Raw genomic sequence first — 110,017 nt, 5'->3', positions numbered from 1 at the left:
CACTGAGAGCCTCAGCATCCTCATGTGTAAAGTATAGACTTAAAGCTTGAAAGTAAGTTGTGAGGACCAAATGCATTTTAGGTGCGTATGTGAAAGCCTTGTGGTCAGGCCCTTAGCACATACTCAATAACGTTCCTGAGGGGTTACAGGGAGACCCAGGCACACTTCCGATCTTGAAAGCCCTGTGTATAATGCTAAGTTGTATAGTTGGCCTCGTTGGTCTGGATAAATAAATGTTAAAGCCCACCGAGTTTGCTGTTGTCAGCTATTTAGCCGGCTCACTTCACCCAGAATATGTACTGTGATGTGTCCTCTATGCCAGGTTCTTGGGAGCTACAAAGACAGAGAAAATACTGTCTGTTCTGTGAAGCATGGAAGCGGGGGTGGGAGGTGGGGGCTGGGGGTGGTGCGACCTAGGACAAAGATTGAAATTATGAAAATACATGGCATAATAAGGTTACCTTCCAAAAGCATTTTCTACCACATGTGACATCTCTCCTTTTTGAACTCTTGCTGCATACTTTCAATGCAATATTTCACGTTATGGTGGGATTTGCATTTTCCAGATGTGGTGGAAGGAAAATGAACCAAAGGGATGGATGCAGCATTGCTGGCATAATCTCTGAAACAGGCAAAGAGTGAGTGGATGTGAATCAGCATCATAATCTGGCAATGACCTGTGCAGTGGTCATGTGACCCCCCCAAAAATGCTGCAGAGAAAATTCCATGTTTGAAAATAGTAGCATCACTTTGCCTTTGTGGAAGTACATTCCTATCCATGTTCTCATTTGACTTTTCCAACAACACTGTGAGATGCACGGTGAGGATTTTCTTCAGAGTTCCAAGAGGCACAGAGAGGTGATATGAGTTATTCAAGGCCATCCAGCTGGTCACTAAGCCTTCTTCTCTCCTTCTGTCCTGGCCTTCTCTGAAGAGGCACTCTCAGTGCTGTCTTTCATTTGTACATTTCAAAACAGGGCCATGTTTTCCCCAGGAAGAGGGCTGAATCAGAAAATAAACTTAATTCTTAAAGGCCCTTGGAACTATAAGCTAGAATAGTGGCATCCGGTAGCTGCTGACCGAGAGCCCAGTGTTGTGTCCACTAGCAGCTCTGTAGTGATGGACTACAGCTTCTGTCACTACACTATAGTGATGGACTACAGACTCTGGGGAACCTCCTCACCAGAATGGCGAATCTGCAAGACAAGGAGTGAAATGAAAGGGAGGTGTGGCCACATCAATTTAAATCACATTCCCATGTTTTCCTGTATTTTTTTTATTCCAAATGTCCTATGTAACAGATCAGATGCCTTTGACTTTTTTTATGTTGTACATTTGTCACAAATTATAGCTTTCTGTTAAATAAGAATAGGACTGCTTACAGATCAAGCTAGTCGCTTCCCCAGAGAAAGCTGGTGGTAGGCATAAGCTGAAAATAACAAAGCAATTTTATCAGATTGTAAGAAAGGGTAGCAAATGTTTAATATAGCAAAGATGCTTTGTTGTTGTTGTTCAGTCACTAAGTCATGTCCAACTCTTTGCGACCCCATGAACTGCAGCACACCAGGCTTCTCTGTCCTTCACTATCTCCCTGAGTTTGCTTAAACTCAGGTCCATTGAGTCAGTGATGCTATCCAACCATCTCATCCTCTGTTGTCCCCTTCTCTTCTTGCCCTCAATCTTTCCCAGCATCAGAGTGTTTTCCAGTGAGTCGGCTCTCCATATCAGGTGGCCAAAATATTGGAGCTTCAGCTTCAGCATCAGTCTTTCCTATGAATATTCAGGGTTAATTTCCTTTAGGATTGACTGGTTTGATCTCCTTGCTGTCCAAGGGACTCTCAAGAGTCTTCCCCGACACCACAGTTCAAAAGTGTCAATTCTTCAGTGCTCAGCCTTCTTTATGGTCCAACTCTCACATCTGTACATGACTACTGGAAAAACCATAGCTTTGACTATACAGACCTTTGTTGGCAAAGTGATGTCTCTGCTTTTTAATACACTGTTTAGGTTTGTCGTAGCTATTCTTCCAAGGAGCAAGCGTCTTTTAATTTCATGGCTGCAGTCACCATCTGCATTGATTTTGGAGCCCCCAAAAATGAAATCTGACACTGTTTCCACATTTCCCCCATCTATTTGCCATGAAGTAATAGGACCGGATGCCATGATCTTAGTTTTTTGAATGTTGAGTTTTAAGCCAGGTTTTTCACTCCCCTCTTTCACCTTTATCAAGAGGATCTTTAGTTCCTCTTCACTTTCTGGCATTAAAGTGGTATTATCTGCATATCTGAGGTGGTTGATATTTCTTCCAGCAATCTTGATTCCAGCTTGTGATTCATCCAGCTCTGCATTTCACATGATGTACTCTGCATATAAGTTAAATAAATAGGGTGACAGTATACGGCCTTGACATACTCCTTTCTCAATTTTGAACCAGTCCATTGTTCCATGTCCAGTTCTAACTGTTGTTTCTTGTCCTGCATACAGGTTTCTCAGGAGGCAGGTAATGTAGTCTGGTATTCCCATCTCATTAAGAATATTCCATAGTTTGCTGTGATCCACACAGTCAAAGGCTTTAGCACAGTCAGTGAAGCAAAAGTAGATGTTTTTTTTGGAATTCCCCTGCTTTTTCTATGATCCAGTGTTTGTTGGCAATTTGATCTCCTTTTCCTCTGCCTTTTCTAAATCCAGCTTGAACATCTGGAAGTTCTTGGTTCATGTACTGCTGAAGCCTAGCTTAAAGGATTTTGAGCATAATCTTGCTGGCATGTGAAATAAGTGCAATTGTATGGTAATTTGAACATTCTTTGGCCTTGCCTTTCTTTGGGATTGGAATGAAAACTGACCTTTTCCAGTCCTATGGCCTTTCTTAGTCCTGCTGTTTACCAAATTAGCTGGCATTAATAAGTGCAGCACTTTAACAGAATCATCTAAGATTTGAAATAGCTCAGCTAGAATTCCATCGCCTCTACTAGTTTTGTTCAAGTGGGCCTTAGTAATGCTTCCTAAGGCCCACTTGACTTCACACTCCAGGATATCTGTCTCTAAGTGGTGAGCGACCACATCATTATTGTTATCTGGGTCATTAAGAGCTTTTTGTACAGTTTGGTGTACTCTCTTTCTCACTGGCTTCCTTGTGTTTTCCCACAAGGAAAATGTATGCATGTAATGAGATGAATGAAGCACTGTTTCAGTTGAAGACTGTGAAAGGAAGCTGGCAAACAAATGATTTCGTAGGTTAAAGTCATAGTTGGCAGTCAAAGCAGAGATACAAGAGCTATCCAACAGCCCCAGCCCCATTTATATGAAAATTCAAAATTGAAACACAACTCCTAGAGCTGGAAGGGACCTTACAGATCATCTTGTCTCGTCTCTTCTTCATGCAGTGAGGAGGCTGATACATCGACAGTAAATTCTCAATGGACCATATAGCATACATCACTGAGAACACACAGAAGATACTGTTGCTTGCCTACTCATCATCCATTCCCCTCTCTTCCTTCTTTACAGAAGCCTGTTCAGATGTTTGTCTATTGGGGAACGTGATGCTATTACCATCCAATACTAACCTATCATGGGTACGGGGAATAGAATCCTATTGACTGGCCTTTCAGAGATTAGGGGTGGGCATGTGACCCAGTTCTGGCCAGTGAGACCTAAGGAGGGGTTTGCTGAAGGGCTTCTGGGAAAGGTTTTCTTGCTCTTAAATAGAGACATAAAGAGAAATATGCCACCATCTGCATGAGATGTTGTTGCATCTGGCTATGCTCCCTGAAACTGGAATAGCCATCTTAGAGCTATCAGAGGTTCCAAGCTTAGGACAAAGCCAACGCACTGATGATGGCAGACTAAAGAGAATGAACTTGGGTCTGTGATGTTGTTGTTGAGTCAGTAAACCAATCAGCCCTGGTGCTGCCCAGCTTCTGGATTTCTTGTAATATGAGATAATAAATATCCTTATTGTTGAGACCATTTGAGATAGAGTTTTCTGTTACTTGAAGCTGAAAGAATCCTAAGTGTTGCAGATGAAATGTGAAAACAAGTTCTTTGGATAGAATGAAGTTGATAAAAACAAACAACCACCACAACCCAAGGCAAAGAATAGGGATATTATCACCTTATGGATAGAAGCATGCATTTTAACTATGGTTAAACTATGGTTTCTAATCCAGACAGATCTGGATTGAACCCATTTATTTACTGCTTGCTTGATTGTGGTCACATTTCTTTAACCTTTCTAAGCCTCGTTTTCTTCACTCCTAGACTGGGAATATTAATACTTACTACATGGGGCTGTTGTGAGGATGAAATTAGATAATTTGTGTCAAGTAGGCTACAAAGGATGTGGTGCTCAGTAACCACTAAAGGAGTGATGACTATCTTGATGAAGTATGAATTATCTTATTTATAGTGTAATAAATAACACAGTAACAACAAGCATCTAAAAGTGAATCACTGTATAATAGTGATCATGTTAAATGAGACCACAAGTGTGCAATCAGCAGAATTCAGAATGTAGGAAACTTTACAGGACAACCCAGTTCTTCGATAAATAAATTGCAAGAAAAATAAAAGATGGAGAGCTTATGCTGCTGCTAAGTCACTTCAGTTGTGTCCTACTCTGTGTGACCCCATAGACAGCAGCCCACCAGGCTCCCCCGTCCCTGGGATTCTCCAGGCAAGAACACTGGAGTGGGTTGCCATTTCCTTCTCCAATGCATGCAAGTGAAAAGTGAAAGTGAAGTCTTTCAGTCGTGTCCGACTCTTCGTGACCCCATGGACTGCAGCCTACCAGGCCTCTCCGCCCATGGGATTTTCCAGGCAAGAGTACTGGAGTGGGGTGCCACTGCCTTCTCCAGAGAGAGCTTATAGATACACAGAAATAAAAGAGACAAATAACCAAATGCAATGTGTTGATATTGATTTGAATAAAGCAGTTGTTTGGTTATCTTATGGTATTAATTTAAAATTGTTTGCATGTGATAATAGTATTGTTATTTTTTAAAGAGTCCTTATCTTTTGGAAAGATATTACTGAATATTACTGAAAAAATGCTGAATATTTACAGAAGAAATAATATCTGAGATTTTTCTTTTCAAATAATCCAGCATGAGAGTATTTATGAAATAAGATAGGCTGTGAGTTGATAATGGTTGAAACTGAGTAGTGGAGCTTTATTAAACCATTCTTTTTACATATTCTGGGTACCTTTTGACCCCTTTCCTCATGATGAGAACTTTTTAAGGTCTATTCTCTTAGCAACTTTCGAATATGCAATACTGTATTATTAACTAGAGTCACTATGTTGTACATTATATCCCCATCACTGGTTTATTTTGTAACTAGAAGTTATAAAATATATATATATATATTTTCTATATATATTTATATATATTATTATATATATAATATATATATTTATATTTATATATATATGATTTCTATATATATTTATATATATTCTATATATAAAATATATAGAAGTTTGTATCTTTGTCCCCCTGCACCCGTTTCACTCACTCCCCACTCCTTGTCTCTGGCCACCACTAGTCTGTTATCTGTGTCTAGAAGCTTGGTTTTTGTTTTTGTTTTAGAATACACATGTAAGTGAGATTATACAGAATTTGTCTTTCTCTTCCGACTTATTTCACTTAGCATAATGCTCTCATGTTGTCGCAAATGGCAAGCTTTCATTCTTTTTTGTGGCTAAAATATCTCTGTATTTTTAAAAGACAGCTTCCCTGAGGTAGATTTCGCATATCATAAATTTACCCTTTTAAAGTGTACACTTCAATGGTTTTTAGTATATTCACAAAGTTATATAATTGTTACCCAATCTGACTTTAGAATATTTTCAAAATCCCAAAAAGAAGCCCCATATTATATATCAGCAGTCACTCCCTCTTCCCCTAACACTCCCAGACCCTGACAAATACTAATCTATTTTTTTGTCTTCTCTGGATTTGCTTATTCTGGGTATTTCATATAAATGGAATCATATAACATGTGGTCTTTTGTGACTGCCTTCTTTCACTTAGCATAATGTTTTCAAGGCTTATGAATGTTGTAACATGTATCATTACTTAACATTTTTATGATCAGTTCAGTAATACTCTACTGTACTGGTATATCACATTTTCTTTATTTTTCAGTTGATGGACATTTAGTTTAATTCCACATTTTGGCTATTAAGAATAATGCTTCTATGCACATTTGTGCACAGGTTTTCAAAAAATTTTATTTATTTATTTTAAAAGAAACAAAGATAAATATTTTTAATGATAAAAGTTACAATTCACAAAGAAGATAGACATCATAAACTATTAGACACCTTAACAACAAAGAAAAAGATAATAAAGCAAAAATCAGAAGAAATAAAAGGGAAAAGAAAAAATATATAATCATAGTGAGACATACTAACATTTCTCTGAGAATATTTTTATCAAGTGCAGAAAAAATAAGAATAGGAGTATCTTGAATGGTGTCATTAATAATTTAAATATATTTCTATTTAATTTATATTAATCATATCCTATTTATAGCTCATACTTCGTTATTAGCTATCCATAGGACATTTAGAAAAACTGGCAAAAAATTAGACATTACTAAATTTCAAAAAGTAGAATTTTTTTTATGTGTGTGATTCAGTTATACACATGTTATTTTTTAAATTATTTTCCATTATGGGTTACTACAAGACACTGACTATACTTCCCTGTGTGCACAGGTTTTTGTATAGACATATGTTTTTATTTCTCTTGAGTATATACCTAGGAATGGAATTGGTAGGTCATGTGGTAACTTTGGGCTTCCCTGGTGGCTCAGATGGTAAAGTGTCTGCCTGCAATGCAGGAGACCCAGGTTCAATCCCTGGGTTGGGAAGATCCCCTGGAGAAGGAAATGGCAACCACTCCAGTACTCTTGCCTGGGAAATTCCATGGACAGAGGAGCCTTGTAGGCTACAGTCCATGGGGTTCAAAGAGTTGGAACGACTGAGCGACTTCACTTCACATCACGGTAACTTTATGTTTAGCATTACTATGTTTAGCGTTTTGAGAAACTGCCAAACTGTTTTCCAAAGTAGCTGCACCATTTTATATTCTTACCGGTAATGTGTGAGCATTCCAATTTTTCCATATCTTTGTCAACACTTGTTGATGTGTCTTTTTAAAAATAATCATTATAGCCATCCCATTTAGTGTGAAGTGATATCACATTGTGGTTTTGATGTGCATTTCTTCAGTGCATAATCATATTGAACAATTTTTTCATGTGCTTACAGATCATTTTTATATTTTCTTCAAAGAAATGTCTATTCAAATCTTTTGTCTACTTTTTAAAAACAATTTATGTTTTAATTTATTTTTGGTCGTGCTGGGTCTTGGTTGCTGTGCGCGAGCTTTCTCTAGTTGCAGTGAGGGGCTACTTTCTAGTTTGGTACATGGGCTTCTCATTGTGGTGGCTTCTCGTTGAGGAGCACAGGCTCTAGGGCACACGGGGCTCAGTAGCTGCAGCTCGTGGGTTCAGTAGTGGTTGTGCATGGACTTAGTTGCTCCACAGCATGCGGAATCTTTCCTTACCAGGGATCAAACCCATGTCCCCTGCATTGGCAGGCAGATTCGTAACTATTGGACCACCAGGGAAGTCCACTTTTAACTGGGTTATTTTGTCTTTTTATTACTGATCTATAAACCTTTTCCATATGTTCTGATTATAAATTCCTTTTCAGACATATTATTTGCACGTATTTTTTCTCATTCTGTGAATTGTTCTTTTTTCTATTAATAATTTTTTGATGGTATCCTTTGGTAAACACTCTTTATCAGTTTGAAGAAGTTCCTGTCCATTCCTACTTGGTTCAATGCTTTTATCATGAAAGGGTGTTGGATTGCATCAAAGACTTTTTCCAGTTTATTAAGAGGATCATGTAGATTTTTTTCATTTATTCTATTAATATGGTATATTACATTTATTTTCAGACCTTAATGAATTATTTATTCCTGAGATAAATCCTACTTCATCATGGTATATAGTCCTCTTTATAATCATTGCGTTTAGTTTGCTAATATTTTGTTGAAAACTTTTTTCATATTCATAGGAGATATTGGTCAGTGATTTTCTTATCTTCTGATGTGTTGACTAGTTTTGATATCAGAGTAATTCTAGCCTTATAGAATGAGTTAGAAGTGTTGCTTCCTCTTCTATTTTTGGGAAGCATTTATGAAGGATTGATAATAATTCTTTAGATGTTTGGTAGAATTTACCAATGAAACCATCTGGGCCTTGGCTTTTCTTTACTAGAAATTTGAAAATTACTAATTCAATCTCTTTGGTTGAATTCAGATTATGTATTTCTTTTTGAATCAGTTTTGTTAGTTTGTATCTTTCTAGGAATGTATCCATTTCATCTAAGTTTTGTAGTTTCTTGGCAAACAGTTGTTCATAATATTTCTTTATTATCCTTTTTATTTTTGTTGTATCAATATTGATGTTCCCCCTGTTCATTCCTAATTTTAGTATATGCATTTCTCTGTTTTTTCTTATGGTCAGTCTGGCTAAAGGTTTGTCAATTTTGTTGATCTTTTCAAAGAACCATGTTTTGGTTTTGTTGATTTACTCTATTTTTTTCTAGTCTCTATTTCATTTATTTTGGGTATAATCCTTATTAACTTTAATTATGGCCAAGATGAATTCTACGAAGAATTTGAGGAAGAAATAATACCTATTTTCCATAATTTCTTCCCAGAAAATAGAAGCAGAAGGAACACTTCCTAACTCATTCTATGAGGCCAATATTATCCTAATACCAACACCAGATAAAGATATTACAAGAAAGAAAAATTACAGGTTAATATCTCTTATGAAAATAGATGCAAAAGTCTTCAACAAAGTATTAACATAGCCCAGCAATATATAAAGAAGTTTACATTACTAGCAAGTGGGGTTTATTCCCAGTATACAAGGCTGTTCAACATTCAACAAATCAGTGAATATACAATTAATATAATCCATCGCATCAACAGGCTAAAGAAGAAAATAATCCTATGAGTGTATCAATAGATATAGAAAAGGCATCGACAAAATCCAACATTCATTCATGATGAAAAGCTCTCAAAAAGGTTCTCCCTTTTCTAGAGGGGACCATCCTCAACATGATAAAGAAGATGTATAAAAAACTACAGCTGACATACCTAATGGTAAAAACTAGATGCTTTCCCTCTAAGATCAGAAACAAAATGAGGATGTCTCCTCTCACTGTTCTGATCCAACATCACACTGAATATAGCAAGACTAGGAGAGGGAAGGTATATATAGATTGGGAAGGAAGAAATAAAAGTCTTTGTTCATAGATGACATGATTGTCTATGTAGAAAATCCCAAAGAATTATTTTGAAAACCTTCTGGAACTGAACTATGTATATTACCATATGTGAAATAGATCACCAGTCCAAGTTTGATGCATGAAACAGGGCACTCAAAGCTGGTGCTCTGGGACAACCCAGAGGGATGGGATGGGGAGGGAGATGGGAGAGGGGTTTGGGATGGGGGACACATGTACACCTGTGGCTGATTCATGTCAATGTATGGCAAAACCACCACAATATTGTAAAGTAATTGGCCTCCAATTGAAATAAATAAATTAATTAAAAAATTAAAAGTTGAGAGATACACATACATATATATGTATATATCATATATATCATACATATATCATATATATAACATGCATATCATATATATATCACATAGAATTTACAAGCCATTCCAAAAAATTATTTAATCTCATATTTCTAACTGAATACACATGCAAAGGAAATGGTTATCATTAACTACATTGTTGAGTTGTAACATTAGTATTTTTATTCTCAGATTGTTGTATATGTAATACTCAATAAAACAAACCAGAAACCCTGTTATCTCAAAAAATAAAAAACCTTCTGGAACTAATATGTGATTATAACAAGGATGCAGATTATAAAGTCAATATACAAAGGCAATTGCTTTCCTGTAATTATAATTTGAAATTAAAAACACAATATCATTTATGTTAGTACCAAAAAATGAAGAAAGAAAAAGATATTTAGGTAGATGTATAATATCTATATGATTAACAAAACTCTGATGAAAGGAATCAAAGATTTAAGTAGTGAGCTGTTTCAAGTTTATATAGAGAAAAACTTCATGCTGTTAGGATGCCAATTCTTTCCAACATGATCTGTAGATTCAGTGCAATCTCAATTAAAATCTGAGCAAGTTATTTTGTAGATGGTGGTGGTTTAGTTGCTAGGTCGCTAAGTCCAACTCTTGCGACCCCATGGGCTGTAGCCCACCAGGCTCCTCTGTATATTGGATTTACCAGGTAAGAATACTGGAGTGGGTTGCCATTTCCTTCTCCAGGGGAATCTTCCCAACCCAGGAATTGAACTGGAATCTCCTGCAGTGCAGTCAGATTCTTTACCGACTGAGCCAACAGGGAAGCTTATTTTGTAGATATCAACCAAGTAATTCTAAAGTTTATATGGAAAGGTGAAAGACCTAGACTGGTCAATGCAATACTGAAGAGGAAGAACAAAGTCAAGGGCTTAACGCTACTAAACTTCAGGATTTACTATAAAGCTACAGTAATCATAACGGTGTGATACTGATGAAAAAATAGGCAAATAGATCAATGGAACAGAATAGAGAGCCCAGAAATAGACTCACACAAATATAGTTAACTTATCTTTGACAAAAAACAAGGCCAACTCAGTGGATACATAATAGCTTTTTTGACTAATGGTGCTTAGTAACTCAGAGAAGGCAATGGCACCCCACTCCAGTACTCTTGCCTGGAAAATCCCATGGACAGAGGAGCTGCAGTCCATGGGGTCACTGAGGGTCGGACACGACTGAGTGACTTCACTTTCACTTTTCACTTTCATGCATTGGAGAAGGAAATGGCAACCCACTCCAGTGTTCTTGCCTGGAGAATCCCAGGGACGGGGGAGCCTGGTGGGCTGTCGTGTATGGGGTCGCACAGAGTCGGACACGACTGAAGTGACTTAGCAGCAGCAGCTTAGTAACTGGACATCCACATTGCAAAAGAATACATTTGAATGCAGAGTTCTCACCATTCACAAATATTAACTCAAGATGGAACATAGATCTAAGTTCCAAACACAAATAGAAAACAACTTTGGAGAAAATCCAGGTGACTCTGGATTTGATGATGACTTTTTAGATGCAACACCAGAAGCAAATTCATGAAAGAGAAAATTGATGAGTTGGGCTTTATTATAGTTGAAATTTTCTACTCTGAGAAAGACACTGTTAAAAGAATGAAAAGGCAAGTCAAAGACTGGGAAATATATTTGTTGGCAAAGTTGTGGAGAAATTGGAACCTTTGTACATTGCAGCAAGTTGGAATGTGAAACTATACAACTGCTATGGAAAATAGCTTGGTGGTTTCTTAAAAAGATAAACATATGACCCAGCAATTTCAGTCCTAGGTATCTATCCTAAGAAATAGAAAATAAGGACTTGAATAGATATTTATAAAATGCAAATGTTTATTGTAGCATTATTCACAATTGCTAAAAGGTAGAAACAACCCAAGTGTCCATCAGCAGATGAATGGACAAACAAATGTGATATATCTATATTATGAAGTATTATTCAACCATAAAGAGGACTGAAGTTCTGACCCATGTTACAACATGGATGAACCTTGAGAACATTATGCTAAGTGAAACAAGTCATATACAAAAGGACAAATATTATAAGTTTCTATTTATATGAAATGTCTAGAATAAATAAATTCATAAGAGATAGAGGTTACCAGGGGCTGGAGAAAGCAGGAATAGTAAGTTACTGCTTAGTGATTATAGTTTTTGTTTGGGGTGATGGAAAAGTTTTGGAAATAGACAGTGTTGTGATGGTTGCTCAACATTGTAAATTGTAATTGGTGCCACTGTACTTACAAATGGTTCAAGTGGTTAATTTTGCTATATATGTATATGTATTTTTTACCACAAATAAAAAACTAATAATGTACTATGAATGTAAAATACTTTATATGGGTGAGTTGTATGATATGTGAATTATTTCACAATAAGGCAGTTAAAATATGCAATTATGTAAATATAGCACAATTTGGAGAAGGCAATGGCACCCCACTGCAGTGTCCTTGCCTGGAGAATCCCAGGGATGGGGGAGCCTGGTGGGCTGCCATCTATGGGGTCGCACAGAGTCGGACATGACTGAAGCGACTTAGCAGCAGCAGCAGCAGCACAATTTACTTATCTGTTCTGCTGCTGAATAATTGATTGTTTCCAGTTTTTGTTACTCTGAATGATGCTACTGTGGACTTTTTCACAACATATCTCCTGGTGTACAGGTATGAGATTTTCAACAGGGGATATACAGTGTCTAGTATTGGAATTTCTCATTTGTAGGGAATGCACATGTACAATTTTATAGTTTTGCTTATCTTAGCGAGTGTTTTTCAAAGTGGCTGTATCAAATTATACTCTTCCCAGCAATGAATAGAATTCCTATCTTCTCTGGTCACTGGTCTTGCAAACTTAGATTTTGCCAATCTGGTGAGTGCAAAAGGGTTACTCTTTCATCTTAATGTAAATTTTTCTGATTTTAAAGGAGATTGAGCATCTTTTCATATGTTTATTCACAATTAGGATTTTTTCCTTCTGTAAAATTCTAGTTATGCCCTTGGAATATGTCTTTTTTCATTGTTATATAGGACGTAGCTCTTTAAATATTCTGGATACTAATCTTTGGTTGATTGCATATGTTAAAAATAAAACATTCCTTACTATCAACATTTATGCAGTTTCTGAATTCAGATAGCCAGATTTCAAATAATGAAGAACACCTAGTTTTCAGATCTATTTGGTTCTTGCTTTTCATGTAAAAACTAACTAGAATTTGGATACTGAGGGATAATTCAACATTTTATTAAAATACTTTTGGTTCCTAGGACACATGTCTCTTAATTTCTAATTTGTATTTTTGTTTTCCTTAAAGTATCATCTTGTTAGCAGAAGTTCTCAAATTTAATGTTGTCATGCTTATTAATCATTTATGAATAAAACTTTTTTTAGTCTATCTAAAGGAATCTTGTCTTGAGAACATAAGGATATTTTTCTCTATATTCTTCTAAAAGTTTTGAAGTTTTATCTTTCACATTTCAGTCTGTAATTCAGCTGAAATTGAATTTTGTGTATGGTAGGAAGTAGAGTCTACAATGTAGACAGCTAATTTTCCTGATGTCCTGTGTTTTACAGACTATTTCCCAGTGATCTGCTACCTTTGTCATAGATGAAGTTCTCCTACATTTGTGATTCTGTTTCTGGTTACATTACTCTTATCCACTGGTTTCCCAGCATCAAAATCATCCTGTTTTAACTATTATAGCTTTATAGTAACTCTTGATATCTGGTAGAGCAGTTTCCTTTTCCTTATTCTTCAGAAATATCTTGGTTTTCTGTGAGTCTTTGCTTTTCCATATCAACTTTAGAATTAGCTTGTCATATTTCTTGCAAACTCATTGTTATTGCATAGAATATACAGATCAAGTTTTAGAATATTGAAATTTTATACGATAGAGTCTTCCTGTCTGTGAACATAGCATAGTTTTTCTGTTTATTTAAACTGTCTTTAATGTATTTTTGGGCTTCCCAGGTGGCTCAGTGATAAAGAATCTGCCTGCCAATGGGGGTTTGATCTCTGGATAGGGACAATCCCCTGGAGAAAGAAATGGCAACTCACTCCAGGATTCTTGCCCGGGAAATCTCATGCACAGAGGAGTGGGGAGGGCTACCGTGCATGGGTTGTAACGAGTTGGACATGAGTTAGTGACTAAACCCCAGTGTATTTTCATAAATTAAAAACTTTCTCTATAAAGGTCTTGCTCATCCTTTATTAGACTCTTTGATTCTGTCACTTAATCTATTAATGTCAATATTAATTGAAACTCTTTATCTATAATCTATAAATGTCAATATTAATTGAAATTCTTGAGTTTCTGGGATAAAGTCATCTTGTTTATGATGGATTACTTTTTGTATGCACTGCTAGATTTGGCTTAATGATATTTTAAGATTCTTATATCTTTCTTTATGAGTGTGATACTTCCTCAGCTGGTTTTGGTTATGGCTATACCATGATAAATATGGTTATATTATGAACCAATTTGAAGATAGTTCCTGCTACTTCTGTTCTGAAAGAGTTTACGTAAGATTGGATTGATGTGCTCTTTGAAAGGTTGATAGAATCTTCCAATAAGATCTTCTGATGCTAATATTTTTTTTTGCTAACAAGATTTTAAACTCTAGTACTGATTCAGTTTCTTTAATGGTTATAGAACCATTCAGACTTTCTATTTCTTCATGTATTAGTTTTAGACAAGTTGTTTTTGGTTCTAGCTTTCAAATTCCTCTTGTTTTGATACATGAGGCTGTCTCTTTTTTATTGCTGGCTCAATTATGAATTTCATTAAAAATTAAATTGTTATTTAATTGAATTTAATTAAATTCATTAAAAAATTAAATACTTGTGTTAGGAGGACTTCAAATTAGTTTAGACTTCCAGTTTGCCAGAATCAGAACCAGATATAAATATCTTCAATTTTACTAGACATGGTCCCGTAGCTCTTCAAAGTGGTTGCACCGGTTTACACTGCCACTAACACTATTTGAGAATTTCTGTTGTTCAATAGGACTCTTATCAATACTTTAATTGTCCAGTTCTTCTATTTTTGCTAATCTCATGCCTATGAAATTATAGTTTTAAATGGAATTTCTCTGCTTATTGGTGAGTCTGTCATCTTTTCATTGGGCTCTTGAGTTTTATTTTCTGTAAATTGTCTATTCATATCTTTTAATCATTTTTAGTGGATATTTTTCTTATAATAACTTGTAGGAATTTTAACATATTCTGGATAGTAATTCTTTGTCAGTTATATGCATTCAAATATATTTCCCCAATTTTATACCTTGTCTACTCAAAATTTTAAGGTGCATTTTCAGGACAGAGGTTTTTATGTGTATAATTTGTCAGTTTTTTTCTTTGTAGTTTGTATTTTTGGTATCTTGTTTAAGAAATTCTTTGCTATCCCAAGGTATAAAGATATTATAAACGTTTTAAAGTTTGCTTTTCCCAATTATATGTTTACTCAATGTACAACTGATTTTGGCATATGATATAAGGAAGAGATCTAATTTTTTTCCACAAGAATAATTAACTGTGGCAGCAGCATTTTTGAACATAGGTTCATTTCTTTGATATGTGTGGGTCTGCTTCTGGGATTTTTTTTGATGTCCCTTTGTTACATTGGTCTTGCCCAGCATCACTACTGTAATGGTTTAGTTCTCATCCCTTTGTAATAACTCTTGATGATTGTGAAGTTAAGTCTCCCTTCCTCATTCTTCTTCAGCTAAGTCTTGGCTCTTCTTAACCCTTTATCTCCTATATGAATTTTAAGATAAGCCTGCCATGCCCTTTGAAGAATCCTATAGGAATTTTGGTTGGAATTTCAAAGTATTTATGTATTAGTTTGGAAAAGAAATGAAATTTTTCATTATTTTGTATCTTCCCATCCATAAGCATGGAATATCTGTTTTTGTTTACATCTTATTTTATGTCCTTTAATAAAATGTAATAATTTTTTCCATATAAAGCTTGCTTCTCTTTTATTAAGTTTATTCCTAATTTTTCTTTTGGTATCTAAAAAGATATCTTTCCACAATTATATTTTCTGATTGTTTGATTCAATTGGTAATTGCATAATGATCTGTGTCTTATAGTTTGAACAGTTCCAATTTTAGACATTATCTGTATTACCTGTAAATATTTTAGTATTGTTTATGATTAGTTAATAACAGTTAATTTTTTTATTTCAATCTTCATTTCCCTTTCTCCCTCTTTTTGTTATTGCATTGGCTAGGATTTCCAAAACAAAATTAAATAGAAGCAGTGACAGAAGCCTTCCTTTTCTTATTCTTGTTCTCAAAGGAAGTACTTCTGAAAACATCAGTGATGAGGTTTGTTCTGTGTTGTAGGCAGATATACATAAAACTAATTTTGAAGTTCTAGTTGAAGAAGGAAAAAAAAATATATATATATATATGCAAAAAATTCAGTCTGAGCTGCAAATGTAGATGTTTAACTTTGGATTAGGGAGAAATCAGTATAAAATTCACAGGAAGACTAGTTATTTGGAAACAGTGCAAATCTATGTAGGAAAAAAACAACTCACAAAGAACTCTAATGAAATAATATCAAAAAAGCATTGATTCAAGCTGATTAATTTCTGAGAACTAGAGGAAACTTCTAGAGGGGCTTCTAGATGAGACTTGTAGCTAAAGGGGCTTCCCTGGTGGCTCACCTGGTAAGAATCTGCCTGAAATGAGGGAGATCTGGGTTCAATCTCTGTGTTGGGAAGATCTCCTGGAGAAGGGAAGGGCTACCCACTCCAGTATTCTGCCCTGGAGAATTCCATGGACTATACAGTCCCTGGGATCACAAAGAGCTGGACACGACTGAGCAACTTTCACTTTCAGTTTCAGAGGAAACTCTAGCTTTTTGATCACAAAAAGGAATCATGGAGAAAATCCTGAGAATTGTGTTGAATGTATTTCCGACCATTGTATAACTGTTTTGAAGGTGTTTTATGACTTGGGATTTCTTAAGGCTGGAAAAATTGAAAATAACTAGGGACAGCTTATAAATTAGTCCTGATAAGAGAGAAGTGGGATGGCTTATGGATCTTTATACATTTTTGGTGTTAACTTTTCCCCTGCACTTATACAGAGGACTTGGTCATTTTATGAAGCAATTCAGTGATCATTTTCTGCCCCTTTATGTACTGTTCCATCTTTTGGGAATCTCTGATTCTCAAAGTCATTTTCCTGTTTCCTTATTTAGGCCTGTCTTTCCCCATTTTATATCAGCACTTCCAAAACTGTAGAAATTCTGAGGGAAAAAAGGGGGTTCCATGGTCAAATGAGTTTGAGAAGTACAGTGTCAAGCAAAATTCAATCGCTTATTTCACTACAGGACCTTCTAGAGCCTTAAGTATTCTAATGTGCATTGTGACTCTCCAAAAGGCAAATAGAGATTGCAGTGTTTCCTCAAGTAATTGATCATGGAACCCTTTCCAAAGAACATCTAATAATACTGATAGAACCCAGTTCATTAATCTTCAAATAAAGACTGCCGGTTCTTCGGTAAACTTTTCTTTAGTGGAAGATATGCTCTATGCAGCCTCTCTACTAGACTTCAACTCGGAGGTCAATTTCTCCTGTTTTCTTGAAATATTACCCGATCTCCTTTATATTTTGGAACACTTTGATCTCCTTTACATTCTGATCTCCTTTACATTCTGCCTCTTTCTTAGGTCCTGGGATGGGCACTCTGGATACCACCCAAGAGTTCAAGTTCATCCATAGAAGACTTTTGCTAAATAACCTAAACAGCTTTCAGGATCTTTTTACTCCACCTCAATTCAACTATCAATACTTTTGATGCTTTATTCAAGGCACTGAGCTAAGTGCACACTGCTGAAGCTAAAAAGGATAAATAAGATCTAGTTTTACCTCTCAAGAGTATATATAGAAGAAATAAGACAAATGTAGGACACAAAACACAAGTTAAATGCTAAGCAAGAGGTACAAACCACCTTGGAGTTCAGTGGAGAAACAGTAACAAGTGGGCATTTGGGGGGCAGGTACAGGTGGGAAGAATCAGGAAAGATCTCATTTTGGGATGTATCATTTGGGATGGACCTTAAATTTTTCTTAAATGTAAACAGAGAGACTGGAGAAGGGTTACAAGCATAGGGTATAGCATATGCCAGGCATGAAGGTAAGAAGGAGGGCAAGTTCAAGTGCTTCTGTCTGGCGGGAGCATATGGAGTTTGCAGGATGAGTTGTAGATGGGGTATGGCTGGAGCGTGAACAATAAAAATGGAAAAAAGGAGTTGAGTGCCAATGTGAGTTATATAAATACTGTTGTCCATAGGAAATCATTGAAGAATTTTTGAGTGGGATGGTGATTCGGGGACCACTTGTTCCTCCCCATCTCTTATCCTGTCTTCTGAACTCTAGTTCCTTTGTCTCTGTCCAGCATAGCCACATATCGAAACTTCAGCCAATGAATCAAATCTCCAGTCTCCTAATCTGCCAATAGGGTACCTCCTCTTGAAGAGCTGTCCAGAGTACAACAGAATCCCGAGTGCTAGATTCTAATAAACGTCCACCCACTCTGTGTAGTATACTATCAGAAGGCAGAAAGTTGAGGAGAGGGTGTTTAGATAAAGAATACAGATAAGAGGTGAAGTTAGTGATAAAATTTTGGGGAGTCATGATTTCAGGGTATTAAGGAGGAAAATGATAAGAAAAAACAGCGGACAGGTGGTAAATTCTAAGTAGTGAGCCAAGAGAATGGACTGTAGCTAGGCAGACTTGCAAGGCAGCGCAGAACTAAAATTGGCACTGGTGAGCAGTGAAGAGTGAAACCAGAACGAGTGAAGGGTTTAGAGGTCACACCAGGCCTTAGAAGCACTATCCTCCCCGGAGTGTTGAGGGCACCGAACCCTGAAAGGCTGTTGAGATGGGCCTGGAGAAATTATGTGTGTTTAATGGTCTTAATTTTTCTGTGAGGTCCTGGGGTAATGGGGGCTGGGAGAAGTTGAAGATATAAGAAAGCTGAAGCCTGCTATGGAATCAATAAAGGAGCAGAGCAAAGCTTTGGTGTTTTGCCTTGGGCAGAGTGGGGCTCTGTCGGCCCGGCGTGGGATTCCACCTCGGGACCGAGGGCGTCTATGGGGCCCCAGTGGCTACACTGCCGGGAGCCTTAGCGCTCTCCGCCAGTCGCACCGCGGGGCCAGTCGGGTGGGCAGCGTGGAGCCGAGCGGTCCGCGGGGCAGCAGCCGGAGCTCGTTTCGCTCTCCCTCCTGCAGGTGCGCCTGGAAAGGCGGACGCGGAGGAGCGGGCGGCCACCATGGCGGGCCCGTATCTTCCCACCGAGGCCTCCAGCCCGCCGCCCCCGCGGAACGGCCCTTCGCAGCCCCTGTGAGGAGGAAGAGGAGGTGGCGGCGGACGAGGCGCCGCCCCTTTGGCGAGCTTCCCGACCCGGCGGCCGCCGCAGGACCCATGGCGGATTCCTCGCCCGCTCCGTCCCTGCGGGCAGGCGGCCCCCGTGAGCCCCGGCCCTCGGCCCCCTCGCCACCGCCGCCGCACTCGCGTTTGGGCTCCGAGGCCGAGGAGGCCGAGCTGTCGCTGAGCCTGGCACGCACCAAGACCCGCTCGTACGGTAGCACGGCCAGCGTGCGGGCGCCGCTGGGCGCCGGCGTCATCGAGCGCCATGTGGAGCACCGGGTCCGCGCCGGCGACACGCTGCAGGGCATCGCGCTCAAGTACGGAGTCTCGGTGAGCAGGGCTGGCGGCCGCGGGCGGGGGCGCAGCGGCTCGGGGCGGGGCGCGCGAGGGGCCAGGCGTCGAGGAGCAGCCAGCGGCCCCCGGCGGCTCGGCCTCGAGCCGCTCGCCCAGCGCGCGCTGCCGGGACAGCGACGGAAGGCTATCCCGGGTGGGCGCATCGAGTTCCCGATGCCCTGCTCACACTCGGATAGGATCCGCCGCGTGAGGAAGGCCAAAGAGGACCAGGGCATCGGCACCACCTGGACCCAGATTCGCCCGATTTTCATTCCGGGTCATACTGCTATGTAATATTTCCTGAAAGCCGAACTGATGTGTGGGTTTGGGCAGATAATTTTGTTTTCTGGGTAAACAAGCACTATGATGAGTCAGGAAGGGTACAGTTGTTCCCGCCGGATGGTTCTGGTTCTATTGATTATGCTTCTTTATTTAGAAGTGAAATTACACTCCTGGGCTCACTGGCAACTGTGAATGTGACACCTGTCGCTAAGCAGTGGCCAAGAATGTGGTCCAGGTGAGCTGGAGAGCTGTGTTTATTATAAATTTATAAGTGCAGGTGTGCCTGTGCCTTGGGCCTATTGCATTACACCTCTGGGAAGAACATGGAAACCCGAGGGAGCATATTTTTCATTAAAATTACTTATAATTAACTCTAAACTATGTGATAGCCTTTTTACATATGAGTTGTTACCAGTTTTCACTGTTCTTCCCTGAAGCACCCGAGACAGCAATATGAAGAAAGGTGATCTTGTCTTTATCTTTCTCTGCAAGTGAAACTCTTTCTGGCTCTTCACCAGTGACAGAGACTGAGTCATCTCGTTTGCACACCCAAGCTGGTGTGTGTTTACCTGGCAGGTCCTACTGTCATTTAAACAGTCTGAGAGCAGGGATCTTGCTGTGCAGACATGTACCGAGGATTTCGTGCCGTGGTTTGTCCTATTCTGCCTGCTTGGGAGTTTCTAAATGTGAACATAGAACTTCAGTCCTTATATTTGCATTCATGGGGACTGGTTTGAGCCAGAAGAAGCAGTTAGGAAGTTATCAGTAGCTACACCTTCTGCTGAGGGCCTGCTGTGTGCCAGGCATTGCATTTGTCCTGTACCATCTTGTTCTTACTCAGTTTGATTTCCGCTAAGGCTTGGAGATAGGTGTAATTAATCTCCTTTTTACAGAGGAGAAGTAAGGATATTTTCCAGTATTCCATTCCAATATTCCAATGCTTATTCATTGAGATTAGCTTGAATTAGCACAGTGATAAAACATTTGCTTTGCTCTAGGTATTACTTCTGATTTCCATCCTTATTTTTATCCTAGTCTTATCAAGAGCTATCTTGCTCATTTTGATTCCTCCAGAAGGACGGTCTTTTCTCTGTGGTTTCTGTGCATCTTTTCTATTCAATACTAGGCCAGGCTCACTGTACCTAGGAATCCAAGATATCCAGAGAGTGTCATTTCCCTGACCCCTACCCACAGCAGTCTCTCTGCTCCTCATTGCCCTCCATGATTCCATTTGGGTTGCTCAGAGCTCCTGAACATCTGTTCACTGCAGTTCTCCACCTTTGATCAAATGCTTTCTAATCCCTGTTTTCGCTGATGTAGAGCCTGTTCTTGATAACTTTATCATCGCTTCTCATTAAAGTATAAGTCAGATTTTTTATTACCTTTATAAAGACTTAATTGTATGATGTTAAGCTCAAATATAGTGAATTGGGAACTATAATCTGTAACCACAATCTATTTTAGTGTTTCTCAACTGCACCCCTATAGATACTAGGGACTGGATAATTCTTTGTCTCAGGGGACTGTTCTGTGCATTGTAGGATGTTTAGCAGCATCTCTGTTCTCTGCCCAGTAAATGCCACTAGCACCACCGCCCCACTCCCATCTAGAAATTCATTGACATATTCCCTGAGAAACCCTCCCTCTTGGTTGAGTACCAATGGTTCTCATTTATTTTGGACTTTGAACTCCAGTTGATGAAATTTTTAGAGACTCTTCCCACTGGTTATAAAGAACTAGTAAAAGTGCAGATACTCACCATAACAGTGAAGTGATATTATTGCAGTTATTAACTACAGATGTTTGGATTTATTCATTGAAAATTGGTTTTATGTGGAAGTTAAAAAGGCAGAAAGGTTTTTCATTCCTCAATTAAACAGAAAGAAGTTGAGTTAGTTAAGTTTCTCATATTGATTGCCAAGATCACCCACATCGTATTTAAATTAAATTGCTTAAAGGAGTAGGTGATGAGAAATTGGAGATTTAGAGCTTATCTCAAACCTACTGGATCAGAATATCCAGTAAAGGAGCCCAGGAATGTTCCTGTTTTATAAGCATGGCCCCTTTTCTCATTCAAAATGCACTGTCCCTTCTTGGGATCTTTGAACTTGCTGTTCCATCCATCTGTGGGGAGCACTTTCCCTGATAGCTGTGTGCAGGGCCATGTCATAGCTGGGGGAGCTGTGCAGTCACATAAACTCCACGCTTAGAGGAATCCTGCAGTTAATGCTCTGCTGTTGCTGTCTTTAAATGTTTAATAATTTGTTAACAGTGGCCCCACATTTTCACTTTCCTTGTGCATGTGTGCTCAGTCACTTCAGTCGTGTCAGACTCTTCGAGACTCTGTGGACTGTGGTCTGCCAGACTTCTCAGTCCATGGGATTCTCCAGGCAAGAATACTGGAGTGCCATTTCCTTCTCCAGGGGATCTTCCCAATGCAGGAATTGAACCCATGTTTCCTGCATTGCAGATGAATTCTTTACCAGCTAAGCCACCTTGGGACCTGCAAATCATGTGGCTGATATTGGCTTTGTGACCTGCTCTCTCACTGCCTTCAAGTCTTTGTTTAAATATCTCCTCCTTGAGGCCTTCCAGGCCACTCCATGTCAAATTGCAAGCTTCCTTCACCCCAGTGCCCTTCCTCTCTTTCCTGTTTCGCTTTCTCAACAGTGTTTATAATTCATCAGAATTTTTTTTTTTCTCCAGCTTCTACCTTTCTGGTGATACACTAGTGAATAACTAAAAGTTCTTATCCTCATGGAGCTTATATTTTAGTCAGTGGAGACAGTAAGTAAACAAAGTATATTATATGTCAGGTACTGACAAGCAAAATGAAAAAAAAAAAAAAATTAAGCAGGGAAAGGAGATTAGGCTGGTGGCTGTGGCTGCAATTTTAAATGTTGTGTCCATGGAAGACCTCAGTGAGGGAAACTGAAACTACCGGGGATGAATCGAGAAGCTATTAAATATAGTTCAGATCTCAGACAGACTTGCTGGGGCTGGAATTTCCCGGGCTGTGCTTATCTGCACTGAGACATTAAGTCCCTTCCCCTAACCCAGTATTCTGTATTTTGCTACAGCTTTTTCGGTGATGCCAGTTCCTTTCATTGGGGGCAAGCCTGTGAAGGGAACTGACCAATCGGGCAGCTGCTGGAAACTTTTTGTTTCGAAGCCCTGTGTATAACTAGAAAGTGAGTGAGGGGCAGCAAGGGCAGCTATTATTTGCACACACTTTGTCTTTTTTGTTTACCCCCTCACAACTTCCCTGACCTCTACCCTCTCCAGACAGTTGTGCCAACCCCCCACCCTGTGTCCAGAGTCACTTCCTGTCCAGTTTTATTCCTAGGGTCTTCTCTTTGTCTTCCAATGAGCTGTTGAGCCCACTTGCTTTTTCACACTTCTCCTATCAGAAATCACCTTGCTGAGAAAAGGTGAAATGATTTTCATTTTAGGGGGAACAAGTGCGGTGAGTTAGAAATGTAAGTGTATGTAAACTTTTGTGTTTAGAACTTTAGCCCCTTCTGCTGTTACTGGAAATTGTTGACTTTGCTGGTCAAAGGGGAGAGAACCATAAATAAATGGTATTGCCTGTTGTAAGAGGTATGGTACTAAGGTAGCCCTTAGTAGCTTTAGGGTTTAATAGATTCTCATGCCTTTTTTATTTAAAACCAACTTTATCAAAGTATAATTTATATACTATAGAATTCACCCATCTTAAGTGTACAATTCAAGGATTTTTCAAGAGTTGTGCAGCTGATCTCGGGTGGCCTTAGCCTGCAGTGGCTTGGAGTGGGGCTTAGGTTCCCAGTCAGAGATTGAGGCCGGGTCACGGCAGTGAAGGCGCCAGATCTTAGCTACTAGACCAGTGGTCAGAGACAAGGGCCCTGACCCTTCGGCTTTGCAGAAAAGAATTTCCACGGAGACAGAAAGTACTGAGGCAAGTAAAGTATTTATTAGGAGGGAAAAAAGAGTACAGTATGTGTGGATAGACACATGGGCAGATTCAGAGGGAGAGTCCCTGAGTTGTGCCCTCGTGGCAGTTTGAATTATTTTTGGGGGCCTTTTCTCCAGTTTTCCTTTGGCCAATCATTTTGATCTGCCTGGTTCACAGTCCATATTTGGTGTATCTCAGGATCCACCCATGTGTCTGCACACATCGCTTAGCCAGGATGCATTCTACCCAAAAGGTGTCTGGGTAGAACATCCCTTGACAGAATTCTCCTCTGGCCTCCAAGGAGCCTTTCTGCGCATGTATGGTCAGGGAAGTCTCCTGACTTCGAGAAATATGTGGTCTGAGCAGGACCCAGCCTCCTCCCCTTTATTGTCCTGCTATTCTTGTCTTCGAGTTTCCATCAATAGAGAATGAATCTCCAATTGCTTTACTCTGGGGGGCCCATCTGCCTCTGGCCTTCCAGCCGTGACCACAGTCCAATTTTAGAACATTGCCATTACCTTGCAAGGATCCCTTACTCCCTGTTCCCTTCCGTCATCCCAGATAACCATGAGTCTGCTGTCTAATCTCTAGGTTTGCCTTTTCTGGACATTTCATAAATGGGATCTCATATATTATTCTGAGATAACATGGAGAAGAAATAAATTCTTTTCCTTATTAGCACATGGCAAAGGAGAAGTCTGATCATCACTAACCCTTAGAATTTAATAGGAGACAGCCAGGTGAGGAGGTTGAATCCAGCACTCACTAGGAAATGATCTTGAGAGAATCCTTTAACATTTAAGTCTTGTTTTCCTATAATGATAATAATAATCAAATGAGAGTTGAGTGTATATGAAAATATTCCATAAATGACACAATGCTGTGTTAAATGTTTATTATGTATCCTGAAATGTTTGGGAGGGTTTTTTTTTTTTTTTTTTTTTAAATGAATGGAGAGGAAGAAAAAGAAGCTTTGAATATTGCATCTCCAGTTAGGTAGGTGGCCTGATGAAGCTGATCCAAAATAGCCTTTGGGGAGAGTTCTTGTTCAGGCCCAACAGCAGCTACTGAGATCACTTTTCAGGAGACATTTTGTGAATTCAGAGTGAATTCACCTTTGCACCGTGTATTTACAGGGGAGTCATTTTAAACAAGTTGTTGATAGATTTGTTCCATCTGATTTTACCACAGTGGTCCTTGGGGCTGTCCTGTCAGCTCTTACTCGATTATTCCATAATCTGTTTCTTAGTGAGCAGATGGTAAATTTCACTGAGTCATGCTACTCAGTCCTGATTAGGAAAGACTTTTAAAATGAAAACATTTGGCTGCTGTATCTCCCCCTCCTAGTCATCTGCCCTCAGGAAACAAAGGGTTGTTCTGCATTACTCTGAAAAGGTCACACTTTCTATTTTCATCACTCATTGGGTAGTTGGAAATACTGAAGGAGGGCAGGTGGGAAAGGTGTAGAGTTTTTCAGCTCTTCTCGGATTGGATCGTGACTTTTCTTAGTTTTATGTGAGGTGAAATTCCCAGAACCTTAGACCCATCTAAGTTCAGATGAAAGTATAAAACATTCCAAAGCAAATTAAAATATTTCACTGTTTGGGATTATTTATATCCCTTGTCTGTGCTACTGCAGTTTCTTATATAACTGGGCTTCCTGTTTCAACTAACACCTCTTTCTTACCAATCCATTTTCCATAAAGTGGGATGATCTTCAAATCATTCTGCTCACTTCCTCCACACACCCTCCAATGGCTTCCCATCACATTTAAAATAAAATCCAAATTTTATTTATTATATGAGTGGCCTACAGCTTGCTCTTTACTCTCTACATTTCAGCCGTGAAATTTCAGCTGGGGCCTTGTAACTACTGTCTCTGGCAAGAATCCTTTTTTGTTTCCCCTGACTTTTTGCATGGCTGGTTTCATTCCTTAACTTTACTATTGGTTACAGAGTTTGGAGCCTATACTTGTAAAAAAAGAACAAGTTAAGATCAAATTAAATAGCTTTTAAAAAGAAAAAAACTTAATGCTGTTACCTTGGGGCAGTGACAACATGTTATTCATCTGGGATTGTTTATATGAAATTTTCTTTATATATTTTTACTTTGTGGGAGAAGTATTTTTTATTGAGAGAAAATTCCTACCTCCTTTTCATTTGCTGAATACATGTTAGGATCTGCCCTTGTTAGGATCTGCCCTTGTTAGGATCTGCCCTTCTCAGTTTTAACCAAATTTAATGATAGTTGCTAGCATTTTTAAGTGCTTCCTGTGTGCCATGCATTGTTGTAAATGTTTTACATGAATTAACCCATTTAATTGTCATAATAATCATATTATATAAAGTACTATTATTTTCCTTAATTTACAGAAAAGAAAACAGACATAGGGAATGATTAGAAAATGGTAAAGCCAGGGCCCTTGTTTCTGCTTGCAACCTTATATTAACCTCATTTATCTGTTTTCACCTTCAGTTTCAAATCTGCCCGTCCTTAGATTGGTTCCCACCTTGATGCCAACTGTGGATGTTGCTGATGTTCTTGATGCTGGCATCTGTGTGTCATCTTAGAATCTAGATCATCAGACTCAACATATAACTTAAATACTTGCTGGCAATGCTGAAATGGAGGTGAAGCAGTCCCTGACCTGGAGAAGCTCATAGACTTGTTAAAAGAGGCAGTTCTATTATTGCATCAATGGTACAGTGGCATGCACGAGAGCTGGGGGCCCAGCCCTCACTCCCTGGGGACTCCCTGGCTTTACCCAGCTGTGGACTCAGTCGCTTGTCTTGTGCTTCCTGTCATAAGCCCCTTGCCTGGCTATGATGGCCTTTCTTGCTCTAAGTGATAGATGTATCAGAGTCCCCAAAGACCACAGCTAGCGTACTCCAAGGTGTGGCCCTTGAGGGTTTAATGCAGAGACATTTGTAGAAGTGGGAATAGGATTAAGGGATTAAGGGATTAAGGGATGGTAAAGACGAGCAACAGCAGGGAGACATTACTCCTAGGCCTGAGGGCCGGGGGAAGGAGTGTGGTACCCGAAACTGAGGAGAGTGGGAGGAGTGGACAACGGGGCTCCAGGCAGGAACTCTGCCACAGAGGGATGCAGGTATGGGAGTCATGGTGTGGCCATGCTGCTGGTGGCCTTCTTTTGGAACACCGACTGGAATTCTAAGAACAAGGGGCCTTGGGAAGTGCAGTTCTGATGAGGTCAGCCTCCTGGGGTCAGAACAGGCTCAAGAAGACTGGGGTATGGATTGGAAGCTGAGGGTGGGTTTAAAGGAAGAAAAACCAACACAATAGGTAACTTACTACTGCTTTCTGGTTACTTCTCTGGGTTCATCTTTTAGGCCTATTTCTCTGCACACGTGCGTGCATGGTTAGTCATGTCCAACTTTTTGTGACCCCATGGACTAACCCACGAGGCTCCTCTGCCCATGGAATTCTCTAGGCAAGAATATGGGAGTGGGTTGCCATTTCGTCCTCCAATTTCTCTGATCTATGTTAATTATTAATCCATCCATCCTAAGCACTTAGTGTATATATCTTTGCTCGACCTGGGAAGCTGTAGAAATAACAGGTCTTGTCCTGAGGGAATTCACAGTTTATGGTTGATGTTCCCAGCCCATACTCAACAACCAGATCCTGGTGTTCCCAGCTGTTTCTGCCTTCCATCATTATTTCCAGATCACAGTGACTATTAGCAATTGTAGGCCTCTGCCAATAAGTATTTCAATGGGTGATGTATCAATGAAGTTCTTGCATTTATAAGTGACAGAAAACTCAAATTGAACTAAGCAAAAAAAACAAACAAAAAAAAAACCAAACCCCAAAATGTGGCATTTACTGGCTTATTACTGGAACTGAAGGGCATGGGGGTATTTGGGCTTCAGGCTTTGGTTCAGCACTCTAATGGATCTCCTCCAAGGTGACCTTGTAGTTAAGTTCCTTGTGGTAAAGGATGGCTGCCAGCAGCTCCAGACCCATCTCTTTCTCGAAGGAAAAATAGAAGTCCTTCACTTCCCGGACCCAGCAGAAGTCTCCTTGCATCTCTGAATTGTTCTGAGGTGGGACTGTGACCTGTCAGGACAGCTTGGGCACCGTGATGCTTCAAAGGGCAGGAATGAGTCATGTGTTCACCTTGGAGCCAGGAGAGGGCTCAGTGTCCTCGGAAGCCCTTGTACTGAGAGAGATGGAGGACGTGGTGAAAACAAGAGGCCCTAAAGGCAGACTAGGATATACCTGAACCTGCTCTGGACACATTTTCAAGTTCTTAAAGTGCCTCAAATCTAAGCCTAAACTAGACCAGAGACACTTAATAATTCTGAGATTTTAATTTTGTCTCTAAAATGTATCTGCATATGTTCTTTCTCACCCTTGCCTTCTCTCCTTTAACTAGAAACTAGAACATAAACAACCATCCTACACAAAAAATAAAAGATAGCATTGAATGTGCTATTTTGTGGATTCAGCTTATAGTTAGAAAGCAGGAGGAACAGGGTGTATTTTATTTGACTTATTTTTTCAGGCGCTTTGAAGTAGAAATCTAATTCTTTCACTCAATCGATTTGGCATTAAAGGATCCCAGAATTGGGTTCCATTAGTCATGTACTTTAATCTTGGTGTTGTATGGACTTCAGAGTCAGACAGAAATTCTGGCTTATACAGAACCATGTACACTTGGTCAGATCAGTCATCTCTTGTGCCTTAATTTCTTCATAGGAGAATGGAAAGTAAGTACCATTTACTGCTAAATTGTCTCTCCCTTTCACATCTATGTCTTTACATCTGTGTCTCTATCCTGTATGCATATTTACATATAAACTCCCATTTAATCCCTCCAACTACCCTGTGAAGGGTAGATGATACCTGTTTTATACACGAGGAAATAGGCATAATGAGAGAAGTAACAAATTTATGTTCAGTTTGTGTTGGTGAAGCTGGATTTGAAACCAGATCTTTCCCATCCCCAAGCCTGTGTGCTTAGCTATTATTCCAAGCTGTCTTGTTGACATATCTCACAAGATCAGATGGTGTAGTGCATGCAAAGAGCCTACTAGCATGGTGCAAGTTCGCAGGCTAGTTGGCTGGAGAAGCCTGCAGATGCATGATAGTGTGGTGTGATGAACCTAAGCAGGTGCTTCCCTGACAGTTCTGCACCAGCACAGCCGAGGATGCTGTCTGCACCAACCTGCATTTGGGGACCTAGGCATGCCACTTCAATCTCTTGAGTCTCCCTTTCCCCATTTGTAAAAGAGATAATATTGCAGAACTGTTAGGAAGGTTAAATGAGGTAACACATACAAATTCCATTTCCCCTTTCATCCCTACCTTACATCTCCATTTCTTTGGTTTGGAGGAATTCACAGGCTGTGAAAGAGTTTGAAGTTTTGAAACCTGTATAAAATTCTGGCTTCTGCATCTCCCCATTGCATGATGATTCCATGGCATATAATCTCCTTATTTTGTTTCTTTTATTTGTAAAGTGGATTTTCAAGTACCTAATCCATAAGGTAGAGAAAAATAAGATACTCCATGTAAAGAGCTCCCTACCTCTTTCCTTACCTGTCCCACTTCTACCCATTCTTCAAGCCCCCATCTAAAGTCAAAAGAGTCAAAATCGGAACCCCCACCTTCTCCGTGAGGCCTTAATGACGGCAGTCCCAGCCTACACCATTCTTCCTAATTTTTGTACTTTCTTCCTTTACCACCTTCTGTGTCCATTAAATTTACCAAACACAATTCTAGAGATGGGAAGCACTCCATAAAGAAAATCACTGCACTGTGTAGTTTGTTTAAATCAGATAATAGAAATGTTAAAATATGATTGAAATGTATTAAATAATTGCTAAATATTCTACATTTTTTAACTTCAGGGATTTAAGTTGCTTGGTAAAAGCTGCCTTAGAGGGGAAATAATACAACTGGGGAAAAGTTAGTCTTTCTTCTTATAAAATTGTGAAAGAGAATTTTCTGGCATCTCTTGAAATAACTGGGGGTGTCTGGGAATCAAGAATCTCAAATCCAGAGAAAGCATATTTTGCTCATGAGTATTTTTAGCTTATGTTGTGTAATAAGCCCTACTTTTGGATTTATTTATATGTAACTGTTTTTTTTTTAAACATTTTAGATGGAACAAATTAAAAGGGCAAATAAACTGTTTACCAATGATTGTATATTTCTGAAGAAAACTTTGAACATCCCAGTTATATCAGAGAAGCCTTTGCTGTTTAATGGACTTAACTCAGTAGATTCTCCAGAAAATGAAACTGTTGATAGTTTTTCTCATGAAGAGGAGCTGGTAGCGGCTGGGGAAGACGTCTCTCCTCTCAGCCCTCAAGAATTGGATGTTCAGCCCATGCAGCCTGAGGAAGTATCAGCCAGAGATTTTCTGCAGAGGCTGGACTTGCAGATTAAGTTATCAACACAGGCAGCCAAGAAACTGAAAGGAGAAAGCAGGTAAAAATACCCTGGAAAAATGTCAGAGGCTGAGTAAATTCCTCTCAAGATGTCCTTGCTTGGTCAACTTGTCTTTTTTTGCCTTTAAAACTAGATTTTAATGCTAGAAAAGCATTTTTAATGTATAAAGTGTAAACAGAGCTACTGCATTCTATATAAAGCATTGTCTGTTGCAGTGCTTTTATTTGTGGTACTTATAAAAAATTTACTTCTTTGCTTTAATAGCATAACTATCCAGCTAAGCAATTCTGGAGAGTGTCCAAGTAGACCTCTAGTTATACCATCAGAGGAACCAGTGTCCTAGAGAAGGCTTGTAAAATGCTGTTCTTTATGAAACTTGTCAAGGACATTGTCTATATTGGTTACCAGATGTTTCCTAAATAAGGTCTCATGTGAACTTTTCCCTTTATTCTTTAATTTGGTACTAAGGCAAAACTTTCTCTTATAGAATCGATTTCCTTCTTCCTTTATGATTCCTAGAATGACACAACTTACTGTGTTTTCTTTTTTGCCCTGGCTACCAGAAAGCTTGCAGCCAAAACTGGTCCTCAGTTCAACTAACCATTGCTGATGGTTAATGTATTTTGTTGTTATTTAGTTGCTCAGTCATGTCCGACTCTTTGTGACCCCATGGACTGTAGCCTACCAGGCTCCTCTGTCCATGGATTTCCCAGGCAAGAATACTGGAGTGGGTTGCCATTTCCTTCTCCAAGCGATCTTTCTGACCCATGGATTGAACCCGAGTCACCTGCTTGGCAGGTGGATTCTTTACCACTGAGCCACCTGGGAAGCCCTTAATATATTTTATCCTGCTTTTCATAGTCCTGATTTTTAATTTCTGTTTTACCCATCTTATTATATATATATGCCTTTTGTTGTAGGCACCTCAAATCCTTTTGACAAAGAGGTAGACTATTAAAGATACAAACAAATATAAATGTGAGTTTAATTAACTTATAATTTAATATAAATTTATATAGTATAAACAAATACAAATATATGATAAATACTATTCTTTATTCCAATAACTGAGACAGCAGTAAAATGAGGACAATGAAGTATACCTTAGTGTTTGCATTTTGTACAACTTTCAAGGCATGCACGATGTTATAAATTGATATAACTCCTACCCTGGATATTAAGTTGTACAATGAATATATGTATTTTCTGAGTACAATTTTTAAACACTGATTTATGCTGTGTTTCTTTTTTTTTCAGAGATGAAGAAGGTCTCTATACAGCTTCCCTTTATCACAGTTAGATGATCAGGGGGCATAATCTAACCTGGTTAAGAGATGGCTGGATCATAAAGAAACCAACAACAGATGATTCAAAAGCATCCTTTTGGATTCTCATAGCAATGGCACCCCACTCCAGTACTCTTGCCTGGAAAATCCCATGGACGGAGGAACCTGGTAGGCTGCAGTCCATGGGGTTGCTAAGAGTCGGACACGACTGAGCAACTTCACTTTCACTTTTCACTTTCATGCATTAGAGAAGGAAATGGCAATCCACTCCAGTGTTCTTGCCTGGAGAATCCCAGGGACGGGGGAGCCTGGTGGGCTGCCGTCTATGGGGTTGCATAGAGTCGGACACGACTGAAGCGACTTAGCAGCAGTAGCAGCAGCAGCATACATCTTTAAATCACAATTAATTAGTTCCAGCTACGGCAGTTGCAATGAAGTCACTAGTTTCCTCAGGCTTTCTATGATTTTCAGTCTTTATTATGGCATGATAGCAAAACTGTGTCTTAATGCTCATCACTTTTGCAGGTGGTGGTAGTTTTTAGACTAGCTTTTGTAAATACTAGCTGACATAAAGCCTCAAAGACTATTTACATATTCAAGCTGAAACAATGTTTATCTCCTGAGAACTCCTAATTATGTGAAAAACATGGTTGCTGTTTAAGTGATGCTGATTTTGCTATGTGTTTATAACTTAAGTGCTATATATATATATATTTCGATATGTATGACTATAAAGCAAATTTTGTCTGCTATTTTGTAAAAATAAACTACAGAAGCCTGAATGAGAAAATAAACTATGTTTTCATAATTGCGTCTTCAGTTTTTTCCAACAAACGGGAATACTAGATTTTTAAATTACAGTTTTAAATGGTGACAGCTTCTCTAATGATCTTTATTGTTATAATCACAATTTTGGAAAAGGTTTCAAAAATCTAAAAGCAAATAAATTGCAATTACCAGTAACTTTTGCATCTAAGTAATATCTGACTTGTGTTTCAGATATAGTGAAAACATGGGATATATCAAAGAAGAAGTAAACAACACCATGACTAGACACACTGGTAAATTCTAGCTTAAATTTCATTGATAAGTCATGTTATAGAATGTTGCAGTCACTGTTGCTCATTTGAAGGACTAAGGACTTAGTTAGCTTTTTAGTCACATAATTTGTCTTTTATATGTGTACGAGTTACAGCAGTAAACTTTAAGCAATGCATTATTTATAATGAAATATTTTTTATTGGAGTATGATTGCTTTACAGTGTTGTATCAGTTTCTGCTGTACAATAAAATAAATCAGTGATATATATACATATATCCCCTCCCTCTTGGGTCTGCCTCCTACTCATCTCCCCATCTTACCCCTCTAGGTCAGTATCACAAAGCACCGAGCTCAGCTCCCTGTGCTACGCAGCAGGTTCCCACTCCTTATCTATCTTACATATGGTAGTGTATGTATATATGTCAATCCTAATCTCCCAGTTTGCCCCGCTCTCCCCTTCCACTACTCCCGGGTCCACACACCCATTCTCTATGTCTGCGCCTCTATTCCTGCCCTGCACGTATGTTCATCTGTACCATCTTTCTAGATTCCACATATATGCCTTAATATATGATACTTGTTTTTCTCTTTCTGACTTACTTCACTGTGTATGACAGAACTCTAGGTTCATCCATCTCACTACAGCTGACTCAGTTTTGTTCCTTCATGTGGCTGAGTAATATTCCATATAATTAAATATTTTTTTATTTCAATGTCTATTCAGGAATCAGGTTAAATAAATCTTTCAGCTTCCACAAGAAGTCCTTGTATTTATCCCTCCTAAAAGGAGTCTTCTTTCTTCTTTCTGTGAGGCAGCAAGGACCTTTTTTCCCTCCTCCCTCTTTTCTCTTTGCTCATTTTCTTCTCCATCTGGCTCCTCCAGGTGTTCCACGAAAATGGAAACAAGTGCCCTTGCGGTTAGTGCAACAGAACGTGCGGTACCAGAATTGCACAGACTCACCCCTTAAGGCTGACCAACAGGGTATATTGTCACCCTGCTTATTTAATTTATATTCAGAGTACATCATGAGAAATGCTGGACTGGATGAAGCACAAGCTGGAATCAAGACTGCCGGGAGAATTATCAATAACCTCAGATATGCAGATGACACCACCCTTATGGCAGAAAGTGAAGAACTAAAGAGCCTCCTGATGAAAGTGAAAGAGGAGAGTGAAAAAGTTGGCTTAAAGCTCAACATTCAGAAAGTTAAGATCATGGCATCTGATCCCATCACTTCATGTCAAATGGATGGGAAACAGTGTCAGACTTTATTTTGGGGGGGCTCCAAAATCACTGCAGATGGTGACTGTAGCCATGAAATTAAAAGATGCTTGCTCCTTGGAAGAAAAGCTATGACCAACCTAGACAGCATATTAAAAAGCAGAGACATTACTTTGCCAACAAAGGTCTGTCTAGTCAAAGCTATGGTTTTTCCAGGAGTCATGTGTGGATGTGAGAGTTGGACTATAAAGAAAGCTGAGTGCTGAAGAATTGATGCTTTTGAACTGTGGTATTGGAGAAGACTCTTGAGAGTCCCTTGGACTGCAAGGAGATTCAACCAGTCCATCCTAAAGGAGATCATTCCTGAATATTCATTGGAAGGACTCATGTTGAAGCTAAAACTCCAATATTTTGGCCACCTGATGCGAAGAACTGACTCATTTGAAAAGCCCCTGATGCTGGGAAAGATTGAAGGCAGGAGGAGAAGGGAATGACAGAGGATGAGATTGTTGGATGAGGATGAGGACAGAGGACAGAGGACAGAGGATGAGTTTGAGCAAGCTTGGGGAATTGGTGATGGACAGGGAAGCCTGGCATGCTGCCATCCAGGGGTCGCAGAGTCAGACACGACTGAGCAACTGAACTGAACAGGGGCATGAATGGAAAGCAGCTGTTTGCCCTTGTCTTAAATTTCTCGCTTGTTCATAATGTACGTAATCCCTTGTATTTTGGGTTTCGTCCCCTAATTTTTTCTCATGCTTTTTCTCATGATAACTGCTCATTTTTTCTCACATTATTATTATTTTTGCTATATGGTTATCTCTTGATCATGCTTTGCTATTTTCTTGTAGCCACTACTACCTGCATTATAGACAGGGAGTTGAGAAAGCAGAAAAGTAAAAGAAAAAAAAATTAGGAAGGGAAACAGTCATGTATATAAGGAAAGGTCAAGGCCTCTTTAAAAAAAAAGTTCAGGAATTAGTTTTAATGTAAAGAGTTTTTATGATAAAATAATATGAAATTTGAGAGTAATCCAAAAGATGCAAATCCAAAAATGCCATCCAGAAGACAATTTGGAAATGAAGGGCACGATCTCAGGAACATTTTTCTGAGTGTTTTATTTTTGCCTAAGGTCTCTCTTAGCAATTTCTAGCCAAAACATCTCTTCCCTCATCTTCAAGATACTGAAAACTGAATTCACCGAGGCCACGGTCAAACTGTGCTGGACTAGAGTCCTTTAGTCACTGCCTTGCACACAGAAGCACTGTGGAGGAGGAACCGAGACAAGAATCTGGGTTCTAATTCCGGCTTTATCATTTCTTGGCCATCAGAGTTTGGGTATGTCCAGTGCCCTTTCTGTGAACCAGTTTCCTCATGTATAAAACAGGACTGACCATTTCCTTCTGTCTTGTTTATCAATAGGAGCTAATGAATGTCAGTGTGCTCTGAAAGCTACAATGAACTCCCCTAGTAAATACCTTATTTTAAAAATACTGCATAGATATTTAGGTAAACTATTAGACAAGTGAACGGAGAAAATGCTTGGGTCACAATCAGTTAATTCTCTCTAATGTAGAAGCAGCATTTTTGGACTACAGGCCATGGTGAAATCGAGTCATTTATCAAAGGTGAGTCATTCACATGATCTGACTCATTGTGCTTTGGCAAGGGTAGTTCAGGCAAAGATGTTTTAGTTCCTTCTCACTATTCACCAATGGGCACTGGCTTTTCTAAAACATTATGAGTTTTGTTTCTCTGTGTGTCAGGCTGTGGTTTTTGGTTTTGCAACTCTAGAGAAGGTGGGGAGAAGCAGCAGTGGTCTCCTCCCTGTGAAAACACCATTTGTAGCTTCTCTGTATGTCCCCCATTCCTCACCAAAAACTGAATATGAGGTAGGGGTGTTCAAGACAGGTAGCAGAAGCCATCTGAAGTAAGATAGCCGATATACAAAGCATTATGTTATTTTTATGATTTTCAACTGAAATATATAGAAAATGCATAATTAATTTATACCAAATAATACATTTTCAAAGCATTCTTTGGTTTGTTAATTCAAAGCATTAACACTTCAGGAGGAAGCATCACTGTGTGTTGTTTCTTGACTGTGTCTGTGGTGGTGGTTGAGGAAGAGGGGTTGCAAGGATCTAACATTCGTTAACCTTATCCTCCAGGGAAGCTCATCTACAAGCTTTGGTTCACAGGGAAGGAAATGATTTTTTAAAAAAAACTTTTATTTTATATTGGAGTGTAGCTGATTAACAATGTTGTGATAGTTTCAGGTGGACTATCAAAGGGGCCCAGCCGTACATATACATGTGTCCATGGTCCCCCAAAGGGAGGGAATGATTTTTATTTTTATATTTACCCTTCCAAGCTTCCCAGGTGGCGCTAGTGGTAAAGAATCTGCCTGCCAATGCAGGAGATGCAAGAGAGGTGGGTTCCATCCCTGGGTCAGGAAGATTCCCTAAAGGAGGAAATAGCAACCCGCTCCAGTATTCTTGTCTGGAAAATTCCATGGACAGAGGAGTCTGGCAGGCTACAGTCCATGGGGTTGCTAAGAGTCAAGAACACACATCTATCTACCCCACTCCCTGGTCCTCTTGCTCTCTGTTGAGAAACCTTGGCTTGGATCAAATTCAGTTTGGATAACTTGAGTCTGGCATCAATTTTTACCTTGCTTTATGTAGTATTTTATGACCTCATTTGTCTTCTTGGAGAGTACATAGTTTGGTATCCCTCTTAAGAGAAAAACTCAATTTCTGAAATCCCACTAATAGGAAATGTTGAGAGTGGGGAGGAATGGTTAATAAATCCAGCAAATCCTATGCCTATTTTTCAGGTTCCTTTTTGTGCCATTGGGCCTGATAAAGAGCCAGCAGGCGTAGCCAAAAAAGCTGATAGCTACACGTTAAGCTCTAGAGGCTTCGAGGAAATGTGAATTTATTTCAGCTCCCCAAGTGGAAGAGGTACAGAAGTGACATCTTGTAACAGATAGTCTATGAGGTGCTTTGGTACCCAGCATGCCTCGAAAACAGCCCCCCAATTCTTCAAGGGGGGTATTTGTATGTGTGACACAGTGGAATGAGGGTTCAGCTTTAAGTTCACTCCATTACAGGCTTTTCCAAAGCAACATATATCTGGTTATAAAATGTAAATCTATAAGGAAATAATTCTATATACAAACTCTCAGCTTACATACAACTTTACTTTTCAGATAGTATTTACGGCAAGAAAGCTATTGTTTTAACCACTTTTAAGAGTAACTACTGTAAACTCAGCACTTTCTAATAATCGTTGGGTCAAAATAACTTTAATCACAGAATTAGAAGTGTTTTAAACTACACTACATTTTCTGAAACAGTTAAAAGACTCCTGGGTCGTTTGCCATTTTTACAGGCTACTGTAAATACGCTTAATAGCATCGGCTTCTTCTTTATCAAGGATGCCTTTCTCCACATAAGCATCAGCTTGTTGGTTGATGAAGTCCCTCATCTTTGAAAGGTCATAATCTGGAAAATATCATTCGAGTATCATGAGCAAAGATCAGGAAAGCACAATCCATTACACTGATTACTATTGGTGAAGCATTTTGTGCAACGCAGTTACCATGCCCATCTTTCACAATGGAAGGCGTTTTAGTTCTTGGCCTTGTTGCAGTAGTTTACAGCTTCAAATCATGTTTATATGCATTCTATTATCCCATCTGCTTTTCATCACAACGTTTTGAGGCATTCAGGTGGGGAGAATAGCCCTCATTTGACCAGAAAGGGAACAGGTTCATAAACCAGGGCTTCACAAACTTTAATGTTTATATCAATCACCTGGGGCTCTTGGGAACTTGCAGATCTGTATTCAGTAGGCCTGAGTAGGGGAAGGGGACCATATTCTGCATTTTAAACAAGGTTTCAGGAGATGTTGATGCTGCCGGTCCAGGAAACACACTGTGGGTAACAAGACCCTAAAGCTTAAGTTCCTTATTCAAGGTCACACAGCTAGTAAAAGTTATGATCAGAACCAGGTGCTCTGACTTCTTCAACTTGTTACACTGGGTAAGCCCATGTTGCTATGACAACCCACTTTTTTTTCCATATTAAGAATTACCTTGATTTTCATGTTGTTTGAATTGTATGCAGGGAGTGAAAAGCGAAACCATAACCTCTTTGTGGTTCCTCTGTCCTACTTAAACAAAAAATTTATGTAAACCATTGAACCATCCACAAAAAACAAAGAGATCCTCAACCAAATAAGGAGGCTGCTGGTGGCATCTTTCTGAAGGCTTGGAAAAAAACCCCCACATCTTCCCTTGATGCTTTAAGTATTATATACTTATTGTTTTAAAATAGGGAAAATATAGAAACACTAAATTAGTATTTAAATCACCTGGATTCTATTATCATTGATAACCTCAGTGGATATTTTGTTCTGTTTCCTTTTAGCTTTTCAGTGTATATCTCAACACAGTTGTGATCACAGGGTACATTTAACCTTATATTAATAACTAATTCCCTTCACTCGATTTATACAGTGAACATTGATATTCCTCAGAAACATCATTTTAAATCGCTACATACAATACATCCTAGGGAGGCATCAAAACGAATGACACATGACCCCCATGATTGGGCATGTAGGTCTTCCACGACACCCCCCAGGCCATGAGCTGCCTGAGGCTGAGTTTCTTGGGTGCCATGCCATTCATCTTGGCTGTTGGCAGCTCCTGGAACAAAGGTCTGCCTTCTGTCAGTTTGTAAAGGGAAGAGAAAGGACGGTGGGGGGGTGCAGGGTGCGGTACAAAAGCTCTGAGCATTCCATGGCCACCTTTAGCTAGCCTGACTAGAAGCTGAACCTGGGTCACCCAGGCATCTTTAAGCCTCTGCATGAAAGGAAAACCAGACCAGAAGGACCCCTTTACAAGGATCAGGTGTTTATCATATCAAGGGGAGCTGAGGCGCAGAGAGAGGTTGTTAGGAGGGCATTTGCTCCTTTTGGTTTGAACACGGCCATGACGACTGAAGAGACAACTAGCAGCACCGAGCATTTTACAACTGCATCTTATTTGCTCCTCACAAAACCCCACGAGGAAAGCGTTAGTGTCCCCATTTCAGAGATGAACAGATGGGACAGAGGAGGTAAGTCACTTGCTCAGGTTATGATAGAATCAGGTTCTGAATTCAGGTCTGTCTGTAGTCACTGCTTTGATCGTTCTATGGCCTTGAAGTACTGAATGTGAAGCATCTAACACGTGCAGGACATTCAATAAGTGTTTTGTTTCAGTTTTGACTTTCCATTCTCTCAGGCACGAGTTACAGAATCAGGCTGAGTGTATATTTTGTGCGCACCTCTCAAGTGGCTTCCTGACGGACTCACAGGGCACCAAGAGGCACTGGTTCAAATTATTTATAACACTGGCTTTTCAGAACTGGTTCTGGGTCAGTATCTTTAGTGGGACAAAAGGCAAACTCCCCCAAAACATCTGTGAACAGATGATTTGAATAGACAAACAGGAAAATATTTTGCTTTCTTTTGAAATGGAAAAATGGAAAAAACTCTTCTTTATAACATGGCTGTCACCGTGTGAAAATGGGGTGGAAAACCAGCATGGTGCAGAGGAAAGGCTGTCGGAGCCGCTCCCAGTTCTGCCCTAGCTGGCGGTTAGAGGGCACCAGGAGTAGCTACCTTGCTAACTTAAAAAGGTTTTAAGGTTGTTAAGACTCAAAAAGGATAAGGGCTATTATTCGCTTTTTGAAAAGTACAGACTTTCTTTTTAAGCCTGCTTAAGATTTCATTATTCTCCTCATTGTCACATCGTGTGGCCCTCCCTTTCCTGAGTTTGGCAAGTAGATTCAGGTCACCCCAGGCCCCTGTCAAGCAAAGGGCATCTGCAGAGGGTAAGGAAGGTCAGAACCAATGGTAAGATTTCCTGTTCACAGTGTCCCAGCCACTGTATGGCTCTAGGAACTGGGTCTCCACAGGCTTTGAGAGATGACCCAGACCAGGCAGAGCACATATAAATGTAGTGGAGGAAGAGCTCACTGTTTCTGCCTTGAGAAGGGTGAAATGCATGTCTCCCTCACTTCCTAGAGGCAGAAGGAAGCCCAGACCCAACACTATCATTCTGAAGTTTATTCATAAAGCCTCCAATATGCAAGCACCAGCGTTCCATGCTTTACTAGTTGGTCATTTCTAGAACAGAAAGATTGAATTGCAGGATGTTGCCGGTTATGACCAGAAGTCAGATTTATGTGTTAATCAGTGAAAGAAAGAACATAAATACTATGGTTGGTGTGTACAATTTACACTGAATTTTGGTACATACTGAATGCATTTTGGTACATACTGTATTATACTGATGCTAAGATAAACTTTATAAAAATAATTTTAAAGTCTTTGCCATTATTAATGGCATGTTATAATTTTTCTTCTCAAGTGGTACATGAAGCAATGGTGCATTTTTCAATCAGTGACAGATTGGTGAAATATGGTTCATGTGACTTTTAATGGAAATGACAGCTGGCTAATTCATATCATTTTGAACCAAATGAAATAAAATATGTGTAAAGGCCTGATAATAATTTCCACCTTGCTCGACTTGTATGATCACAGGCTAAAGGAGTGCTGAAAACACCTCTTGTTCCCACTGTGTTCTGTCTCATTGGTTCTCAAGCTTGGTTGTACAGTGGAATTATGGGAGCTTAAAAAATACTGATGCCTGGGTCCTGCCCCTTGAGCTTGAGTTAGTGGTCCTGTGGGCATTAGGAGATCTGGCAGGTGATGTGAATGCATTTTCAAGTTTGAAAAGCCCTGCTCCTCTCATTTGAAAAGCATCAGCTACTCTGGCTAGACTCCTGGAAATCATACTAGAATCCTCTCTCCATGTGGCTCTGGAGTTTCTCCTTTCTTCTTTCTCCCCCTGCCCTCACCTTGGTTTAAGTCCCATCCTACCTGCTCCAAATCCTTGCCTCCTATCTCTTGCCTGGTTTCTGAGGTTTTATTTTTTCAATCTGTAACCACACTGCTGCCAGAAAGACTTCTCAGTCGTTAACCTAATTAAGCCCTGATTTAGTCTCCTCTGGCTAAAATTAACCTCCTTTGCAGGGTGCACAAGCCTTTTCCTGACTTGGACGCTGTCCATCTCCCTGGCTCTGTCTGCAGGTCCTCCCAACAGAGCACCCCAGTGCTCCTGGGAAAATGAATGGCTCCAGTTCCCAGAATGCATCACTCTCTTTTGTCCATTTATGTCTTTGTGCTCAGTGTTCCCTCGGCCTCCATCTCTCCTCACTCAAAAATTCTTCCTTGCCTTTTCAGCACAGGCTTTCCTGCAGCCCTTTCTCCCAGTGTAAAGAGATGTGCCCTCTCCTCTTATCTCTTCACCACCATGCTTATCATGTTAGTCCTGAGCGAGGCCCACCAGAGCTTTTTGATGGTGTGAGTCATTTGGCAGGGGGTGGGGGGTGCTGCATCTTATGGTCCTTCACATTTCTGGCACTCAGAACAGAGTCTGGTTCTGTGATTTGTTTTGAGTGAGTGAGTGACTGCCTTTGTGACTGCAGGGTGCACACAATAGGAGCCCAGGAAAGGTTTAAGATACTTCAAGAAAAGGGGGGGGGTAGACAAAAGAAGATGGACAAAATGTTGATAATTACTAAAGGTGGGTGATGGGTCTGTGGGGATTTATTATACTATTTTCTCTGCTTCTGTTTGACATTTTTTCATAACAAAATGGAAAAGAAAATGCCTTTGCTTGAAAGGATGATTTAAAAATTGAGAGAAATGGAGGTCTGTTCCCTTTTGCATCTGAGGGGTGGTGCCAAGTCTTTTGGGCTGAGAGGGGACTTTAGCCTAATTTGACTATGAGGGTCTTTAATAACAGTTCCTGGGAATTCCCTAGTGGTCCAGTGGTTAGGCCTCTGTGCTTTCACTGCTAGGGGCCTGGGTTCCATCCCTGGTTGGGAAACTAAGACCCTGAAGGCTGCATGGCTAATAAAAAACTACAAAATAAGAGCTCCTGACAAATGGGTGATGTTTGCAATTAACAACCACACTAAATCCTTACCTTCTTTATTTTCCTTTTTGTTGTGTTTCTTCAACCAATCAATATTTTTTCTGATGGCTTCCAAATAGGCTTCTGTTTTCCCTGAAAAATTTAAGAGCACCTATATTAAACACTCATAAAAACCATCTGCATCTCTTTGTAAAGATCACACTTCTGTTAGAGACCATGAACAAACATTGGACTTAACGAGCACCTGGAGAGTGTCCCTAACAGGGATAAGCATCCAGGAGGCAGGTCCAAGTTGGTAATATCAAGGGGCCATTATCCCCCACACACAAATAAATACAGTTTATCTTGGCAAAGAAGAGTTTGATTCAGTTCACTGGATGGGTTGGTTCCTACCAGTCTCAGATTGGTTCATTTCCAGTTAGGCATGGTTCTTTCAAACTAAGGTGTATTATCGGGTCAAGAACTGAATCAGAGTGGCAGATACTTAAGAATTCAACACCAAATAAGTGATAAGTCCAAGTCTATGGCTTTGGATAAGCTGCACACAGGCCTTCGTCCAATCTGGGAGGGAGTGTGTAAACACTGAGATGAAGAGGAGACCTGGACCTCATTTCAAGGCTTGGATAGAGACCTTTAGAACTCATTCTAGTATTAAAACTCCCCCGGATGTAAAACTCTCTGACAGGCTTTAAGTGTGGCAGGAGGATATGGGCATCACTGAAGTATCCGCTCTGTGACACCCTGTAGATGCACTGTGTCTGCAGTGTGTAGGTATTGTCATCAGCTTAGAGATGAGGAAACTGAGGCTCAGAGGGGCCAAGTGATTTCCTGAGGCCATACAGGAAATAACAGCTGAAATTATGACTCTAGTCTGGCTAAGTTTCTGCTACCTGCTACTTATCTAAAAGAAAAGACTGTATTCAGACATGGACACTGATGTAGCCTTGTTCTGTATCAAAGAGTCAACCATCTCCTTAATCAGGTGAGTCCCTAATGCTTAGAGTGTCTGCATCAAGAGATCAGGTGACCTGAAGAATACTGGATGACCCAAGAAAAAAACGCCTTCAAAGTCCAGGGCCTTTGCAGAAGCAATAGCTGCCAGGGCTCAGTGCGGACACCATCTGTTCTGAACCCTCTTTGAGCCCTGTTACCTCTAGTCTCCTAACCAGACCTCTTGGTTGAGCTTCCTGTACTACGTGCTTACTATGTACCAGTGGCTGTGTTTTGTGTTCCCAAATACTTGGTTTCTTTTACTCATCACAACAACCTTTTGAGCTAATCCTATTTAATCCCCATTTTAATAGGTGAAGAAACTGAGACTTAGAGACAGAAAGTAACATGCTGAAGATCACAAGGCTAGTAAGAAGTAGAGCCATGCTTGAAGCTGGGAACATCTGACTATAGTCCATGAATAGTAACGTTGCCTTAAGATTTGCTGATGTTTCAGTTTCCACCACATTCACCTAAGTGACTTCCTGAGCATCTTCCTGATCTTGTAAGCCCACTCTTACCTCCCCACTGGGTTGCATGTTAACTGGTCCCCAAAGAAGCACAAAGAAACTCCTTTGCAAAAAGAGATAAGTGAACAAAAGAAGAGAGTCACAATTTCTAGTCCCTATTCACTTCAATTGCCTGTGTAGAAAAAGCCTTGATTTTAATGCTTTTCTTTTAAGAATGTTAAAGCGCATGAAAGACCAATGTCCACCAATGGATGTCATAACATCGCAACACAAAGAATGTAGAGATTTTCATTGTCTATTGCCCTTTTGTAAGAAGAACATCTGGATTTGGTAACAACAATAACAACAAAACAAACAAACGAAATAAAACCCAAAACCAGTGTTCTCTGTTTTGTATTAATTCTGTTAGAAAAGGCATTTTGAACAAGGAAAGAAATCTTAGTGTAGACTATTTCTAAAGAACGCAATTTCATTATTTTTAATGAGTTTAAATCAATTAGTGTTTCTCATAGGGTTTGCTTTAATGAACAGTTAATAATTTGTCATTAGCACATCAGGTAATTAGAATTTCTAAAACATTTGAGGATGTGTGAAAATAGTCTTGTTCTTTGAATAATTTTAAGCATTCTTCCCACAATCTTACCTGTGATATCATATCCTAATATGGAGAGCTCATTTTTTAATTTTTTAAAATTTATTTTATTGAACCATAGTTTTACAGTGTATTAACTTCTGCTGCACAACAAAGTGATTAAGTCATACATGTAGATACTCTTTTCCATTACTGTTTATCACAGGATATCGAATATAGTTTCCTGTGCCACACAGTAGGACCTTGTTGTCTAGCCTTCCTATATGTAATTGTTTGCATCTGTTAATCCCAAACACCCAACCCACCCCTCCCCTCCCCCCACCTTCGCCCAGCAGTGGCAACCACATCTGTTTTTCATGTCTGTGAGTCTGTGTCAGTTTCATAGATATTTGTATCATATTTAGCTTTCCCATATAAGTGATATCATACAGCCTTTGATTTTTCTCTTTCTGACTTCACTTAATACGATCTCTGGTCCATCCGTGTTGCTGCAAATGGCATTACTCCATTCTTTGCAGAGCTGAGTAGTATTCCATTGTATGTGTGTACCACATCTTCTTTACTCATTATCTGTTGATGGACATTTAAGCTGTTTCCTTGTCTTGGCTATTGTGACTAGTGCTGCTGTGAACACTGGGTACGTGTATCTTTTTGCGTTAGTTTTCCCCAATATATGCCCAGAAGTGGAACTGCTGGATCATATGGCAGTTCTATTTTTAGTTTTGTAAAGAACCTCCAAACTGTTTTCCATGGTGCTTGCACCAATTTACATTCCCACCAACAATGTAGGAGGGTTCCCTTTTCTCCACACCCTGTGGAGAGCTTATTTGAGAAAAGGAGTATCACAGTTTAGTTTCTGTTTATATATTGCATTAAAAATTCTCAATTAGAGTAAAATAAAAATATGAGGTTTTGACCATAGTGTAGCAGACACTGTTGATTCTCTACCCTCATGCTTCCGTTATTCCAGATATGCTACTATAGGAGCCCTCAGCTGAGGGTGGACAGATTGGGCAGATACACACCCCAGCTTCCTTGGGCTCATTCCACATGGTCCCTGGAGGTCTGAGTCTCACCGACCACAGTTGAAGTCTGCTCATTAACACACTGTAGGGGCTCCTTTGCCTCCCCTGTCTCATAGACCTGTCCCTCAGTAGAGCTTCCTGAGGTCACCTCCCAATTAAAAATTCCACCTCAAATCCCCTTCTCAGCATCTGCTTTGAAGGGAACCCAACCTAAGACAACTGGAAATCGGGAGACCCAGCATCATCTTGTCAGGTTGGTTTTGCTCAGTGACCAATAACCTATAAAAATGGTGTTGAATTTTAAAAGTATGAAATGCATGAAAAATAATTTTATTTACCATATTAACATTATCAATCCACAACAAAGAATGAATTTACTGCAAATTAAAGAAAACTAGATTGTAATTCATTAAAAGGCATCACTTTGCACAAATTCTTTTTGTGTTTTTTTGTGGTAATCTTGAGACTTCCCTGGTGGCTAAGACTCTAAGATCCCAATGCAGGGGTCTTGGGTTCAATCCCTGGTCGAGGAACTGCCACATGCTGCAAATAAGAGTCCACATGTCGCAGCTGAAGATCCCACATGCCACAATGAGGATGGAAGGTCCCGCGTGCTGCAACTAAGCCCAGGTGCAGGCCAAATAAAGAAATATACATTTTTAAAGAAGACTACTATTCTGTGGATCGAAACATATGGATTAGGCTAGTTTCCCTAACTTAAAATGGAACCCCCCATCACCCTCATTCCCATTTTCTGCTTTATTTTTATCCATAATACGTATCACTTTCTATCATATCCTATAATTTATTTATTAAGTTTATTATTTATCTTCCTCCCTTAGAAACAGTTCTTGTTTGTTAATGTACCCCCATGCCTAGAATAAAGCTTGACACGTAATAATAGACACTCAATAAATATTTGTTCAACAAGTAAATGGATGAAGCCTTCTTATATAGAAGCTAATCATAATCAGAAGATTGTTTTGTGAGCATGGAATCCAAACCAGGGAAACTACAATTTTAAAGAAGAATAAACTGTATAGGTCTTCCTCCCTCCCTGCCTTTTTTCCTTCCTTCTTCAAAATATGAATTGCTTATTTACAAGACTTGAAATTTAATGGTTCTGAATTTAAATGGTAGTTACATCAGAAACAATTTAAAACACCTATGACTGTGCTAAACAAATCTTCACAGAGCTCTATGAAATCAGCGTTATTGGTCCCATTTCGCCCATGAGGAAACTCAGGCTTAGAGAGGGTAAGTGATGTGCCCAAGCAGACAGCTGAGTAAGGGTCAGAACCTGAACCAGAATGAATCTGGGGCCTCTAATGAATGGAATTGGGTAAAATTCACCCTTTAGACTGGAGATTTAGTGCCTGTTGTTGTTACCAAACTGGTCAAACAACAGGCAGTGTTTCTCCATCTTGGCTGCACGTTGGGTTCACTTGGGAGAGCTTTTAAAAATCCTGATGCCCGGGTCAACTCCTCATACCAATTACATCAGCATATCTGGAGGAGGGACTAAGTATCAGGACTTTTTTTTTTAAACAATCCTGAGTCAATTTGAATGCGGGGCAAAGTTTGGAAACCACTTTCACTCATACTGAACCCACCCGCCCCCCGCCACTACATTTGCTGGTGCACTGGAAAAAACAGGAATAAAATCAGGTGTCTCTCTGCCCTCAGAGAAGCAGCTGGTTCCTATTTACATTTCCTCTTCTCAGGAGCTGTAAAGCAGATCTTTTATTTACATAGTGTGCACTGAAAGCCCATGAGAGTCCACTTTGGAAAGCTGGCCTATTTTCAAATTAATTTCAGCTTCCTTTGGAAAAAAATAGCTCATGGCTGAGGTAATATGGCACAAGCCTTAAAACATATGCTGATGCAGATGGGAAGAGGGCCAGAGTCAAGATGTAGCCCTACTTTTCTGACTGTTCTGATTCTCAGCCCTGCAAGAGAAATATCCTTGTATATACATGAATTTGTTCTGATTCTGACATGCTCCTGTGATCTGCCAACATCCCCCTCCAAAAAAAAAAAAAAAAAACCCAACTCTGTAGAAATCAGTATGTTTAACCTACTGAATATTGGATATACTAAAGATATTAGATGTTCAAAAACAGTGCTTGTGAAAATTGTTTGATATATAGCTTAAAATTCTGTGCAGTAAAGATTGTACAAGTACAGGTTTGAACAGAGCAACTGATAGTGGTATCATGGATGCCAAGGTGGGTTCCAGAGCCATTCAGTTAAAAAATTTCGGTAGGAATTCCCTGGTGGTCAATCCTGGGGATTCCTGGTTCAATCCCTAGTTGGGGAACTAAGATTCGACAAGTTGAAGCACAAACAAAAACAAAACAAAAGAGTTTGTGCAAAGTGATGCCACTTGACATGCCTGCAAGATGCAGCATGGGATGCTGGGAGGGATGGGCAGTGGTGGGAGTCAAGGGACACAAGTTCAAGGCCCAGCTCTATCGCTGTTTGCCTATGAGCTCTTGGGTGAGTCAGTTCATCTTCTGAAACTTGGTTTGCTGCTGCGGCTAAGTCGCTTCAGTCGTGTCCGACTCTTTGCAACCTCAAGGACTATAGCCCGCCAGGCTCCTCTGTCCATGGGATTCTCCAGGCAAGCATACTGGAGTGGGTTGCCATGCCCTCCACCAGGGGATCTTCCCGACCCAGGGGCCAGACCTGCATCTCTTGTGTCTCCTGCATTGACAGGTGGGTTCTTTACCACTAGCACCACCTGGGAAGCCAGAACCTTGGTTTACTTATTTGTAAATTAAGGAGTAAATTCTGAAAGAAGACTCATGGTTTCTACACGTGGGGAGAAATTCTCCTTTGCTCTCCTGCACAGTCTTGTGTTGGCGGTAGGTCTCTGGCCTGCCTGAGCTCCTGGCACATGTGCTGACTCACTGGGAGAAGACAGCTTCCGTACTTTTGGTCCTTTCTAACAGAATGCCCTGGGGCTTGCATAAAGGCAAGACTTTTCTCCTCTCACGTTGCTTTAAACATAAAAGCATCCCCATGAGTTAGTCGACTTTATTATCAATTTATTAATTAAATAAGCTTCTTTCTCTTTTTTGGCTTCTGTAAAGAAGATAGGGGAGTGATAGGATATTTAGGGAAAAGTTATCTTAGAGATCATCTTTTTCAACTTAATTCCATTATCTAGCCATAAAATTGACAAATGATAGCACTGGAATGAGTTTATGGGTATGGTAATGCTTATTTCGCCCCTTGGACGATTTTAAAAAAGATTTTCAGTGACTCATAGAGCAAAAGTGCAAGAGTAAATGTCAAACTGGCAAAAAGAACCACAATTAGATCATGGAATAAACTTTCACAATTCTTCGGTCTCCAGAGAGCAATTTAATTGAAACATTAGGCACCTTTATAGATATGGCTGAAATTGGAGTAAATTTGATCTCACTGGCATTTCCCCATATTTAGGAATAATGATCAGATCATTCAAATAACTGCATCAACTAGAAATCAATATCTTAAAATATTATTCTTAGTGTGAGCCCCTGTAGAAAGCAAGAGTTTGAATAGGCTACAATATTTATAAAGATGGATAGATTATGTTACATAACTGGCAAATAGGATTTTTTTGCATTAAACTTGAAGTGAAATGCATGTGAACTTCTTTATAAGTTGAAGAGTGATATAGATGTATGCTATTTTTGTTGTTTTGGTATTATTCCCTTTCCTCACAGACCCCAGCATATGCTTGGCATGGTTAATCAATATTTGCTGTCGTTAGATGGAACCCTCACCCCATGTCACAAGACCAAAACAGACTTCCTAAAGATATTCCTGCCAATGTGTCCTGTTTCTAATTATTTCCTTAAGTGGTTTTAGCTGAGCCATTACCTCATTTCTCGTTCTGCTCTGAAAGTCCTCCAGCTTTCTCTCTGAAGGAAGCCTATTGTATACACTTGTGACTCACATTGTACTTGCCTACATATGACTTAAGAGCTATTCTTAGGTAATTTCAGAGCTGTCTGTGTCCTCAAAGGCAGACATTGGTCCTTAAATTCCTTCTGCAGCTTTCTGAGCATATTGAGCCTGCTATTGGAATAAATGTTTATTACTGAATAAATGTCTCAGGAAATCCAGCCAACCCTGCCTTCGCCCACATGAATTCTTTTATTTTTCAACCTAGAGACAACAGGTGTTTTCTCACTGAGTTTTATATCAGAGAAGAAAAGTAGCCTTTGAGAAAAGTACAAATAAAGCAACTATGAATACAAAGATGTATGTCATAATGTGTCTTTTCAGGCATTAATTGCATTTTTTCCAAGAAATGTTGGCCCTTGGCTTAAGCTCAGTTTGGCGTCCTCTAAACTGTACTAGAATCAGTTTTTCTTATTCCAGAGTAAAGAGGATAGCATGAATAAATTAAGTCTGTAAATAATGGAGCTGGGGCAGGTTGCGGGGGGCGGGGGGGAATTAATTTTAGCCCTGAATCCCTACTCTTAATGTTTCAGGACAGCCCATTGCAAGGGTTCAACACTAAGTGGATGGAGTTTTAACCTTCTCTCTTCCCATTATTATCGAATGGAAATCCTAATGAGAAATCTAACCTCATCATTAGTCTCCACTTACATCCTAAATAGGAAGTAGTGAGCTACCAAGGATCAACTCCTGCATATTCCTTTTTTTACATAATGCCTTCTTAAGCAAAGAGACATGGGAGAACCCATTCCTAGGGATATTTGCACAGCAGTATAAAGTGTTGTCCTAAGCAATGAGCATGATTCCTAGATGATGGCACATGCTGTTCTAGGGAAGGACCGTCATCACACGTGGGTTGCTCCCAGAGGAGATGATTCCGGCACACTGAGCTGGAGTCCTCTGTGCTGCCCAGTTCCTAGCTCTCTAGCTCAGGCCACAGGACCATTCTTTTCTTGGTTAGCTATCTTTCAGAAGCTCACCACTCATCCATTAGGATGGCTACCATAAAAACCAAACAAACAAACCCAGAAAATAAAAAGTGTTGGTGAGGATGTAGTGAAATTGAAACCTTTGCACACTGTTGGCGGGAATGTAAAAGGGTGAAACCGCTATGGAAAACAGTGGTTTCTCGAAAAATTAAAAATAGAATTATGTGTATGCTCAGTTATGTCTGATTCTTTGCAACCCCATGGACTTATAACTTACCAGGCTTCTCTCTCCATGGAATTCTCCAGGCAAGAATACTGGAGTGGGTAGCCATTGCCTTCTCCAGGAGATCTTCCCAACCCAGGGATAGAACTAGGGTCTCCTGCATTGCAGGCAGATTCTTTACCGTCTGAGCCACCAGCGAAGCATATGACTTAATAATTCCACTTCTAGGAGTATTCCCCCTGCCCAAATTAAAGATTTTTGAGTCTTGAGATATTTGTATACCCATCAGTGCATTGTTTACAATGGCCAAAAGGTGGAAGCAACACAAGTGTCCACAAACAGATGGATAAAGTGTAGTATATACCTTCAATGAAATATTACTCAGCCTGATAAAAGAAGGAAATTCTGACACATGTTACAACACAGATGAAGCTTGAGAACATTATGTTAAGTGAAATAATCTGGTGGCAAAAGAACAAACAATGCATGATTCCACTTATCTGAAGTACCTACAGTAGTCAAACTCATTAAGACAGAACATGGAGTGGTGGTTGCCAGGGGCTGGAGAGGCAGAGGGAATGGGGAGTTACTATTCAATGAGTATAGAATTTCAGTTTTGCAAGATGAAAAGAGTTCTGGAAATGGATGACGTGATCATAGCACAGTAATATGAATGAACTTAATGCCACTGAACTGTACACTTAAAAATGCTTGGCTGGCCGGGCTACTAGATGCCAGCCTATGACTGTTTTTGAAATACAGCAAGAGGAAGAAGAATACAAGATCCTCACACTTTTGTTCTTTAGCTCCTACCCCTGATTGCAAGCCCCATCTATATGATCCCCCAGGCCCCTCATGAAGCAGGGGCACAATTCTTGAGGTATAAGCCTACTGTGTTCTCCCTTCCCCTGGCTGACAATTAAAGCCATCTTTCTATTTCTTAAAAAAAAAAATTGCTAGGATGGCAAATTAAGAAGCTATTTGAAAAAGTTTATCACTCATCCAAAGTAGGCCTAGGGTTGAGTGGAAGTATCAAGGCAGCATGACTGCTCACCAAATGTGACACATATATTACCAATCCCCCCTTTCCATGCCCATCACAAACACTATTAATTAATTAATCATTGCAACATTCTTTCCTCCTGAGTCCAGATGCAGCCTCATAACCTTTCCCAACATAGGCTATTACCAAACAATTAGAGTTGACATGTCAGCTATGGCAATGTAGAAGAAACTTGTGATGGTCTACGAAATCCAGCCTAGAGAGAAGAAAGGTATAATAATCTAAAACTTCATGAGATAGGAAAGATCAACATGAACCTCATATATTAAGAAAAAGTTCTTTTTTGGCCCTGTCTCAAAAAGTCCGAGCAACTGAAATACTTGCAGTACCCTTGGCAAACATCACCACTCATTTGAACCTGTATAACTTAGGTTTAATTTTCTATATTTTCTATATAAAGGAACCAGAATTCTTTGAAGGAGAATTGATTTCAAGTCCTGGGGCAGGAAACTTCAGAGTAGCTCTAGAATAGCCTGTTTAGGAATTTGTGATTAACAGATATGCACCACTATATTTGTTGTTATTGTTTAGTCAGTAAGTTATGTCTGACTCTCTGTGACCTCATGGACTATAGCCCACCAGGCTCCTCTGCCCAGTGGGATTTCCAGGCAAGAACATTGGAGTGGGTTGCCATTTCCTTCTCCAGGGGATCTTCCTGACCCAGGGGTCCAACCCAAGTCTCCTGCATTGGCAGGTAGATTCTTTACCACTGAGCCATCAGGGAAGCCCCCACTACTATTAATATGTATAAATAAACAATACAGACCTACTGTATATCACAGGGAACTATAGTCATTATCTTGTAATAACCTATAATGGAAAAGAATCTGAAAAGAATGTACATACATATTTTGCTATACACCTAAAACTAACACAGCATTGCAAATTACTATACTTCAATTTTTTTTTTAAAGGCTTTTGTTGCTAGAGAGAATAGATGCTTTAAAAACCACTGGGTACAGTGCAAAAGGGACAGAAGAACTTGGAGGCAGGGTTCCTACTGCCTAAGCTACACCAATTTAAACAGAAAAATCATCATCATCACCATTATTATCAACTGGAACAACTTACAAAAATGGAAAAACTTAATATAAGATATTAGCAAAGAGGAGACTGGTGGGCTACAGTCCATAGGGTCTCAAAGAGTCGGACACGACTGAAGAGACTTCGCATGCATGCATGGACGTTAACAAAGAAAGTAGTATAATCTTTTAATTTCTTAATATAAGAGAGATAGTTTGTACTTTTATTGCTGTTAATTAAGTTACAAGGTAATACATAAATAGCTAGTTTCTTTTCTACTTAATACACAGACATTTTAAGCATGGGTCTGTTAACAAATATGAATGTGAACCTGTTTCTGTATGAGCAGGAAAGATTGGGAACTTGCATGTGGATCAGTCTCTTCAAAATTAAGAGCTAAGAGATGGTTGGATGGCATCACTGACTCAATGGACATGAGTTTGAGCAAACTCTGGGAGTTAGTGAAGGACAGGAAAGCCTGGAGTGCTGCAGTCCATGGGGTCGCAAAGAGTTGGACACAACTTAGTGACTGAAAAACAGCAAATCTGTATGACGAGTCCCTTCATTGTTCATTTGAAAGGATCACAACATTGCTAATTGGCTATATCCCAATACGAAATAAAAAGTTAAACAAAAAAAAAGAGTATATCACAAGAACATGATCAGCTTTTGTGGCCTTACATTACAGCAAGAAATAAGCAAAGTCTGTCAGTTCATTGCCACTTAGGATTATATGTACTAAACAATGAAAAAGGACCCCAATGACGTGTTTCTAGATGATAAAATAGTTGAATGTCATCCTTGCTACCTTCACCCCCAATAGAGCAATGATCCACTCCCTCAGCTTCCAGGGAATGAAACCTCTAGATGACCCTACTAATAAGATACAGATAAGATATAAACAAGGTTCCAATTATACCAAAGAGTTCAATATATCATAATGACAAAAAAAAAAAAAAAAAAAAAAGTAGGTTTAAGCCATCTGTTCACAACTTCTGGTAAAGACACTGAGTTTCAGAAAAAGAATATCTGAGAAACAGATAGAAATTTTCCATGACATAACCAGAACACTTTGTAATTAAAGGGGCTCAAAACACTGGACTATGCATCCAGATCCCACATAATGACCTGAAATCTGGGGGTTAATGATTTTGAACTTGCAACTTGACAGAGTATCTTTCTTTGAGGGTATGGTAATGTGTCTCAAAACCTAGGAGGATTATATAGACTTACTGCTGCTGCTAAGTCACTTCAGTCGTGTCCGACTCTGTGCGACCGCATAGACGGCAGCCCACCAGGCTCCCCCATCCCTGGGATTCTCCAGGCAAGAACACTGGAGTGGGTTGCCATTTCCTTCTCCAATATAGACTTACTAGAGTTGAGTAAAAACTGAACCCCAGGAATGTGTAAGTATAAGGATAAAAACAGGTTTTATAATTACTTAGCTAGTTTAGTGTAGTGCTTTTTTTTTTAAGTATTTAGGTTATTTAAGAAAATTTGATATATTTGATTTATTTTTAAACAAGTTTTTGAAAGTTTCAGGTTGCAATCACTATAAATGATTAAGCAAATCTGCTTTGTTAAATCCGTAAATTTTGATGACTTTGTTGAATAAGTAGTATATGACTGTTTAGAGGAGTGTCAATTATGTTTAAATAAAAATTGCTTAATTTATAAGTTCAGAAACTAGACATTGAGCAATGCACAAATGGTCATGAATGTTTCTCCCCAAGCACAGAAGCCCACTGGACACTAAAGACCATCAAAAGATGAAACCAATTTGCCATCCCAGAAGACTCAAGGCCATTAAAAAAGATTTCTATTCAAATAAAGTACCACATGCTGAATTCTTTCTATACAGATGGTGCTAATTTCTCAGATTTGGTGGGAGTTTGCCTTTCGGATCAAACTTCAAGTGAAAGTTTTTGCTTCCCCAATTTAATTGTCAATTTCGTACCTTTGTGCTCATCTGTCTTTCCTCTTGGGTTGGAGTCATCATCTTTTGTGGAATCCTTCAAGGTTCCATATTCCTTTTCCATCTTAGCAGCTTCTTCCTTGGTACTGTCTGTTTCTTCATGACTCTTCTCTGATGGCACTGTAATCAGATTGTACACTGTTATAACCCTATTTCATGTATTAATTCCAAGTGTAGAAATAAATTTTATTGAAAAAGTATAGTTTGAGGTCAGACCATTTTTTGAGCTGGAAGGATCTTACTGATTACCTAGTCTGATTCCTCTCCCTCCTCATTTGACAGAAGAGGAAACTGAGGCCCAAAGAGAGGAGAGATGTGTGGAAGGGATGTGCTAAGCCACTGAGTTGACAGAAGAGCTGGGCCAACTCCCCCACTCCCAGTTTTCTGGATTCTGGTTGTGTTTTTTTCATTCTATCACACTGTGTTATTCTCCTTATTTTAGTCAACAAAGATATTCAAGTGAGATATGTCAGTTTCCAAAGTACTGAGTCTTGATTTCAAATGAAAATAACTGCAGTTGCCCCATCTCCTCAATGTTATTTTTGAAGAACAGTCTGTTCGAATAACACATAAGGGTTTGAGGCTGTGGCTGGACTTCTCTCCTGCCTCTTTCTTCACACTTCTTTACCCCTGGTCACCCTAACACAAAGAAGAAAGTTGGACCCTTGCTGTCAATAATAATCCTTGCTCATTTCTCACTTAAAAGAACTGTATTTCTGGGATTTCCCTGGTAATCTAATGGGTAAGACCCCCTGCTTCCACTGCAGGGGACAAAGATTTGATCTCTAATTGAGGAATTAGTATCCCCACAATTTGGTCACACAACATGGCCAAAAAAACCCTATATTTCTTTCTAAAAATGCTATATTGAATTAAAGAATCAAACCATGAAGTAAGTAACCCCTTGAAAACAACTGTAATGCATTACTGTGGTCAGTAAACTAGGGAACATCAAGCAGTCTAGTGATAAGCTTTTTTTTCAATAAAAGGTTTATTACTACAGAAAAATAGGAAAAAAGAAATCAGTTATTGTCTCATTTTGTAAAATATCCACTACTAGTTTTGTGGGGTAGTGTGTCTATATACGTATTTTTTGATGCATAATTTTTTCCTAGTAGTACAATTTTGTTCCTTGCTTTTGTCATTAGCATCATTATGGAACAATGTTTCCAGGTTACTAAAAATTGCTTGAAAACATCATTTTAAAGGGGTATGTATTATATCAAATATATGTACATAATCTCTGTGGTAGGGACACAAAATTAAAGTATACACAAAATTATAAGAGTTTGCAATCTTTTCTCTTTTTGCCCATCTTGCATCCCTGAAAGGCTACCCCATGGCATTTGACATGCTAAGCAGGGTGATGGGTGGAGATGCAGGGGTGAAGAAACTGAGACAAGGGCATAAGTCACACCACACAGGGCACAGACTGTCCCAGAGGAGAGAGAAGGGGACAGCAAGGAAGGGAACAGCAGAGAGGGGACAGAGGGTCCAGGACAGTGGTCTGGGTGATGGTGATCTGGGCAGAGAAAAAGATACCTAAAGGAGAATTTTAGAAAGGATTGTTTAACTCATGACACAGTTCTCATCTTTATTCACAAACCACCACCTAAAAGTCTTCAATAAAGCCTTCATTTCTTTTTAGTGCTTCTTGGGATTGGATTCTGTAGTGAAACTGGCCAAGGTTATAGCTACTTAATCCTATGGTTGGATTTCAGATGTTCAAACTTTTTGAAATCTGTAATTCTTTACCAGTATTTACTGACATTTATGATTTACCCCTCAAAAGGGTTATTTTGATAAAAGCTGGAAAATAAATAGTAAAATCATACCTGCAAAAAGTTTGCTCTTATTGTCAGTAACATTTTTTTCTAGTTTATTCTTGGTCTGAAGAGCAATTGTTTCATCCAGGTTTTCTGGAAGAGGGAGGAGAAGAAATAAAATGTTATGTCTTGAAAGATGATTTCAAAATTCTACTAAAAATGCTTAAATCTCACCCCAATTATCACAATAGTAATTCCACAATATTAACAATGCTAGTTGACTTCACTGGTGGTACAGTGGATAAGAATCAGCCTGCCAATACAGGGGACACAGGTTCAATCCCTGATCCAGGAAGATTCCACAAGTGAGGCGCAACTAAGCCCATACACCACACTACTGAGCTCTTGTGTCTAGAGCCTGTGCTCTGCAACCACAGAAGCCAGCACAATGAGAAGCCCACACACCACAGCGAAGAGTAGCCCCTTCTCATCACAACCAGAGAAAGCCTGCACAAAGCAAAGAAGACCCAGTGCAGCCAAAACCAAAATGAAACAAAAAAGCAAAACACTGCTAGTAAGATGCTTTGAAATGGATTATATTTCTAGAAATCATTGACTCTCAGGATGGAAAGGCATTAATTAGAGGTCCTCAAGTTCAGCATCCTAGTCAGTCAGTTGCAGAAGTCTCTTCCACATTTCTGGCCAGTGCTAGAACACATCCAGGGTTGGGGACTGTACTGAACACCTGTGGTTTTGGTCTACTCAACGCCTCCTGGTAACTACATCTTGATTTTCCTTTGGAAAGCCCACACCTCTCCCACTCTCAGCATATTTGGCTCTAGTGGTGGCTGAATGGGCTTCCCTGGTGGCTCAGATGGTAAGGAATCTACCTGCAACGTGGGAGAAAGTGAAAGTCGCTCAGTCGTGTCCGACTCTTTGCGACCCCATGGACTATACAGTCCATGGAGTTCTGCAGGCCAGAATACTGGAGTGGGTAGCCTTTCTCTTCTCTAAGGGATCTTCCCAACCCAGGGATCAAACCCAGGTCTCCTGCATTGCAGGAGGATTCTTTACCAGCTGAGCAACAGGAAAGCCCAGACCCCAGTTCAATCCTTGGGTTGGGAAGATTCCCTGGAGAAGGGGATGGCTACCCACTCCAGTGTTCTTGCCTGGAGAAATCCATGGACAGAGGAGCCTGGTGAGCTACAATCCATGAATAACCCAGGTCTGCCTCCCCTATCCCTTGGGCTATAGTTCAAGGAGAAGCAGATAACTCAAGCCAGGCCAATGAGATACAATGCTAGGAGAAAGATGTTCTCTTTCCATGAGGATTGGTATACCATGAAGATGTGAGCCTGAGGCTGTGCCAGCCATCTTGTTTCATAATGGAGTTGCTTATGTGGAATGAATCAATATTCAGAGAGTCAGTGAGATGGAGAAGAAATGGATTCTCACACTTTGGTGGGCTTCACAAACGTGAAGCTAGACTACCCCACCCTTGGACTTTTTGGTTACATAAGGAAATAAATTCCTTTTTTGCATAAGCCAAACAGTTGGATTTCTGTCACTCAGGTCCCTCACTATGAGGCAGCTAGTTCTATTGTTAGTCTTAAATTTTTTATTTTCATTAAGATAGAGCACTGTGTAAGTTTAAGGTATACAACATGCTGATCTGATACACTTATATTCTGCAAAATGATTACTCCCAAGAGTTAGCTAAGTCCTCCATCATGTTAAGTGTCTTAAGGGTGAGAATTTCTCTACTCATATTAAGCCAAAATCTGTATTCTTGTCTTTGTCCTAATTCTGCTCTTTAGAGTAACATCTTGTAGGTGTTACCAGATAGGAGTCTAGACTCTGACCACTTCAAGGCAGTAGTGAATTTGAATCCATACTCTTGGTATTCAGTTTATTTAACCAGTCAGATATGCATCTCACTAGTAGGACAGGACTATGTGCAAACAAGCATTTCTTTACAATTAGTCTACAAAGATTCCATTATTTGTGTTACTTCGCCTCAAGAAAATTCTTTCTTCTACCCTACCCCATCCCTTTTTGAGATGAAAATCAGTATATTCTATTGTGTGATGCCTTCTGCTTTCTTTTCTGAAATAGCAACCACAGCTGGCAACCTTTGTAGTCACCACATACTGTTGGGACCAGAACAGAAGTGTAGACCACTGATCGTTGTCACATGCTGAGATGGAGGAGAAGAGGTTAGTTAATTCTCTCCCTTCTACTCATGCTGCATCTGAGCTCTCAGGGGTCTGAGAGTATACCTCCATGGCAGTGGAGGCCAAAAGCCAACATGCTTGTACAGAAAATTCTTTACGTACAACTCATTTTCTGATTGTAAAAGTTATACATGAAAATGATAAGAAAATTGTAAAGAAAAAATAACATTTTGCTCAGATCATATTTTGGTATATTTCTTTCCAACTTTATGTATGTATGTCCATTTTTTAAATTTATTTATTTTTTATTGAAGGATAATTGCTTTACAGAATTTTGTTATTTTCTGTCAGACATCAACATGAATCAGCCATAGGTATACATAAATCCCCTCCCAGGATATCCATTTTTTAACACCAGAATTAAGGTTATGTTCTAAATGGCTTTAAGCATACAACAGTATATCATGAACATTTCCCTTAGTCTTTCTAAACCATATTTATTGTTTATAAACATACAATTATTAAAAACACAAACATTAAAAATAAAATTTAGTCTAAGTAAGAATAAATAATAATCTTGTGGGGTAGCAAGATTATTTCCATTGTTTTGTTTCTATAAGCCAGTGCTGTCCAATAGAACTTTCTGCAATGATGGAAATACTCATTTCTGTGCTATTCAATATGGTAGCCATAGGTTATCTGTGGCCTTCAAATGTGTCTAGAGCAAATGAGAAACTAGATTTTAAATTTTGCTTAGGTTTAATTATTGTTAATTTAAAGAGCAATATGTGACTATCACATTGGACAGCATACCTATAAATAATAGTGGAATAAAAATAAAAAACAAGGTCGGGGGGGAATACATGTATACATAAAGCTGATTCATTTCACTGTACAGTAAAACCCAACACAACATTGTAAAGCAACTAAACCCCAATTAAAAAAAAATACTTCATTTGTTGTAATTATACTCTTAAAGGGTAAGAATCAGTGTTCTTGCTGATTTGTGAAACTGTAGTTCAGTGTTCACAACTTCCAAGAAAAAATAAAATCTTAAAAATTGAAAAAAAAAAAAAGTAGAAATACCTGGCTTGCACACAAGACTTTGTGGCAGATTTAATTTATTTTCATAGGATAAATGACTTACGTGTGGAATTTTTGAGTCACCAAGTATTAACATGAAACAGTGGTTGATTTGGAACAATGTTTTTGATCTACTATTAAGTGAGTAAAGTAGGCCACAAAGCATGGTGTGTAACTTAAGCCCATTAAAAAAAATGAGAAAAAATTAAAAAATGACATAGGTATGTATGTGTGTACACACAGAAAAATATCTAGAAGGATATAAATCAGAATGTTACCTGGATGCTAGTATTATGAGTGGTTTTTCACTGTCTTTTTAGCATCTTTTTGCATTGACTATTTTTTAAAGATAAATATATTCTTTTATAATCAGAAAAAAAGAGTAAAACTAGTTTTCATGTAGAAAAAAATGGCATTTATACAGAATAACTCTGGATTACTCTGTCCTACGATATTTTCTCTTCCATTTAATTCTCCATCCCCTGTCAGTGATCAGAGTAAGGGGCCCTGAATTCATCTTGCCCAAAGGACATCTAAGATGAGTGGTATTTGTTAATTAACTAAAACAAAGCAGGAAAACAAAAGGCTTTTTTTCTTCTTTTCACAACCTGAATGCAGAATCAAAGATTGTTTCAGCTTATCTATAGAGTTCAAGGAATCAAGGGTTGACAAACATTTTCTATCAAGGGTCAAAGAGTAAATATTTTTGACTTTGTGGGCCACACGGTCTCAACTACTCAACTGTCTCTGTAGCACAAAAGCACCTATGGTCAACACTAAAACAGAGGAACATGGCTGTTCCAGTAAAACTTCATTTACAGATGCTCAAGTCTGAATTTTATTTAGTTTTCTCATGTCACAAAATACTATTCTTCTTTTGACTTTTTTTCAACCATTAAAAAAATGTAAAAGCTATTTTTAGTTTGTGTGCTATACAAAAATAGGTCATGGGACAGATTGGGCCCATGAGCAATAGTTTATCAGCCCCTGATATAGGTAACAGAGTCTTTGATCTCACAGATACAAGACTGAGGTCCAGAAAGATGGATGCTCTCCTGGGCATGACAGACATGGTCTGAGGCAGAGCTGGGAGCAGGAGGCAGAGTTTCTGCTGCCCAGTCCAGTGCTCACCACACACAGACCCCACTGGTTAAAATCAAGACATTTACTCCCAACCATGTGAACACAATTGAAAAAAAGACAAATTTTAATTCTATCTCTGAGAAAATGATTAGAAAATGTTAGTAAAACAGAGTACAACAGAGGTGAAATGTTTGTAGTTGAACTGGATCTATAAAGAACTGAAAATGTCAGGTTAATTTTATTTGTATACATTGTCAAGCTGGGCAATTCTGGTAACCCAGATGAGTCAGGCTATTTTGGTATAAATGATCAAGTTAGTAAAATAATTATTCCCAAATCTCTCATTCATTTTGGACAAAGAAAACTAGCCACTGTGAAAACAAAAGAGATAGGACTCTCACCAAGATAGGAGACGCCTTCTTCTGGAGATATGGTGCCATATTTTACCATCATCTTCACAAAATCAATCAAGGTTTTCATGATAGTAATCAGGGTTTCTTTCTCTTTTGCCTCTTTTTCTATATAAAAGGACAAAATATTTTTTTTTAAATGGTGGCATATAGTTTCATCTTTTAATGTTAATTTATGAAGTACAGCATCTTATTGAAATAGTTCTCCCTACATTTATAGCTAAGCCATTTATAGCTAAAATATATTTATGAAAAGCCCACGTCATGACTGGGAATATAGGACAATGTACTGATATACTTAATTTTTTCACAAATGAGTAATTATAACTTTTCCAAAGAGGTTTACCATAATCTAGAATATTTTATTGATATAGTTTGCAACCAGGAATAATAGAAACTCAAAGGAAAGTTAGAAGATTGGTAACCCAATAACCCTTCTCTACTCTTATGTTTTTGAGGGCAAGAATGACCTCTTTTCATTAATCAAGCTTAATACTTGAAATAGGAACACACATGTATGTTTAGTTTTTAAATGCAAGGTTGACTTTTTAACAGGAGTATATATTGCTTTCAACCTCGATTTCATTTCAAAGAATATACACAAATCATGAAAATATTCCAATGGTACAGAAGTAAAAAGTGAACACAATATTCTCTTCTTCCCCCTCCCCGCAATGCTTAGTTCCTATGGGCAAAACCACTATAGATTAACTTCCTATAGATTAACCACTGTTAACAGTTTCTTGGAAACTTCATATTTGACATACTGTTCTGTATCTTGATAGAACAAGGTGACCAGTGATTCTACAGTAGTTCAGTGGCTGCATTAATTCTGAAATCAGGGGGGAAAAAATCTATTTCCTTGAAGAAAAGAAAACCTATGTTGCTAGAGGACAGCTTCCCTACTCTTTTTGCTGCCATGAAGGATTTTCTCTACATACTTCTTCTAGTCTTTCCCCCCACCTTTTCAGCCTTCTCACAGATGGGGCTGGTAGCCAACAGCCATCAGTCTACATTTCTTGACTGATGGGCATTTGGAATCTCCTTTCCACTGCTTTGCAACAGTGGAAGGCAGGGACCTGGAAAACAGGCCTATTTTATAAACTCCAACTATTTTAGGACTAGAGCTGTTCTGAGAGGTAGACTGAGGGGTAGGGAATAGGCAAGCCCACCGCTGGTTCTCACACTAAGCTACATTCTACAACCTAGTGTGTATCAGTATTGAAGATACTTTCATTTTCTGTTTAATTATTTCTCAATTGGTTCAGACCTTGAGTGAAAAAGGTGGGTAGTATCAAAGCCCTCAGTATAAGTATTTAAATTAAAAGTTTATAAAAATAAAGGCAAGAAAGAATGGGGTCAAGGAAACTGAAAAGATTAAAGCACATAAAATAAAAAATATTTCATACGATGGAATCTGAAAATTACCATATAAAAGTCACAAACTTGGGAGAGAGGAAGGTGGGAGAAAAGATGGAGGAGAGAAGTCCTGGGAAGTGCAGGTGAACGATAACTTCAGCAGTCACATTATTTTCTCAAGGTCATATCCATAAAAATATTTAGTATCATGCTGATGCACTTCACTGACAAGAAGTGACTCACCAAGATGACAGAGGTTCTGAGCTGGGTATCTGCCAACCAATAGGGCAGGATGGCTCAGAATGGACCCTCAAGATGCATAAGCCCTGCAGACACCAGCAGGGGGGCTGGGTGCCATCTGGTCAATGTCTGGGACTGAAGGACAAAAGGATGTTCTCCAGAAATGAAAGCTCACTCTAAGGTCACTTTGGGAAAATACGTTACAATTACAGAAATCTTTATTACGAATGTTCAGTCTGGGGATGAATCTTTAAATAGGAGGAAGAAAAGCCATAAGTCAGTACAGGGCATCTATCTAGATAATAACAACAGAGAATTGGCACATTATTATCCTCCTTGCAGATTAACCAAAAATAAACATGAACTGAAATCTTCAGTCAACTCATTTTGGTGCACTTAGAAAAGAGAACACTACATTAAGGATTTCATTTTTTAGAAAAGCAAATCATTTCCCAAGTGCGTTTTGAGCTCCTGACCTTTATTAGTCCAATGTTTAGTTCACTTCAATTCATTTGAAGACAAGTTGAAAATACTTAAAAAGCAAAATTCTATATAATTTAAAAATAATAAATTATGTTCCATACACTGTTCTACTGAAGGAGGAAAATAAAACCTTAAAGAGGTTTGCAATAAAATCTTTGGCTGAACTGGGTCAGGCCGGGAATGCTCTCTGATTCATCCCTACATGGGTACAAGGTTCTCTCCAAAACCAGGAATACAACATGTGTTCAATACCTGTTTATTGAACAAATAAATGCACCCTCTGTTAACATGAAGATTAAATTATCCAGAAATCCCACCTTTCCTGATTATCCTTTCCTAAATATTTCCATGACTAGTACACTTCTTTTGAAAAAAATCAATGAGAACCATTTTCCCCGAGGCCGTAATATATGTCATTGACGGTTGAATTTAGAAACTGAAAACAGGAAGAAAAAAAACCCACCCACACATTTCCTGGAATTACTGTTTCTGTTTCACATGATCAGAAAAAATGTTTACCTGAATCAATACTTTTCAGTAGTGCATAGAAGTTTGGGAAATACTGGAGTTCCTCAAAGTTGTCTTCACTGTAGGTTTTAGTTCTCCTTTCCAAGCCGTTTGTCAAGGTTAAGGTGTTAGATACTGTTTCATCATTTTCTCCATTAGTAAAAGCATCTTGAATTGCTGCCATTGGAGTCTCCAGTTGTGGGGAGGGGGGCGGAAATCAGTACAAAATAAACATTTTGTTAGAACTAATGGACACTCGTCTGTGATGCTCTTGAATTTTAAAGTGCACGAACACCTCTTCTTTCACAAGATCAAACTTTTCCAGGCATGTGGGCATCAAGTCACATGGGAAGGGCATTGAGATTTAGAGACAGGTGCTTTACCTGAAGACCCTGAATCCTGCTCCAGGGAGAATAGGCAGGTTCCTGTTCTGGCCAGGTTTCCCTTCACCAATACTCATGAGTGTTTTTTCATAAAATTGCCTTTCACTAAGGAAATGAACTTTGAGTTTTAGAGTCTACCAAGAGGGATGGTGCCAAGATACAGGAAAGCCTGTCACAATGTCTGATACTAGCAGAACGTCACACCTTAGGGATTTCTGGGTGACACTTTAAAGCCTGTCTGGGAGGGTACACAGGATTTTTTTCCCAGACCTGATGTGTAGAAAATGTTCCCTATCATAATGATCCATTCTCCACTTAGTGAACTAGGCAGAAATGTAAGAGCTTTGCTTGCCTCTTCCTCTTCATTTCCCTACATTTGATCCATCAGTAGCCTTATTGGCCACACTTTCTAAGTTTATCCCAAATTTATACATTTCTTGCTTCACTGCCCCACTCTAGTCCAAGCTGCCTTAACTTCTTCCCTTCTAACTGGTACACAACTACCTTCTGATGTATTCCCATCCCTGCATTTTCCATGATGTAGCCAAGGTTATCTTTTTTAAAGATACGTAGTAGCTACACTGTCTGGTTTCAGTCATTTGGGTACTCCATACATCCTTCTCTTGGTTGCCTTTCATGCTCACAAGTTAACTCCTATTCAGTTAGTAACAAGTCCTGCCCTTGTTAATTCCTATTCAGTTTAGTTAATGCCTAACTTCAGTTTTTGGCTCAAGTCACCTCCTCCAGGAAGCCTCCCCAACCTAAGTCCAAGATAGGTTCCTTTTTTATGAGGTTTTACAGAACCATGTTTCTTTTCTCAGAGCATTTAACACAGTTGCAATTAAAATACATGACTATTTGAAGACCATCTACCTCTTCCTTTAGACTTTAAGCTTCATGAAAACAGGGATTATACCTTTCTAAATGAGCATTGTAACCCCAGTGCTTGGTACATAGTTGGTATCTCAATAAATATTTATTGGAAGAATAATTTTGTTTTCATTAATGCATATGGACATTTTAGAGGTGAGAAGTAAGGAGTACATAATGGGAGTGAAGGAAGAAAATTGCTATGTCAGTTTTACTTCAGACTGGTAAGCTTGAATGAAAGCCATGAGTTATGTGATAAGTCTAGAAAATTTTTTTATGGTAGATGGATCTTCCAAAGCTGTTTTAAAAGATGACAGATGGTGGAGATTGGAAGTAGGGAGAACAAAGGAGAGCTTTTAACCTAGCTGGTAAAAACAGAACAATTCATACCAATTTCCATTCTCTAGCCTCCCCTAAAACAGGACCATAAGTCCATAAGCCACTTTTCCCTTGTATTTGTGATCAGGTGTTGGAGGGGATGAGGGGTCATGGGGTGTGGGCACTCTGGTGAAGAAAATGAAAGGAGAGGTGAGGAGTTTGATATTCTCTTATATCCCCTATGGTTGGCTCCAAATAGAAGTTTAAAAGAATTCGAGGAGGAGTGAATGATTTTAGTAGCTTGGCTAAGGCCAAAGAAAAGATGAAGAGGTAAGGAGTCCAGGGAGATGAAAGATTTCAGGATGACAAATCTCAGTAAAGGATGACACAGACCCCTGAGTCAATGGAAGGAGGAAGCAGCAGGTGGAAGGGCACAGGGTAGACGGAGAGGCAGCGTGAGGCAACTAGCTCTGCAGAATAAAAAGTTGGTGAGGACTGCTGTATTTAAAATGGATAACCAATAAGCACCTACTGTATAGCACAGATAACTCTGCTCAATGTTATATGGCAGCCCGGCTGGGAGTGGAGTTTGGGGGAAAATAGATACACGTATATGTATGGCAGTCCCTTTGCTGCCCACTTGAAACTATCACAACATTGTTAATCGGCTATACCCTGATACAAAATAAAAAGTTTAAAAAAAGCTGGTGTGGAAAAATATCAAATCAATCCAGTTTTTTTTTTTTTTTATGGGGGGGGGTGTTGAGGGCAAATGATGACATCCACTGTGAACAGAAGTTGGATACCAAGAGTTGTGAAACATTTGAATCCAGTGCACTGGGATTATATGAATTGTATGTGAGATAACCATTTCACATAATATGTGTTATTTTACTCTGGGGTATAGGACATAATCTTTACTATGTAATATAACATGACTTTTTACATTATTTTCAAAGCGGAGTTCATTTATATCTTTTAACTCATTGGTGTTTCATTAAAATATATTTTAAGTGGACTAAAAATTTCACATACCCCAAATCTTATTTGGCACCAGCTAAAGTATTAATTACACAAGGATTGTATTAATTATGGCAGAAATTTCTTATGGCAGAAAGTGAAGAGGAACTAAAAAGCCTCTTGATGAAAGTGAAAGAGGAGAGTAAAAAAGTTGGCTTAAAGGTCAACATTCAGAAAACGAAGATCATGGCATCTGGTCCCATCACTTCATGGGAAATAGATGGGGAAACAGTGGAAACAGTGTCAGACTTTATTTTGGGGGGCTCCAAAATCACTGCAGATGGTGACTGCAGCCATGAAATTAAAAGACGCTTACTCCTTGGAAGGAAATTTATGACCAACCTAGATAGCATATTCAAAAGCAGAGACATTACTTTGCCAACAAAGGTCCGTCTAGTCAAGGCTATGGTATTTCCAGTGGTCATGTATGGATGTGAGAGTTGGACTGTGAAGAAAGCTGAGTGCTGAAGAATTGATGTTTTTGAACTGTGGTGTTGGAGAAGACTCTTGAGAGTCCCTTGGTCTGCAAGGAGATCCAACTAGTCCATTCTAAAGGAGATCAGTCCTGGGTGTTCTTTGGAAGGAATGATGCTAAAGCTGAAACTCCAGTACTTTGGCCACCTCATGTGAAGAGTTGACTCATTGGAAAAGACTCTGATGCTGGGAGGGATTGGGGGCAGGAGGAGAAGGGGATGACAGAGGATGAAATGGCTGGATGGCATCACCGACTCGACGGATGAGAGTTTGAGTGAACTCCGGGAGTTGGTGATGGACAGGGAGGCCTGGCATGTTGCGATTCATGGGGTCAAAAAGAGTCGGACACGACTGAGTGACTGAACTGAACTGAACTGTATTAATTATATACGAATCCAAGTACACACATCCATGCACATGTGTATACACACATATATAATTGATGCATATGTATTTGCATATACTTACCACTTTCTCTGGTATTTTCCCAGTCTGACTCTCAGTCTTGCTTGTTGGTTTATTGAGTTCCTCTTCATAATTATTGGCTTCCTTAGAGATCAATTTTTGTAAAACCTCTGCAACTTCATCTTCCAATGTGTGTGCCTGGCTTTCTGTAATCTGTTACAAAAAGTCAAAATATATATAACTTAGTTCTATTTTTGTGGTTTAAAAATACTAAACTCTTTAGCTGAACACATATTTTTAGAAGACAAGAGAATGTTCTGGTCCATCTTCTGAACATCCCTTGTTTATGCCCCTAGTACACACTGACTGTCACAGTGACTGCCCAGCACTCCTGGGAAGAGGCCGTCTTTACTGTTGGAACCCACAGAAAACAATCCTCAAGTTGTTTCTCAACCCTCAGGTGCAGGTCATGGTAGGCAACTGTTGAAACCTGCAAATTTAGCGCCCTCCTAAAGTCTGCCATGGATAAGGCAATGGCACCTCACTACAGTACTCTTGCCTGGAAAATCCCATGGATGAAGGAGCCTGGTAGGCTGCAGTCCATGGGGTCTCGAAGAGTCTGACACGACTTAGCGACTTCACTTTCACTTTTCACTTTCATGCATTGGAGAAGGAAATGGCAACCCACTCTAGTGTTCTTGCCTGGAGAATCCCAGGGACGGGGGAGTCTGGTGGCCTGCCATCTATGGGGTTGCACAGAGTTGGACACGGCTGAAGTGACTTAGCAAAGCCTGCCAGGACTGTGTTAATGTGCCTGGGAACCAAGATGGGGCAGGGGCAGGGGCAGATTAGATTGTGTAGGGCTTCCCAATCATTGCATGGCTTTGCACATCTTATTTCTTTCTCAGCTCACACATTTTTAAAACATTTCTGCTGGTTAAATCCTAACCATCCTTCTAAACTCACTTCAAACACCTCCTCCTCTGAATCTTCTCCTTATTGCTTAACTGGATATAACCCACCTTCTGGCATACTAAATCATGCTGATGGTTCTTACACAACTTGTAGTGTGAGAATGTGTGTGCTTGTCTAGTGCCTCTGCTAAAGCATAAATTCCTAGAGGGAAAGAATGGAGTCTTACTTGTCCTCGAAACTCATGGTGACTGGTATAAAGTAGACACATTATAGACATTTGGCTCTTTGAATCAAGTGGTTTGGCTTCTTAGCATGTTCCAAACTGTACGAATTTGGTTTGTTCTCATGCATATGACTTACTAGGCCAAGATTCAGCAGTTTGGAAACGATCCTGTCAAATACTCCTCTGTCGTTTTCCTCATAAATCCTGGTAGCAATTTTCTGGACAATGTCTTCAGCAGTTAAAGGAGTGCCATCAAGTTGATGAAGGCCGTCTGGGTCATCTAGACAGAACAATCACAACTTCACATTGTGGTGATCACAGGCCTGTTTCTTGGATTACATTAGATTTATAATTTGAATCTTGTACACTCAGGTATGTTTGGAATATACTTAAGGTGAGGCTTTGTCCATGTAAACTCTTGGTTTGAAATAAAATTTGACTTCAAGAATCTAGGATGGTAATGGAAATTCTGAAAGCTTCTTATGCGATTATAAAAGGAAGATCTGAAGACAACATTTTTAGTGCTAATAGTACAAAAAGTAAAATACCAATAGATAATATGCCGTATTGTTCAAAGCACTCTTCTATATATTACATAATTTGATATTCCATTTCCACACAAGGAGTAGGCTGGTATTATCTGCACATGTATTCCCTTTGCAGGCAAATTCCTGGGCTGGGGGAGGGGGAACCTGCCTCACACCCAGAATCAAAGAGTATGTACTGAAGATTTTGTGACTTACTTGGAATAACTGTTCACTTGTGAACAGGTATCAGGGCGCCTTTATGTAAGGCAGCTTAATGCGACAGCTCTTTCTCCAGAGAATAAGGAACTTATTTTATGTCCCTGAAATTTAAACTTTTAAAATGTGATAACAGATTTGCACAATACAGTATGTAAATCTATGGAAACCTCTCCAGATAAGCTTGCTGACATGTGTGCTTGGCTTTTCTGGGAGTACGTTTGGCAGGACCACTCCAGACTAAAGCAAGGGCCCATCCTGAGGAAACGGAAGGATACAGTAGAGTTGGTGGCAAGGAAGAATGGCACCATGTCCCACAGAGCACTCCCAGGAAGCAACTGGTCTTTTCCAATCTATATTACATCATTGACTCAAAGGACATGAGTTTGAGCAAACTCTGGGAGACAGTAAAGGACAGGGAAGCCTGGAGTGCTGCAGGCCATGGGGTAGCAAAGAGTTGGACACAACTGAGCAATTTGAACAACAGTCTATACCCCCTGGAACAGGATAGTCATATGTGCAAGTTTACAAGGCACTTAACTCCTCTTGTCACCTCTAGGCAGCTTGGAAAGATCAGAAATTTAGCTCCAATGATCTCTCTTGTTATTTATGTATTCTTGGACCACTATAAAGGAAGTTATTAACAGCATGTATTTCATGGGATTCTGAGGACCAAATGAGATAAGATGTAAAAGCACCTTTTAAATTGCCAAGTATCATACAAAAGTTAATGTAGTTGTATTACTATGGACAGTGGATTTGCACCTGAAATAAAGGAACTGCAGTTATCTTCTAGAGAAAATAGACATTGAATCCCTAGCCAAATTCTGTCCAAAGAATTCTGAACATATCCACCCAAAGAAAGAAGAACCTAGTACATAATTCTATTCTGGTTCTATCTTTTTCTTCTGTAGCTCGTGGGGATTCATAGATTTTTCCAGACTCTGCAAAGATGGAAGGGTATGCAGCCTCAGGCAGAATATCATCTTTGTGTTGTTTGGAAGAAAGCTTAGGAAAGTGAGCAGGGTGATTACCCATGGAGGGCTGGGAGTGCTCTGACAGTGTATTATTGCTGAATCGCAGGCCAAGCAGTAAGCTGCAAGGCCTTTGAGTCCTATGTACGAGAGTGACTAACAAGCAAGAAAGTCCCTTAGAAAACCCTGTAAAATCAGCTCCCCTCCTGGCTGACTGAAAATTGGGTTCCTCATCCATTTTTTCCAGAGCAGAGATTCACTGTCACTTAGGTCTGATTTGTCCATTTGTGGGTTGCAAGTCAGACTCTGGGGAGTAAGTATAGCAGAAACTACCCAGGCCTAGGGAAAGGCAGAAGAATTTATTTCCCTTCCCATTTATCCCTTGGGATCTGAAAAAGGAAGAATAGTGATTGCCTGCTGAAGCTGGAAAATAACTGCAACAGCTGCTTATAAGTTCATTTAATTCACTACAGAGAGAACATTAGCAAGACTCTAAAGAAGTAGCCTCTTTCCTCCCCGCACTGCTGGATTCTCTGGAGCCAAGAATTCAGATCTCCCCTAGTGCAGGTTGGCTAGACAGGGTTAATAGCTGAACTGTGGGGCAATGCTCCTTGCCTTCTGTGATTTCCCCTGCTCCTCCACAATGGAAAGAATTACTCAGAATGACTTCTCTACTGCTCATGAAGGGGTATTTCACCCTCCTATATAGACCTCAGAGGGGAAGCAAACATGAGTTCACCATTTATAACTTTTTAAAGCAGCTCCAGTTCTAAGTGGATATAAAAGGGCCTTGTTCCATCATCTGCCCAGTTGAGTTTGAATTTTCAGCAACTAATATGGCACTTAACATTCATTTATTCAATATGTTAGTATTAAAGTCTTAATAGGGGCTGAGACTGGAAATACAGTGATAAATAGTTTAGACATGGTCCCTAACTACACAGAGCTTACTGTCTAGCTCATAGTCTGATAATTAGTAATTTCTCAATGAATATTTGTTTGGTGAATGCAGAGAGAAGCCCCAAAGCAATATTTCTTAAAAGAAACTTGGAAAAATCCTAACTCACACATACTGCAGAAAACACCAAGAAGGAGAGTTGTTGGGTTCTCCAGCACAAGCTCATTCAGAGGTTTCCTAAAGGTGTAAAAGTGCCCTGCAGAAGTTAGGCCCCTCGGCCTCTCTATGGGATGAAAGTTTGCACGTCTGAGGCTCTAGTCACCTGGGTGGTCCCAAACCTTCTGGTTCCAGGATTACCAGGGTATGAGAGAAGATTAACAATTTACTCATAAACCATTCTCTCCAAGAATCTTCTATATATACTCAAGTGGACTTAAAATGACCTCTAGGGCAAGCATAGAGCCATCAGCCTAGCATTTGATAGTTTAGAATCTATTTGGGATGTTAATAAAATGCTGAACAATGTTAAAAATAAGGTGCTCAGTTAGTGATCAGATCACAAACAGATCTACCTCTGTCTGCATGCACAACCCATCTGACCAAAAAACAGACAAACATTAGATGATTTTTATATTTTTATTAAACGGTCAACTCAACCCAAGTGGTTGAATCTGTTTCACATGCAGCTATACCCAGTACCCATTTATTGCTAGCCCAAATATTTTAGGTTAAAAAGAGTAGAATTCAAAAAAACTTTTTCATGTAGTACACAACATGAAATGTATAAAAATATAGACCATCTCCCCTACCCCATACATATACAACACAATTCTCCTCAGGCTATGATAGCCTATAAAAGTCTAATTAGTAGTTGTTTTCTGGCAGAGATAATCAGTATATTTCTCTTGTGGCCCATGGAAGAGAATTAAGACACATAAGAAAATCTACAGTCACTCCTAAGAACCAGTACTCAGAATGGAAGACACACTGAGGAATTGAGGCAGATCTCAATGCCTCAGGACAATATTTAATTTACTCCCTCATGTATTCCCTTATTTGTGCATTTGTTCATTTATCAGTTCATGAGCTCCAGACACTGGGACTATAGTCTTTCTACTCTCACTGAGTTTTCAGTTTATTTTAGGAGACAAAGATAAATCATAAGTAGTCACACTCAGGGATGTAAAATTACAAACTGCGATCAGTGCCATGTTGGAAAGAAACAAGGTTTCTATCAGATCATGTGCTGGATAAACCAGAGAAGTAGACAGTCCAGGTAAGACTGTAGATGACACATTAAGGATTTTCGGTTTTATCCTGAGAAATGGGAATCTATTAGCAGGTTTTATGCCAAAGAGTGACATGCTCATGTTTGTGTGTTGAATAGATCACTCTGGCTGCTACATGAATAAGCTGGAGGGGGTCAGAGCGAATGCTGGAAGATCCATTAAAAGATTTTGCTGTAGTTCAAGTGAGATATGATTGGAGCTTGGAAAAGGATGCAGGTGATTAGTAATAGAGGAAAAAAATTGAGATGACACATAGGAAGTAAAAATGATACGACTGATGGATTAGAATGTGAGGGGTAAGGAAAATAATGGTTTGACTCCTAGATTTGTCTTGAAAAATAGGATGTATAGTAGTGCCTTTCCTAGAGGAAAGAGGGCTAAATTATAAGGTTTACAGAAATTATGAGTTTAACATTGGACATGTTAAGTTTGAGGTGCTTCTGAGACTTCAAAGGGAAGATGTTAAGTTGGTAGACAGTTATCGGTCTATAGTTCAGAGAAGTCTGGCTAGTGATATGAGACATCAGGATATAGATGGGAACTGAAGCCATGGAAAGGTTAGAATGCCTAGGGAGACAGGCTATAGCTAGGAAGAGAACACTGGAAAGGGAGTAATAAGTATTTCACCTTGAATTGTGTGTGTCAGGTATTTTGTTGATTTAATTATATGGGAGTTATGATATTTTGTATTTATAGTTAAAATAAATTAGAATGTTAAAATGAACTCAAAGGACCCTTTAAAGAGACAATAAAACCTGGGCTTCTGTGGAGCTGGAATTGTGCATGATATCAATTAAGTTTGGGCCTTTTCTCAATTTTGGACATGGACTAATAAAGGATTGTGAGTGTGTAAGAGAGATTTTCAAAGTATAGGACTTTCTCTTACCTATAATGGGAAACTACAGATTAGAGAAAATAGATAGCAAACATTCTTTTTCTTCATTTACCTTGAAATTTACGGTCCAGTCCACTCTTAGTAGAATCATAATCATCAATCAGTCTTCGATTCTTGGTTGAATCAACATCTTCCACATTCAATTTATTATCATTTGGGGAAATTTTTACAGATTGTCTTTCTTTCTCATTTTTTTCCTTTTCTGTTATGGCCTTTAGCAGGTTCAAGTTATCAACAAAGGAATAATTGCTTTCACCTGGCTTGTTTTCTGGAAGAAAAGCCCCCAAGCCCAGCACATCCATTTTAGTTAAGCTTCTCACGGCCTACATTATTTAAATTAACATCAACTAATTTCTTATTACCTGGAGGGTACGTTTTTTTAATCTCGTCTGCTTCTGCTTCAGCAATCTGTGAAACAAACAGGAGATAGACCCGGTTTTAAATCATTGCTCTACCACTTACCAAATATGATAGCTAAATAATTTAATCCTTGTGGGATTTAGTTTTATTGTTTGTAGGATATAAATAATATTTTTTATCTCAAAGTATTGTCATAAAGATTAAATGAAATAAAAGAACAAATAGTCTATAAATATTAATTCCCTTCTCTGATAATATTGGTAAAAGATAAATCTCTGATAAGTTAAGAAATCTTACAATAGAGTGGATGTGATGTTGAGCTTACTGGATTTTTATGCAGTCAGCTCTTTGTTTTATACAGAACTCTCTATATTCAACTGTCAGGATACAGAAATTACCAAAATTATATTTCCCATCATAATTTCAGTCAGTTTATTATTAAGTTTTGAGGTCTGTGAATTCAAAATGGCTAAAAGGTCACAGCATGATTACATTAAATAGTATAACTAAAATAAAATGAAATAACATTTACTTCTGACCTACCTGCTCATTCAAAGGTCTTTCTGCACTTAATTCTCTATTATGTAGGGGTTTGTCTAGAATAAACACACACAAATGCAAATTTAATTGTGTATTCGAAAGACAATGTGTCTCATTAAATAAAATCTTCAAAAAAGAAAATAGAAATATTTTTGGATGACTGTGAAACAAAAATATACATTGACAAAAATTATAAGATTATACAATAAAAATGATTATCAGCGTTGCCTTGCTTATTATCCCAGTGTATAGAATTACACTTTTTTTTTTTTTTTTTTTTTTTTTTTTTTTTGCTGACCAGAAATCTAACAGAGTTCTAACACTTGGTTTACCAGCTGTTTTCAAGGAGACAGAGCATAATTTGGATTGGAATTGTTGGCACATTAAAAGCTTTTTTTTTTATCACACATTGAACATGTTATGAACAGAAAATCTGAGAAAGGTTGTAAGATGACTAGGGAAAAAAACAAACAAACAACGAAACCACTTTAATAGACGGAAAAGCCACCCCCTCCCAATTTCAAAATAAGATTTTTCAAAACAATCCATGTTACTGCTCTATCATTTAAAAAGTGAGGAAAATCTGTCTTCTGGCTCTAAGTTCTAACCGATTTCTTTGTCAATGTGCGTGGATACCATGTGATCAGAAAATGAGGCACGGTGATATACAGCCCGCGCATTATATCAAGCTTTACCTTCCGTAGCAAAATAGAAAGGAGGTGGGAAGAAAAGGGTCCACGTACCTTGGCTACCTGCCGGTTTGGGGAAAGCCTGAATTGGGCTGCTGTGGAGCATCAATACCACAATCCAAGTGCCGGTCCAAAGGAAACCCATTCTTCCACGCTTGGCTTCGGAAACAGCCTGGCGCCGGGCTCCTGGAGCTGTAGCTTTTGTTATGAATGAAAAGGAGGAGTAAAAACAGGAAAAGCTAGGAGAGTGGGCGCGGGGAGGGCTAGTGGCGGGGATCTGCGTCTAGTGGAGCTCTGCTGGGCTCCGGAGTAAAGGGATTAATTAGACAGTGGGCGCTCGGGACTCAGGTCTCCTCCAGGTGGAGGAGAGCGCTGTCCGTCCCGTGGGTGCTGAAGTTCCTGTGACAAGAGCGGGCAGCGGGTCGGCTTGGGCGTCGCCTTATTCTCGCTCCCTCCTTGAGAGGAAGTGAGGATGGAAGCGCATGCTCTCTGAGAGTCAGAGGCGGGAAGGGATGGCGTCAGCAACTCCAAAGCTACTCCAATTCTCTCCACGAATGGAAGCGGGGGAGGGACGACAGACGGGCTAGCGTATTTTCTGTGCCGCAGTCCTAGGGCTGATCCTGCAATCAGGGTCGTGGACATCATTGTCCTAACCTTGCAAGTAAATGTTACCTCAGGGACCAAGTGCCTTCTCTGCCTGTGCACCTGTTAAGGAAAGCTAGATAACCATAGGCAAAGGGTTCTGCTTTGAAATTATTCTGGGATATCTTCTCCAAAAAGTCCTTTCCATTCCACTGTCTGTACCTAAAAGACAGATATAATTCTTATATTCTTAGAAAAGCTGTGCCTTTTGTAATTTGGGTTGACATACCAGGGCTCTCTTGGTGCTCTTGTCTCAGCTCTATGGAGTCTTTTTAATTGGGATATTTAGGGAACATTCTTTCAAATAGATTGCTGCAACACAGTCACTCTCCTAGATGCTGAAACAGAACACACACACACACACATCATTGCCTGTCCCCCCCCTACACACACACACACCATTGCCCCCCCCCCCCACACTATTGCTTGTTCCCCTAAGAGTGAATATCCTCAACACTCAGGGGTAGGTGAGCAGCAGGAGGAGCCAATTTCGATTAAAAAAAATTTCCCTTTCTCACGATGGGAAACCCCTCTTCAAAGAAAGAAAGGAAAAGGGGGAAATGGGATGGGGGTGGGGGGGAGGAAGCTGCACTTCTGTAAAATTCTTCTCTGGGATTCAATTATGTCTAAGAACTTGGTTGTTTCAAGGTTCCTTGAAGAGACGGGATAGTCATGAAAAGCATTTTTCATCATAACCAGGTCAGGGAGGTGCTTCCTATATTTCGAGAATATTTCCAGAAGCCTAAGATTATTGCATGAAAGGAGCTAGCAAAAAAAGACTTTAAAATAATGAATACAAGCAACACTAATAATGTGAGCAGGGTGCTGAGTAAGTTGTTTAGTCTCTGAGTTTTAAACAGATCTTGGACCCTTTCCTTTGGACTGTGGCATGCTGGGAACTAGTCTGAATAATGATCACAGAGAAGAATTCAGCACAATCAGGCCTTTGATTTCTCTATCCCTGCTTTTCAAGGAGCAAGTTAGTTGTTCAAGTACCTAAAAATAAATAAACAAGCAAGCAAGCTAACAAACAAATCTCCCTCATTCTGAAGGGCTTTGGGTTTGGATATCACTCAAATACTTTAAGAATCTAAAGAGTACTTTGGATCTAGCACCTACTTTAAAACAAATAGTTGTCAAGAAACAGTAATGCAGCCTTGGGGGCAGGGTCCAGGTTCCCCCTCAAGGGAAACACATAATATATTTGAGATCGTCTGTAGAACTAAAAACCCCACCAAATTGAAGATGTTAACTACTTGATGGAGCACTCTTCATTCCAGAGAAGGTCACAGTTCTCCCATCATCACCTGATGCCCCATTTGCCTGGCAAAGCAATAAAGCTATTTTTTTTTTACTTTACAATAAATAAATAAAGCAAACAGTTGTTTCTTGGCAGTAATTACATAACATTAGTATCCCAGTAGGCCGCATTTGAAAAAATTACATCTCCCAATTTGAAATCCTATCCAAGTGAAGGGTAAATTTCCTTATTTTCCTCTTCTTTAAAGCAGAGGTGGCAGGCTCTGTTTACTTTGCAATGTAATTGTGGAGAACAGTTGAATACATGTCTTGATCAAATCATTTTGTTTGTTTTTTTAACTTCATGGTGCGGCATGTGGGATCTTAGTTAGGGATCCAACTCTTGCCCCCTTCTTGGAAGCACGGGGTCTTAACCATTGGACTGCCAGGGAAGTCCCTTGATCAAATCATTTTATGCCAGGAATGTTTTGACACAGCCTAAAAAATAAGTCATGAAGTATTTTTAGCTTTTAAGAAACATTACCAAAAATTTGGTGAAATAGCCATTCATGGAGACTTACTCTGTCGCTGATCTAATCCCTGAGCTCCACTCCATCCTATGTCCCATCCTTTAACTTGCCTTTCCCCACAATGTATGTTTGCAGTTGGGAGGGTCTCAGGATACAACTAAGGTAAGGGATGGCTATTGGACTTCCCCTGTGGTTCAGCTGGTAAATAATCCACCTGCAATGTGGGGACCTGGGTTTGATCCTTGGGTTGGGAAGATCCCCTGGAGAAGGGAAAGGCTACCCACTCCAGTTTTCTGGCCTAGAGAATTCCATGGACTGTATAGTCCATGGGGTTGCAAAGAGTAGATCGACTTTCACTTTCACGGCTATTGAGGACATTGCATTGCTTGCCAAAAATGAAAAAAGTATTTGGCTTTTCCCTGTCATTTGCACTCAAAGTGTTAAATCTAAGAGTGTGTTTCTGACCAAATGAACTGTGGAGCATGGGGTAAACTCTAAGGCATGAATTAATTTACATTTCTAAGTCTTATGGATGTTTTTTTATCAGACTCAGCATAGGTCTATGAGTAGAGTAATCCTAAGTTTCATTTATTCATTCATTCACTTAAGGGATATTTATTGAGCACTCAGAATGTACCAGGTATTAAGATAATTGCCAAGTATACAAAGATAAGTAAGATATAGTCACTGCTGGTTTTGTAGCCTGGGAGAAATGACTGATTATAACAAGCACCACCGCAACTATTTACTGAATGCTCTTCACGTGCTACACATTGATGTCACTTAAATATAAGTGAACAAATAAACACAAGAGTGTTTATGGGTTCCCTGTGGTATATGCAGAGTTCAGGTGGGGTGCAAATAATGGAGTGAATGATCAGGAAAGGTTTCAAAGAGAAGATCTCTTGTTTTAATCATAAAAAGATTAAAATATTCAATTGTTATGTAAAAGCACACCAGAAACATTGAATAATATAAACAAATATATGTTGAAGTTGCAAGACAAGTATCACTGAAGCAGATCAGGTGATTGTGAAATAAACAACATACAAGGCACAGTAACTTCATCAGTGTTACACATGGATTGATCATTCAGTATAGAAGATGCCTTTCGAGCTTAGTCTTGAAGATGGAGATACTTGAAGTTTTTTAGAGAAAATTTTATATTATTATTGCATGTTGTATTGTAGAAAGTCTCAGACAAACACAAAAGGAGTAAAAATATTGAAACAAAATCCATGAATTCATTACCCAATTTCAGTAATCATTAACTCATGACCACTGTTTTTATTTTATATTCACCTGTAAAAATCCCAAACTTCATATCATTTCACCCACAAGCATACCAGTATGTTTACCTAAAAGATAAGAGTTCTTTTTTCCTAGCATTATTGTCATACCTTTATCATATCTCATAATAATAATACTTCACTATCATCAAATATTCAGCCAAAGTTCAGATTCCCCACTTGCCTTATAAATATTTTTACAGATGGTTTGCTTAGATCACAATCCAAACAAGGCCATACATTGCATTTGTTTGGCTTGTGAAAGACACATATCAGTATAAGATATTGCAAGATTTTCTGTTCATTTCCCAAGACATGTTGGTTGCTTCTTTAGAATACTGTGCACACTTCCAATACAGCATGTGTCTTATTGTGCTGCTCTTTGTACATGATTCTTTTCATTTCAAAAATAATAAATGTATATTGAAGGAAAAATTCTAAAAATACAGTAAGCTAAAAGGGGAAAAATCATCTAATAGAGGCAATCCCTGCTAACTTTGGGCATATTTCCTTTTGGTGCATGTTTTTCTAAGAAAATGTTTTGTACATATGTTTATAAAATCTTATTTCTCATTGTATACATATCTGTCTATCCCACTAATCTATGAACTCTCCAAGGGGAAAGGTCTTATCTTGCTCACCCTTCATTTCTCAGCCCTTCTTACAGTATCTGGAAATCTGCTTGCTTAAGTAAATGAATGAAGTGATGGAGGCTTGTCTGTTTACCTTTGCTCTTCAAATGCTGAGACCTTGATGGCTGCCCCACATTGGAGGATCATGACAGTGTTGCAGTTTCAGGAGCTGCCAGTTCCTTCAAGAGCTGTTAGCCACTCTGTCAGCGTGATTATCCACTCAGCATTTTCTTAACAAAGGAGAGTAGTCTTGCAGAAGAGGTATTCACGAAAGGACTAAGAATAGAGAGACAGAGCTGGCAAAAGCTTTTACAGCTACAGTTATAGGCATGGATTCATTGCTGTTAAAAAGGCTGACACAGGATGCCAACACTAGAGATGGCTGTTGGTGTGGCTCAGACGAGAAATGTGGAATCTGGAAGTTCACTATGAGATGGAAGTTGAAGTCATCAAGGATGATGAAAATGAGCAAATAAGACAACTGAAACAAGTGAGGACTTCCCTGGTGGTCCAGTGGTTGTGAATCTGCCTGTCCACAGGGGACATGTGTTCCATCCCTGGTCTGGGAAGATTCCACTTGCTGCAGGGCAAATAATCCTGTTTGTCACAACTACTGAGGAACCTGTGCACCACAGGAGAAGCCACTGCCATGAGAAGCCCGCTGCGTTAGTGAAGGGTAGCCCTGCCTCTCTGCAATTAGAAAAGCCCGAGGGCAGCCATGAATACCCAGCACAGCTATACATAAACAAAACAAGGAAAGTGAAAGCATGGAAATGAAAAAAGTATATGAATAAAGAAAATGGGCCCAAATGACAAAATGTGATAGGTCACCTACAGAGAGCAAAGTGCCAGCACTGAATCTGAGTGGGAAGGAGGAGAAGGTGGCTGGATGGCAAAGTTTTCTGTTGTTTGCTTACCTTGTTTGTACGATGACTAAACCAGATTGGGTCAATCATTTGCTCCAGGGGTCGTGGGAGGAAGAAGTGAGTCATACAAGGGCTTTCTCCAGGACAACAATGGTAGAGCAATTTCCCAGAAGGAATAGGGTGAGCGAGTAAGGCAAGCAAAACAACAGATGTTCATTACATTATAGAATGTAGTATTTAGGATAGGTTAAACATTACTGAGTAAAAATATCAAGTTTCCTGTTAGCAGTATGATTCATATCATAAAAGTTGTGTACATGTGTGTGTTCATAAATAGTGACTTGAAAATTTTATTTCCCATTATGTTTATCCCATTATGTCACTCCTAAAGGAAATCAGTCCTGAATATTCATTGGAAGGACTAATGCTGTAGCTGAAACTCCAATACTTTGGCCACCTGATGCGAAGAACAAACTCATTGGAAAAGACCCTGATGCTGGGAAAGATTGAAGGCAGGAAGAGAAGGGGACAAAAGAGGATGAGATGGTTGGATGGTATCACCGATTCAATGGACATGAGTTTGAGCAAGCTCTGGGAGTTGGTGGTGGACAGGGAAGCTTGGTGTGGTGCAGTTCATGGGGTTGCAAAGAGTCAGACATGACTGAGCAACTGAACTGAGCTAAACTGATTATGTTTAGAGTGGTTGCTAGGTTAGGACTTTTTCTTTGTTAATTAGGCAGCTGTAAATTCCTTGAATTTTCAACATGTGTATGTACTGGTTTTATAATCAGAAAAAAACTCAATAAAGCAATATAATCTGTATAAATAATTTTATATACTAAAAGATATTCTATTATGTTTCAGACAATTTAAACGAATTATCTTCTGGGATGTGAAAATAGAAAGTGATAAGATCAGCAAGAGGGGAATGAGAATTCAGTGAGAGGGTTTTTGTCTTTTATTCTGCTACTACTCAATACCATTCTAGGTGATTTTCACAGTGCATGGTCATTGTTCATATTTTCTTTTTATTGTGACCTCTTTGAGAGGAGGTGCTGATGAGGACTCACCTTTCTATCTTAGTGCCTAGGGTACTGTAAAGAAGTCAGTTAATGTCTGTTGAATAAATTTTATCACCTTATGAATCTATCCACAACAGTCCCTCTTACATGAGACTTGACACCTTTTCCTAAGCCACATGTGTACCTCAAATAGCCAAACTTTGCCAGACATCATCCCTCTCCATCAGCCCTACTAATCCCCTCCCATTGCAGGGGTAAAACTGCTACCTGGTCAGGGTCATGTCTGAGGTGGGCTAAGGCTTCCCAAGGGCTCCTCAAGTTAGTATCCATCCTACACCCTCCCAGGTCCTGCAGCTGGCTTCTGTGGCACCAGGATTTAGGGATAGGGGGTTATCCAGGCTTTCTCCCTGTTCTGTAGTGGTTTGGGGTTTGTGGGAAAGGAAGTTAAAGGATACAAACCGGGATTCCTTTCTATATGGTCCATTCTAGGACTTGCTGAATTACTGAGAGCATGTGCTTCCTTGTGGATCTTCACAAGGTACTAGCTGTAACACGTGTTCAGCTGGCATGAAGTCCAGGCCATTCTTGACTTCCTCAAACACAGCAGGCCTACTTCTGCTGCAGGGCCTTTGAACTTGTTTTCTCTTCTTGCAATGTTCTTCCTCCAAATAGTTCCAGGGCTTAATCCCTTAACACAGATCATATCTTTGCTAGAAATCATGGTCTTGGGAAGGCCTAGTGTCTCAGGTTGAGTTCCCTGAGAAACAGACTCTGAAATGGAGATTAGCATGCAGGATAGTCTCTTGAATCAACACCTATGGAAGGGAAAAACGAGAAGGATTTGCCAGTGGAAAAAACTGAGCCATGACACAATATCAGTGGAGGTTTTAGCCAACCTTGCAGGGGATCTAAAGATGAGATGATCCTTCAGAACTGTCTGGAGTTGCGGCAAGAGATGTAGGCCTTTATACTCCTGAATAGATCAGTCATTGAGTATAGGCCTTACCAGGAAGCAGTCAGGACCCTGGATGAGGTGGTTCTTTTCAGCAGTTGCTGCTGCTGCTGCTAAGTCGCTTCAGTCGTGTCCGACTCTATGCGACCCCATAGACGGCACCCCACCAGGCTCCCCCATCCCTGGGACTCTCCAGGCAAGAACACTGGAGTGGGTTGCCATTTCCTTCTCCAATGCATGAAAGTGAAAAGTGAAAGTGAAGTCGCTCAGTTGCGTCTGACTCTTAGCAACCCAGTGGACTACAGCCTACCAGGCTCCTCCATCCATGGGATTTTCCAGGCAAGAGTACTGGAGTGGGTTGCCATTGCCCTCTCCATTTCAGCAGTTGGGGGGATAAGATTTTCAGTTCTGAAGTGGCATCTGAGCAAGGCATCCCAATCTTCACCACACATACCCTGACCCCCTTGTTTAAAGCTGTAGCCACTGCCCCTGCATTCTCCCCGCCCTCCCTCTGCCTATATTTCCCCATTGCTCTTACCACCTAACATACCGGATAACGCACTTGTTGATTTTCTTTATCTTTCTCTAACTAGACTGTGAGATTTTTGTGGACAGGAATTTTATTTTATTATTATTATTATTTTTTCACTGCTGAATCCAAACACCTAGGATAGTGTCTGACATATAGTAAGTGTGCAAGCCATATCCATCCCTGGAATATGCTTTAAAACCTCAGGAATGAGAACTCCCTAACTGTCCAGTGGTTACAACTCTGCACTTTCACTGTTGAGGGTCCTGGGTTCAATCTCTGCTGGGAGAACTAAGATCCTGCAAGTCAGTGCAGCCAAAAAAAAAGCAAAACCAAAACCAAAAATAGGAAAAAATATATAGCTAGATTAAATAGAAAAAATAAGATTGGCCATTAATTGATCATTATTGAATCTGGGTAATGAGTACACATATACAGATTCAATATACTAATCTCTAATTTTGTATATGCTTGAAATTTTTCACAATAAAAAGCTTTAAAAGAAAAGGGTTATTTTAAATTTACTGCCCATCAGTAGAGACAGCAATAAGAGAGATTGTTCTTCTTTCTCCTAAAGGTGTATCTGAAAATACAGTTAAACATCTTTCTTAGTGGAGCAGAAAATCAATAGCTTTGCTCTGGTGCTCCGAAGCCCATCCTCCAGCCATCCCTGTAGGCATGCTGATGTCATGGGGACCCCGGATGACTTGGCTGCCCATGCACCTGAAGGGTTCGTGGTAAAATTTCAGGTTTCTTCTCCTTGGATATCAACATTTTACAGACGTTGGCGAATGAGGCCAGTATTTCCTGCTTGACAGACATTGCATAAACACAATTAGACAGGACTCATGCATTCTGAGAAACTAAGAGTGATTATTGGATTTCCCCTCCCATCAATCATGGAAGAGTGGGCACTAGGAGGCTGGGTGAGAGTGGGTTGACCTACAGAGGAAAGCAGTTCTCTCTTCTCTGCCCCATCTACTCCAAACAAACCTGCAGGGAAGCCCTGCATGGTCTGACTCCTGTAGCCTCCCTGACCTCATTCCCTTGCACGCACCCCCAAGCCCCTGAGCTCAGTCTACACTGGCCTCTGCTGTCACAGGCACAATCAGACATGCCCTCACACTGGTGCCTTTACAGCGCCTTCCCACTCTGCCTGGAATATTCTCTGCATGGCTAATCTCTTCACCTCCTCCAGACCTTGGGTCAAGTGTCACCTTCTCTGTGACAGATTATTTAAAATTATACCTATGTCTGCCACCCCTGTATCCCTACCTTATTACCTTGCTCTACTTTTTCATTATTTCTTGCCACTTTTCTGTTTTGACATACTATTTAATTTTTGATCTATCTATCCTGAGTACCCATAATAGTGCCTGGAACATAAATAATTATCAAAAACATTGAATGAATGAATGGAGCTCAGAGTCATGTGTTTCTCAGCCAGTGACCACACATTAAAGATTTTCAAGGCAGTCCTGGTTTTAACTCTGTTCCTGATAGGATTTCTCTGCTTGCCTTCATCTTGCTCTATATCTACAAGCCTTCAATTCATATTTTAAAACAACCAGAGTGATTTTTTAAAAGTTTAAGTCAGGGCCTTCCCTGGTGGTCCAATGGGTAAGTCCGCCTTCCGGTGCAGGAGATGCAGGTTTAATTTCTGGTCAAGGAACTAAAATTCCACATGCCATGGGACTACTGATTCCATGCGCTCTGGAGTCTGTGGGCCACGACTAGAGAGAAGCCTGTGCATGGCAACTAAGACCTGACAGTTTAAGTCTGATGGAAGGTACGGGTCGGGCTTGGGCAGAACAACATGGAGAGGTGTAGTAGCCTGCACCTGGTCACAGGTAGGAGACATTACCACTAAGGCCTGGGTCTGGTGTGAGCTGACAGGACTGTGGCCTTTGGTAGAGGATGCAGCCGAGATGAGGCAATCTATTAATAACAGGGAGGGAGCCAAGGAAATAAATCTCCTGGCACCACTTTCCTTTCTTCCAGTCATCTCCTACAAGTGTCCCCGGTGGCTGAAATCAACCAGAGACCAGAGGGCAAGGGAGTCACCAAGACAGTCCTTGGAAGTCAACCTTCTTGAGTACAGAGCAGGGCGCACCGTGAATCCAGGGCAGGGGCGGGGGAAAGAAAATTGAAAATATCCACCTTATGTCTTCTTTCATGCTGCCCCACTCCTATGGCCCTTCACATTGTTCCCAGAACATGGCAAGATTTCCCTTGACACAGGACTTCTGCATGTGCTTCTGCCTGGAGTGCTCCTTCACAGACCCAGCTCCTTCTCATCCTGGCAAATGTCCCTTCCTTAGACAGGTCTTCTCTGATCAGTGTCCTCACTCAGCTGTCCCCTGTTACATCATTCTGTTTCTTTCTTAGCATTTATTACAACCTTTAATAAGTTTGTCTCATTGTCCATCTCCTCCTCCAGGCTATGCAAGCTCACTAAGGGCAGGAATTTTCTTTCTTCTATTCTGACACCTGAAACAGAGTCTGGCATCTAGTAGGTGCACAATAAATATTTTTTTAAATGAACAAATAGATAACCAAGAAAATTCTAAAATAAAATGAAGGGAAGTGTCTTACACATACTAAATTATAAAGCTACTGTAACAAGAACATTTTGACCCTGGCACAGGAAAACAACATTATAGTCCAGAAATAGAACCACTGCAATAGCTTCCTGAAATAGTGATTCATTATATGATAGAAGTGTCACTTAAAAATCAGTGGGGGAAAGATAATTCATTCATAAATGATGTTGGGATAATTCACTAGCAGTATTTAAAATGATAGATGTATTCCTTATAACTTCATTGAAGTAAGTTGCCTATAGATCAAAGATTGAAATATGAAAACATGAAAAATTACGTGACTACTTTTATGATCTTGAGAAGAGAAATGCTATTCTAAATATTACAGACAAAACAAAACATAAAGGAAAAGAATGATACATTAACTACCTAATTAAATTTTTTTTATAAAGTATGTTATCACAAGTTTGAAAGCTGTGGAAAATACTTGCAAAAATAAATTTACATAATATATTAAAAGTTATTAATAGTCAATAATAGAATAAAAGTGGGTAAAGGACACAAACAGGAGCTGGCTTGAAGTAACCCCCAATTACAAACTCACAACAATTTTAGCATCAAAATAAAGACACAGGAAAACTAAAAGTAACACACATGACAAATAAGCCATGAGGCCATAACAGATACTTAAAGTAGGAGGAGTTGAAATCCTTCTTTACAGAAGAACACAAGCTAACAAATTAGAAAAGAGTACTAGAACTAGAAAATCATCACTCTGCAACCTCATATTGCAAGAATTATCAATGAATTCTAAAACAATTATGTGAGGACATTTCCAAGTTTCTATAATATTACTGCACAGATTACTTGCTAATGCAAAGAATATGTTTACCTTTAAGATGGATTTATTTGGTAGTTACCAGTTTAATTTGGTGGAGAAGGCAATGGCACCCAACTCGAGTACTCTTGCCTGGAAAATCCCATGGATGGAGGAGCCTCGTAGGCTCCAGTCCATGTGGTCGCTAACAGTCAGGCACGACTGAGCAACTTCACTTTCACGCATTGGAGAAGGAAATGGCAACCCACTACAGTATTCTTGCCTGGAGAATCCCAGGGACGGGAGAGCCTGGTGGGCTGCCGTTTATGGGGTAAAACAGAGTCAGACATGACTGAAGTGACTTAGTAGTAGCAGTTTAATTTGGCGGTGAAACTTAGCATCACTCATTATGGGACTTGACATTATATGCCTCTTGAAGGGATGTAAAATCAAGTCCACAAGCACCACTATCAAGTGTTCATACTATTTCCAAAGATGCTGGTTTATTTTGCCCAGAGTAGAATCTGAACATTGGCACTGTGTTAAAAAATTCACTGTAGTCTGCAATCAAGTTAGACGGCATATCACTAAATATTTGAAAGGTAAATATTGATACCTGTATGAATTATTTTGGAATTATATATGAGAGTCCTAAGAGGAACATTATTGCAATGGAAAATCATCTTCCTGATTTTTGCAGTTTCTCAGCCAGTCTATCTTTTCCAAAGATCATCTCTCTCCTCTTTTGCACTATTATAAGCTTTTAAATGAATATGAACCTTTAAATTATATCATAAAAAGAAATTATAAGTTCTATAGATCAAAGATAAATGTTATTAAGGATTTTTGACATAGTATTTTAATTAAAAAATGTGTGCATTTGTCCTCTCACTGTCTAATATGAATACTATTAGAAAAGGAAATTTCACTATTGAAGTAATATTTGATGTGACAGATTACTTGCTAGTCATGGGGAAAGGAAGGATGCACTGTACTATGCAAGAATCGGGATGTCACCACATACTCTGTGATTCTATGTGAAATGCCTAGAATAGACAAGCCTGAGACAAAATAGACTAGCGCTTGCCTAGGGCTCGGGGCTGGTAGTGGCTGGGAATTGGGGAGTTACTACTAGGTATGGGTTATCTTTTGGAGATTATGAAAATTACCTGAAAGTCATTATGGTAATAGTTATACAACTCTGTGAATATACTTGGAGAAGGCAACGGCACCCCACTCCAGTACTCTTGCCTGGAAAATCCCATGGACGGAGGAGCCTGGTAGGCTGCAGTCCATGGGGTCTCTAGGAGTCGGACATGACTGAGGGACTTCCCTTTCACTTTCCACTTTCATGCATTGGAGAAGGAAATGGCAACCCACTCCAGTGTTCTTGCCTGGAGAATCCCAGGGATGGGGGAGCCTGGTGGGCTGCCATCTATGGGGTTGCACAGAGTCGGACACGACTGAAGTGACTTAGCAGCAGCAGCAGCAGCAAGCTTTTAGATATAAATCCTAGGGGATCTTTAATTCTAGGAATAAATTCTATATTTTTGTGAAGAAGCAATGAGACACATCTAAATGGAGAAAAATTCTACCAGAAAACTCTTCTAGCCTCCCCAGCAAGTCATTGTTATGGAAGGGAAAGTGGATAGAAATAGTTTCAGATTTCACAAGACTTACAACATGTAACAAATGCAATAGATGCTATTTTGAGCAAACCAACTAGGAAGAAGATTTTTGATACAATTGGAAAATTCAGGAATAGAATGGGTATTTTATCATATAAAAAGAAGAGTATTAATAATTTGTTAGAGATTGTGGTTATATGTACTTAATTTTTACAGATGTCCACTCTAGTATTTAAGGAGTGAAATGTCATAATGTCTGTAATTTAATTTTTTAAAAAAATCAGAAAAAATATAGATAAAACAAATATGGCAAAATGTTGACTACTGTTAAATCTAGGCATGTATGGGGACTTCCCTGGTGGTCCAGTTGTTAGAACTCCACGCTTCCACTGCAGGGGACCTGATCCCTGGTCGGGGAAACTAAGATCCCACAAGCTATGCCGCACAGCTAAAAAAGAAAAAAAAAAAAAACTAAGTGGATATATGGGGGTTCATTTTACTAGTTCCTCTGTCTTCCATTTGAAAATTGTCATTAAAAAACTTTTAGAGCCAGGAAATTGTGAAATCTGTAATGATAATGCAAAAAAATTATCCAAAGATTTTTTTCCTAAGAGATATTTGAATAAGAAGTATAAATAATTTTTAGCAATTCTGAATTCTGTGTTAAAGTACAGGTGGCTGGGACTTCCCTGGTGTTCTAATGGTTAAGACTCTGCTTCGAACGTCCGTGGTGGTACAGTGGATAAGAATTTGTCTGCCAATGCAGGGGACAAGGGTTCAGTCCCTGATCTGGGAAGATTCTACATGCCATGGAGCAACTAAGCCCATGCACCATAACTATTGAAGCTGGTGCACCTAGAGCCTGTGCTCTGCAACAAGAGAAGCCACCCACAATAAGAGGCTAAGGCACCGAAAGGAAGAGTAGCCCCCACTCGCCCCAACGCCCTGCTTGCTGCAACTAGAGAAAGCTCTCCTGGCAACAAAGACTCAGTGGAACCAAAAAGAAATAAAAATTTAAAAAAGGACTGTGCTTCCACTGTGGATTAAACACGGGTTGTTTAATCCCTGGTTGGGGAACTAAGATCCCGCATGCTGTACCTCTCAGCTAAATAAAGTATAGGTGTTGTATCGACTTTGGCGGTAGACATGTGTGTGACAAAATAACAATCCAAATATTATTGAAATTTGTATTGCATTTCATAGAATACTGTTCTTTTTTAAATAAAGGGAATTTAAAATGTATGTAACTATGTAAAACTTCCACGCGCATAAATTCACATACTAGGAAATGTCCTTTATCATATTAGGATCCCTACATCGGGATCACAAAATACAGCAATGTTAACCACATGTTAAAAGTTAGAAGCACTGTATTCTTAAAATTTCAGTAGGAGTCAGCAGACAACAGTAAGAAAAAAGAAACTTGTTAATTTCTTCAGGCACTGATTTAGAGTTCCATAGTCCAATTGCTCCCCCTGTGCTGTCTACCCAAAGATTCCTGTCTCATTTCTGGTCTTTCTTTTATTTTTGGCCATGTCCTGTGGCTTGGGGAAACTTAGTTCCCTCATCAGGGATTGAACCCAGGCCCCGCAGTGAAAGCACAGCGTCCTAACCACTGGACCACTAGGAAATTCCCCATTTCTGCTGTTTCTTGCCACTCGGGTGACCTGGGGAAAGAAGAGGCACATAGATTGTCTCAGTAGGGTCAATGGCAAATCATAAACAAATAGCTATTTTGTCTTACTTCCAGTCAAGCCATTGTTAGTTACACTTAAGGACAGATTAGGTGTGAAGCTAGTGAAGCATGCTTCAACTTGTACACACTTCTTCTAAGGGGAATACCTTAAGCTTTTGTTCACATGCTGTGTTTAGTCTCAGTTGTGTCCAACTCTTTGCGACTCCATGGACTGTAGCCCACCAGACTCCCCTGTCCATGGGATTTCCCAGGCAAGAACACTGGAATGGGTTGCCATTTCCATCTCCAGGGGATCTTCCTGAGCCAGGGAACGAACTAGTGTCTCTTGCATTGCAGGTGGATTCTTTACCTGCTGAGCCATCAGGGAAGCCTGTAGGCTTATACTTTTGTAAAAATTCGAACGAGTTTAAAACACAATTGGTTGAGACCTTTGTCTTTTTCATCAAACTTCTCCTCATGCTGGATCTTGGGTCAGTGGCCATGGGCATTTCTGAAAGTCAGAGAAATAATTAGTAGTAATTCCTTAATATCGTCCAATAAAGTCCTGCACAAAATGTGTGGGTCACTATGCTGGTCCATAAGCTACTACTATCTGTCTGTGAAGAAATAAGTAAAGAAATTGAGAACAAGCATAACAATTTCATAAGATAATTTTGTGTCTATTGACTCTAATAATGATAAAAACTATAGACATTTGTTGTACATCTTTCTTTCACTTCATTTTTCTAGTAATTAAATTTTGTTTTATTTTACAAATGTAATGGTCTGCAATTTGTTGGGCAAAAAAACTTAACTTGAAGAAACACTGATTAAGTTTCTTTAATCTAGAGTATCCTCTTCTTCTTTCATATCATTGAACAATTGCCTTGCAAAATTATAATCCCCCTCCTTTCTGATTTGTCTGATTTTTTTCTCAACACTTTTGTTTTCCAATTTGCTTTTTCATTTTCTTAACAGTGTCTCTTGAGAGGCAAAAGATTTTAATTTTGATTAAGTCCCATTATGGATTTTTTCTTTTATAGTTTGTGATTTTGGAATTGTAGTTAGATAGGTATGGGTAAAAAAAAACAATGAAATAATAAGAAAAACACAAAAAACTCAAAACATAAATCCTTGAATCTCACATAGTTTAAAAAATTAACTCAAAATGGATCACAGACCTAAATGTAAAAGTGATAACTATAAAAATTTCTTTTGTTAGCTCATTTAAATCTTTTTTTAAATTTTGTATTGGGATATAGCAGATTAACAATGTTGTGATAGTTTCAGGTGGACAGCAAAGGGACTCAGCCATACATATACATGTATTCATTCTCCTCCTAACTCCCCTTTCATCCAGGCTGCCAAATAACATTGAGCAGAGTTCCCTATACTATGCAGTAGGTCCTTGTTGGTTATCCATTTTAAATATAACAATGTGTACCCGTCTATCCCAAAGTCCCTAACTATCCCTTCTCCTTATCTTTTCTCCTGGCAAGGATCATTCCTGAGTCTGTGAGTCTCTATTTTATAAGTAAGCTCATTTGTATCATTTTTTTTGTAAATTTCACATAGAAGAGAGGTCACACAATATTTCTCCTTCTCTGCCTGACTTACTTTACTCAGTATGACAACCTCTAAGTCTATCCATGTTGTGGCAAATAGCATTATTTCATTCTTTTTAATGGCTGAATATTATTCGGCCATAATCATACACAGATAATCATTTGGCCATTATCATATACACGTAATTGTATATGTGTACCACATCTTTATCCATTCCTCTGTTGATGGACACGTGGGTTGCTTCCATGTCTTGGCTGTTGTAAAGAGTGCTGCAGTGAACATGGGGGCATGTATTCTTCTGGATCATATTTTTTTTTCCAGATATATGCACGGGAGTGGGATTGCAGGGTCATATGGTAGCTCTAATTTTAGTAAAACTATAAAATTTGAGAAGACAACATAAAGGAAAATCTTGGTGGCCTTGAAGTTGGCCAAGATTTCCCAAGGTGATTCCAATGTCTGGCCAGGCAGGATTGAGAACCATCAGTAATTCCATTCCAGATAACAAGCCAGGTCAATGTGAGTTAAGGGGAACTATCTCAGGCTACAATGTTTCTCAGATTTTAATGGACATACAAATCACCTGCTGCTGCTGCTAAGTCGCTTCAGTCATGTCCGACTCTGTAAGACCCCATAGACGGCAGCCCACCAGGCTCCCCATCCCTAGGATTCTCCAGGCAAGAACACTGGAGTGGGTTGCCATTTCCTTCTCCAATGCATGAAAGTGGAAAGTGAAAGGGAAGTTGCTCATTTGTGTCTGACTCTTAGCGACCCCATGGACTGCAGCCTACCAGGCTCCTCCGTCCATGGGATTTTCCAGGCAAGAGTATTGGAGTGGGGTACCATTGCCTTCTCCGACAAATCACCTAGTTACTTAAAAAAGAAAAAAGATGTAGTAGATCTCAAATTGTCTTCCCTCTGGTCTTTTAGTTATGTGAAAAAATATGTTATTTAAAGTTTAAGCCACATTTAGCTGGGTATACTGATGCATTCCCTGAAGGACAGCAATGGCAACCTACTCTAGTATTCTTGCCTGGAGAATCCCATGGACAGAGAAGCCTGGCAGGCTACAGTCCACAGGGTCTCAAAGAGTCAGACAGACTGAAGCAACTTAACACAGCATACTACTGATGCATTCATCTGAAAGTATCTTAACAGCCCCACTTTTATAATCTCATTTTTAAAATTTAAAAGCAGACAGAAGTCGTAAATGAACCACAAGCGTGACGGAGCTGCTCAAAATAAGGAAATGCTATTTTCAGTTCAGTTCAGTCAGTCGTGTCTGACTCTTTGCCACCGCATGAATTGCAGCACGCCAGGCCTCCCTGTCTATCACCAACTCCTGGAGTTCATCCAAACTCATGTCCATCGAGTCAGTGATGCCATCCAGCCATCTCATCCTCTGTCATCCCCTTCTCCTCCTGCCCCCAATCCCTCCCAGCATCAGAGTCTTTTCCAATGAGTCAACTCTTCACATGAGGTGGCCAAAGTATTGGAGTTTCAGCTTTAGCATCAGTCCTTCCAAAGAACACCCAGGACTAATCTCCTTTAGAATGGACTGGTTGGATCTCCTTACAGTCCAAGGGACTCTCAAGAGTCTTCTCCAACACCACAGTTCAAAAGCATCAATTCTTCGGCACTCAGCTTTCTTCACAGTTCAACTCTAACATCAATACATGACCACTGGAAAAATCATAGCCTTGACCAGACGGACCTTTGTTGGCAAAGTAATGTCTCTGCTTTTGAATACGCTATCTAGGTTGGTCATAGCTTTCCTTCCAAGGAGTAAGTGTCTTTTAATTTCATGGCTGCAATCACCATCTGCAGTAATTTTGGAGTCCCCCAAAAATAAAGTCTGACACTGTTCCCCTGTCTGTTTCCCATGAAGTGATGGGACCAGATGCCATGATCTTCATTTTCTGAATGTTGAGCTTTAAGCCAACTTTTTCATTCTCCTCTTTCATTTTCATCAAGAGGCTTTTTAGTTCCTCTTCACTTTCTGCCATCAGGGTGGTGTCATCTGCATATCTGAGGTTATTGATATTTCTCCCGGCAATCTTGATTCCAGCTTGTGCTTCTTCCAGCCCAGCGTTTCTCATGATGTACTCTGCATATAAGTTAAATAAGCAGGGTGACAATATACAGCCTTGACGTACTCCTTTTCCTATTTGGAACCAGTCTGTTGTTCCATGTCCAATTCTAACTGTTGCTTCCTGACATGCATATAGGTTTCTCAAGAGGCAGGTCAGGTGGTCTGGTATTCCCATCTCTTTCAGAATTTTTCAAATTATTCCAGTTTTTGCCTTCTTAAAGTGGACATGAAAAAACAAGAACTTATGTAAGGATAATGAACTTAAATGGAAAATTTAAAGATTGGAGAGATTTTTTTTTTTAAATAAAGACTTACTCTTTAACAACTAAATTCAAATATTGGAAGCATTACCATATAGACTTACTTTGTACAAGTCTAAAAGACAAAACGACCCAAGTTATTCAGAGGTATAATTTGACACCATATAACTGTAGGCATTTTAATGATTAGAGCTGTTGAATGATAAGAGTTGCTCTTGTGAGAAAGAGAGAACTCCCTGTCCTTGGAGTGTTCAAACAGAGGATGGTTGTCTTGCTATGAGGAATATTGTAGTAAAATGGAAAATCACAGGAGATGACCACTAGGGTTGCTTCAGCTTTGAGATGCTCAGCTTCAGGGTAATTTTGCAGCTCCACCTCCGTGCTGTGAGAGGCTCAGGGCTTCCTCAGGCTTCACGCGGCTGCCTTATTCCAGGTGCAGAGGTGACTGGGCAGCAACATCTCTCAGCAGCTTTTAATCATCATGGTAATGAATCAGAGCAGGTGTCCTCCAAGGTTATTTTTAGCTGTAGCTTCCATGGTAACAGTAATATTCACTGCTAAACATCGTAGAGTGAGATGAGATTACCAGTTTTTCAAAAGGATGAAACTCAGGAATAGCCAAATGGAAGAGTTGTATAGGGCAAGGAACAGGGAAAGAGTGTGAAGCTTCCATGCTCTCTGAGCACACCTCTGTCTCCAAATCTCCACGCATTCACCAAACCATAAGCTCTTATAATCTCATTTTTAATATCTACTAATTGAGTAGACATAAATTGGGTGTATCATTTTAAAAAATATTAACACTGTGATTCCATAGCACTTTATTTAATTATTTATGGCTGCCCTGGGTCTTGATCGCTGCTCGAGGATTTTCTCTAGCGGCAACGAGTGGGCGGCTGCTCTCTAGTTGCAGTGCATGGGCTTTTCATTGAGGTGGCTTCTCTTGCTGTGGAGTGCAGGCTTCAGTATTTGTGGCTCATGGGGCTCTAGAGCAAGAACTAGGTAGCTGTGGTGTGCAGGCTTAGTTGCTCTGAGGCATGTGGAAATCTTTCTTGACTAGGAATGGAACCCACATCCCCTGTATTGGCAGGCAGATTTTCCTTGGACCATCAGGGAAGGCCCAAGTATATAATTTTTTTAAGGATTTATTTTCTTGGTAGGTTTCTAGGAGGGAATTTGTTGAGTCAAAGAATATGAATATTTTATATTGCCAAATTTCTTTGCATCAGACAACCTGAAAACTACACTGTCTGGACATGAAATACAAATTAATTTAGGCTAAAATTTCTGATGTAAATGAAAAGCAAATAATGGCATATTTTCCATAAATGATACGATTGTGTATGTAAAAAAACAATGGATTCTGCTTTTGAAAAACAGAATAAGCGATGTTAGCAAGGTGGTTTCAGAAGGCAAGGTCAATAGTTTAAATGCTATTGTATTTCTACATACTTGTAACAGCTAGATAATGATTTTTAGAGGGCCAAACTTTACATATCCTTTATTCAACTCACTTAAGTCATCCAAATATTATTCCTAACTTTTGAGACAGTCTTTTAAACACTGAGACTTCTTTTACATCCGAAGATTATTTTAGAGAAAGAAAAGCCATCATGCTTAAAGCTGGTGGTGAGCTCAGCTACACGTAGATTTTGTGATATAGAGGTGACCTTTCGAGTACCAAGTCTGGTGTCTTTAATCCTTTCTCACAGTATGAAGTGATGGGGTACTTTTACCCAAGCCAGTACTGAATGTGTGTGTGTTCCTCGCCAGATGCTGGTGCAATTTTAGTTATAACGGTTCTGCAAAAGGCTTTCTTCAGAGTAACTAGAAATGAGCGATTAAAGGTCTTTTCTGGTTGTTGTAAATGAACTGCTGCTGCTACTGCTGCTAAGTCGTTTCAGTCGTGTCCCCATAGACAGCAGCCCACCAGGCTCCCCCATCCCTGGGATTCTCCAGGCAAGAACACTCGAGTGGGTTGCCATTTCCTTCTCCAATGCATGAAAGTGAAAAGTCAAAGTGAAGTCGCTTAGTCGTGTCTGACTCTTAGCAACCCCATAGACGGCAGCTTAACAGGCTCCTCTGCCCATGGGATTTTCCAGGCAAGAGTACTGGAGTGGGTTGCATTCTAAATAGTAAGATCCATATCTGGTTGTTGGCTCAAGATACAGCTCTATTCTCTCAGCAGGATTTGTTTGGTTTTATTTATTTATTTATGGTATAAATAACTGACATAAAACACTATATTAGTTTCAGGTGTACACTACAATGATTCAATATTTGCATACATGGCAAAATGATTGCCGTGATAAGACTGGTTAGCACTCATCTCCGCACATAATTACAGACTTTTTTTCTTGTAAAGAGGACTTTTAAGATTTACTACCTTAGCAACTTTCAAACTGGCAATACAGTGTTATTAATTATGGTCACCAAGCTGTACATTAGATCCCCATTTGTTATTTATTTTACAACTGGAAATTTGTTCTTTTTGAATCCCTTTACCTGTTTTACCCACCCCACTCCCTGCTCCTGGCAATTACCAATCTGTTCTCTGTATCTATGAGCTTGGTTGAGGTTGTGATTGTTTTAAGACTCCACATATAACTGAGATCATACCATATTTGTATTTTTCTGACTCATTTCCCTTAGCATAATGCCCTCAAGGTCCATCTATGTTATCACAAGTGACAAATTTAATTCTTTTTTATGGCTGAATAATATTCAATTTGTGTGTGTATATATATACATCTTCTTTATCCATTCATTTGTTGATAGACACTTAGGTTGTTTCCATATCTTAGCTATTGTAAATAATGCTGCAATGAATATGGGGATGCATATATTTTTCCAAGTTAGTGTCTCTGTTTTCCTCAGGTAAATACTTAGAAATGAAATGCTGGACCATATGGTAGTTCTATTTTTAATTTTTAAAGGAACCTCCATACTGCTTTCCATAGTGGCTGCACCAATTTGCATTTCTACCAACAGTGCACAAGGGTTTCCTTGACTCCACATCCTCTCCAACACTTGCTTTTTAATAATAGCCATTCTAACAGGTGTAAGATGATGTCTCATTTCAGTTTTGATTTAAATTTCCCTGATGACTGGTAATGCTGAGCAGTTTTTCATGTACCTGCTGGTCATTTGTTTGCCTTTGTTGGAAAAATGTCTATTCAGATCCTCTGCCCATTTTTCAATTAGATTATTATTATTTTTTGTCATTGAGTTGTATGAGTTCTTCATATATTTTGGATATTAACATCTTATCAGACATATGATTTGCAAATATTTTCTTCTATTCAGTAAGTTGCCTTTTCATTTTATTGATGGTTCCTTTTGCTGTGCAGAAGCTTTCTAGTTTGATGTAGTCCCATTTATTCATTTTTGCTTTTGTTGTCTTTACTTTTTATGTCAAATTCAAAAGATTATCACCAAGACCATTCTTCTACTAGGAGTTTTATAGTTTCAGGTCTTAACATTCAAGTCTCTAATCCTTTTTGAGTTAATTTTTGTATTTGGCATAAGACTGTGGCTCAGTTTCATTCTTTCGCATGTTGCTGTCCAGTTTTCCCAGCACCATTTATGAAACAGAGTTTTCTTTCCCCATTGTAAATTATTGGCTGAGGTGTCAAAATTAATTGACCAAATTTATGTCAGTTGTTTTTGTTGTTATTCCAGAAAGGAATGTAATATGCTAACAGGTTATATTAATAAAAATATATGTGATTTTCCTCTATTAAAATTTTTTGCAATTTTTTAATGAGAAAAATTAACATTACAAGCTTTTAAAAAGAAGCTATTTGTTAACGCAATCCTCAGAATAAACTTCTAGAAATACCATACCACAGTACTGACCTAGCAAGTTTTTGCTGAAACAGTCCTACTTCTTTCCACTCATGTGACACTGGACACTTCATAGAATTAGGTTTACATGGAAAGTACTCCTGAAATAACAGAAGGTACTTATTTCAGCCCAGATAATCTACCCAACATTTAGGAAATACTGCCACCCAGTGGACGGTAGGAATATAGTTCCTGTTTCCAGCAATTTCGTTCCTGTTGCAGTCACTTCAGTCGTGTCCGACTCTCTGCGACCTCATGGACCACGGCCCGCCAGGCTCCTCTGTCCATGGGATCTTCCAGGCAAGAATACTGGAGTGGGTTGCCATTTCTTTCTCCAGTGATAAAGTATGAAGTGAGTGAAGTGAAGTCGCTCAGTCGTGTCCGACTGTTTGCGACCCCATGGACTGTAGTCTACCATGCTCCTCCGTCCATAGGATTTTCCAGGCAAGAGTACTGGAGTGGGTTGCCATTGCCTTCTCCTCCTGTCGCTTTAATTCTGTATAAAAGTCAAAAGACCAAAGGCTGTGCGTGTATGTCTGTGGAAACTTCAGAGGCTTGGGTTGAACCAGGAGGGTTAACTCAAATAGCTGCTCATGTATTTGTGAGCCAAGGAGGAAAGATGAAATCCCAACTAGAAGGGAAGCTGAAGTGGGAATCTTCAGGGGTTCCAGGGACTGAATTGTACACTGAGTATACTGAGGAATGCACGTAGTAGGCTGAATAATGCATCTTGCTTCCAATTTTAGAATCTATCCTAGGGAAATAATCATGGCTGTGCAAAGATTTAATGTTGGTGTTTATAATTTTTTTATAACAAGAAACATAATGAATAGTCCTATAATTGAGGATTAATTGAATAAATAACAATACACCTCTGTAATTAAAGTGACCATTAAAATGATATTAAAAATGTGCAGAGACAAGATACTGAAAATCTATTTTTAGTGAAAAATGCAGATCACAAAGTAGCATATATCACACACAGGTAACAGACCACAAATATATCAACATTTTGATAATGACAATAATAATTAACATATATTCAGTGATTACTATGTGACAGGTAGATTAAAATGACTACTTTGGACCCACCTACTTTTTCCTTCTCTAACTTAATCCTTCTAATGCTTCTCTCTAATTCCATTCCTAGCCTTGCTGGGGCCCTCGAACTCTTTAGTAGCCTGATCAAGTGTATGGACTCCAGAATAATGTTTTTAAATACATAAAACACATTGTATTAAATAGGAAGCAAGTTACTTTGAAATACAATTATTAAAATATCTAAAAATTATGATATAGTAACATGTATATATATATGTATAGTATATATTTTATGTTAAATAATACATATATGTTATATATGTTTCTTTATCAACATATTAAATAAGATGTAGTAGAAGGTATGGGCTTCCCTGGTGGCTCGGTGGTAAAGAATCTGCCTGTATGGCAGGAGGTGCAGGAGACATGGTTCGGTCCCTGGGTCGGGAAGATCCCCTGGAGGAGGGCATGGCAACCCACTCCAGTATTCTTGCCTGGAGAGTCCCATGGACTGAGGAGCCTGGTGGGCTATATAGTCCATTGGGTCACAAAGAGTCAGACATGACTAAGTGACTGAGCACACACACACGTTACTAGAAGGTATAGTAATAATTTTCTAAGTGGAAATATTAATGTGATATTTCAAGATAATTACAACTATGACTTGATATGGAAGTATTTGTGATTTCTGTTGGTGACAGTCATTGTGTTTTGTTGGCTGTTTTCATAACTGGAGGAAATGTTAAACTGCAGCTACAAACTAGCATTAATACCGTTGGGATGTATGGTAAGAACCTGGCCCTCCAGTCTATTATCTAGCCAGTTTCAGATCATGTCAGTCCACTTTCAAACCCCCAAGTAGCTTCCCATCTCATTTAAAATCTTTACCCCAAGAAAATCTGGCTTCATAGTTTCCTTCCTGATAGCATTTTATACCAGTCCCCTTCTCCTTCCCTGCCTTCCAGCCTTGTGTGCAATTCTTTTAAAAAATTCTTTATTGAATTTGTTGCGATATTGCTTCTGTTTTATGTTTTTTGGGGGGATGCCCTGAGGCATGTGGGATTGTAGCTCCCCAACCAGGGATCCAACCAACCTGAACCCCCTGCATTGGAAGGCAAAGTCTTAACTAATCACTGGATTGCCAGGGAAGTCTCCTGTGCAGTTCTTTGATTACAGTCAACTACAGTCCTAGCCTGGTTCCAAATAGGGAAAGGAGTGTGTCAAGGCTGTATATTGTCACCCTGCTTACTTATATGCAGAGTACATCCTGAGAAATGCTGGGCTAAATGAAGCACAAACTGGAATCAAGATTGCTGGGAGAAATATCAATAACCTCAGATACGCAGATGACACCACCATTATGGCAGAAAGCAAAGAAGTAAAGAGCCTCTTCATGAAAGTGAAAGAGGAGAGTGAAAAAGTTGGCTTAAAACTCAACATTCAGAAACTAAGATTATGGCTTCTGGTCTCATCACTTCATGGCAAAAAGATGGGAAACAGTGACAGACTTTATTTTTGAGGGCTCCAAAATCACTGCAGATGGTGACTGCAACCATGAAATTAAAAGACGCTTGCTCCTTGGAAGAAAAGCTATGACCAACCTAGACAGCATATTAAAAAGCAGAGACATTACTTTGCCAACGAAGGTCTGTCTAGTCAAAGCTATGGTTTTTCCAGTGGTCATGTATGGATGTGAGAGTTGGACTGTGAAGAAAGCTGAGCGCTGAAGAATTGATGCTTTTGAACTGTGGTGTTGGAGAAGACTCTTGAGAGTCCCTTGGACTGCAAGGAGATCCAACTAGTCCATTCTAAAGGAAATCAGTCCTGAATATTCATTGGAAGGACTGATGTTGAAGCTGAAACTCCAAAACTTTGGCCACCTCATGCAAAGAACTGACTCATTTGAAAAGACCCTGATGCTGGGAAAGATTGAAGGCGGAAGGAGAAGGGGATGACAGAGGATGAGATGGTTGGATGGCATCACCGACTCAATAGGCATGAGTTTGAGTAAACTCTGGGAGTTGGCAATGGACAGGGAGACCTGGCGTGCTGCAGTCATGGGGTCGAAAAGAGTCGGACACGACTGAGTGACTGAACTGAAATGAACGGTCCTAGACTTTGCTTCTGCCATTCTCTCTGCTAAGCATTATTCTCATACATATTGGCAGTGCTTGTTCCCTTAGATCAAGGATTGACATTTTCCGTAAAAGGTCAGAGAATCACTATTTTATACTTTGTGGTCCATATCACCTCTGTTGCAACTACTCAGCTCTGCTGTGATGGTGCAAAAGCAATCATAGACAATACATAAATGCATGGCTCCAATATATCTTTGTTTTTGGACACAAATTTGAATTGCTTATGAATTTCACATATGCAATATTTTTCCAAGAAATTTTAAATCATTTACAAATGTAAAAACCAGACGGTTCTTTACCACTAGCACCACCTGGGAAGACCCTTAGCTCTTTGAGCTGTACAAAAACAGGCAGCTAGCTCGTCAAATTTGACTCACAGATTGCTGACTGCTTCCTTATTTATATCTACCAGACCTCTGTTCATATGTGCTTCTTTGGAGAGCTCTTCTATGGCCACTTCATTCCATATAGCCTTCCCCTTCTCTATTCCTTTGCTTTGCTTTATTTTTATTCATTGAACTCCTCCAGACCCAATATATATTTTTATTTGCTTATTTCCTATCTTCCTTCTAGCATATAAGCACCGTGAGGCAGGACCCTGGTCAGTTCTTTTTTTCAGAACCTCTGTCAGTATGACAGAACCTGAAACAAAATAAATGCTCAATACTTCCTGAATGAATATTTTAGTGCTGGTTTGATATTGTGACTTAGGGCTTCACCAATGGTTCAAGCAGTAAACAATTTGCCTGTGTGCAGGAGATGTAGGAGATAGGGGTTTGATCCCTGGGTTGGGAAGATCCCCTGGAAAAGAAAACGGCAACCTACTGCAGTATTCTTGTCTGAAAAATTCCAGGGACAGAGGTGCCGTGGACAGTCAGTCCACAGGGTTGCAAAGAATCAGACACGACTGAGCGCACACACACACAACACACAGTAAGAAATAAATATTTGGTCTTCATTCCTGGTTTTTGGCACAGAGCTCCTGAAACTTGGAATTTCTTAAGTAATAAGAATGACAAAAGTGTCTTTTATTATGTTAATAAAGTGACTTTAGGACTTAGGGTGTTGGTAGCCAGGAGAACCATGTGATTTTAAGGTTGGAACTTTCATCTCCACTTCCCACCCTGACCTGTGGATAGGAGGTAAAGGGGGTGGAAAAGGGGCTGGAGTGTGAATACATGTTCATGGCTAATGATTGACTCAATCATGTTTATGTAATGAAGCCTCCTTAAGTGAAAGTGAAAGTGAAGTCACTCAGTCGTGTCCGACTCTTTGCGGCCCCATGTACTGTAGCCTGTTAGGCTCCTCCATCCATGGGATTTTTCAGGCAAGAGTGCTGGAGTGGATTACCATTTCCTTCTCCAGGGGATCTTCCCTGAACCTGGATCCTCCCGCATTGCAGGCAGATGCTTTACCGTCTGAGCCACCAGGGAAGCCTCCTTAAACCACCCCCCAAAAAGACAGCTTTGAGAGCTTCTGGTTTGACAAACAATGGAGGTTGAGGAGCATGGTGATTCTCTGTGTCCTTTCCCCATACCTGACTGTATATATCTTTCATCTGGCTATTCTTGAGTTTTATCGTTTATGGTAAACTGGTAATCTAGTAAGGAGACTGGTTTCCTAAATCCTGTGAGCCACTCTAGCAGATTAATAGAACCCAAGGAGGGGGTCATGAAAGCCTCTGATTTCTAGCCATTTCCAAAGCACAGGGAACAAACTGGTCTTAAGACTGGTCTCTGAAGAAATGAGGAAGTGCCCTCACGTAGAACTGAGCCCTTCACCTGTGGGGTGTGATGCTCTCTCCAGGTGGATAGTGTCAAATTGAGTTATATTAAAGGATTCTCACTGGTGGAGAAGTGCTGGGTGGTGTGGGAGACCCCCTACACACATAGACACACACACCAGAATTGGGAGCAGAACCCTTAGCTGGTCATCTCTCTATGATATTACTCATTAGAATTAGAATTTCTTGTGGTGGTCAGAGTTAGGAATTATTCTTAGATATAATCTGAATCAATGCAGAGTAAAATAAAATGATGTTTCTATTAACAGTGAATTTTTATGAAGCTGTATTCAAATGGAAATTATGGCAAAATCAGATTTCTCTAAAACTGTACTTGTGATTGATGTTTTTTGGACCTCTATTGAATTCTCTATACTTACAGTGTTGGTTTGGTTTTGTACATTAGTCTGTTTAAATTATTTTGTACTTTGATAGCCCCTGCATCAGCTATCCCGGGCATCTACAAGTCTGACAATGTTTACTATGTTCCTCAGGACCTATCAGAATAATGCAGAAGGGGACTGATTCTACATGGCTCTTTCAGGTGGCTGGAGCGCCGTTAACCCAACCTATGGGAAAATCTTGTAAGTGGTCCTTTAGGTCAGGATTACAGGAAAGTCCTCCACACATGAATTAGGAGTGGAGGGAAGGGGGACTTCAGATAATTCAACCAAAAGTCAATAGCTGAGGTATTCAAAGCATAGGAAGTGTTTGTTGCTGTTATTGTTCAGTCACTAAGTCATGTCTAACTCTTTGTGACCCCATGGGCTGCAGCACACCAGGCTTTCCTGTCCTTCACTGTTTCCTGGAGCTTGCTCAAACTCGTGTCCATTGAGTTGGAGATGCCATCCATCCATCTCATCCTCTGTCACCCCCTTCTCCTCCTGCTTCTCTGGTGACTCAGAATCCCTCGGGTAAAGAATCCGCCTTCAATGCTGGAGACCTGGCTTCAACTCCTGGATTGGGAAGATCCTCTGGAGAAGAGAATCACTACCCAGTCCAGTATTCTTGCTTGAAGAATTCCATGGACAGAGGAGCCTGGTGGGCTATATAGTTCATGGGGTTGCAAAGTGTTGGACACAACTGAGTGACTAACACTTTCAGTTTCAGGAAATGCTTAATATCAATATTAATATGTCTAAAGGGAGGATGTGTCTATCATAAGGGTGTGGAATCAGCTGTGGAGAAACAAAGGTGATCCTTGAGACCAATATCAGCCTCACTTCTCTAGCCTTCTGTCAAGCCTTCTAATAGAATATCTCTGTTCAAAGTTGGATATTTGGATCACTTAACAAACTCTCTTTGTTATATCTGATTCCACATTCATATGGACACATTTTGAAGATTCAGCTACTCATGTGATAAACCCACAGGGAGAGAATAGGCTGCTAAGATTGACCCTACACTGTGGGCTTGTTTTTCTGTGTATAATTTCAATATAGCACTGTTAAAATGACATTTGGTTTTAATCAGTTTCTCAGGGATTTTGTAAGCAGGAAGAGATCGAGTTTCTGAGTGAGCCAGGCTGAAGGTCAGAATCTCAACAATGGTGAATATACCAAGGGACTTGCCGTTTTGCAGAGGCCAGTTTGGGACATTGATAAGCATGTGTATTTTGGCATGATAATCCAGTAAGGGTTTTGTCAAATTTCCCTCTGAAACAAAATAAGTTATTTATGGCATTAGTTATACTATTGAAAAATGAACATTAAATAAATTTGACATGATTTGTTCTTAGTGAGTGCCTGCTGGCTCTTGATAAATATATTCCTTTAAATAATTGCCACAAGATGTTTTGATATCTATTAAACACTTTTCCAGGTTTACTGGTTTGAAGTTTTTGGTGTCTCTACTATCCTCTTTATTTTATTTATTTATTTGGCTGTGTCAGGTCTTGGTTGTGGCACTCAGGACCTTTAGTTGTGGTGAAATCTTAGTTGCATCATGTGGAATCTAGTCCCCTGGAAAAGGATCACACCTGGGACCCCTGGACTGGGAACATGGAGTCTTAACCACTAGACCAGCAAGGAAGTCCCTGAAGACTAGCCTTTGAAACACCATGCTCTGTCCTTGGATAAGAAGGTGGTGAGGGGTGAGAGGTGGAGGTAGAAGGATATAACTGCACCGTTTCTCTGTTTAAAATGTCTGTGTGTTTATATCATGAAAAAAAGACATCAAAAAGTTCTAACTAGTTTATAGTAGCGACTAACGTGTTCTAAATCCTAAACACTTGTATTATTATATTTCATCCTTAAATCATATTTTTAGAGGTGTGGTTTTACTTTTATTATTCAGATGAAAACACTGAAGATCAGAGAAGCAACCTGCCTAAAGCTAGCAGTGGCACCAACTGAGCTCAAGTCCGTCTGATTCTAAAGCCTGTGTTTCTGATTGATTGATTTTTTTTAAAATTTATTTAATTTTGGCTGTGCTGGGTCTTCGTTGCTGTAAGGTCTTTCCTCTAGTTGCGGTGAGTGGGGGCTACTCTTTGTTGCAGTGCAAGGGCTCTCATTGCTGTGGCTTCTCTTATTGCAGAGCACAGGCTCAATAGCTGTGGCGCACAGCTTTCATTGCTCCCAGGCATGTAGGATCTTCCCAGTTCAAGGGTCGAACTCGTGTCTCCTGCATTGGCTGGCACTCTCTTTACCACTGAGCCACCAGGGAAACCCTTGATTGATTTTTAATTGATGTATAGTTGAGCTACAATAAAGCCTGTGTTCTTACCTCCACATTATATCAATCAAACAAGTCCTGGCCTATTCTTAAGATCATTTATTCCTCAGTGAGTACATCTTGAATCAGAGAAAAATAGAGCTGAGTGACATTTCCATTTCTGGTATTTATAACAAATCTGAAATGTGAAACAAAATTATATTCTGTTACTTATTTGTTTAAGATGGTAACTCATCCTTAAGTTTTTTAAACCCCATTCATTAGTATCTGGATGTTAGCCTGAGCCAGAGGAACCAGCAGGAAATTCTCCATTTACAAATCTGGAGAGAAAAAAAAAACCAGGGAGTTTCTGTGCTACAGCAAAAATGTTTATTAAGTATTTAGTATCAGGCATAGATATAATAGAGGCCTTCCCTGTTGGCTCAGTGGTAAAGAATCTGCTTGCAATGCAGGAGACACATGCAGAAGACATGGGTTCAATCCATGGGTCAGGAAGATCCCCTGAAGGAGGACATGGAAAACCAGTCTAGTATTCTTGTTTGAAAAATCCCATGGACTGAGGAGCCTGGCAGGCTACAGTCCATAGTGTCACAAAAAGTCAGACAGAACTGAAGTGACTGAGCATGCACACATGCATAGACATAATAATATAGTTTACAGTGTCCCTAGACCCTGACTAAACCCAGTGAGGGCAGAGACTGTGCATAATCCAGCTGCTTCACAGAGGTCCTGGGCCAAGCAAGGAGCTCAATAAAGTCTGTGAAATGAATGAATGAATAAACAAAAGGCACTTAGAAATCACAACAGATAAATACAAATTGACAGGAGACTTCTTTACCCAACTGTAGCAAACTAGAATCAAGGGATATCTCTTAATGTTTATTAGGTTAATATAGGCAAAATAAAGGACACAACGCTAGGTAAAATGAAAACAAAACAATACAGAATTAAAACAACAACAACACAGAATTGAGAACAAAACAACTCCAACCCCAAAGCCAAAAACAGTCCCTGGCCCTCCAGCAGCACTGAAGCCAGTAGGGGGTTCAGTTCAGTTCAGTCGCTGTGTCTGACTCTTTGCGACCCCATGGACTGCCGCATGTCAGGCTTCCCTGTCCGTCACCAACTCCCGGAGTTTACTCAAACTCATGTCCATCAAGTTGGTGATGCCATCCAACCATCTCATCCTCTGTCATCCCTTCTCCTCCTACCTTCAATCTTTCCCAGCATCAGGGTCTTTACAAATGAGTCAGTTCTTCACATCAGGTGGCCAAAGTATTGGAGTTTCAGCTTCAGTATATCAGTCCTTCCAATGAATATTCAGGACTGATTTCCTTTAGGATGGACTGGTTGGATCTCCTTGCAGTCTAAGGGACTCTCAAGAGTCTTCTCTAACACCACAGTTCAAAATCATCAATTCTTCGGTCGCTCAGATTTCCTTATTGTCCAACTGTCACATCCATACATGACTATTAGAAAAACCATAGCTTTGACTAGACGGAAGTTCACGGTTCACATACTGTTGAAGCCCGGCTTGGAGAATTTTGAGCATTACTTTGCTAGCGGGTGACATGAGTTCAGTTGTGCAGTAGTTTGAACATTATTTGGCATTGTCTTTCTTTGGGATTGGAATGTAAACTGACCTTTTCCAGTCCTGTGGCCACTGCCGAGTTTTCCAAATTTGCTGGCATGTTGAGTGTAGCACTTTCACAGCATCATCTTTTAGGATTTGAAATAGCTCCACTGGAATTCCATCACCTCCATTAGCTTTGTTCCTAGTGATGCTTCCTAAGGCCCACTTGACTTCGCATTCCAGGATGTCTGGCTCTAGGTGAGTGATCACACCATTGTGGTTATCTGGGTCATGAAGATCTTTTTTGTACAGTTCTTCTGTGACCTGTAGGGGGAGTGACCTTATTTAAGAAAACTGGAGTGATGCATTCCTATCACATGCTTTATTAAGGGCTTGCCTTGTGGCTCAGCTGGTAAAGAATCTGCGTGCAATGCGGGAGACCAGGGTTCAGTCCCTGGGTTGGGAAGATCCCCTGGAGAAGAGAAAGGCTACCCACTCCAGTGCCTGGAGAATTCTATGGACTGTATAGTCCATGGAGTGGCAAAGAGTCAGACACTAGTGAGCCACTTTCACTTTATCATTATAAAAGATACTTAGTGTTTTCCTGAAAGGACTCAGTGATATTGATACCTTTCCTGATGATTTAGTTAGGAAACAGGAACCAGATTATAATTCTATTATAAATTTGTATTGAATTCTTCAAACATACAAGGCAAAAAGAGAGATACCATTTTTTGAGCACTTGGTTTGTAGTAAGTGTTCAATAATGGTCTTTTGATACTTTCACCAGTATTGTCCCTAGGCTTTATAGTGTCTCAGTGATACAGATGTCTTTGTTAGGCGAAATGTAATAACTTTTTGTTATTATTAAATTTGACTTGAAACACTTAAACACTTACATAGCACTTATTCTATGCTAGGCCGTATCGTACGACTCTTTGCTACCCCATGGACTATAGCCCACTAGGCTCCTCTGTTCATGGGATTTCTAGGCAAGAATACTGTAGTGGGTTGCCATTTCCTTTTCTGGGGGATCTTCCCTGCCCAGGGATTAAACCCAAATCTCTTCCATTTCCTGCATGAGCAGCTGGATTCTTTACCACTGTGTCACCTGGGAAGCCCCCCAATAATAATGATTTTTTTTGTTATTATTATCAAATTTGACCAGAAACATTTCAACACTTATATAGCAGTTACTCTATTCTAGGCAGTATCCTAAGTATTTTATATTTAAAAATAAACACACATTAAAAAAAATTGAATTCCTAGGTATTAATTTACTTAATTCTTACAAAAACCCATGAGACAGGCACTACTATCACCTCCATTAAACAGATTAGAAAAGACAGGGTGTGGCATGGTTAATGTGCTCAAGGTCACATAATTAGCAAGTGGTAGATCTAGGATTGGAGAAGGCAACGGCACCCGACTCCAGTACTCTTGCCTGGAAAATCCCATGGGAGTGGAGCCTGGTAGGCTGCAGTCCACGGGGTCGAGAAGAGTTAGACACGACTGAGTGGCTTCACTTTCACTTTTCACTTTCATGCATTGGAGAAGGAAATGGCAACCTACTCCAGTGTCCTTGCCTGGAGAATCCCATGGACGGGGGAGCCTGGTGGGGCTATGGGGTCACACAGAGTCGGACACGACTGAAGCGACTTAGCAGCAGCAGCAGATCTAGGATTTGAACCTAGCATATTTCCCTAGCTTCATGTGATGCTGCCTGCTACTTGGGATTTTGTTCATTAGAAACACCAGGGGAAAACTGCACCTCCTACTCAATCAGAATTTCTAGCAGTAGTGTCCATGATCTTGGATCTTAACCAACTTTCCAGGTGATGCTTCTACAATTAGCTCAGTGTGAGTCCGTGGTTTCGTTGACAGTTTTGTTCTTTCCTTTGTTCTGTAATATAACGGTATTCTTAGAGTTGATGGCACTTTAGAGTAGATGAAATACAAAAGATGTTTCTTTCATCTCTCAGAACTATCCTTTTTCACCTGATCAGTGAATGAGATATGTATATACGTTCTTAGCAGACTCAGATTCTTATATAGAAAAAAACCAGAACATGAATTACAAGGTGAAAAGAAATGTTGTGAACCCAGAAGACTAGATGGTAGTCCAGAATAAACCCTCACCTTCATCCCTTTCTGTCATATTATTCCAATTTTGTTGAAATTTTTGAAATATGGGTGGGATGGAGAAAATTGAAGGCAGAAATAACAACTGATTGAGCTGAAAGGTGTAGATAACTTATTATAAGGCTGGTGTGATTATCCCTGGGTGTTCATTTCACCATACTGACTCCTTTTAGGGTTCAGGCAGGATCCTATCACATTCATATCATCAAGTTCTATGTAGTGAGATACTCTCAAACTAATATTACCTTGCTCACTTAGGCACAATTAATTCATAAACCCCTGCCAACATATTGATCAGGATCTAAAACTATTGAAAAATAAAACAAAAATAAGAAAAGTGTTCTAAAGCTAGCAAATGATCAATTACAACACAAACTCACTCAAAAATTAAAACAAAAAGTCAAAATCTGTTAGAAGCTAGTAACGCAGAGAAAAACATCTTATTGAAAGAGCAAAGTGTAGAAAAGCTGAATCCAGGTGTGATTTTGTAGCTTGAAAATGTCAAAAGGGGAATTCCCTGGTGGTCCAGTGGGTAGAAGGGACTTTCCTGGTGGGTCAGTGGTAAAGAACCTTCCTGCCAATGCAGGAAGATTCCCTGGAAAAGGAGATGGCAATCCACTGCAGTATTCTTGCTTGGAAAATCCCATAGACAGAAGAGCTTCGTAGATTATAGTCCATGGGATTGCAAGAGAGTTGAACATGACTTAGTGACTAAACAACAGCAATAACAACAATCAGTGGTTAGGACTCTGCGCTTTCACTGCAGGGAGCCCAGGTTTGATCCCTGGTTGGGGAACTAAGATCCTGTAAGCCAAGTGGCATGGTGCAAAAAAAGAGAAAAAAGAAAAATTTTCCCATTGGAATGATTAGCAACAAGCCAATGGCCAAAGCTCTGATAATTTTTAGTTTTATAAAAGTAATGTGATTTTGTTCTACAACTGAAAGAATTTTAGGGAATTATGGCTTTCTTAATTTAGACTTCTCCCTACAACTGTCCAGGTATTTAAAATTAAAAGCAATCTAATGTCTGCTATGAAAAAATATTTAGTAAAGTTACAATCTGAATAGTGTCTGTCTAAAATAAAATTGTATGGCCTGCTAGCTTTGGACTTGGTACTCCTCGTGTCTTCAGCTCAAATCAGTGAGAAAGTCACCCAGCCAACTGGAAATAAAGGAGTACAGGAGTGTAGAAGTACACTCACACATCCGTGCTGGAGAGATGGGAGGAAACCTCTAGGTAAGAGGCAGTACAGGGGGAAAAGGAGCCAACTCAAGTAAAGAAAGGCTAATTGAGCAGAACCTCAGTTTAGGAGCCTACAGAGATAATCATGGAGCCGCTCTTCAGTCTCTACGAGGTGCTTGGCCGTCTTTGAGAATGCTATGGATTTGTTGCTTCTTTTTTCTGTATGCTCTTCACACTTCTTTGTCTAATGCATATTCCATGACTCTGACAAGTTAGGACTGATCACATAAAACAGAAGGGCAGTCAGTTCAGTTCAGTCGCTCAGTCGTGTCTGACTCTTTGCGACCACATGGACTGCAGCATGCTAGGCCTTCCTGTCCATCACCAACTCCTGGAGTTTACTCAGACTCATATCCATTGAGTCGGTGATTCCATCCAACCATCTCATGCTCTGTCCTCCCCTTCTCCTCCTACCTTCAGTCTTTCCCACCATCAGGGTCTTTTCATTTTTTTTTCTTGTTTTTAACGCACACTTCTCCAACAGATTTATTTCTTTAAAGGAATGGATTTTGAAGAGAAAAAACATGGGGCAGAGAGGTATGGAATAGAAAATAAATACAAATGTAAGCTGTTTTACTAATTGCTTTATAACCACAAACTAGTACAGAGAATGTCCTGTACAAAACACAATAAAGGTTCAAAGATGGAGGTGTTCCCTTAGGCAAGGTGAAGACTTCAGTCTCTGGTATTTGGAATTTAGGCTGCAGTCCTTGTTTTTGGATGGATCACTGGGTGTATGGCACAGTCCATGCTTTTAACCAGATTTGAACAGGAGAATGGCTACTTGGCCCAGGTAGAAGTAGATGAAGTGTTTGGTTTCATGTGTCACATAACTACCGAAGTTCCTCCCCACGATTCAGTGACAGGTGGGGTTGTACTTCTTGTCAAATTCCTTCTTGATATGGGCCGCAATGTCCTTCTCTATATTATACTTTTCCAATGCCTGAGTAGCACACTCCACCGAGTCCTGTGGCATGTCCTCTGACATATCGGCATTCTTGATAACGGCCTTTCGGTCACACATGGTTACCAAGGAGCAGGGGCTGGCTGACTGCAACGGTCTCCTGGGGGAGGGGCTGGCGAAGCTCACCACTGAAGCCCTGGCGCATCTCATTTCTTTGCATCAGGTGGCCAAAGTATTGGAGTTTCAGCTTCAGCATCAGTCCTTCCAATGAATATTCAGGACTGATTTCCTTTAGGATGGACTGGTTGGATCTCCTTGCAGTTCAAGGGACTCTCAAGAGTCTTATCCAACACCACAGTTCAAAAGCATCAGTTCTTCGGCACTCAGCTTTATTGTCCAACTCTCACATCCATACATGACTCCTGGAAAAA

General features: G+C 39.6%; 2 protein-coding genes, 1 non-coding gene and 1 pseudogene across 3 annotated transcripts; 2 read left to right on the top strand and 2 right to left on the bottom strand.

The window, feature by feature from the left end:
- The first annotated feature begins 6,807 nt into the window (after positions 1–6,807).
- TRNAC-GCA (transfer RNA cysteine (anticodon GCA)) lies at positions 6,808–6,879 on the top strand. The gene has a single exon. It is a non-coding gene; the product is annotated as a tRNA-Cys (tRNA).
- Positions 6,880–19,046: 12,167 nt separating this feature from the next.
- LYSMD2 (LysM domain containing 2) lies at positions 19,047–32,158 on the top strand. The gene is made up of 3 exons (XM_070377898.1): positions 19,047–19,424; positions 29,775–30,103; positions 31,322–32,158. Exons 1-3 carry the CDS (start codon positions 19,149–19,151, stop codon positions 31,362–31,364), a joined length of 648 nt encoding a protein of 215 aa, XP_070233999.1. The 5' UTR covers positions 19,047–19,148; the 3' UTR covers positions 31,365–32,158.
- Positions 32,159–33,279: 1,121 nt separating this feature from the next.
- SCG3 (secretogranin III) lies at positions 33,280–74,403 on the bottom strand. The gene is made up of 12 exons (XM_005900463.3): positions 74,019–74,403; positions 73,279–73,331; positions 72,738–72,783; positions 72,428–72,643; positions 67,714–67,856; positions 66,502–66,651; positions 62,981–63,158; positions 60,371–60,487; positions 55,699–55,782; positions 53,846–53,983; positions 41,668–41,748; positions 33,280–37,123 (listed from the first exon to the last, which is right to left on the bottom strand). Exons 1-12 carry the CDS (start codon positions 74,107–74,109, stop codon positions 37,005–37,007), a joined length of 1,416 nt encoding a protein of 471 aa, XP_005900525.1. The 5' UTR covers positions 74,110–74,403; the 3' UTR covers positions 33,280–37,004.
- A 34,768-nt stretch (positions 74,404–109,171) lies between these two features.
- On the bottom strand, positions 109,172–109,731 carry LOC102276576 (dynein light chain 1, cytoplasmic-like; annotated as a pseudogene).
- Positions 109,732–110,017: the final 286 nt, after the last annotated feature.

Source organism: Bos mutus, chromosome 10 (genome assembly GCF_027580195.1).
Source record: "Bos mutus isolate GX-2022 chromosome 10, NWIPB_WYAK_1.1, whole genome shotgun sequence".
Lineage (NCBI taxonomy): Eukaryota > Metazoa > Chordata > Mammalia > Artiodactyla > Bovidae > Bos > Bos mutus.
Note: the sequence above shows the minus strand (reverse complement) of the source record. Positions and strands in the feature narration are given on the sequence as shown.

Coding starts and splice junctions, on each gene's coding strand:
- SCG3 (XM_005900463.3), bottom strand. CDS start 74,109: ATGGGTTTCCTTTGGACCGGCACTTGGATTGTGGTATTGATGCTCCAC. Junction 63,159..66,501: donor GGAAAATACCAGAGAAAGTG/GTAAGTATATGC, acceptor CCACAACTGGAG/ACTCCAATGGCAGCAATTCA. Junction 60,488..62,980: donor ACTGAAAAGTATTGATTCAG/GTAAACATTTTT, acceptor CCTTTTATATAG/AAAAAGAGGCAAAAGAGAAA.
- LYSMD2 (XM_070377898.1), top strand. CDS start 19,149: ATGGCGGATTCCTCGCCCGCTCCGTCCCTGCGGGCAGGCGGCCCCCGT. Junction 19,425..29,774: donor CGCTCAAGTACGGAGTCTCG/GTGAGCAGGGCT, acceptor TAAACATTTTAG/ATGGAACAAATTAAAAGGGC. Junction 30,104..31,321: donor AAACTGAAAGGAGAAAGCAG/GTAAAAATACCC, acceptor TTTTTTTTTCAG/AGATGAAGAAGGTCTCTATA.